Source organism: Lissotriton helveticus, chromosome 7 (assembly GCF_964261635.1).
Source record: "Lissotriton helveticus chromosome 7, aLisHel1.1, whole genome shotgun sequence".
In the NCBI taxonomy this organism is placed as follows: Eukaryota; Metazoa; Chordata; class Amphibia; order Caudata; family Salamandridae; genus Lissotriton; species Lissotriton helveticus.
Window position 1 is genome coordinate 1737675041 of NC_136068.1, and position 121896 is coordinate 1737796936.

Below are 121896 nucleotides of genomic sequence, written 5' to 3' on the forward strand. Positions count from 1 at the left end.
TCCCAATATTGAACCCATATGGCCTCCTCGCTTCTGCTTCCGACCATCCCTCCGACACCGGATTAATGCCTGAAAGATCAACGGCACATAACCTACAGATTATTTTTGCTGTGCTGCACCACCTGCAACCTGACCTTGATGCAGCAGCAGTGCTTTTAGATGCCGCAAAAGCCTTCGATTTTAAAAAGGGGCCCTACATGTTTACTACCCATAAGCGCATGGGCATCCCGGAGACATTCCTAAGATGGATACGACTACTATACACTGCCCCGGTCACACGGATACAAATTAATGGATGCACTTCCGACCAAATACATATAAATCTTGGCACCATACAGGGTTGCTCGCTGTCCCCATTCTTATTTGCTCTTGCCCTAGTGCCCCTAGCTTGAAAAGTATACCAACATCATGTACACTCTGCACTACCACTCCTACAGAGACCGATCGTATCTCCTTATATGCAGATGAGATGGTTCTATATGTTAGAAATCCCACCCACAATCTAGCAGCACTACTCAGAGAATACGTCAAATTTGAGGGGTACTCCAGCCTAGGCATCAATTGGTCCAACTCGATAACACTGCTATTAATGCCTGACATGATACCACATACATTAGATTATCTGTTGGAGAGGAACACAGACCCAGTGAAATACCTAGGGGTATGTCTACAGAGGGACCCTGTCATAGTCATGCATGAGAATTACGTGAAGGCACTGGCAAAATTGGGGAGCCAAGTGGCTAGATAGATAAAAATGCCGCTCTCTTTGGCTGATAGGGTGGCACTCATGAAAATGATTGTAGTACCCCGATTCTTATACCTATTTAGCAATATACCCATCACCCTACCCCAATCAGTTTTTAAACTACTGCATACACAACTGAGCACGCTAGCATGGGCGTGCAAACAAACATGTATTAAAAGGGACGTTATGTTGCTCCCATATGAGCAGGGAGGGTTTAAAGCACCTGATTTGCACTTATACTATCTATGTGCCCAAGCACAATATGCACATTATTGGTATTACCCACAACGATCCTTGCCACATTTGGCAGTTGAAGAAGGGGCGGCACATCTGAAGCCTCTCCGATATATGCAAGCCTACACCATACAATGCACCAGTAGAGGATGGACCAAGCTGGGAAAAAGAACCTTCAAACATCCGCTGTACACCCCTGCACTACCTCTAAGCCATCACCCAAACATCACATTCATGCAGGACGTGAAAGCAATGGGGCAGGTGGGTCTGGAGACAATGGGTGACTTATAACCAGAAGGATGTTTCTTGGATCAGACAGACGTAACTTATATAAATAACGCTACGCCGCTTTTTACATTTACATACCTCCGTCTCAGAGCTGCTGTGAAGGCACTGTACCCTGCCTTCCTGGAGTAGCCGCCTACACTAAATGCCTTGCAAACACTACCAAACTTCACCTCCCGCAAACATCTGGTCACTAGACTCTATAACACAGTGCAGCGGGACAGGCCGCTCTCGGAGTCAGTGGCGATGGCTCGCTGGAAGGCATCCCTGCATACACAAATATCACAGGAAGGCTGGGGTTCTGCTGCACATTAACGGGGTTGTTGACCTCAAACTGTAACTTGCGTATCATTCATTTTAAATTCCTACAGCAAACATACTACACTCCGACTAAGCTAGTCAGTTATGGGCTGTGGGGGGACACATGCTGTGATCGCTGTGGGAAGGATGAAGAGGACTCCCTTCAACTAGCCTGGGACTGTGAGCAAGTACACAAGAACTGGGAAGAGGTAGTGTACACACCCAGTGACATGACAACTGATCAAGTCCTCTGTACCCCCTCAGATGTGCCTACTGGGGTTAGTCAAACCTACACAGCCAATAAATCATAAATGTATTGCGGTGGCACTGTTACTATCAAAAAGACAGGTGTCAATGTGCTGGGGTAAACGCAAACCCGCCAAGCCTCCGCAATTGGATAACCGACATGACCTTCTGCAAGTCAACCCTACGGACATATGCAGAGGAACTGCCAATGACTTCTCGGTCCCGAGACATGTGGGGCTCACTAGTGTCCTTCCTGACAGCTAATCCAGATTTTGACTGATATGAAACATAAGAGTCTCCAGAGCTGTGGGCAAACGTTTTTTCAAATACTGTCAGCAGTAGGTGGTAGCTAAAGAACTAAATTCTGAACATGTATGTTGGGAATAATGGGCAAAGGGATGTCTGTATGATGTACTTATGTTGAAGATTGAATTAAAAAAAGAAGAAAAAAAGAAAATCTCCCATAGTGAGCTGGAATGGACTGAAAGGATTAGGACCCAACAGTTGAAAATGGCAGTAGATTTGAATATGGTAAATTATAATGTGGAGGTCACTCAGCCGCTGTTAAAAAATTATTTAAATGAATTAAGTGCAAGGAAATAATGCCTCCTAGATATGCTAATTGGCCATAACGAAATCCACTTGTTATTTATTTAAATCATGGCAAGCAAATGCATATCAGTTGAAGTTACCCAACCCACAGATGTGTATGCTGCTATTGAAATTTTGTTTGGATTTTAATCTTTTGTATATAAATTATAGTGATTCTTACGGTTCATTGCACGCTAATGGTCAAGGTACGTGTGGTTTACACAGTGGAAATTTAATGTCCATTTATTGCATGATTGTTTACATTGTTTACCAGCCAAGCAATTATTTTGAAAACAGTTTTTATAAAGTATAATATACAGCACAGAAGAGAAGCGATTCGCCTTGTGTTTAACATGGAATTTTTGTAGGTGGCGCGTGCGCTGAGGTTTTTTAGGGAAGTTCTTGGCTAATGGTATTGTAATTTTAGACTGTTTTAATGCAATGTTGTTGGGCCCGATTCACAGAATGAACTTAAGACTAAATCCTAAACTTACTACTATTTTGGTATTCACAGAATGAACTTACTACTTTCGGGATTCACAGAATGCACTTACTACTTTTGGGATTCACAGAATGAACTTACTACTTTCGGGATTCACAGAATGAACTTACTACTTTCGGTATTCACAGAATGAACTTAAGATTACTAACTTTACGTCCGCCGCCGGGCCGTATTTTCCGCCACTCTGGCGGAATTTGCGAATACGGCCCGCAATTTATGGAAAAGTGCCGTAATTTATGATTACGGGCCGGAAATTCCGATTACGGGCCGGAAGATACAGCTTTTGGCAGTTGGTCCTGTAATACAAGGGTAAACACCTCTTCAAGTGCCTACCATCCCCCACCAGGCATCAGCTGATACACTGCAGCCAATCCCAGCCCACCAACATGGATAAATGCAGAGCAGACACAAACAAACCTTTTCAGGATATCACTGAATGTGTTCGTATCACTGCCCCTTGCAATGGGGCAAAACTACTTGAGGAGGAGGAGGAGAGCCGAAAGAATTTACAGGCAGAGGATCAACCAATTTGGAATGACCAGCCAAGATGTAAGGGCCAGGTACCGTTTCCCACCAGACGTCATCTTGGATATGGTCTGTGAGTGGGAGCAGGAACTTGATTCTGTGACCTGCTGCTCACATGCAATACCAGCATATCTCAAGATCCTGTCTGCCCTACACTTCTTTGCTGCTGGGTCATTCCAAAGGGTCACCAGTGACCTTGTGGGCATTTCCCAGGCGAGCCAGTCGTGGTGCCTGCCTCAGGGACTGAGAGGCATCACTGCTAGAGCCTCCAACTAAATACAAATGCCACATACACTGGCCATGAGACAAATCGCAGCAAGAGATTTGTATCTCCTTGCACAATTCCCACGTGTGCTGGGTGCAATTGACTGCACCCATGTGGCCCTTCAGCCACCCCGCCACATTGCACACATCTTCTGCAACAGACACAGATGGCATTCCATCAATGTGCAAGCTGTCTGTGATGCCAGTGGGAGGTTCATCGACATGCATGCAGTGTTCCCAGGCAGTACGCATGACAGCTTCATATTCCGTATGTCACCTCTTTCCCGGCGTATGGCTGCAGGAGAATTTGGCAACATGTGGCTACTGGGTAAGTACGAAGCACTGAAAATGAGTGATATGTGCCATTGAAATATCTGAATCCCCCCAATATTAACCATTGTACAATGAGAATCAGGGCCCAACAGACACTGCATGTACGAATATATAGCTCATGTTCTGTGCAAGTTAAAAAAGGGAAATGTTAACAACTGCCCTTTCTTCCCTACTCAGGTGATGCTGGCTATGCACTCTCCCCACATCTCCTCACCCCTTACAGGCATGCAAACACTGTACCTCAGCGTAGGTACAATAGGGCACACATACGGACTCGAGCCATCATAGAGCGCACATTTGGGTTGTTGAAGTCGCGATTCAGATGTCTCCACCGTACAGGGGGTGTGCTGCAGTACTCCCCCGAAGTCGTGTGCAAGATCATATTAGCCTGTTGTGTTTTGCACAACATTGCTCTAACGCATGGCTTACACATGCCTCTGGAACCTCGGCTAGCTCTGAATCTGGGAAACTGGGTCATTGCACATGACTGACGGCAGGGCGTGCAAGTCCGTGATCAGCCCGTTGCCATGTTTTTCACATGGGCAACCTGTAGTGTCATAGACAAAATGTGGTTTTCTGTCTGTTGTCAATGATGACACTTGGATAGACATGACAGTGTCAATAAATCCCTCCCTGAGACGACTTTACAAGCCACATGAACTGCATGCAAATCACAGCTGCTGACAGTAGTCAAAAGGTGGAGTGTGCCTCAGGTCATGTGCCCATGTCAGCGATAAGTGTAGTGAAAATCTCTAAAACCAACTATCCACGCTGTTGACAAACAATACATGTCCTGAGAGACATACCTGAACCACATAAGGATGGGTCACCAATTCACAAAAGGTTGCATACTTAGGCCTGTGACCTCCACAGATTTGACTCCACCACAAACGATGGGCCTTGAATGTGAGTGATGATGTCATGTGAGAATCAGGCACCATGGCCCAGACCTACAATAACCGGTGCATCCCAGCATATCAGCAGGGATGCCACAGTTATTGTGCCTCACAGCAGACACCCCTAGCGCCATCATGGATGTGCTGCATTTACAATGTGGGGAGCCATAGGGCAAGTATAGACAGAAGCGTGAAGGTGAAGCACTGCTGGAGTTGCGTTGCAAGCACAATGCAGCTCTAGCAAGGCAAGCGGTGACCCTATGCCTATGCCTAACATGCTGCATCAATCCTTACGCCTCCAACAAGCAGGCGCAGGGTTCTGACGCAGCGTGGCCTTTAAAGTGACTGAGTGAAATGTTTTAGATTTTACTCTGCCACTTTTAGGAGGCGTTCCTGTACTGGATCCCACCCTGCGCAGGAACGCCCAACTGTGGCGCAGGCCCTTACGACATGACACATTTCACAGATGCTTCACATTGAAAATAAGCCACAGCATGGCGTTGGCCTTGCGCTGCCGCTGCGTCACAAAATTGACGCAACTGTGGCGCAAAAGTGGCATACAGGGCTCGTAAATCTGCCCCCATGTGTCTGTGACATATCCACGCTGCTCCACACTAATGTTACGTGACACATCACACAACTCTGATACTGAGCACTCAATGTGGACTACATGTCTCATAATGCAAAGTATGAGAAAATGAAACTGGGCTCTGATGTTATGTCACCCCCCCGCCTCTGCAGAAATGTCATTAAATGATCTGTTCCCCCTTTAAATACATATTCATGATTCACACCTGCACTGTCATTTCACTTTTTACTACAACAGAACAACAGGATGGCTGTGGATTTGATTACTGATTGTGGATGCACCATGATGAATTCAAAATGGCTGCCAATTACTTCCTGTGATGTATTTCCTGTCTGTATGACCTCTGTATGTATATATTTCCTGTCTGTATGACCTCTCCTGTGTGTTATAATGTGTTCCGGGTCATTTTCGGAAGTTACGGCGCAAAATCGTAACTTCCGGTGTCGTGTCGTAATACGCGTGCGCGTAATTTGCGACCCGGAACCGGAAACTACGATTTCGGGCCAAATTTCCGAAAATAAACTGGAACACATCATTTCATACAGACATTGTAATATAGGGAGTGGGAGACAGGAAATACATCACAGGAAGTAGTTGGTAGCCATATTGTGTTCCTTCTGAGTCATCCTGTATCACTGAACAGCTCCTCAGGCATCCTGCTGCTCTCATAATACCTATTTCCCCATAATGGCTGAGGATTATGAGGAGAGAGCATCCCCTTTCTCAGAAAGGGAATTGGACATCTTGGTGGAGGGGTTGCTGGAGAAATTTCCTCAGCTATATGGGGACCCTGAGCACCAGCTGAGCACTGCAGCCCGGGGCAGGCTATGGGCCAACATCGCCGAGCGCTGCAGTGCAGTGGGGGTGTCCCCCAGGAGGGCTAGGCCGTGCCGCAAGCGCTGGGAGGACCTAAAGCGCTGGGCCCGTCACAAGGCTACGGAGCTAGCTGGCCTGTCTTCCCAGCACCATGTGCATCATCCTCACCTCTCCCAACTGTACAGGAGGGTCCTGCAAGCAGCCTGGCCGACCCTCCATGCTCAGCTGGAGGAGCATGAGCAGCAGAGACCTAGTAAGTGCATCATATGCAATATGTGTCTGGGAGTATGATGTGAGTAAAACAGTGCTGTACCATTGTGTGTCCCATGCCTCCATTCACCAATTCCGTGTCCAAGCAGCAATCACCAAGATTGAAGTAGCACACTGTGGCATATGGACTGTACAGGGCAGAGTGCATTTTGGGAGTTGTACTTTCTTCATGACAACTGGGTAAATGAGCCACACTCATGCATTCATATTGAATTCTGCTCTGCCAGCACCACTAACATTGAAAAAAGTAAATCATTACTGATGTGTGCATTGGATGAGCAATGGTACAGAGACTGTCCAGTGTGCGCATGGCAGGCCATAGGGTATTGGATGTTGTGATTTCCATTGCACCTGTAGAGTTGGGTTCCAATTGAGACAGATCATCACGTGCCATGGAGTCAAGACAGACTTTGAGATCCTTGCATCACTCTTAAGTGTTCCTAAATTAGCAAGGTGTGTCCACTGATAGACGTCTCACCCTTAGTGGCCTGTATGACATATCACCTGTACAGGTAGCTGTCACAACCACCCACCACTGTTCACCAGTGTACTGCACTACAGTTTAAGTCAATAAAGACAATATGTGGCACTGGATTGTCCAATGATGTGTGGGGAGGGCCAAAGGCTGAACTCACAATGTAGCTATAGAAGTAGTCCAGACCCAATGTGGATGTGTGACCCACATTTGCCTTGTCCCATACAATGCTCCAAAGCAGATGACACTTGGCCAGACGTTGAATATATGAAAATCCATACCAATGACAAGATTCTATTAAATCTGGACTCTTCATGTTCCCATTTGGTGGACTGGTTTCTGAACATGCACATGTAGCAGTGACAGGACACACAGATCACAAGAATGCCAAGGTTGAGGTTTCGCCAATAACGTTGTGTAAGGCACAATAATACACATGAGATGTCCAAGTCAAACTCAATTCTGCATATGACAGTGAACATACATGTAATGTAAGTTCATAAACAGAATGGGGGTTGGGAGCACACTGCCTCACAGTCCCAGCACAGTTCGCCCCTTTGCATCCTGGTACATGCAGTACACAGTTCAAACTTACTTCAAATTTATCTGGAATCATTCACCAAAGTTGGTGCAGACATTGCTGTATATCTCTAGACACGTGTTTCTGTTTTGAGCGCTTCATCAGTAGAGAGCAGCTGTTTTAGAGAGCAAAGAAAAATCATCTGGGTTTGCTATGTGCCTGTGAGTGGTACTGTGACCTGGGAGGAACTTGGCAGCATTTGCAGCAACCACAGATGATTTTGAAGTAAGTTTGTACTGTGTACTGCATTGACCAGGATGCAAAGGGGCGAACTGTGCTGGGACTGTGAGGCACTGTGCTCCCAACCCCCATTAAGTCCATAAAGACTGAGGGGCAGATTTACAAGGCACTTGCGCCACTATTACACCGCCATTGGGTCACTTTTGTGATGCAGCGGCGGAGCTGACAAAGCACCATTCTGCTGGGTAATTACAACGAGACACATCAGGTGCTGGAACGCCTCCTAAAAGTGGCAGAGTGAAATCTACAAGATTTCACTCAGTCACTTTTAGGGCCATGCTACATCAATACTCTGCGCCTGCTTGAAGCAGGTGTAAGGATTGACGCACAATATCAGCGATCGTGCACCCCCGAGTCTTGCTAGAGTGTGGTCGCACTTGCCACGCCACTCCATCAAAGCGCCGCTATTCCACCGGGGATGCATCACGCATCTGCCCACCCAAGCGCGACGGTGTGCCGCATTGTAAATGCGGTGCTTCACGGGTGGCGCACGGGTGGGCAGATGCGTCACAACTCTTCTGGCACACCTCTGCTGATTAGCAGAGATGCGCCAGAAGTAGTAAATCGGCCCATGACAACTGTAGAGTGTGATCAGAGGAGAAATTAATTCTGACCTTGGCTCATCTATGTATGTGCATCGTCCTGCATGAAACAACCACCACATCAGGATTTTTCTTACACTTCTGCAGGCACGGCTGGTGAGACAGAAGATACACAGTAACAAGTCCGGAGCAGGAGGAAATCAGTTTGCCGGCGGCTACACCCTCTTTCCACCAGCGAGGAGGAGGAGGAGGTGGGGCCCTCTACATCTGCAGGCCAGGGGGTTGCGCCCACCCGGGATGAGGAAGAAGAAGACTCTGGTACTATGTCCCGGGTGGAGGCTGTGGACATTGGAGGGGTGGGGGAAGGACCAGACACCTCGGACCATGATGTGGTGGAGAGCTACTCACCACCCACACACTCTTCACCAGTGGGTAACGAAGAGGTGTCCCCGGGGCAGGCCAATATTCAATCTAGGCCTGCCACCTGCCCCTCACGACCTCCAGAGTCCCCCATGCCATCGGGGGTTCCAGCTCGATCTCCTGAAACCTGTCCCCCTCCTCGTAGCCGCCAAGCCGAACAAATCAGCTCCGGACCAGAGGCACCACATCCCTTCTGTCCCCCCCAAACCCCCAGTGTTGTTCCTCCTGTGGCTGTGCCAGGGGACTTGGGTTGGATGGTCGAGGGTCAACCTGACAGGTACGCTTGCATGTTCCTACAAGTGTGTCTGGAGATACGGTCTATGCGAGCGGACCTTGTACGATCAATGGACAACTTCGGCACCCACATGCAGTCCATGAGCACAGCCATGTTGTCTTTTGTCTCACAAATGCCCTCCCATACCCTGTCCGTTGCCCCACACAGTTTCCCCCCATACTCCTCATGTGTCACGTCCCCATGTGGTGCCTGTTCCTGTACAAGTCAGCCGTGTGGATTTGTCAGACCCTGAGGATCTAGATATTGTGGTCCTGGAGGATGACCAGAAAGACACTTGACTTTTGGACTGAGACATTTTTCTTGACGAAGATTTCTTTTTTCCCTTGTAAATAGACTGGTTATCCTGACGCTCCTTGATGTATTATATTTGCTTTGCCCCACCCCAATCCAAGTTCCCTTCTCCTTCTGCATTAAGATCATCATTTGTTTTCCTTTCTCCCTTCCAAACGGTCGGTCCGTTATTTTTGTCTACATAAATATCTTCATTTTGGATGTCTGTTTCCAAAGATGGACACATATTTATTGAGTCATATGCTATGCACATAATAACGTGTTGCTATCATGTGTTACACTTGTAACTGTCTCACACACACACACACACACACACATGCTTACATCGTTAGACAGGACATGATACACAACAGGATATTACTTTTGTAGATCTTTATTTTCACGATACACCTAAGGACCCCAACACAAATTGCCCTCGTGATCCTCACTGGCGATCGTGTTTGCGTTTCTGCAATAGTGGAGGTGATGAACGCGGTGAGGGGTGAGGTTGTGCTTGTCGCCTTCGTGTATGTGGCTGTACTACAGGGTGATCAAGAGGTGCAGGTGGTGTCTGCACATTTGGTGTCTGTACCTGGACAAGGGCTGGGTGTGCAGGTGGTGGGAGTGACTGTCCAGAGGTTTGTGGTGTTTGTGCAGGTGGTGGGGGTGGTGGGGGTGCCTGTCCAGAGGTTGTTGGTGTTTGTGCAGGTGGTGGGGGTGGTGGGGGTGCCTGTTCAGAGGTTGTTGGTGTTTGTGCAGCTGGTGGGGGTGCCTGTTCAGAGGTTGTTGGTGTTTGTGCAGGTGGTGGGGGTGGTGGGGGTGCCTGTTCAGAGGTTGTTGGAGTTTTTGCAGGTAGTGGTGGTGCCTGTTCAGAGGTTGTTGGTGTTTGTGCAGGTGGTGGGGGTGGTGGGTGTGCCTGTTCAGAGGTTGTTGGTGTTTGTGCAGGTGGTGGGGGTGGTTGGGGTGCCTGTTCAGGGGTTGTTGGTGTTTGTGCAGGTGGTGCCTGTTCTGAGGTTGTTGGTGTTTGTGCAAGTGGTGGGAGTGCCTGTTCGGGGTGCTGGTGTGTTTGTGTACCTTGGCTGTGGTGCTGTGCAGTTGGTGTTACAGGTGTGGGGATGTGCTGTTCTGCAGGCCGATATGATGGTTCCCCTCCCTGTGTTGGCCGTGAAGGTAGACTTTGGATCACTCTCACCATGCCCGCCATCATCTTCATGGCCAAGGTATGGCGTCTTGCACTCTCTTCCCTTTGGATGGATATCAGGGCAGTCATATTCCTAGACATTTACTGGCAAGTGCTATCCATCCTATCCAAAGCTTGGCACACCCTGTCCAACCCCTGAGGGATCTGGACCATGTCCTGCAGGGTCCCTGACATGACTGACAGTGTAGCACCTATGGCGCGAATGTCCTGCCTCACATCTGCCTGCTGTCGGAAGAAGTCCTGCTCCCACTGGCCACCATCACCACGTGCAGGCCCCCTCTGCATGTGTCTGCCAGGGATGAGATGAGCAGGTCGAACAACAGGGGGGCTGGCAGGTGGAAGAATGTGGGCAGGAGAAGAGTGCCCAGGGGATACCTGCACCACAACAGGTCTGGTACTTCCCACAGATGGTGGAGAGGGTGTCAGGGATACACTGCGTAGGGAAGAGTGGGTAGGGGAAATATAATCTCGGTCCCGGACGTGAGGTCTGTGAAGGAGTGATGCCTGTGATTGGATGTGTGTGAGCTGTGGCTGGTTTGATTTATGGCCAGTTTGTTTGAGAGGAGGCAGACGAGCGTTGCTTGGCAGAGGATGTGATGCCGTGATGTCAGTACCGTCATCCTCGGAGTCAAGTCAGTCAAGTCAAGTCAAAAAATTTGTATAGCGCGCTACATACCCAGAGGGTTTCAAGGCGCTAAGGAAAGGGGAGGAGGATTATTTGTCAAATATCCACGTTTTAAGCTGCTTTCTGAACGCTAGGTGATTCTGGGTGAGGCGAAGGTAAGCGGGGAGTGAGTTCCATGTTTTGGCAGCCAGGTATGAAAAGGATCTGCCTCCCATGGTGGTCTTGTTGATGCGAGGTACAGTGGCGAAGGCTTGGCTGGAAGAGCGAAGTTGGCGGGAGGGGGTGTAGAAGGATAGTCGAGAGTTGAGGCAATCTGGTCCGATGTCGTAGAGTGATTTGTGTGCGTGGGTAAGCAGTCGGAAAGTGATCCTCTTATTGACGGGTAGCCAGTGGAGGTCTCTAAGGTGACCAGAGATGTGTTCGTTGCGTGGGATGTCTAATATGAGCCTGGCTGAGGCGTTTTGGATTCGTTGGAGTTTCTTCTGGAGTTTAGCGGTGGTGCCTGCGTAGAGGGTGTTTCCATAGTCCAGTCGGCTCGTGACCAGAGCATGGGTGACTGTTTTCCTTGTTTCGGAGGGGATCCAGTGGAATGTTTTTCTGAGCATGCGAAGGATGTTAAAGCAGGAAGAGGATACGGCGTTGACTTGTCTGTTCATTGAGAGTGAAGAGTCCAGGATGACGCCTAGGTTCCGTGCGTGGTCTGTCGGGATGGGTGCTTTTCCGAGGGCTTCCGGCCACCAGGAGTCGTCCCAAGCAGAGGGGGATGTACCTAAGATGAGGACTTCTGTTTTGTCTGAGTTCAGTTTCAGACGGCTTTGTTTCATCCATTCTGCGACTTCTTTCATTCCTTCGTGTAGGTTAGTTTTGGCGGTGCTGGGATCCCTGGTGAGAGAAAGGATCAGTTGAGTGTCATCCGCGTAGGAGATGATGTTGAGATTGTGTTGGCGAGCGATGGCCGCAAGGGGGCTCATGTATACGTTGAAGAGGGTGGGGCTGAGTGAGGATCCTTGTGGTACGCCGCAGATGATTTCAGAGGCCTCGGACTTGAATGGTGGGAGGCGGACTCTCTGGGTTCTTCCGGTGAGGAACGAGGTGATCCATTCTAGTGCTTTTCCTTGGATTCCGATGTTTCTGAGGCGTTGTAAAAGGGTGCTGTGGCAGACTGTGTCGAAGGCTGCAGAGAGGTCGAGGAGGATGAGGGCGACTGTGTCTCCGTTGTCCAGTAGAGTTCGAATGTCGTCTGTTGCTGCGATGAGGGCGGTCTCTGTGCTGTGTTTGGCTCGGAAGCCAGATTGTGAGGGGTCGAGTGATTTGTTGGCTTCGAGGAAGGCGGCGAGCTGGTTGTTGACAGCTTTCTCGATGACTTTGGCCGGGAATGGAAGAAGCGAGATGGGGCGGTAGTTTTTGAGTTCGGTGGGGTCTGCTGTTGGTTTTTTCAGAAGGGCGGTGAGTTCAGCGTGTTTCCAGTCTTCCGGGAAGGTGGCAGAGTTGAAGGAGCAGTTGATGACGTCTCGGAGGTGCGGAGCTATGACTGAGTCTGCTTTGTTGAAGATGTGGTGAGGGCATGGGTCTGTGGGGGATCCAGAGTGGATGGAGTTCATCAGGCGGATGGTGTCCTCAGTGGAGATTGGGTTCCAGGCGTTAAGGGTGTTAACGGGGGGAAGATGGTCAGCAGATGGTAGGGTGGGTTGGCTTCCGGGTTGGTTGTCGAAGCTGTTGTGGATGTCAGCAATCTTGTTGTGGAAGAAAGAGGCTAGGGAGTCGCAGAGGGTTTGAGAGGGGGTGATGTCGTTGGAGTTGGCCGAGGGGTTGGAAAATTCCTTGACGATGTTGAAAAGTTCCTTGCTGTTGTGGGCGTTGTTGTCAAGTCGGTCCTTGAATGCTGTTTTCTTGGCTTTTCGGATCAGTTGGTGGTGAGTACGAATGGCGCTTTTGAAGGCATCCTTGTTGTTGGTGGATGGGTCTTTTTTCCAGGCCTTTTCAAGGGAGCGGCACAGTTTCTTGGATTTCTTGAGGTCATCGTTGAACCATGAGGCCTTCTTGTTGCCAAGTTTGTGATGACGTTTTTTCAGTGGTGCTAAGGTGTCGGCGGTGTTGGATAACCAAAGGGTGAGGTTGGAGGCGGCTTCGTTGGCGTTAGAAGAGAGGGCTGGAGGGTTTAGAAGAAGCGATGAGGAGATCTGGTCGAAGGTGATTTTGTTCCAGTTTCTTTGCAGAGTTGGTTGGGGGTGGTTGATGGGTTTCGGCTTATTGTAGGTGAAGTGAACGCAGCTGTGGTCAGTCCAGAGGAGATGCGTAGTGTGGCTGAAGGAGACATGGTTGCTGGAGGTGAAGATAGGGTCGAGTGTGTGACCTGCGATGTGGGTGGGGGAGGTGACCAGTTGTTTAAGTCCGAGGTTGGTGAGGTTGTCTAAGAGGGTGGCGGTGTTGCGGTCGTTGATCTTTTCGAGGTGGAAGTTGAGGTCTCCCAGGAGGATGTAGTCTTTGGAGGGGAGCGCGTGTGGGGTGATGAAGTCCGTGATGTCTTCACTGAATTTTGCGCGGGGTCCTGGTGGTCTGTAGAGGAGGGTGCCTCTAAGAGTTGTCTTGGGGTCGATGTGGATCTGGAAGTGGAGGTGTTCGGAGTTAGCGAGGTTGGCGTCAGAGCTGGTTGAGATGCGGATTGATTTCTTATGGACGATAGCTATTCCGCCTCCTGTATGGTCGGTGCGGTCCTTGCGTGTGATCTTATAGTCATCAGGGATAGCGATGGCGATGTCAGGGGCGGAGGAAGCGTTCATCCAAGTTTCCGTTAGGAAGGCGACGTCAGGAGAGATGGTGTCTAGTAGGTTCCAAAGGTCAATGGCGTGCCTGTGGACCGAGCGGGTGTTGAGAAGGATGCATTCTAGGTGGTTGGGGTCGGGAATCTGTGGTGTGGTCGTAGCAGAGATGTTGTCTGTGCCGCGGAATTTACAGGAGAAGCAGGAGAACGGTCCATGGGTGCGTCCGGGAGCGGCTTGGACGCAGTTGGGGGCGCGACCAGGGTTGAGGGCTAGGAGGGTCGCGGCATCGTAGGAAATGCGGGGGGGCTGGGAGGGACGAGGGACAGGGGGTCTGGCGCTGGGCGCGGTCCAGGCGCGGACGGGCGTAGACGGGCTTACCTTTGGCGCACCTTCGGCGAGGCCGAAGCGCGTGGACGCTGCGCGTTGGGACATCTTGACATTAATGGACAGTGGAGGGGGCGGAGCGTGGGAGGGTCAGCAGGGAGGCGGGATCAGAGAGGCGGGTCAGGGGAGAGCCTAACACAAAATGGAGGAATGAAAGTAAACACAAACACCGAAGGCACAGTGCAATGTTCTCCAGCAATCTATCTAAGGCACCTAAAAGCTGCACGCAGTGTTACACAAACACAGAAGTCTAGGCGATGAATGAATACACAGCGCTAATAAATAAGCACAATTGGATTTCCTAGGTGCTACACGATAAAGATCTTCAAAGCGCAACAGTATCCAAGGCGCTGCAATGTAAATGTAAATGAGCGAGAGCTTCAAAGCGCGACTATGCACAGAGCGCGAGGCAGATAATGCTTAAGTTTTTATAGCGCTTCAAGAGTGAGGGCTTCCCAGCGCGATTATGCAGAGAGCGCGAGGCAGATGATACTTAAGTTATTAGAGCGCTTCAAGAGTGAGGGCTTCACAGCGCGATTGTGTTGCCTGAGGCTGCGATATCAGGTGCAGTCGGGAGGTCGATGATTAAAGAGGTTTCAGCTGCGGGCAGTTTGGGCTGCAGAATGATCGAGCAGGGAGCGTGGTGGAGCAACCGTTCCGGACGGAATCCAGGCGGTCACAGCTGGGCTGGGACTGAGGAGGGTCAGCTATTCGTGTGTGGGAGGGTCAGCAGGGAGGCGGGATCAGAGAGGCGGGTCAGGGGAGAGCCTAACACAAAATGGAGGAATGAAAGTAAACACAAACACCGAAGGCACAGTGCAATGTTCTCCAGCAATCTATCTAAGGCACCTAAAAGCTGCACGCAGTGTTACACAAACACAGAAGTCTAGGCGATGAATGAATACACAGCGCTAATAAATAAGCACAATTGGATTTCCTAGGTGCTACACGATAAAGATCTTCAAAGCGCAACAGTATCCAAGGCGCTGCAATGTAAATGTAAATGAGCGAGAGCTTCAAAGCGCGACTATGCACAGAGCGCGAGGCAGATAATGCTTAAGTTTTTATAGCGCTTCAAGAGTGAGGGCTTCCCAGCGCGATTATGCAGAGAGCGCGAGGCAGATGATACTTAAGTTATTAGAGCGCTTCAAGAGTGAGGGCTTCACAGCGCGATTGTGTTGCCTGAGGCTGCGATATCAGGTGCAGTCGGGAGGTCGATGATTAAAGAGGTTTCAGCTGCGGGCAGTTTGGGCTGCAGAATGATCGAGCAGGGAGCGTGGTGGAGCAACCGTTCCGGACGGAATCCAGGCGGTCACAGCTGGGCTGGGACTGAGGAGGGTCAGCTATTCGTGTGTGGGAGGGTCAGCAGGGAGGCGGGATCAGAGAGGCGGGTCAGGGGAGAGCCAAACACAAAATGGAGGAATGAAAGTAAACACAAACACCGAAGGCACAGTGCAATGTTCTCCAGCAATTTATCTAAGGCACCTAAAAGCTGCACGCAGTGTTACACAAACACAGAAGTCTAGGCGATGAATGAATACACAGCGCTAATAAATAAGCACAATTGGATTTCCTAGGTGCTACACGATAAAGATCTTCAAAGCGCAACAGTATCCAAGGCGCTGCAATGTAAATGTAAATGAGCGAGAGCTTCAAAGCGCGACTATGCACAGAGCGCGAGGCAGATAATGCTTAAGTTTTTATAGCGCTTCAAGAGTGAGGGCTTCCCAGCGCGATTATGCAGAGAGCGCGAGGCAGATGATACTTAAGTTATTAGAGCGCTTCAAGAGTGAGGGCTTCGCAGCGCGATTGTGTTGCCTGAGGCTGCGATATCAGGTGCAGTCGGGAGGTCGATGATTAAAGAGGTTTCAGCTGCGGGCAGTTTGGGCTGCAGAATGATCGAGCAGGGAGCGTGGTGGAGCAACCGTTCCGGACGGAATCCAGGCGGTCACCGTAGTCAATGTACATGTGCTCCTCCTCCTCCTCCGGAGTGCTCCTCCTCCTACACCGGAGTCAATGTACATGTGCTCCTCCTCCTCCTCCTCCTCCAAGTCAACGTCCTCTTGATCTTGAGCCTCCTCTTGGGCATGAGTTGCTGCCGACATCACTGCCTGGAGGATCAGGGGATTCTCCCTCTGATTCCCCGTTGGCCAGCACTGGTTGTCGGTCTGTCAACCTCTCCCTCAGCATCATCTGAAACACAGAGGTTGCAACCGTATTAGTGATTGACCAGGTATTACATGTGCTGCGACACCAGGGTTGTTTTAACTGTACTTTGCATCAGCAGATGAGCATCATGTGATCTGGTCAGGGTACCACCACAAATGACCGCTCACACCATAGCACTGAGGTGTTACACAGAGATGTACATAATACTAGCAAACTCACCAGCTCCAGCCACAACTCTCTGTCCCTTCGCTCTCCCCCCTGGTGTATCCTGCTGCACCTGTCTCCTCATAGTTGTTGTAGACATAGCTGTAGAGGGTAGAAACTACATTCTCAATGATCTGCATCAACAATTGACAGACAGGCATATGTGACACTCCTGGTTAGTTTTCACTTTGTAAACAACAACTGTTGATTCCATGCCGAAGGGGATCTCGATCTCTGTCATGGCTAAGTAATCTAAGCTGGTGACACACCTCATGCCCGATTTACCTGAAGGACAGGTGCGCGACGGTTTCACAGCTGCAGCCAGGATGTCATGCATCCCCCGGGATGTTGTCCGCTGCAGTGGTCTCATCCTGTCAGCACCTGTGATGAGAAATACATGTCCATATTTTAGTACAACAGATTGTAGCTATGAGCCAACATGTTATTCTCATTAACCATTTGCGGATAATCAAGGACGATGTGCAGCATGTTTACCTCATTGGCTTTACATGTGGGCACCTGCTCACAAGCAGCATTTGACAGCTGTTACATCCATGCAGCACTGACATCAATAAGATGACACATCAACTGACAAACTTGTATGAGAAGGTTACTGATATTTCAAGGAAGGGGATAAATGTAATAATGTAAGGAGTGCTCCCACATATCACTTGGAATGGGCCCACTACCTTGATGCTACCTATATCACAATGACATGCCTACGAATTCTGAGGTAAGGTCCACTATCGTGTGTTGTTGATGCCCAGAAAATTATCTATCCAACGTACGCAGTACATGACAGCTGTGTGGACTGTGCAATTTAATGTTGGTTGTTAAGATTTGAAGTTGGACAGTGTATGCATTGTCAATACTACAGAGACTGGTATCTCACTGTTTGTTTTTCATTTCCATATCTGTGCAAATAGACTTTCTTGATAAGTTCTACAGACACTATGACAATATAGTGGCTGCACCCTTTTGACTAGTTGTGGCCTTCGATTACAGGAATGGTTTCCCCGGTCTGGGTCTGTTGGTGAAATACAAGTTGTGTACCACATTTACAAAGGTATGATGAGCCAAGACATTTTACATTTTGTCTTTGGCTGTTCACAAATGTCATATGGTAAAGGTGAATGTCCATTGACAACTCCAATTGTAATGATGCTAATTTTGCATCACTGTTTGACTTACATAGCTGGGCACTATTTGTCCCTCTGTTGTCTCATGACAATTTATGCATTTTGACCATCTCCTGGCCAGCATGACTTACCAGTTATTGTGGTTGTCATGCCTTCCTCTGTACGTTGCTGATTCCTCTCCTTAGATGCGGTGGCCTTTGCTACTGCAGTTGTCCGTGCTCTAGCTGGATGTGTCAATAGGTGAGAATAGAGAAAAGTAAACAAATGGGAAATGTGCTTGTGGAACGTTTTGGGGATTTTCCCATATCTTCTGCGTGCTAACAGTGTTGTGAAGTACTGCCGCAGACGGGGCAGGTAGGAGCAGTGGTGTGTTGGGGATGTAATGGCGTGGCAGAGTGGAAAATGGACAACAGAATATGTGAATGACATATTTACATCTGATGATACTCTCACCTTCTGCTTTGTGATTCAGGCTGTCACAGGGTGATGTACTCCTTATAGATTTTGTGGCAGGTTTACAAGCCCCTTGAATAAGATTTACTCTGCTGTTGTATCACAACACAACGGTGGTGTACAACAGACGACACATTTAGAATAATTCACAAGGTGACGCTTCTATGGTGAAGCGTCACATTGTGAGGCCCTGCGCAACATTGAACCTGCGTCAGCTCTGGTGTAGCCAGGGTGGGCATTCCTTTCGGATGATCAGCGTACAAGTGGTTCCGTGAAATCTACAAGGTTTCACAGAGTCACATTTCAGAGGCCGCTGCAACGCAACCTTACGCCTGCTTGAATCAGAGGTAAGGAGTGGCGCAGCATGTTAGGAATGGGCAGTGCATGGACATTATTGGAGTTGCATTGCTCTTGCGACACGACTCCAGCAAAGCCCCCCTACACACCATCCGATTCAACACACAACTGTCTATCCCTGCGCCACAGTGCACCACCATCTAAACACAACGCATCCGTGTATGCGCAAGGGTTGACTTGCATGTCACATTGGTACTGGCGCTTCCCTGCAAATAACTGTCAATTGCTACTTTATATTTGTAACTTTATTTAGCATTTCCATATAGCATTGCACTTTTTCAGTCAATATGAACAGTTTTTAAATTAGCAGGGTTGTGTATGTACGTCTGCAGTACTGTGTCCATGTTTTCATTAGGGGGGAGGGATTTGCCATTTCTAATGCAAAGGATTCTGGGACTTGTGGTGCTATATACAGAGGGTGACACATGAGTCTCTGACTGACTATATATTAATTTACACTTTGGACAAGTTCCTTAATAACAATGACAGTGTAACACAGACAATCTCTTCATGCACTTTTCCTTTTCATTCCACTTACCTGGTACCACGTAGCGGAAGTCACTGACAGGCAGCCCATGGATCAAGTTGGGGTGTATTGTTGACAGGATATCCTCCTCCAGTGGGGTGAGCTGGATGCGGGGTGGGGCATGCAGCAGGGAGGATCCTGCTTAACTCAATCCTTGAGCATTTCTCCTTCACCCTCTGCCTTTCGTCCTGCCACTTTTTTTTATGTCCTGCACTGTGCGCCTCTCCACCCTCAAGGCTGAGACAGCAGTGGCTATCTTCTGCCATAGCTCTGCCTTCTGTGCCCACTGGTGCAGTAGGGTGGTAAGCCATAGAGGCGCTTGTGGTGCCTTACTATGAACTTCAAAAGCATGGTGGTCTCTTCTGCTGTGAAGTTCCTTTTCCTCCTCATGTCCATTTTCAGGTCCACTGTGAGCGTTGTAGCCACAAACTCTCTGTGGAGAAACCGGTTCCTTCAATGTGTGCTGCTTTTATGTGTTTTCTAGTGCTGGTCAATTATTGCTAATTGGCTTCAGCTGGATTGTGGTGGGGGATGGTAGGCACTGGCAACATTCACCATGGCAAAATGGGACTGTTGGCTGGGATTGACTACAGTGTATCAGCTGATCCCTGGTGGGGGATGGTAGGCACTTGAAGAGGTGTTTACCCTTCTATTACATGACCAACTGCCCAAAATCCGTATCTTCCGGCCCGTAATCGGAATTTCCGGCCCGTAATCGTAAATTACGGCACTCTTCTGTAAATTGCGGGCTGTATTCGCAAATTCCGCCAGAGTGCCGTAAATTCCGGCCCGATGGCGGAAAATACGGCCCGGCGGCGGACGTAAAGTTAGTAGTCTTAATTTCATTCTGTGAATACTGAAAGTAGTAAGTTCATTCTGTGAATCCCGAAAGTAGTAAGTTCATTCTGTGAATCCCAAAAGTAGTAAGTGCATTCTGTGAATCCCGAAAGTAGTAAGTGCATTCTGTGAATACCAAAATAGTAGTAAGTTTAGGATTTACTCTTAAGTTCATTCTGTGAATCGGGCCCGTTGTGTTTATTCAGTTTTTACAGACTATGGTCTAAATAAACTTCTATTTTTTACTACTACTATCCACATTGGGCAACATTTTGGGCAATGGTGATGGGTAGATTTACTATTCTCACTCCAAATATAGCCACATTGGGAATGGCCTTGGACTTGAGGTGAGGGGATTTATTTAGAGAGTATCCTATAGCGCCAAGTCCTGTTTCATGAACTAAGGTAGCAAGCTGCAAAATAAGCAATAAAGACACACATAAAAACAGAAAAGAAAACACAAATGATAACATTGTACATGGTCGTCTTCTTGGTGGTGTGCCAGTGCTCCGCTACCTATAACTATGCCTCGATACTTCCAGGATTCAGCCCTTCTCAGACCCAATTAAGGTAGGAATCTGGACAGTACCATTCCTTTAACCTTTTTCTTGAAGGTAGTGGTTGGTGTGTTCATCCAAATATCTGCCAGGAGAGAGTTCCAGATTATCGGGGTAGCTCCTAAGAAGGAGCTGTCATAAATTATCTGAGGTTCAGCCTGAATCTCGCAGGTTGCAGCCGCAGGGAACTCACACTTTGGAGAGTGGCTGCTGCTTCATGAGATTGTCAACCTTTGTCTGGGTGTGTCATAGTGCAGGACTTTGTGCATCAAGCAGACTATGTTCAGTTGGATCCTGCTTTCGGAAGGCAACCAGAGCACAGATCTGAGACACAGTGCAAAATGATTGAAGCATCTACTTCCTGTAATCAATCACGTTGCTGCATTTAAAGTCCCCTTAAGTGGTGTTGTCCTAGATTTTGGCTGAACCATTTTGTGGCATTCTCACAATCTAAGACATTTTCAGTTGTAAAATCTTTTGGAGCAGCTAACGTTCATAGGGGCATATTACCAAGCCCCTATTGCCACCACAACGTCACTTTTTTGTGATGTTGTGGTGGCGATAGGGTCAACGCCCTATTACCAAGGCAGCGTTAAACCACATAACGTGGCTAAAAGCCATGTTATGTGGCTTAAGGCTGCCTTGCTAATAGGGCCCCTTTCACACTAAAATTGGTGTGAAAGGGGCGTGCAGTGGGTATTGGGGTGGGCGTTCCACCGCAACACCTATTCACTTCGACGCTGCCATCTATTATCGAGAGAGGCAACAATAGATGGCAGCGCCAAACCTAAGACCAGGAAAATCCTGGTCTTAAAGTGGCAAAGCGAGGAGAAATGCGTAATTTCTCCTTGCTTTGCTTTTTCCATGTGTGCTGCCTTGTGCAGCACACATGGAAAAAGCAAAATGCCATGGTTTGCTTATATCCAGGAAGGTGTCCCTTCCTGTACCTAAACAAACCTTTTTTTCAAATGCCATTTTGTAACTTACATGTGTGCTGCATGAAGCAGCACACATGTAAGTTACAAAATGGCATTTTAGGTTAGTTTATGTACAGGAAGGAAAACCTTCCTGTACACAACAAACCTCCCAGCTCGCAGACACCCTTGCACTCTGGTGTAAGGGTGCCATGCGTTGGCGTAAAGTACACCAGGCTGCACTATATCCTTGGTAATATGGTGCAGCCTGGCGCTTCCGAAGCGGCGATGAGAGGCGTTAAGCCAAGGAGGCTAACGCCTCTCACCGCCACTTCCTAGATAATATGCCCCATAAAATGGTAGCTATAACGAAATTTACCGTGATCCAAGTTAGCAGCAAATATCTTCAGATGCAACAGACCTTCATGTTATGTTTACATGGTGTATTTTATAACAATTTGTTTTAAAACCATGTGGCCTGGCATTAGCAGTCGAGGACAATCAATTTATAAATACACTGGAAAATAACATAAATTCCACCATACAGATATTCCTAAAATATTCTAAATACCAAATCAAGTCTATGCCCTAAGATTTTTGTAAATTACTAAAGATATGTTAACAGTTTATCATTTTGTGATACATTTAATGTTATCAACTGACTCCTGCGAGCCCAAAGCATCTGTAGATGGATATCTTGTGTTATGAAAGAGATGGGAAGATGCAAGGGTCTTCCAAAAACCACCTCTTCCAAAATGTCCATTGTAATCCTTTAATCCTCCGATACAAGTTTTATGTTTAGGCTTGGATGAACACTGGTATTGATTAATAAAATGCTGACTATTAAAAAAACGTAGCAGTAAGATGATTCAGACAGCACAAAATCTACAATACCAGTGATTTAACATTTTTGAATGCTTAAGAATATTAAATAAATATTAAATAATTTGCCATTCCACTTGGCAGTCATGTTAAAGCAAATAAGGATTTACCTTACAAATAATCCTACAATTAAAACTACAAAGATAGAACTGAATCTATTTTTAACAATTTAAAATAATTAAGAATTCTATTGACCAAAATAGATATATATGAATTAAATTATGCTTAAGTTCTAAGCATAAGTCTAATCTTAGAGTCTTCAAAATCACATGGTTTAACTGCCAGGCCAGGTCCTCCCTAGACTGGAAACAAGCATCCTAGGACCGGGGTCGGGCTTTCAGCCCTCATCAGCAATGATAGCTTGACTTCAGTGGCATGGAGAGCACGGGACCTAACCCTGAACTGTCTATCCCAATTTTCCTCCCTTAACGAAAAACAGGTCACCAGCCTCAAACTAAATCAGGTTCACCCCTAGATCCATGCCCCCCTATATGCTCCATCTGGCCACTGAAGTTGTAAGTACTTTTCTGATTCCTCTTCCTAATGAGATTATAAGATCTGGATTCTTTCCTCAAAGATGGAAGAAGGCCTGCATAAGACCCATCTTGAAGAAAAAACTCACTGGGCCCGCATGATACAAAGCATTATCATCCTATATCCTGTCTCCCTCTGCCATCTAAGATATTGGAGAAAGCTATGAACCAGGAGCTGATGGAGTTTGTGGACCATAACAACATCCTGGACTCCACGCAGCACAGCTTCAGATCACGTCACTCGACGGAATCCACTCTAATAATGGCAAAGGAAGAAATCCGTAGGACCGTGGATGAAAGTGGCAGAGCTGTCCTAATATTACTTGATTTAAAGGCAGCTTTTGACACCGTTAACCATGGGGTCCTACTGGAAAGGCTCAAAGCTGTAGGTATTAGAGATACTGCCCTAACCTTACTTGGGTCATTTTTGGACTCAAGAGTACAACAAATCAACTGGGATGGAATTCAATTGGGAGAATTTTTTCTCCCGTGTGGAGTCCCCCAGGGATCGGCATTATTCCCCTTTTTATTTAATCTGTATGTGACCCTATTGGCAACACTGATAAAAGATCAAGGCCTGCAACTGGTGTCATACGCAGATGACACTCAGTTAGTGGTGTCACTTACTCAGAGTGTTGAAATCACAGCTGAATGCTTCCGAAAATGCCTCATAAGTGTTAAGAGCTGGATGAATAAGAATTTCTTAAAGCTCAACACAGAGAAAACAGAGGTGATAGAATTTGGCCAAAACTCCTCCATTTGGAACCAGTTATGGAGGCCCCCAGAAGATGGCATTTGTCCCGTCCTGGCGCAACAAGTTAAGAACTTAGGCTTCGTGATTGACAAAGATTTCACATTTACCTCACAAATCAATCAGGTCACCTCAGCCTGTTTCTTCACGATCAAGGTCCTTCAAAAAATACTGCCATTTATACCTTTCGCATTAAGGAAGACAGTTGGAGCCTTGGTTTTATCACGTATCGACTATTGCAATGCAAGGTATGTGGGAATTGGAGGAAGACAGCTCTCCAAACTCCAATCATTGCAGAATGCTGCTGTAAGAGTGATGTTGGATCTCCCGAAACATCACCCGACGTCCGATGGCATAAGGCAACTACACTGGCTTCCTGTTAGACGAAAGGTTTACAAAGCTGTAAATGGAGGAGGTGCAGAGGATATGAAATCTCTTTTTCCTCGCACATTAAGATCTGGTAGCCTGGGTCTGATCTGTTTGCCAATGATAAAGAGAGCCCGATGGGGTGGCAAGGCCTTTTCATTTCAGGCGGCAAAGCTTTGGAATTCACTGCCCACCGAGATACAACTGGAAACTAATAAGATCCTGTTTAGAAAGGCCTTAAAAACTTGGCTATTTACTAAATCCTAGACTGGTAATGTTCATCCTAATCCTCACACAGCGCCAAGATGCCTCGGCAATAGTGCACTTAATAAATAATTCAGTCAGTCAGTCAGATAATTTGACTGGGGGTAAATGTTTTGATTTGTTCTGCATTCCGTCCATCAATTGAGTGTCTTTTGCTTCCTCACCGTAAGTGGGCCGGGTATGCCCAGATGTGGGTCCCGGGCTCACTGTGCCACTGTATTCAAGCTATTCTGGCTGTAGAGGGGTGAAACCCCGAAACCGGTCATAGGATGCTTGTTTCCGGTCCAGGGAGGACCTGGCTTAGCAGTTCGGGCTGGACTGTTCCCATGATGCATAGGGTCAAGACTGATTTGCATATGGTCAGGTCATAACTGGGGTGGCTTGGTGAGCAAAATAATGACGGATTTAACCCAGATCTCTTGACGGGGGGGTGAATTTTTTTGATTTGTTCTGCATTCCATTCATCAATTGTGTGTCTTTTGCTTCCTTGCCCTAAGTGCGCCGGATATGCCCAGGTGTGGGTCCCGGACTCACTGTGCCACTGGATTCAAGCTATCCTGGCTGAAGAGGAGTGGAACCCCGAAACCAGTTCTAGGATGCTTGATTCCAGTCCAGGGAGGACCTGGCTTAGCAGTTTGGGCTGGACTGTTCCCCTGAGGCACAGGGTCAAGACTGATTTGCATATGGTCAGGTCCTAACTGGGGTGGCATGATGAGCGAAATAATGACGGATTTAACCCAGATCTCTTGACTGGGGGTGAATGTTTTGATTTGTTCTGCATTCCGTTCATCATTTGTGTGTCTTTTTCTTCCTCGCCCTAAGTGCGTCGGGTACGCCCAGGTGTGGGTCCCGGACTCAATGTGCCACTGGATTCAAGCTATCCTGGCTGAAGAGGGGTGGAACCCCGAAATGGGTCCTAGGATACTTGATTCCGATCCAGGGAGGACCTGGCTTAGCAGTTTGGGCTGGACTGTTCCCCTGAGGCACAGGGTCACGACTGATTTGCATATTTTCTGGTCTAAACTGGGGTGGCATGGTGAGCAAAAGAATAATGGATTTAACCCAGGTCTCTTGACTGGGGGTAAATGTTTTAATTTGTTCTGCATTCTGTCCATCAATTGTCTGTCTTTTACTTCCTCACCCTAAGTGTGCCGAGTATGCCCAGATGTGGGTCCTGGGCTCACTGTGCCACTGGATTCAAGCTATCCTGGCTGTAGAGGGGTGAAACCCCGAAACCGGTCTTAGGATGCTTGTTTCCCATCCAGGGAGGACCAGGCTTAGCAGTTCGGGCTGTACTGTTCCAATGAGGCACAGGTTCAAGACTGATTTGCATATGGTCAAGTCATAACTGGAGTGGTATGGTGCGCAAAAGAATGATGGATTTAACCCAGGTCTCTTGACTGGGGGTGAATGTTTTGGTTTGTTCTGCATTCCATCCATCAATTGTGTGTCTTTTGCTTCCTCGCCCTAAGTGCACCGGGTATGCCCAGCTGTGGGTCCCGGACTCACTGTGCCACTGGATTCAAGCTATCCTGGCTGAAGAGGGGTGTAACCCCGAAACTGGTCCTAGGATGCTTGATTCCGGTCCAGGGAGGACCTGGCTTAGCAGTTTGGGCTGGACTGTTCCCCTGAGGCACAGGGTCAAGACTGATTTGCATATGGTCAGGTCATAACTGAGGTGGCATGATGAGCGAAATAATGACGGATTTAACCCAGATCTCTTAACTGGGGGTGAATGTTTTGATTTGTTCTGCATTCCGTTCATCATTTGTGTGTCTTTTTCTTCCTCGCCCTAAGTGAGCCGGGTATGCCCAGGTGTGGGTCCCGGACTCACTGTGCCACTGGATTCAAGCTATCCTGGCTGAAGAGGGGTGGAGCCCCGAAACGGGACCTAGGATGCTTGATTCCGGTCCAGGGAGGACCTGGCTTAGCAGTTTGGGCTGGACTGTTCCCCTGCGGCACAGGGTCAAAACTGATTTGCATATGGTCTGGTCTAAACTGGGGTGGCATGGTGAGCAAAAGAATAATGGATGTAACCCAGGTCTCTTGACTGGGGTAAATGGCTTAATTTGTTCTGCATTCTGTCCATCAATTGTGTGTCTTTTGCTTCCTCGCCCTAAGTGTGCCGGGTATGCCCAGATGTGGGTCCTGGGCTCACTGTGCAACTGGATTCAAGCTATCCTGGCTGTAGAGGGGTGAAACCCCGAAACCAGTCTTAGGATGTTTGTTTCCCATCTAGGGAGGACCTGGCTTAGCAGTTTGGGCTGGACTGTTCCCATGAGGCACAGGATCAAGACTGATTTGCATATGGTCAAGTCATAACTGGGGTGGCATAGTGCGCAAAAGAATTATGGATTTAACCCAGATCTCTTGACTGGGGGTGAATGTTTTGATGTGTTCTGCATTCCGTCCATCAATTACGTGTCTTTTGCTTCCTCGCCCTAAGTGCGCTGGGTATGCCCAGACATGGGTCCCGGGCTCACTGTGCAACTGGCTTAAAGCTATCCTGGCTGAAGAGGGGTTAAACCCTAAACCAGTCCTAGGATGCTTGTTTCTGGTCCAGGGAGGACCTGGCTTAGTAGTTCGGGCTAGACTGTTCCCATGAGGCACAGGGTCAAGACTGATTTGCATATGGTCAGGTCTCAACTGGGGTGGCATGGTGAGCAAAAGAATGATGGATTTAACCCAGGTCTCTTGACTGGGGGTGAATGTTTTGATTTGTTCTGCAATCCGTCCATCAATTGTGTGTCTTTTGCATCCTCGTCCATCTTGTCCGAGGTCACAAAGACTAGTGTCAAACCCTTTGTGAGTGTGCCCTGGTAGAACCTTTCTGATAAGTAAGTGACACCTCCTCCCCCTCATTAAATCATAGATGACACATCCTGCCAACACCTATTCCTCCTTTGTCTCACTGTCTAGAAGCAATACACAAAGACTAACTGCCAGTTACACCTAATCCTATGCCCCAAGATACAGGTTGCAGGCCCTAAATGGTTGATATAAGAAATTGATATATTTACTGATGTGGGGGCATATTTACAAGGGCCTCATCTCTGCTTTTTTGGCTTACAAAGCCAACAAAACTGAGATAAAACCAGCGTCCTAGTTACAAGAGGGTGCTAACATTCATAGTCGCATATTAGCACCCTTTTTCACAAAGCCTCCCTTTGCATCTCCAATGAGATGCAAAGTGGGCGTTACTGGGCGTACCCCAGATGGACTACCTTGCAAATATTGCTGATGTTTACATCGTGATACTTATAAGGCAGCCCACATGATTTTAGTGCACATTAGATATTGCCGAAAACAGCAGTTTTCGCCAAAATCTAAAGTCTGCTAAAATCCAGACTTAATAACAATGATTGGTATTTTGTGTAAACATGCCCTACCTGGCTACTGTCCCAGGGCCTACCCTCCCTTTGATTTAAAATCTTGACTTAGCCATCCCTAACATAGGGGATGGATTATGCTGATACCTGCAAAAGGGCAATAACCTCGCTATCTCTGAAATTTGTATCGCCCTGGAGTAACGCGCTGTTAATTACACGCTACCAGGGCGATAAATACCAGAGATAGCCTGCGATAATATAATGATCGCTAAGCACGGCCTGCGATGATTATCACTGGCCGTTGTTAATATACCCAGTGGTATTTTTAGAATAGTGACTTAAAATCTGACTTTACAATTAAAGAGTATTTTAAAATCACAGTTCTTGAGACACCAAACTTTACATTCCTTCTTGCTCCCAATTGAAAGATTGTACTTATTTAATCTAATAAAATAACCCAATGTTATCCTAAGGGAGAGGTAGGCCTTGCCATAATGAATAACGAATTTAAGAGTTTTTCACTATTAGAACATGAAAACTTTAAAACTACATGTCCAGATTTTTAAATACACCGCACTCTTGGCTTTTAAGGGCATACCCTAGGGGTGACTTATATGTATTAAACAGGAACGTTTAGGCAAAAGTTTTATTTTTCCAGATCGAAATGGCAGTTCAAAACTGCACATACAGGCTGCAATGACAGGCTTGAGAAATGTTCAAACGCTACTTAAGTGGGTGACACAATCAGTGCTGCAAGCCCACTAGTAGCATTTCATTTACAGGTCCTGGGTACATGTAGTACCACTTTACTTGGGACTAACATGTAAATTAAATGTGCCAAATTGGGTGTAAGCCACTTTTATCAGGTTTAAAGGACAGTGTGCATGCACATTTCACTGGTAGCAGTGTTAAAGTACACATAGTCCTAAAGCCAACAAAAATTAGATTAGCAAAAATTAAGGAGTAAGGCAAAAAGTTTGAGGGAAGACCACCCTAAGGCTAACAGGTCTAGCAGATAGATAATCAGAATAGTTGAAACACCTGGATATTGCAGGCAGCGTCAATGGTCATCCTGAGACCAACCAGATTGGCACATCATTTGAGTTGGAAATTTTCCATATAATTAGCTAAATGGCTGTATATCTGTCTTGGTCGAGCTTGTCAGGATTGGAAGACAAAAGAGTATGTCACTACCAGCTGCTTCCAACGCAATGTGGCAAATCTGGCCTGTACCACCAGTACGTTGTTGATTCCCTCCGTCCCTGGTGTAATACAAACAGAGTTTTCACAGTTTCTTTTAACACCTTCAATGCTAAGGCAATTCCCGCTGGGTGCTGAACTATGACTTTTCCCATTGTTCATGACAAGGTCAGCTCGTCATAAGCACAGCTCCAGTGTACTGCATGACGAGCTGGCCTTGTCATTAGCATGGAAGTGGTTAAAGAATGAGATTAAGAACCTTTTGAAATTAGGAGACTACATTAACTTCCAGAATTTAGGAATTCTATCAAATGATATGAATGAGGAGATTGTTTGTAGTAATCCCTCAATCTAGAATGGCTTTTTATAAAGACTGTGAAGACAGTGTGTTGGAAGGCTTTGGAATAGTTCCTCTAGACTGAGCAATTAGTAATGTCTGGAATAAAATATGCTCAAATATTTGGAGTGCAGGCCTGGGACTATGGTGGAAAGGGTATTCTGCATGGATATATGATGGAGAAACAGAAATAAAGGTCAGAAAGGGAGTAGGTGCTGACTCAGAGAAGAATGGTTACTAGATTGAAAATGTGTTTTATATTCTTGAGATATTGTCTATGAAGTACTTTTTAAGGTTGGTTTACAGTTGGAATGATTTAACATACAGAGAATGTAAGATCCGTTATTGTGGTATATGGTATTGCATAGATGTGATGGTTATTGTATTGCCTCAATGTTTATTTGAGTCTGGTTAAGTTTAGGTGCCACTTTAGGGTATTATCGATGAGTTAGTAATTTCTTCACAGGATGCTTTGGGTAAGAGAGAGAGATGTGATGGAGTTTGTAGATGTCTTGGGTGGGAGCAATAGTGCTCAGTAGTCAGAAGATGGTTTTAAAATCCTCAGGAGAAAAAGATGAGCAAACAGTTTTTCCCAGGTGAGGACAGATGCTTAGATATGTGGAATCACCCCATTCAACTGTAAAACCAGTTTTGAGGGAATGTTAATCAATTTATTTGTAGATACATACATAATTTATAAAGACAAAAAGTGCCCTGGATGCTGCTCAAAACCATGAAATCCTTGGAAATCTCAGAGGATTTGGCCTTGTAGTTCGGACCGGACTGTTGTTATTGGAGCAGGGCCAAGATTGATTTGCATATGGTTGACCCAAACTTAGGTGGCATTGTGAGCAAAAGAAAGATGTATTGGAATGCCACCTCGACCGCTTGCCTGTGGGTAGACTTATTGCAATCATTCCTCCCATTACCTTTTGTGTGTTTACATCTAAGAACTCCGTGTGAAATCCACGGATGGTAAATAATACAATCTGAAAATTGTGTTGTAGATTAAATTGCGTAATTGCTTAGCCATATCTGAAACAGTTTTAGAGTATAATCCATACTCTCCAAACATTCAATAGACAAAGCTCGCAGGATTATTCTTTGCCCGCGACTGTGCTTCTGTCCGATAGTGCTGGCTGGTTGTTTGCTGTATTTATAAGTTTCAAGGATAGCTCGAGAGACTGCTCTTTGATGGACTTTCCCTTACTGAGGCTGTACTTCTCATTGCGTGGTCTGGCTTAATTTATCATAGTTAGGTTGAATATATGCTTGCTGAGGATGTTTCATTTACTTGTACTCAGTGGCTGGTTACTTGGACAGTTTTACACTTGCTTATGCTATGATGTTTCCTCTGGTGATTCCTCCCTTTGGCCTGGTTGACTGTTTGCTTGATATGGCAAGATTTGTCCCTCTTGTGACTGGGGCACTGTTTGCTGTGGTGGCTTCAATCCTGGGTCCTGTGCCTGCTTTGGCTGGGTCACTGTTTGCTGTGGAGGTTGCCCTGCTGTTTGCTGCATTGGCAAGACGCCTTGATATGGTTGCCAGGTGAAATTCATTGGTTGCGTTGCTCCAGTTTCAGGCTGCAGCCCAGGGGGATGTTGGAGCAAAATTTCCGGAGCCTGGGGCTGCCAGCCATCACTCTGCACAGGCAATGCATTCTGGGATTCCCAGGTTGGAGCTTGTGGCTGCCAATTCTCTGGCACCATCGGGACGTTGGTCTCGGAGGGAGGATCTTTTGGCTCAACAACATAGATGTACACACTCACTGCCCCTAGACAGAAACAAGAGGGGAGAAACAGATGAGACAGAAATGCAAAAGACTGAAACAATCAGAATGATGAGGTGCTTAAAGATAAAGAAGAGATGAAACAATGATGGAGTAATGACGATTAAGTATGGTAAACCTACCTCGCTTAGAGAAGATACCACTCCACTTAAATTAAATTAAAAGACAAGCAGAATTATTTTCTAATATATGGAAAGATTTCTTGGAACTATGTAACTTCTAAATGTAACTTTTTAAATCCTGACTGATTAAATAAAATCGTGTCTCAGGGAACTCCCTAAAAGATTGTGAAACATTAAATATACGACTATGTTATTTTGTTAAATTGAGGTATTGCTGAATGTCTTATAAGGATTAGGAAAGTCTAACCTGAGAACTGTGAGGTCACACTTTTCTATGTCACATGCGAAATGCATGGAATTCATTGCTTAATGTGTTACAATTTTCTATTGTAAAAAGAGTCGTATTTTAGACAACATTACACCTTTTAACTAGTACCTAGGTTCCAAATTGCTTTCACGTTTAAGTTTTATTTTTTCTTTATAGGTGAACTACATTGGACAATGTATTGTTAAAACTCATTTGAGATGTATTTTTTTGTTACAATGTTAATATAAGTTTTTGTTCTTAGTATAACGATGTTTATGTGTTAGTTATATTTATTCTTAACATATAACTTGAAATCATATGAATAAGGGGCAGACCTAGGCTTGAAATTATAGAACACACTTGAGCATGCAGACTAAACAAGCTAGGAAGGTAAGGATGAGCTTCAACTCTCCGCTTTTGTCCCAAGAGTAGCTTATCAGAGCAGTTGATGCGCCCCTGCCAATTACACAGCCTTGTTCTAAAAAGGCAAGACCTCATTTTGGAAAACTTAAAAACTCTCATCTTGTTGGTTGTGAAAAGAAGCTTAGAACCCCTCATCTAATTGGTAGTGAAAAAAACTTAGAAACCCTAATCTAATTGGTAGTGAAAACAAACTTAGAAACACTCACCTAATTGGTAGTGAAAAGAAACTCAGAAACCCTCATCTAATTGGTAGTGAAAAAAACTTAGAAACCCTAATCTAATTGGTAGTGAAAACAAACTTAGAAACACTCACCTAATTGGTAGTGAAAAGAAACTCAGAAACCCTCATCTAATTGGTGGTGAAAAAAACTTAGAAACCCTAATCTAATTGGTAGTGAAAACAAACTTAGGAACACTCACCTAATTGGTAGTGAAAAGAAACTCAGAAACCCTCATCTAATTGGTAGTGAAAAAAACTTAGAAACCCTAATCTAATTGGTAGTGAAAACAAACTTAGAAACACTCACCTAATTGGTAGTGAAAAGAAACTCAGAAACCCTCATCTAACTGGTAGTGAAAAAAACTTAGAAACCCTAATCTAATTGGTAGTGAAAACAAACTTAGAAACACTCACCTAATTGGTAGTGAAAAGAAACTCAGAAACCCTCATCTAATTGGTAGTGAAAAAAACTTAGAAACCCTAATCTAATTGGTAGTGAAAACAAACTTAGAAACACTCACCTAATTGGTAGTGAAAAGAAACTCAGAAACCCTCATCTAACTGGTAGTGAAAAAAACTTAGAAACCCTAATCTAATTGGTAGTGAAAACAAACTTAGAAACACTCACCTAATTGGTAGTGAGAAGAAACTCAGAAACACTCACCTATTTGGCAGTGAAAAGAAACTTAAGAACCCTCATCTCATTGGTAGTGAAAAGAGGGGCTGAGTTTATAAGCCTGTGGGTCGTTCACAAAGAGGCGGGAGCAGGGCTACCGAGTGAAATATTTATTTGAGTAGTTAATTCAAACCTTTACAAACACAGACCAGTAAGTATACATTGAGTAAAGTGGAGAAAAGATCAAAATGATAGATTCGTTTCTATGACATAGCAAAATCAGCAGTATTCGATTATGCTAGAGGAGGTAAATAGTTTATCATTACAGACACCGACAAGATTTTGACGTGCAAATTGGTAATATAAATGCTCATCCTATAAAGTGGACATAGCAAGAAGCATGTCCAATTAATTCACACTCAAATGCATTTAAAAAGCAGAGAGAGAAAAAAAGCCACCTAGACCTGCTGTTACAGAAAGTAAACATGTTTTGCTAACCATATGGGGCAAAGAAAATCTGAAATAGTCATGTGTCTTTTTATTTTAATAATGCAGCAATGATTTCCGTAAACGGACTGAATCTAGTTACAAGAACTTGCGTGTGCTGAGCCTCTAAACAAAACATAATTGTTTGTCAACATCTTCAAATATTGAATTGATTTAAAGGAACACTTCCTACGAGCACATGTTTCAGATTTGTAATTAAAGAATCTAACATTTATTTTAATTGGGATTTTAAACCAGTTTAGTGATGCACCTATGCATGGCAAGAGCCTAAGCCTCAAATACATTTTTTTTACTTATAAAACACACCTAAGGAAAGACCAAGATATTTTTATTTATGTGCTTGTTTATATCGCTTGATCACCAGCCAAGCATGGCATCTTTTTCTAAATACTATTTCGTCTTTCATAAAAGGAAATGTATTGTGTAGTTTTATTTACAATTGTAGTTTTATGTACTAGATAAAGGTAAAGGCCATGGGGTGTGGATTTCCAGAGGGCCTAGGTAGTATTTAAATAACGCCCATGGCTACCCCTCAAAGATAATCATGCATTAAGTTTAGAGCTAGAGCCCTTCCCGCACATTGCACCACTCCTCCCCACTATTAATTTGCCCCACATTTGATTTCATTAAATGTCGCTAAGAGCGGAAGCCCTTCCTCTTGAGACAAGCCTATGGATCAGTCTACATCAGCTGTCCCTCTTGTCTATTCGCTGTCTCATGAACATTAATGTCACCATCGAGCCATCCCGTCCCAGCTTGGACCTACTTCTGGGAAAGAAAAGGGTGGAGACAGACTCTGCATGTAATAATTCTTTTTCACAGGCCCATGAAGGCTCACCCCGGAAAGAACACAAGGGAAAGATCAGATCCCTGGAGCCTATCACAGAGGAGATGGAACCAATAGCTGTGGCATCTATGGGCAGTGCTTAGTTGCCCAAATCAGGTCTTCGAACTTATCAATTCAATTTACCATGTTGGAATGTCCCAAGATGCTCTGCAAGAGGATTCAGACAGAGGTGGAAGGATGATGTGTCATCCCTAAATTGGACGGAGGTTCTTCCCTTCTGCACCTTTCAACCCCACTTAAAAATCTATGAATAGGAGAACAAAGGGAGAGAGGATATGGATTTCACAGGTCTCTGAAGAAGGCCAACCCCTTTTCAGTGGTGCTAGGGCACCCTGGATTTAGCCTGCATAGGACACATTGGATTCATCTCCTTGGGGACCCTTTACACCATCTGAGGGATGGTGGAGTGATGGACCTGCTAGCGGACCCTAGGGTAGGAGGGTTCACCAGGATTTTTAATGACTGGGCCTGCAGAGGTATTATCTAATCGGAGGGCCACCCCCTGACTTCTGTTATCACAAGGGTGCCCTTTAACTGGCCATGGAGGCTATGGGAGCGTAAAAGGGCAGGCATGGAGGGTATTCTGCCTTGAGAGCTACAGGGTGCCACCGGAGGGGACCCTAAGCTGAGCAGAACACCAGGTTCTCGACGGAGAACAGGTCCAAAGTAGGGAGGGCAAAGAAAACAAGCTCTAAGAAAGATTGAAAAACCTAGAGGACAGGAGACCTGAAGAGTCCCCTCTAGTGGCTAGAGCTGCCCACTAGAGGCAAAAAGACACCAAATGTGTCCACATAGGCTCAACAGTCCACAAGAAAAAACCCAGAGAAATCTGGTCCCCCAGAGGGATCAGGACTAGCAATGCAAAATTAACATAATGTTCTGGTTTTCTAGCTACCTCTGGGGAAGGCCCCGGGACCTGGAAGTCACACACGAAAAAACAGAGAAGCGGAGAGTGAGCATGTATGGGTCCCTGTGTGCAGTAATATCCTAGTCCCCTGGGCTCCCCTGTCCCCGAGGGATCTAATTTCTTCAATGACCAAAGAACAGAAAGGAGCTCACCTGCCAAGCCTGAGTATTGCGGGATGCCCTTCCCCACTCTGTGTGCCTGTGTCTGGGGGGAACCGGTAGGCACCAAGTAGAGCCAGCCACACCCACATGTCCAGGAACATAGGTTCTGGACATGTGGGTGATGGGATGGGCAGGCAGCCGATAAAAAATAAAAAGACGCAATGCACAGCTTTGTGTTGAAAAATATGGAAACAAAGGCATCTTTCATTGAGTATGAAGCTGCTCATCAGTTATACATGCCTGAGGGCAAAGACGTGCCTTAAAAAAGGCCCTATGAGGGGCTGCAAAATCTTCATATTTGACTTCTGTGGTGCCACAGAAAGGGCAGGGACACCACCAACAAGAGGAGACAGGCTGTAGGAACAACTGCAGGGCAGCAGACTCCATTGGAGCCCCAGTGCATGGATGAAAGAGGATTGTTACTCCTGGATCTACTAAGGAAAATGGATTTTTTGAAAGTAAATGTTAGATGAGGCTTCGACTCTTCCGCCCATTACTCTCATAAAGAAACTACTGGGTGCTCTATAATCTACTACCTTATCACTTCTTATTCCATTTTCAATGTCATCTCTGAAACTAACATCATCAATAGCGCCACCAGTGATCACAAAGGTCTATTTTTTTAAGATAGGGTCTTATTTGGCAGGTGTGGCCCCTGGAACATTTAACAGGATTATGACGAGCTTCGAGAAGAATGAGAAATTAGGAGACATTGGCAAGTGTAATCAGTGATAGGGAATCTTGGACCTCAGATGTAATCCTTAAATTTAGGCATTATATGAAACAGTTTCTAGGCAGGACCAAGGGCATAAGATCTCTCAGTGTAGACAAATGTGACAACCAGTCTCATTCCTGAATAAAGGGATAAATAGCCTAATGAGAAACCAATTCATATCTTCTCCGGATGAAAGAGGGGAATGGATTACTCTCCTAAAGCATGTCTGAACTGGGGTGGCAGAGTGGGCTAAAGAACGGTGATGAATTAAACCCAGATCTTTTGACTGGGTGTGAGTGTTTGATTGGTTCAGATGCTCCGTCCATTACCACCCCCTTTTGTACCGCTTTTGGCCACCATAAGTGTGGCAGGATATGCTCAGACGTGAGTCCCTTGCTCACTTTGCCACTGGATTCAAGCAAGCCGGGCTGAAGACGGCTGTAATGCCAGAAACCGGTCCTCGGAAGCTTGTTTCCGGTCCAGGGAAGACATGGCTTGGCAGTTCGGGCTGGACTGTTCCCATGAGGCACAGGGTCAGACTGATTTGCATATAGCCATGTCTGAACTGGGGTGGCAGAGTGGGCTAAAGAACGGTGATGGATTAACCCCAGATCTTTTGACTGGGTGTGAGTGTTTGATTGGTTCAGATGCTCCGTCCATTACCACCCCCTTTTGTACCGCTTTTGGCCACCATAAGTGTGGCAGGGTATGCTCAGACGTGAGTCCCTTGCTCACTTTGCCACTGGATTCAAGCAAGCCGGGCTGAAGACGGCTGTAATGCCAGAAACCGGTCCTCGGAAGCTTGTTTCCGGTCCAGGGAAGGCATGGCTTGGCAGTTCGGGCTGGACTGTTCCCATGAGGCACAGGGTCAGACTGATTTCCATTTAGCCATGTCTGAACTGGGGTGGCAGAGTGGGCTAAAGAACGGTGATGGATTAAACCCAGATCTTTTGACTGGGTGTGAGTGTTTGATTGGTTCAGATGCTCCGTCCATTACCACCCCCTTTTGTACCGCTGAAGGTTAAAGGTGGGCCTTAGAAATCAAGGGGACAGATTTACAAGCCCCTTGCGACATTTTTACGACACCATTGCGTCACTTCTCTGATGCAGCTGCGTCATAAACAATGCGCCACTATGCGACAGATTTACAACGTGATGCATCTAGTGACATGAGTCACATTGTAAAGCCCTGCGCTACATTATACCTGCCTCGGTATAATGTATGCAGAGTGGGTGTTCCATTGCAAGGAAGTCCCGTAAAAGTGTTGCATTGAAATCTACAAGATTTCACTGAGTCAATTTCACGTCCCCGCTGCGTCAAAACCTTACGCCTGCTTGTAGCAGGCGTAAGGAGTGACACAGCATGTTAGGTATAGGGCGCCCCTGAGCATTGCTGTATTTGTGCCGCGCTTGCTACACGACTCCCGCAATGTGCTGCCCTTACGACATAAGATGCAACACGCATCTGACTATCCTTGTGCCACTGTGCGTTGCATTGTAAAAGCGACGCATCAGTCATGGCGCAAGGGTATTTCGACATGTCGCGTCTTTACTGGTGCATCCCTGCTAACATGCAGGGATGTGCCAGTCCTTGTAAATCTGATTCCAAGAATGTGAGCGCAAATGGATTGAATTAATAGAGGTAACCTTGTGTAATGATACGACACATTCTGGGAGGTCATTGCTGAATGCTGCGGGACGAGAGTGAAAAGACTTTCCATTTCTATTAGGGAAGAGCAATTGAGTAGTTATATCACAGAGATATATGCCACTAATTATGGGGACATTTTTTGTGAGGTACCCTCTTTCCCTTTGGAATCTAAGTTACACACATATGGACCTCCCACATGTGAATGAATTGAGGGCTTCATCCAAAAAAATGAGAACCTCAGTGTCTGGATGAAGTCCCGATCTCTTTCTTTAAGAGAGAAGCCAAGCTTTCGGTGATCTCCATAGCACCTGTTTTGAATACTGTTACTCTCATTTCAAAGTTCCCCCATGCTGAACTGAGAAAATTTCATAGTTCCACTGCATAAAATGGGAGCTTGAAATTTGCCAAATAACTATCTGCAAATTGCCCTATAAGATAATGCAGGCAACATTTATGCTAAAAACATAATGGAGCACCTCCATTTCTGGGTAGAGGTAGAAATGATGATCCCAGTAGAGCAATCTGGCTTCAGGAAAAAACACTACACATAAGGTAATATTACAGGGCTTCAACTCATCATGGAAAAATATGTTACTTTTTTAGGTTTCCCACTCCATCCAGCTTTTATCGATTTTTCCACAGCATTTCACAGACTCGATCGTCTAACTCTGTAGAAAAAAGTGCATAGAATTGGTCTGAATAAATTATTCTTTGGTAAATTCTCCGCCGAGATGATACTTTTGGGAATACAACCAAATACTGCTACTTATAAGGACCTAATGTTTATTCTAATTTCTTGTGCAAGATTGATAATCGCTAGGGCTTGGATCTCTGACAAACCACCTTTAGTAACCGAATGATGGCTTCTGGTAAACGAGATATACGATATGGAATTTTCAACTGCCAAAATTCGAGGGATTGGTTCTCTGAAGAAAGTAGATAAAATTTGGGGTAATCTGTTCCCTATTCACGAATGAATGACTTCATCTTCGCAGTACTAGTTTTGTGAATAGTCCCTATTTTTCCTTTTTTTTTTTTTTATGGTCAGAAGTTTATTTGACGCAGAAGAAACTGATGTATTTTTCTTTAATATACTGTAAATCTCTTTGCCTATTTTTTATTTGATTAAGTTTTCAAGGAATTCATGTATTATAATTTTCTTCTTAATTTTACTCTTGTTGTAAAATGCTTTATTTTTTAAATGTAAGTCTGCTTGTGCTGCCAATAAAAAAGTTATAAAAAAAAATAAAAAAAAGAATTGGTTTGCATGTTAAACTTAAGTTCTGCCTTACATTCTTCCACCCAACGTGAAGTGCTGCTGGCTGGTGGCCAGGATTTACCATCTGTAAATCCCACTAAAACCAGCCTGAAACAGGGTTGTCCAGTCGCCCTCCATTCATCTCTCGTTATGTTTGTGATTTACCTACCCACTTCGGCGGTATGGAGGATTGAGAGCCACTTTGTGACACACTTTTTATATGCGAACAACACTCTGATTTTAGATTGAGCACCAAATGGCCTGAACAGTCATTTGATATCACTATTGTACTTTGTTGATGCTCATTTTCTGAAAATGAATGTCCCCGAAAATATAATATGATCTTAAAGGGTAAAAAACTTCAGAAATATCCGAATTCGGTTGGTAGATAGGTAAAGAAAAATTGGATGTAGTAGAGTCTTACACTTACCTGGGGGAAATTATGTCAAGGTGCTTGAATGATTTCAAGCATACTCTCTCACAGCAACTGTAAGGCCAAATCACAAACTAATGGATTAAGGGTTTTTAATAATGTGTGAAAGCTAAGGAATTTTACTCATGTACTTTCTGTATATCTGGCAAAATACACTCTACCTTATTGAATGCTATGGAACTAATCGATGTGACTAAATGCGATTCCTCAAAAAACACCCGTTGACAACATTTGAGGACGCTCTGTAACTTCAACACTCTTGCTGCCACACAGCCAATAAAATTAGAATCTGAATTACAGAGCAGTGATATGATGGGGCTATCGGTTATTGAGAAGCGACGTGAACTTACTGAGGAATTTTATGCCCGCTGAATGTTTTTTTATGAAATAAGAAAAGTCTCTGTTTTACTGGAATTTAACTTGCGTATATGGCTTCTTTGAGTTAAACCGGGAATATTCATGTACTTGGTCAAAAATGCAGTTTAAAATCCCTTTTAAGCATGTTTCTAGCAACTCAAACCTGCTTTTCGACTTTGAACACTGTGGTCAAAAAGGGAAATCTGATGTAATAACAAATTCTCACATTCTGAGAAAACCCCAATAATATTTAATTTTGAATTTTGCTGATGATGTTTGACGTCACTACTCTTAAATATTTTGATTTTAAAAGCCTTAACTGCAAATTGGTCCATATCAATAAAGTAGGACAATGTCAGAAACCTTTGTAATTATAGGGGGTGATTACAATGTCAGGCGGACTTATGTCTGCCCAACACCCATGTGGAAATGGGACTGGCCGACCTCAGGTCGGCGGTCCTGACCACCTAATCGGAATGCGACCGAACACTGTTTGGTCTCATACTTCCATTACTCTATGGAAGCTTGTGTTATGGTTGTAAACTGGCCATAACACAAGTTCCCATAGAGAAATGGGAGTCTGTGTTCATACCTGAACTGTGTGGCAGGCACTACAGGGTGCCTGCCACAGTGCAGGGGTGAACAGAGGGCACCATAGGTTTCCCCTTGGCCCCCAACCGAAGGCCTCAAGAGTCAAGGGGGTCCTGCTAGGGGCAACCATACTCGCTCTCCGACAGGCTTTCCATGTCAGAAAGCACCACAAGGAAAACCTGCCGGGGACCGAGTATCGTAATCCCAAGAGCAGGAAGGCCACCTTGTGGGACTACGGGCCGGGCTCCGACTGGCCAATAGGTTCCTTGAGCCCGTCAGAAGCCAGCCATAATGACCGGCCAGTATAATTCTCAATCACCAGCTTTGTAATGCGGCGGTCGGAAATGTTACTGAGTTACGGCCTAGAAAAGCTCCTTTTCCAGAACGCATCGTAATCGGCCGGAAAGTGTTCAGGATCTCAATCATGAATTATTTAGTTCTCTTTAATTGCTTCTTTCTTGCCCAACATTTTTTAGAACTTTATTTGTAAAAATATTATGCCTAAACGAGGGTTGAATCCTTCATCTACTGTTTTCTCCACGTAATGAAATGCTTTGTAAACAAGTTTTTAAATTTTTTATGTTTTTTACAATATGTATTGAATAAGTTCCACTTTAAATTTTTTTATCCCTCCTCTATAGTTTTCTTTACCTAGTGACATTTTTGTATTCGCTTTTTTACATTTTCTACATGTCTTTTAAACTTGTATTATCTGGGCTATTTTTATATATGCAATGATCATACGGTATTTTTCATGTGGATCTCATATGAGTTCAAAATCTTGAACAAATTACTTGAAACCCAGTGATAGTTTTCAAAAAGTTGCCGGAAGTCCCCAAGGGTGTTACATTGATTACTCTGGAAAAGTTTGCAAGATTTACAGCACTCTTGGAGCCTAGGCTTTTGCCTTAGGCCTTTAGAGTATGCCGGTTTGTTGGGTCAGAAGGTAAGGAGGTAAAAAATTAAGTATTATTAAGGGCCTCATTATGATGGCAGTTTCGACACCGCAATTACAATGCAACCACACATGGTGCATTTGCATACTCAAATTTGTCTACGTCGGTAAAACTGGTGTAGCACAAGCTCCCACAGGCAAATTAGAGGTGCCTGCCACACAGTGCAGGGATTAAAAGAGGGACACCATAGGTGCCTCCTCGGCCTCCAACCAGAGGCCAAAGGGTGAGGTGTGCCCTGCAAGGAGCCCCCAATGTCACTTTCCGACAGGCTTTCCATGTCGGAAAGCCCAACATGGAAAGCGTGTTGGAAATCGACATTGTAATCCCTATGGCAGAAACGCAGTCCATAGGAATTCCAGGCTGGTCTCCAACTGGCAAACAGGCTCCCTGAGCCCATCGGAATCCAGCCAGAATCAATGGCCGGTTTAAATTCTAACCGCAGTATTCATAATACAGTGGTCGTAATTCAAACCGTTTATGTTGGTTGGAAAACCTCTGACCTGTGGTTAGAAGCTTACCAACAGACATCCAAATCGACCCCTCTTTATGAAGGTCATTTAAATGCTTTGAAAGCTTTATTGACAAACACAGAGTACACAGTCAGCTATTTTGGGATTTAATAAAGGCCATTAAAATATTTTGAAATGCTTTATTGTATCATCACAAAGTTAATAGTGAGTCATTCCATGCCCTAATGCAATGTAAGATGGTACAACCCATATCTATTTAAGGGTGTGGCATTGATCCAATATGACATATTCCTGCTTTCATGAAATGCAATGACATTCTAACAAAGCCAGTAGGCCTTCTTTTTAATAGCTAACCCGCTCTTATTGTGTTTAGTGTATCTGAGGGGTGTTCTGCGCTTATAGGTTTCAGGGCTCGCTAGGGGTGTAAACTGCATAAATGAATAAGTAATACTGAGTAGTGTGTGCATAATAAAGTACATTTCCTTTTAATAGGAAAAAGCACTGAATGCACAATGATTTATTGGGTATTGTTTGTTGCGTGTCTTAGGACTGGGGTACTAGCCCACACCATCACCCCTGTGTAGGCTTTGGACTGCTCTACGTGTCCTGAGACAGCTAAGTGCTACTACAATGCGGCATGGCTCCGAGAAGAACCTGGTTTACTTCTGTTTTACATCTGAACGGTCCACATCCTTCGCAACTAATAACCCACTTTCATGTACAGTGATGACTCTTAACCATATTTAGTTTTGCTATGTTTATTAACATATAGATATGTTTTGGAGATTTGTTTCTCGCACTCTCAGGACCAGCCATGACGGATACACGTGTGTCCAATCTATGTGCTCTGTGAAGTATGTGGAGTACATTTTTCGAATGACTGAAACGTGTGAGGGAGAAAATCTGTTTTACATTCCATTCGCCTGATCCTACTTTTTGTGTAAAATAGATGCACAACAATGGGTTTATGTCGTAAAATGACTTTAAAAAAACTCTTGGTGAACGTTTTAAGCACCATCTAGTGCTGAGGTCAGCCTTTCAAAAACATTGAAGAATTTGCAAAAATGTTCATGGTACCCACAAACTAGGAAGACATGCAACTGCACATCCCATACACCCTGTGTCTGATTCACAAAAGCAATATTGAGTATGAGAAGTAGTACCAGAGCAGTACTCTTTTAAATGTTCTTACATGCCTCTCCGAATTGGTCCTGTAACGTCCAACTCCCAAGTAGTGCAAATGTAAAGAGAGCACAGTCCTTTCTATATGTACTAATTGTATAAGAATGTTACCTGAATATTTCCATTTTTATATGTTTTGGTGCATGTATTGTAGGATTAACACTTCATGAATTCCAAAGTTCGTTGGTGACTAGTCTCCAAGGGCCCGATTTATAGAACTAACTTAAGACAAAATCCTAAACTTACTACCATTTTGGTATTCACAGAATAGGAGTCCTAAAGTTAGGAGTCCTAACTATACTACTCCTAAATTGAGAAAAATCCTTACTTTAAGACTTCTGGTATTCACAGAAGGCATTTAGGAGTCCTAAAGTTAGGACTCCTAACTTCTGTGAATACCGAAATGAGTAAGTGCCTTCTGTGAATACCAAAATGAGTAATTGCCTTCTGTGAATACCAAAATGGTAGTAAGTTTAGGATTGTGTCTTAAGTTAGTTCTGTGAATCGGGCCCCAACATTCTAGCTTGAAATTCTGAAGGCACAAATGGTAGGAGGGGTTTCAGATCAGTGTAATCAGTAGGCTTCAGCGGTAAACATCCTCGAGGGGTGTTCATTGGCAGGAATCTTTTGTATTAAAAAAACTAAATAGGGTCATGTAGCAATGCAGGTGATTCTCTCTGACCACTGCACCAGTTGTAGAATGCAGCTGTTGTTAGGACATTCCCCAGGACACATTTTAGTTCCCAATCTTCTTGTGGTAATGAGAAAAGGAAGGTGATGACATTGGTCAGTGAGGCAGGAAACTGAAGAGACAATGGCCCACATGCATCAATATCGGCTTTTGCGACTTCTAAATTGCGAAAAATAGCGATTCTCAATTTAGAAATCGCAAAAGCCTATGCATGAATATTGTCGCATTTTTTTTGCAATTCGGTAAAAATCGCTATTTGTACCGAATTGCATAAAAAAAATGTAACTTTTCAATTGCAAATTCGCAATTTCAAATCGGAATTCATCAATGCATTTCAAGGGTGGAGAGGGGGGTCCAAATGACCCCCTCATGCACCCCTGAAATGTATATTTCGCATCATGTTTCACACACACATGTCCTAAGGACATGTGTGTCCGTAACATGAATGTTGAAAAAAATGCATTTTTAGCGTTTTAAACACTTTTTCCAAATTTACCGAGTAGTTCAACCACTCGGTAAATTTGACCCCCTAATTGCGATTTCAAAATTTTAAAAGTAATCATGCATTGCTTTCAAGAAATCGCACATTTGCGACTTCTTAAAAGCAATCGCAATTTTAGAACTCGCAAAAATGTTACGAATTCTAAAATTGCTTCATGCATCCCAAAAAGCACTTTTGGAATCGCAAACGGACGATTTTAAGGAATCGCACCGTTTGCGACTCCAAAAATGCTTGATGCATGTGGGCCATAGGTCTGGAATCCATATGGTAGTGAGCTGATAAAACTATACTTTACTGCAGTAAGAGCAGTAAAGTGATGTATAATGATATTTAAGGTCAGCAGAAGAGAGTTTGAGAGAGAAATTAAAAATCATAAACTGGTTCAATGTAGATAGCTGTAGTCATTTCACCCTTGCTAAGCTTTGTAAAAACTATTGCAAAAAGTTAAATCAGTTTATAACATAGAGGAATAATTTAAAATATGCCTCACTTACCAGAAGCAAAAACACAGATGACTGCGAACCATCCTATGGCGTATGTCCAGGAGAAATAATAACTATAGTTTTCTACGAACCCAATAAGTTGAACTGTTCCGGCAATCATCCCAGAAAACCCAAGAATACCTGTGAAGGAAAATAAGATGCACTTGGACACCACAGAATCATGACCAGTAAATAGACATGTTGCCAGTGACTCCAGGCGACTGTAAATATTTTGATAGCAGCCAGAACATGTGATAATCATGCGAATTTGGGTTACAGGCTATCATCCTTGAAGTGAAGCTATCTAGAGCAGAGATCTTCAAACTTTTTTTGCAATAAAATGTATTTATGTTCAATGAAAATCATCACAAGCTACTAACACAAATTATCAGTGCTATGACAGTAACCACTTTTGATTTTTTTTCATTATTGCGTGCAGGACCACCTCAGAGCATTAGGCAAGGTCACCAGCAATAATGTAAAATAATAAAAGGCTTTTCAATTTTAATTTTGAATTCCTTTACATGTCATAGCAGTCATATACAGAAATCTGGCTGGCACCTAGGAAAGAATGTTTATCAGAAAACTCCCCAATGTAGCATCAATTTACCAAACATCAGCTTATCAGATCTGAAAATACACATTTTAGAAAATTACGGGGCTCATTACAATGGCGGGCTATCACCGCCGGCCTGGCGGTGGCGATCCGCCCGCTATCGTAATGAAATTTAACTCCCGCTTTTCTGCCAGTAGCAATCGGCATGATTGCCCGGCGGAGCGGTCAGCATGCTCACAATGGCGACTGAGCCTAGCACCCTCCGCTGGCACAATTATGATGCCGGCGGAAGCCAGCCTTTCCGTGGTGGTTGTACCACCATTGAAAGACTGGCAAAGAATGTTTTCCGGGGCTCATTGGGGCCCCCCTTGTGTTGGGGGAGGTGTGGGTGCACTGAGGGAGGTACCCATGGTACCCACCTACATTTTACTTCACCAAGTGGCAGGCCCAGTGTAGTGCCTGCCGCGGAGTGCAGTGAAATGCACAACATGCTCTTTTCAACATCGCAGCGGTGCTGCCGTCAGCAGCCACCTCCACAATGTTAAAGGTGCGGAATCTGACCGCAGCGGTGGCGTCCCATCATAATTGACTGGGCGGACTGCTGCACGCATGGCTGTCGGACCCAATCACCGCTACAGTGGCGGGCAGATCAAATCCGCCCGCCATCGTAATGAGCCCTATAGTTTCCAAATTTGGAAACACACCTGATTCAGATAAACAAACATTTTAATTTACTATGTTGGGCTGCACATAGGGGAGCTACTCACGGGTAGCTGGGGAGCTACAAGAAGCTCACTAGCTACTCGTTGGAAAACCTTGACCTCAACACCTTGAACAACAAGCATTTGCAAAGCAATAGGTCTTGCATTTATTAGAGTTTAAGCTATTGACATTGTAAATGACAATGCCTTTAATTTATTAACAGTTAAATAAAAGGCATTGTCATTTACAATGCCAATACCTTAGTCATAGAAGAAGCAAGCAAATGAGAGTGGCAAAAATGGGTGGGCTCTCAGTTCACTATCACCTATTGGTATGTCCAAAAGACCCTTTGCCCCTACACACAGCTAAGAGATCTCTGTTTGGCGAGATTTAAAAAAACAGAAATGATAGCAGCCCGAAGGTTAAGAGGGGAAAAGTAAAGGAATTAAAAAAAACATTAAAAAGGAAACTAGGCATAAGAACGAAGTAGAGCTGAAAAAAAAGAAGAAAAATGCACCGACAATCAAAAGTGTATATGTAAGCAAGCAGAAGAAACATGGGCAGAACTGGTAGTGAACGTGAACCCTGCACCAATTAACATCGATGTAACGTTTAAAAAAAGGTCTAAAACTGTTTTTGTACCTTCTTGTTTTCATAATGCTTGCTGTCACCACATTGTTGCCCTTCAGAGCACTGTACAGCAAGCGATGGTATTATTTTTCTGAATGTTATACATTTTACCTGTTTCGGACTTGTCAAATACGGAGACTGCATTGCATGGGTTAAAACCTGCATCCTGGGGGTTATAGACCAATATCTGTACAGCAAGCGCTTTAACCCACTCAGGCATCTCTGCAGGGGAGGCCTTTAAACTGCAGTTCACATAAGTATGAACTTGGGGGCAGATTTACGTTTCCTGGCACATCCCTGCAAATCAGCAGGGATGCACCAAGAAACGTGCGACACGCAATGCCATTGTTTCACCGCATTTACAATGCAGCACGCCATAGCGCAAGGATGGGCAGATGCGTGTCGCATCTGCCGGCGTAAGGTTGGCTCATCTCCCTAGATGCGTCACGTTGTAAATCCCCCGCAGCATGGTGCTAGCTTTACGCCACCGCTGCCTCACAGAAGTGACGCAACAGTGTCGGAAAAGTGGCGCACGGGGCTTGTAAATCTGCCTCTCGGTGCTTAAACCCACGGCACTAGTTTATTAGCATATACTTTTGCCATTATTAACAAATTTGTTTCCGTACAACTGGATGTTCTCTCCGCGCTACAACTTCTCTTTAGCAGACTGATGTCTTATATTGTGGTTTTAAATGACAGAGGGCCTAGGAGAGGACATGGAGAGGGCATTGACCGTTCTGTAGGCGTATTATGAACAATCCTGTTGATCAATTGTAAATAGCCCTTGCAAACAGGCCGAATTACCAAACGATATCCCCCTTTAGGCGCTAGAACATGCGGAAGACCTTGCGCAAGTGGCGAGCCTAAATTTCGAAACAACCCGAAATAAGATGATTCTTTGACACAAAAGGTCTCTGTACCATGTAGTACTGTATACATACCATAAGGCCAAAGCGAATTCCCAGAATCCTCCACACCGCTCTAACCCTGTTGCTGCCTGCCCATCATTAGCCCCTTGCTGTCAACCATATGTCAGTATCAACATTTCCCTAATCTTGGTCACCATCTGAGCTTTAACGGCCCTCCAATGCCAAAGAGCTTTAAAAACAAGGGGGCAGATTTACAAGCCCCTTATGCCACTTTTGCATCATTTTTAACATGGGAAAAGTGACGTAAAAGTGGCATAAGGGGTTTGTAAATATGCCCCTAGCTGTTTTGGATGAAGAGCTTGCAGGTTAACAACAAGCATTTCCACTGACAAACCAAACCCCTGCCCCCTGACGAAGAGCTTTCAAACCAAGCTGTTTTAGGTGGTGCGCTTGAAGGATAACAACAAGCATTTCCACTGACAAATCGATTAATCCGTGACTTGCTCACTTCTACCGCGCTGATTAAAGGCGCCTGGATCATGGCAGTTTGCTGCGGAAATTAAAGTAAAGTTATGCATGTGTGCGCTTTAAAAACAAGAGGGCAGATTTACAAAGCCCTTGCGCCACTTTTGCATCACTTTTCCCATGTTAAAAGTGACGCAAAAGTGGCGCAAGGGGCTTGTAAATCTGCCCCAAGCTGTTTTGGGTTGTGCACGTGCAGGATAACAACACGCATTTACACTGACAAACAGATTTACCTGTGCCGTGCTGACTGCGGATCACTGACAGAATATCGACGGACAGAATATCGAGCTACAGGAATATTGAGTCTAGAATATTGATGGACAGAATATCGACAGCCTATCTCTACAATGCTAAGTACAAAAATATCAAAAACAAAATTTTATTGTTTAAAATATCGTTTTTTCTAAATGCCTTAAGAATAATATAAAATAATTAAATAATAAATATAATTAGTAAAAACATAGTTAGAATTATTTAAAAATGTTAAAAACAGATGAATGATAAATGTAATATAAAGAAAATTAAACATACATATTTTTTATATATATATTAACTTAATAATATTATTAAATAATGATTGTATTTAATTATAAAATGTTTGAAACATAAGTAAAGTTATAAATATATATATATATATATATATATATATATATATATATATATATATATATATATATATATATATATATATTACCTACTGGCGGTCGCCAGTAGGTATATATAGTTAGGATTTTTTCTCTATGGGTTTTTTGAAAATTCTATGTCTAATAACTTTGGCGTTTGTGGACGGAATTGGCTGAAATTTTCAGGAAAATGGCACATTTTGTTTCTGAGCAGCCCTTGAAAATTTGGGGGGGGTTCGTCCAGTGGGGGCCGAGAAAAAAGGGGGGTCCCAAAACGTGTTTTTAACATTGAGTTTTCCATAGGGCGGTTGGCCTCACTTTTAGCCCGAACGGCTGAATGGATTTGCACGAAACTTGGCAAAATTGTAGGGACTGGTAGCCCGATGTGCCTTTTGTAGGTCTCAATATATGTGCTCCAGTGGATTTTGAGAAATTAACGTTTAAAAAAAGATATATCTGTAACAGCGGACCGGGCAGCGCTCTGGTTCGCGGACTTTTCGCGCAACGGAGCTTTGTGAAGCGAAGCTGATTGGTTCTCCGGCGTCTGTCAACATTCCAAACAGTCCGTAGCGGCCGCCATCTTGTCTCTCGGTAGGATCGAGAGACAAGAGGAGGCCAAAGCGAAGGGGCAAATGACCATAAGGGGGCATAGTACATTGTCGCTCACCCCCTAGGTTTGATGTGGAGGTTTTAAAAGGGCCCCGCGGGGCAAAAAAAAATAAAAATAATAATAATCGAACAGCTGAATGGATTTGCACGAAACTTGGCAAAATTGTAGGGACTGGTAGCCCGATGTGCCTTTGCTAGATCTCAATATATGTGCTCCAGTGGATTTTGAGAAATTAACGTTCAAAAAAAGGTATATATCTGTAACAGCGCACCGCTTTGCGTACTTTTCGCGTTACGGAGCTTTGCGAAGCGAAGCTGATTGGCTCTCCGGTGTCTGTAAACATTCCAAACAGTCCGTAGCGGCCGCCATCTTGTCTCTCGGTAGGATCGAACAGCTGAATGGATTTGCACGAAACTTGGCAAAATTGTAGGGACTGGTAGCCCGATGTGCCTTTGCTAGGTCTCAATATATGTGCTTCAGTGCATTTTGAGAAATTAACGTTCAGAAACAAGATATATATCTGTAACAGCGCTCCGCTTCGCGGAGATAAAATTATATGTGTATTACCTAGCTGTTGCTAACACCAGTTAGCGACGGCTAGTAGAAGATAGCGACCATCTTGGGCCCCACTTTGCATGTGAGTGATATTTATCACTAATGACATGCAAAGTGGGCATGCCAAGATGTTAGCGACTGGAAACAGTCGCTAACATCGCTATCTCCTATTATCAACTTTTGGAAATATTCGAGATAAGGGCGAATATCTCTAAAAGCTACCACCTGCCCTGAGCAGTTCTTAGCCATGTTATCCAATGGGAGGTGGATAACATGGCTAAGAGCATTAGCTCGGTAATGCATGAATATCGCTGAGTTTTCAGCGATATTAATGCATTGCGGTCGTTTTTTATCGTATTTCCGATAAACCTTGATAATAGCAAGGTTTATCTGCGATAATTTCTGACGGTAAAAAAATCGTTGCTAAGCATCGTTAGGGATAAATATCGCTTAACTTTGGTAATATGCCCCAACGTCTGTTAACGTTCGATTCGAAGGAAATCAGGAAGTGTTGAAAAACATTGTCTGCGCCATCTTGTCTTTTTTCAAATGCCACACTTTTGTCGTGCACGGCAGCCATTTTAGATGCCTTGACCAGACCCACTCTGTGCACGCTGTCGATCCTTAGCATGGCTCCCCACCCTCGCAAACATCTCCCCCAGGCAGTGGTCACCCCCGCTCTCTGTCTTATGCATGGGTAATAAACCTCCCCCATCTGCGCTGCTGTTCCCTGAGAATCACACCCTGTGCCCGCCCGACACCTCCCTTTCGCCCTATTCACTACCGCACCCTCTGACACTCCTTTTCCTCTGTGTCCGATTGTCCAGGCTGGTCCTAGGGTATCAGCTAGCCCTGCAGATGTAGTTTATGGCCTTAGCTGTAAAGAATCACCCCTCTTCAAAGGAGTTATAGTAGATCAAGGCCCACACTCGATGAGATTCGTCACAGCAGAAGCGTTGCTATTATCTGAAAACCATCCTGTATTGTGATTGGGGAGGGGACCGAGCCTGAAGCGGAAGATTCCAGGGATGACTGTTTGTACATCAAAGTTTTTACAATTATGTGTCACATTAAAAATATATAGCACTCCGACAAAGTAGTAAGATTATAAAACTTTAATAATTTATAAATATATACAAGAAAACAAAAATAGTAATAACATATAAACATTTTTAGGGAAAAACAACGAAGTAGCGGTCGGCTGTGCGAATAGTCCCAACGCAGCACAACGTCCAGATTTCCGGCGTGGGGCGTCGCGGGGGGTGGGTCATCAGTAGCAAACTGTTGTGCGAATAGTTCCAAGGCAGCAGAACGCGTTGAAATCTAGATGACACGAAAGTGATGTCTAGTAAGTTGCCACCCAGCAAATAACGGCATGGGGCGTCGCGGGGGGTGGGTCATCAGTAGCAAACTGTTGCGCGAATAGTTCCAAGGCAGCAAAACGATGGCACCAAGGTGATGTCCAGTAAGTTGCCGCACTGGTTTTGGTATCCTACAATGCTGCTCCGAATAACGGCGTGGAGCGCCCCGGGGGAGGCGGCGTGAACGGGCCTCTCCAGGTGGAGTGTCATCTGTTGTAGTGGGGCGCCCCTTTACCGTTTCAGTTGCCATTCCGTCCGTTTTTGGTCCACTGTGTCAAAAGCCGCAATTCAGCTGAGTTGCGCCCACTCTTGCGGTGCAGCGATAGGCGGCTGTCACAGGACTCTCAAAATGGCGGCAGGCTGTTTCCTTTTTGGGCCTGGTCCACTGAAATGGCCCTGGGACACCTTGGAAATCGGACGCTTGTCTGCTAGGTCTTGGACCTCATTCTCGAAAGCGTCCCCTCCGCCTTGAGAATTCATCAAAAGTTTTGGGGGCTCCGACTCCTGCAGGCTTCTGGTGGGGAGCGGCTGCCATGATTGCTCGCGGAATGACCACGACTGAGCTACGAGATGGTGGTGCTTTCATGCTGACGCCAGCTTCAGTCTGAAACATCCAGAAACAAGGTGGGGCTTTCATCGTTTGGGGAAAAAAAAAAGTTTTCATCCTATGAAAAGTGTTGTTTTTAGGTCACATGATCAAGCCTTCCATCATTAGGAAACCAAAAGTAAAATGAACCAATGAAAAGTTTTATAAACAAGTCACATGACCTGTTATGCGGCATAGGGTGTAAAATTAGGAGAAAATACGTTGGCACGTGAGGCGGCGTCAGTAGCGGACCGATGTGCGAATAGGCCGAAGGCAACACAACGCGCCAAGATCTGGATGGCACCGAGGTGGTGTCCAGCAAGTTGCAGCACTGGTGTGGCCATCCTACAATGCTGAAAGTCGGCGTGGGGCGCCCCGTTGGCCTGTGAGTTTGCGTCAGTAGCGGACCGATGTGCAAATAGGCCGAAGGCAGCACAACGCGCCAAGATCCGGATGGCACCGAGGTGGTGTCTAGTAAGTTGTCGCACTGGTGTGGCCATCCAACAATGCTGAAAGTCGGCGTGGGGCGCCCCGTTGGCCTGTGAGTTTGCGTCAGTAGCGGACCGATGTGCGAATAGGCCGAAGGCAGCACAACGCGCCAAGATCCGGATGGCACCGAGGTGGTGTCTAGTAAGTTGCCGCACTGGTGTGGCCATCCTACAATGCTGAAAGTCGGCGTGGGGCGCCCCGTTGGCCTGTGAGTTTGCGTCAGTAGCGGACCGATGTGCGAATAGGTCGAAGGCAGCACAACGCGCCAAGATCCGGATGGCACCGAGGTGGTGTCTAGTAAGTTGTCGCACTTCTGTGGCCATCCTACAATGTTGAAAGTCGGCGTGGGGCGCCCCGTTGGCCTGTGAGATGGCGTCAGTAGCGGACCGATGTGCGAATGGGGCCAAAGGCAGCGCAACAATATTTTCTGATTTGAATACACCACAAGGCGCTGAGATGCCAAGATCCGGATGGCACCGAGGTGGTGTCTAGCAAGTTGTGGCACTGGTGTGGCCATCGTACAATGGTAAAAGTCGGCGTGGGGCGCCCTGTTGGCCTGTGAGATGGTGTCAGTAGCGGACTGATGTGTGAATGGGGCCAAAGGCAGCGCAACAATATTTTCTACTATATTTTCGGAGTAGAAGACACCACAAGGCGCTGAGATGCCAAGATCCGGATGGCACCGAGGTGATGTGTAAGTTGCGGACGGATGTGCGAATGGGGCCAAAGGCAGCTCAACAATATTTTCTGAAGAGAATACACCACAAGGCGCTGAGATGCCAAGATCCGGATGGCACCGAGGTGATGTCTAAGTTGCGGACCGATGTGCGAATGGGGCCAAAGGTAGCGTAACAAGATTTTCTGTATGGAAGATACCACTAGGCGTTGAGATGCCAAGATTCGGATGGCACCGAGGTGATGTCTAGGAAGTTGTGCCACTGGTGTGGCCATCGTACAATGGTAAAAGTCGGCGTGGGGCGCCCTATTGGCCTGTGAGATGGTGTCAGTAGCGGACTGATGTGCGAATGGGGCCAAAGGCAGCGCAACAATATTTTCTGACTGACACCACAAGGCGCTGAGATGCCAAGATCCGGATGGCATCGAGGTGATGTCTAAGTTGCGGACTGATGTGCGAATGGGGCCAAAGGCAGCGTAACAATATTTTCTGTATGGAAGATACCACTAGGCGTTGAGATGCCAAGATTCGGATGGCACCGAGGTGATGTCTAGCAAGTTGGTGTGGTCATCCTACAATGCTGAAACTCGGCGTGGGTCACCCCATTAGCCTGTGAGATGGCGTCAGTAGCGGACCGATGTGCGAATAGGCCGAAGGCAGCACAACGCGCCAAGATCCGGATGTCACCGTGGTGGTTTCATAGTTGAGAGGCACTTCATCTGCAGTGGGGCGCCGAGATCCGGATGGCACCGAGGTGATGTCTAGCAAGTTGCTGTACTTGTGTGGTCATCCTACAATGCTGAAACTCGGCGTGGGTCACCCCATTAGCCTGTGAGATAGCTGTTCTTTGGATTTGGGCCTGGTCCACTAAAATGGCCCTGGGACACCTAAGAACTCGAACGCTCGATTTTTTTTTCCTTTCCTGTACATGCAAAAAAAGGTAAATGCCCGGTATGTTACACGCTTCATCTGCCACGATGAACTCTCCAGAGGAACCGAAAAAATATATAGTTGTGGTAACTATACCATGCATCGTCATATGGAGAGGTGGCACCAATTAATTATAGTGCTGCATAAAAGAGAGATTTGGAGGAGAACCCCTGACCTGCTAGTACATTCATCAAAGAAGTGGCACTGAGAGCTTCAGAGGCAAGGGAAACGGTCCCAAATATTTAGAAGAACTTTGGAAAGATTAAAATGACATGTTTAGATTGTGGTAAATTAATTTCATGTGGGCAGATGAGTGTTACTCTAATAAATACAGCATATGAACATCATCATAGTCGATGGTTGGTAGAGACATTTTGACTATATCCTGGACCTGCCCGTCCTCGCCCAAAATGGCGCCGGAATAAATGGGACTCGTAACTCCTTGTTGTGTACTGGTTGCAGAACCTTGAAATCACGAGATACGTATGCAGTTTTGAAGCACATGGCGGGCGGGGACGAGAATTGATTGAATATTTCGACATCCCTATTGATATTAAGTTCTGATGTGTTATTGATTACTGTACTGTTGAAAATTCGAATTAACGTCACCCATGGTACTTGCCCGCAAATGTATATCTAGATAATTTTATTGTAACTGGCCCTGTCGTATTTTAATTATAAAATGTACGTCCACCGATTCCGTAACTGTTAGACACCTTAGTTTTTGCAACCTAATGGCCCGCCCGTTACGTTCCTCTACAGTGTAAATGTCTATTCATCATATACGATTACAGTTTGCTCCGTGGCAGGCCCACGTGGTTATAGGCTCGTATTTGTATAATGAAATTTTCACAATAAAGGTTTTTAAAAGAAAACATGGTAGTAGTGTATACATTGGTAAAGTTTTTAATAATAGTCACTGTTTTAGAATCATTAAAAGGCAAGTGAAATAAAGCAGACCAATTACATGAAGGGTAAAAGGTATAATACGAAGGAACGCAGTAAAGATAAATGGTCAAGGGCTGTTGTGTTTTCTATTCCTGCAACATAAAGTGATCGATAAGAATCTCATATTCAGGCGTATCGGCGACTAAGACAGCAGGTCGACCCTCTTTTGCTCAACGGCTCCGTCATGGGACGAAGAAACGCTCTTTTTCTCGAAAAAAGAATATATTTTACTTGCAGGACAGTTGTAAAATTTCCGGGAAAGTACATTAGCCTGGAACATTATAACATATATTTAAGAGAAAATAATGTTCGGAAGTAATTAAAAGCGTAATTTTTAGGTGATATGACCAAGGCTTTCATCATTAGAATAAGAAAAGTAAAATGAACCAATGAAAAGTTTTATTAACAAGTCACATGACTTGTTATGCTTACGTTACGCGCTGCGCGCCCCGGATGACTTCCGGATGCGCTAACGCGGCGCGTCATATGACGCATTACGCGACAACGCAGGTCCAGAATATAGTCAAAATGTCTCCACCAACCAGCGGTCGAAACACAACCCCTTTCAGCAGGCTAAATAGTTCTGTTAAATGACAACAGAAAGGACAGGCAACAAGAACCATCAGTCAAAGAGGGGAGGGCTAGTTCTTCTCTACCGGGTTACATTGGGGCGCTACCGGAACTGATCGAATTGGTAGTCTACAGTGTTTCTGGATGTTTCAGACCGAAGCTGGGGTTAGCATGAGAGCAGCACCATTTCGTAGCTCCGTTGTGGCCATTCCGCAACCAATCATGGCAGCCGCTCTTTATCGTTATTTTGGGCGGGGTGGGTGGCGGAGCCGAGCTGTTTTGCAGCCATCATTGTGTGGAGTTCAGTTCATCTCACTAGTTTTGTATTTGTCATGAGGGGTTGTTCCTAATGTTTCTATTTTAGCGAGGTCAAAAAGAGATCCCATTAGTGGCCTACTGATTTTGCTCGATTCCTTTTCTTTTTTTTTACACGATTTTTCGTTATCTGCAAAGACTAAACAGAGTATTGCGACTCTGTGTTTGTTTGTAAATAGAGAATGAACCAAAGAGAACTAATTCTAAAACAGTAAATACTTGGATAACAATCAATCAAATGGAGAGAGAAGCAGGCACGACGGATTACAACGGGGGCAAAGGCCTGCGTTAACTACCTTTCACTATCTGCAAAGAGAGAGTACTCCTAATAGAAATGAGGGGGGGGGGCACCATTCAAAGCAGATCAGTGTGCATAAACACGAAAATGTTTTCACTTACCACGTACTTGACATTCGACAGCTTATGATATTTGCTATTAAAAAACCATTGAAATTCACTGAAAAAACCATAGGTTATAGACCATATATAGTTAGGAATTAGCATTTACAAAACCTTGAAAATTCACTGAAAAAACCATAGGTTATACACCATATATAGTTAGGAATTAGCATTTAAAAAACCTTATTTTACTCACACAAAACCATTGAAATTCCATATATAGTTAGTTGCACTAACTATATATCGCGCACCTGCAATCCACTGCTGATCATGTCACATATTACATCATTCATGACATGGTCAGTGACATCACTGATGACATCTCAAATGACATCACTGATGACATCACTGATGACATCTCATTTGACATCATTCTTGTGCTAATACGATAAACCTCTTCAGACTCTAATATAACCTTAGATACACTCAGTGTATACAGACACTCACACACTGCCACTCATCCATGGAGTTACTCACACACCCAGTCAGTCATGCAAAGAAACAATCTCATCTCCATTTCTTCAACTATACAGTTAAACACACCTTACTTATTGAAACATATACTAACACATATTTACTCTCTTATACAATCCCTGATACAAGTTCACAATGATCGATACAACCACTCACTCATTCGGTGGCTCTCATGCACAGTTATTTATATATGCCAACTCTCACATGTACTGTGTTTTACATATGTACTTACTATGACATGTAGCATTGAGATATCCATTCACTCATCAATACACTCATGCACACAGTCAACTGCCCATGTAGCTGTTTCCACATGCACTCTTGAACTCATACACCTAGTGAATAAACTGTTCACACATCTATGCATAGAGTCACACACCTTCCAGCCACCCCCACACAAACTCAATCTCCCATAGAAATACCTGGGCAACCAATTAATAACACATATAGCCTCTCGTATAGCTAATGATCAACACATGCAGCAGTTTACAGAACAACAGACATAATGATGCACAAATTAAGACAGTTTAGTCACTAACCCATGCATTCAGTGAGACACATTTAATCACTCACTCATACAGTCAGTCACGCACCTACTAAATCCTTCATCCAGACACTTATACATCCACTCATTCTTCAATATGTAAGACATATTTTAACTTTACAGAAACATACAGTCACTGGATGTTGTCATCAGTGATGTCATCAGTGATGTCATTTGAGATGTCATCAGTGATGTCATCAGTGATGTCACTGACCATGTCATGAATGATGTAATATGTGACATGATCAGCAGTGGATTGCAGGTGCGCGATATATAGTTAGTGCAACTAACTATATATGGAATTTCAATGGTTTTGTGTGAGTAAAATAAGGTTTTTTAAATGCTAATTCCTAACTATATATGGTGTATAACCTATGGTTTTTTCAGTGAATTTTCAAGGTTTTGTAAATGCTAATTCCTAACTATATATGGTCTATAACCTATGGTTTTTTCAGTGAATATATATATATATATATATATATATATATATATATGTTCCAAGTTGCCCCTGGGCTTAAAGATGCGACTCCACAGCACAAACTTTTTATTTTCAAAACCGGCACAGAGGATTCAAAATTGAGAACCGGAGCATTTTCCTGAAGCTCACCGGAGAGCCACAGATACTGATAAGTACTTTGGGGTTTAAATTGTTGGCATGTACACGGCCCTACTGAAAGGTGTAATTTATGACTACAACACCCAGCATTCCACGAACTAGAGGGTGTGTTTATAAAGGGAAAATGAGTTGCAGTCTACTCCGTGACTTGGCCTATCCCCGCCCTATGATTAAGATGCAGGAGCATTGAAACGCGTTAGGGTTCTTTAACTGATTGGGAAAGTGAGCTGGTTTTGAAAGTTTGTACTATCCTGCTGTGGAGTCGCATCTTTAAGTCCAGGGGCAACTTGGAACACATATATATATATATATACACATAAACCTGTAATATAAATATAATATATATATATATATAATAAATTAAAATATTAAAATGTATATTTATTTAAAAACATATTTTACACTACATTAACTATAAAAGTAGGGAAATGTTGAATATTATAGGGGATAAATTACTATTCCCACTACAGAAAGTGCAACAGGAGAAGGTATTGGATAGTGGAGGGGAATAATTTCCTATTCCCACTCCAGTGAGCGCAACAGTAGGGAAAGTGTTGGATAGCGGGAGGGTAAAAATTAATATTCCCACTCCTACAAGTGTAACACTAGGGAAAGTGTTGGATATCGGGGGTTACATTTACTATTCCCACTCCAGTGAGTGCAACAGTAGGGAAAGTGTTGGATAACAGGTATGTAGAAATTACTATTCCCACTCCAGTGAGTGCAGCAGTAAATTGATATGTATGTAATTTGGTGCAACTCCAGATTGGATAATGGGGTACCCTTATCAGTCCCTAGTATATGGTACGCATGTACCCAGGCAGGGAATAGGTACTCCAGATGACTCCCATGAGCTGAAGCATGTATTATGTCACCACTGAGAGGCCGTGCAAAATAGAAACACAGGTTTGCTACTGCAGCCTGTGTAAGCTGGTGCTTGCACCACTTATGAGAGATATAGGTATATTTATATATATATATATCACTACACTTAAAACCTTATGTCACCTCTGTAGCAGGCCTTATCAATCCTGAAGGCAGGGTGCTGGGTTTTATGTGAGAGGGTGCTCCTGCATGAGCAGGGCCCATCTGCAGTCTTCGGAGACCATTTTCCCGGGCTGTACGTGATACTACCAGACATATAGGTAGAGAGAGGTGCATTATAACCGTGTGATAAATGCTATCTCGAAAACGCCTGCAACTAAGTTTGTTGTGTTTGGTGTCCAACACCTTGGAATCATACATCCACATGATTGTTCCCCTCAGAACCGAGGTTCTGGGGTACCTAAGTCTACCGGTACCAACTTTCTCGAGCCTTACAGCACAAAATGGATGCTGCCAGCCACAGATACAAGTCTGCCCTCCTGCTGCTGAGCCAAGCTCAAGCAGGGAAAGGCAGCACAATAGGCATCCTGTCACAGGGAGGTGTGATCACCTCCCAGACGGGATTTTGTGTATTGGGACTGAGTGCCAGAAAGTCTGGTTCAGGGGCACATTTGGTGTCCCTGTGCATAGTCCAGCTCAAACCAGTTCTGGGAGCCATTTGCTCCTGCTGTGGTGCAAACTGGACAAAGGACACAGGAGTAGCCTCTCCCTGTCCTGTCCCTCCCGTAGGAGGGTCCCTAGAAGGGAGGGTCACTAGAATCTGTCCAACCCTCTCTTGTGTGTATAAAATGGGTTACCTGGCTACAGGACATTAGATTTTACGTGAATAAGATTCTGCAAGAAGATACCACTACACTTCGACCATCTGGACATGCTGTACTTCGCTGGACCACCCTTGAGCTCGACTTTGTCTTCCCTGGCCATGCCCGGTCTCGCCACTGTCCGTGATTGTTATAACGGGGAGGGTTCAAATCCCCACCCATTACCACCAAAGTTAGAATTGGGGGTCTTTAGTTGGCTGAGGTAGGTACCTTAGTCTAAATAGGAACCCTTGCTTCTAAGTCAGGGAAAGGAAGGACACTTTCTCAGATAGCCCCTGCTCACCCCCTTGGTAGCTTGGCAAAAGCAGCCAGGCTTATCTCCAAGGCAAATGTGTAAAGTATTTGCAGTCCCGCTCTCAGTAACCCAATGATGACACCAAAAATGGACTTCACATGAGTTTCATAAAAAAACAAGTATATGTTTATATAAATAAATATACGATGAGACCACACGATAAAAATCCATCATATGCGTATTCATAATATTTCACCTGGCTGGTTATTAGGCCAGCAAGCCCGTGTAGGTTCTTGCAGTATTAATGAGCAATTCTCGATGATCCAATGCAGTCCTGATGCAATGCTATGCAGTTCGTAATGCAAGAATCAGGCACTTTGCAATGTAAAAATAATGCAGTTCATTATGAAACAATCTGGCAGTTCGTAATGCCAAAAAAATACAATTCGTAATGCAACAATCAGGCAGTGCGTAATGCAAAAAGAATGCAATTAGTAATGCAACAATCAGGCAGTTCGTTATGCAAAAATAATGCAACAATCAGGCAGTTTGTAATGCCAAAATAATGTACTGCGTAATGCATCGATCAGGCAGCTCGTAATGCTAAAATAATGTACTGCGTAATTCAACAATCAGGCAGTTCGTAATGCCAAAATAATGTACTCTGGCACCGATCGCGGTGCTCTGGACGGTCTCTATGCTACTTCTGACTCTCGGTCATCCAGTTCCAAAATATGCCTCAACACGGGCTATAATGGAAAACAAAGTGTAGCTCCACACTCCGGCCCCGGTACTGCCACTCCTCAGCAAGTATGAGCCACAATAAGGACATCAGTGGAGGCTCGCACCGCAAAGTGGTAAAGGCCGAGGGCGTTTAACTTGTAGCCTGCACCCCGCCCCAGGCGCGACACATGCACGCTCGCTGAGCATTACCTGGGGGGTGCGATCTTACTCTCCTCTCCTCGCAACTTGAGCCTCCGCTGTGACTTAGTTGATCTTGGGCAGTGGAACATGGGCCCCCCCCTCACCCCCTTCGATGGGGATGGTTTGAGGTCCCTCCTTGGCAAAGGCAGGCTCGGGTCGGCGGCACAGCTCCTTTGGGGATGTCAGCCCCGGCCGATGGCGATGACGTAGGTCTCAGGCTGCAACAGGGCACACGCACACAGTGTCGCTGAGACTCACTTGAGCTTCGAGTGTACATTGTCACATGACAATCCTCACAAAGGTCTTAGGCTGCACAAAGCATACGCACACAGCATCGCTGAGACTCACTTGGACTCTGGGTGCACACGATCACGGGGCAGTTCTTACAAAGGTTTCAGGCTGCAAAAAGCACACACACACAGCGTCTCTGAGACACACCTGGAAACATTTATGTTCCTGAGTTTCTGCAACAGGGAGCCAGCTCTCCTCCAGCCCTTGGGGACAAGTTACTTCAGGACACAGCACACAGCAAAGTCCTTTCAAGCAGGGGGACCCAGCACACAGCAAAGTCCCTTAGCCTCTCCTTGGTTAAATAAGCAAACTGCAGGCCAGCCCCTGAACACACAGCAAGGGTCAGTCCTTTCCATCAGTCTCTACAGCTGTTTCTTCCTTGGCAGAGGTTCCTCTTGACCATGAAGTAGTTTCAATCCTTTACAGCCTTGACTCCTCCCAACATGGATTCAGGAGGGAACATAGCACGGAGTCGGCCCTCACCATCGTGTTGGATAACATCCGCACACGTGTTGATGGGGGCCAAACTTCCCTCCTGATCCTCCTGGATCTGACGGCGGCTTTCGATACCCTGTCTCCCTCAGTATTAACAGCTCGGCTGGGGGAGATTGGGATTCGGGGAGCAGCCTTAGATTTACTCACTTCTTTCCTCAACCATCGAGTGCAAAGAGTGAAGTTGGGGGAGTTCCTATCTCCATCCCTGCCTGTGCAATGTGGGGTCCCCCAGGGGTCGGTTTTAAGTCCGACCCTATTTAACATCTATGTGACCCCACTTGCCAGGCTAGTTAGATCTTACGGGATGGAGATAGTATCCTATGCAGATGACACCCAGATCCTCGTCTCTCTCTCTCAGTCAGACACCCCGACTTCCTCTAATTTTAGATCTTGTATGGAGGCAGTCGGGAAATGGATGATTTACAATTCATTAAAATTGAATGGAGAAAAGATGGAGGTGATGGTGTTCGGAGGGAAAGAGGACGTATGGTCATCTGCCTGGTGGCCAGACTCATTAGGAGCCTGCCCCATTCCTACCTCCACTGCAAAAAATGTAGGGGTTATGATTGATTCCTCCCTAAATCTGGAAAAACAGGTCAATAGAACCATTTCCACCTGCTGGGGCATTATCCACATTCTTAGGAGGATCAGACACTACCTGTCACTACAGGCAAGGAAACAGCTGGCAGTGGCCCTCATTGGCTCACGACTGGACTACTGCAATGCGCTGTATGCGGGACTGAATAAAAGTTCACTGCAGCGCCTGCAAGTAGTCCAGAACGCTGCTGCCAGGTTTGTCCTGGACCTCCCCAAACGTGCCTCAGCTACAGCAGCTAGAAAGCTGCTGCATTGGCTTCCCGTGGAATACCGTATTCATTATAAGACCCTGTGTATGACCTACAGGGCACTGGCTAAAAACAGTGCCACGGGTGTAGGATCCATCTTGTCCCGCCATACTCCTGTCAGGAACTTGCGCTCTTCGAGCAAACTTCTTCTGTCAGTTCCTCGTTTTAGGAGGGCTAAATGGGGGGTAGGGCTTTTTCCACCTTGGCGCCTAAATGGTGGAACTCCCTCCCCTTGGATCTAAGATCTCTACCCACTCTCCAGTCCTTCAGAAGTGCCCTGAAGACCCATCTATTTGTGCAGGCCTATCTGTAATGGTGATATGCCCAGGTTTATGATATTTTTGTTAGGCGCCTTGACACCTTCGGGTTACTGTATGCTCATTATAAATTTTATTCAATTCAATTCAATTCAATTCAATTCAATCAGTCCTACGTTCAGGGGTTTCAGCTCTTATAGTTAAACCCCCAAAATTTATTTTTGAACTCTTTGTATTCAGGGGGGCACTGACCCCTGTCTAAACCAGTTCTGAGTGTCCCCCTTCCAGTGGGGGTCTGGATCCTCAATCACTAGGCAGACGATGGAGCCATTGTTTTATGGTGGCAGCCCAGGCCTCTCTGCCTCCAGGGGCTACTCTTCCCCCCTACACTCCAGATGCAGGTCAGATGCAGATGCAGGTCAGCCTGTTGCTGTCTCACATCCTCCCCTGGGTCAAGATTTTCCAAATCCAGACAGTCAATCCACAACCAGGCAGAGACACACTGAATTGTTAGAGCACAAAACAACAGCCTTTTCTAAAAGTGTGGTTTCTAAACACAGAATACAAAAACCACCTTCACAAAAAGATGTGTTATTAAATTGTGAATTCAGCCACACTAAACTTCACCCCTCCATCTTAAGCCTATGGAAAGATAGGCTGGAAACATATTACACAGCCTCCCCATTCTGTCCTATGGGCAAGATGGCCTTTCAACAGTGAAACACGAAATGGAGAGTATTTCACTGTCAGGACATGGTACACACCTCAGTACATGTCCTACCTTTCACATACACTGCACCCGGACAAGGGGACTACCTTGGGCCTACCATAGGGGTGGCTGATGTGCATGGAAAGGGAAGGGTAAGGCCTTGCAAGTGGGTGCACTTGTCAGGACAACAAGGCAGTCTAAGAAACTGAGCGCAGGCACTGCAGTGCTGGCCTGAGTTCTCTCTTTAGGGCTACTTGTGTGGGTGCACAATTAGTGCTGCAGGCCCACTAGTAGCATTTGCATTACCAGCCTTGGCACACATTGTGCACTTTACTAGGGACTTTACTAGTAAGGCAAAAGTACCAATCATGGACAACCAATTACCATTACTCTTTATACAGGGAGCACTTGCAAAGTGTGCAAAGCATCTAAGTCAGCAACACCATGTCAGAAAAAAGGTCTAGGGGGAAGGCAAAAAGTTTAAGGAACTTGAGCCAAAAAGGGCCCAGTCCAACAGTAATTTATACAGGCTCCGTCCATGACCCTGTGGACCTCGAAGACAACAGAAGAATCTCCCTTGGGGTGAAGGAGTCATTGTGGGAGAGTAGGATCTGCCTCTTATGGTTACCCCCACTTTATGCTGATGTATCACTGTTTTTGACTTAGGCTGACTGGGATCCTGCTATTCAGGACCCCTCTCTATCTTCTTCCTCCTGCAAATTGATTCCATGTACTTTAGGTACACTCCAGATTGGATTCTGGGGTACCCTTATCAGTCCCTAGTATATGGTACACCATGTGCCCAGGGCATTGGTACCCAAGAGGCTTCCCAGGAGCTGAAGCATGTATTGTGCAACCCCTGAGAGGCCATTCAAAACTACACTACAGGTCTGCTACTGCAGCCTGTGTAAGGAGGTGAATGCACCCCTTACTTAGATATAGGTTACATATATCTATTCTAAATCACTGCACATATAAACCTATCAGTCACCCCATGGCAGGCCTCATCAATTCTGAAGGCAGGGTGCTGGGTTTGGTGTGAGAGGGTGCCCCTGCATGAGCAGAACCCCTCTGAAGCCTTTGGAACCTATTCTCCAGGGTTGTCTGTGATGCAGCCAACCATATATACTTAAGTGCATTATAACCTCGCAGTAAATGCTAACTTTAAAACGGCTGCTTAGAAACATGTCGTGTTTGGTGTCAAACACCTTGGAATCATACCTCCAACCTCCTAGAGGGACTTATGTGGAAACCCGGTATACCCCGTACCAGCTTTCTCGACCTGGGCATCACAAAATGGATGCTGCCAGCCACAGACACGAGTCTGCCCTCCTGCTGCTGAGCCAATCTCGAGCAGAGGAAGGCCTGACAATGGGTTTCCTGTCATGGGGAGGTGTGCCCACCTCTCAGACAGGCTTCAGTGTTTTGGGGCTGGGTAGGTGCACTCTCAAAGTGCCAGAAAGTCTGCACTGGGGGCACATTTGGTGTCCCTGTGCATAGTCCAGCTCAAACCAGTTCCAGGAGCCATTTGCTCCTGCTCTGGTGTGAAACTGGACAAAGGACATGGGAGTAGCCACCCCTCTGTCCTGCCCCTCCCCTAGGACGGTCCCCAGAGTCAGTCCAACCCCTTCGCTGGGTATAAAGTGGGAAACTGTTGTAAATAGAAACCTGGAGCCTGGTATAATTTAGGTTGTTTTATTCAAGATAGATTTCAGGTCAAGCCTTCAAGATGTTAATATAAAAGACCCACCAGGAGTGACCAGCTTGTCACTCAGCCTGCCTGGTTCCAACTACCAGTTGTCACCAGGCTAAGCCCCAAACACTCCATGATGTCACCAAAGGTTCTAGTGGTGACATCATGTGAATGACAATGAAATCCCATAGGTAGAAAAGAGACAGGCTAAATACAACAGAAACCTGATTACAAGACTTTGGATTTTACCTGGACTAAACTCTGCAACAGAAACCAAGTACTTCGACGGTCTACACTTCGCTGGATTAAAGGAGTTACTCCCCTGCAGCAGCAGGCACCTAGATGCATCTGACCGGTTTGCATCTCCCGAGCCTCTGAGGACTCCAAAGATTTCTGCACCACAGGAGGTGGGTTCCTGAGTGTCCCTGAGGTTGATCTGCTCTCTCAGCAATCCTGAGACCAGTATCCTATGTAGGGACCGTGCAACCTGAACCCCTCTGCACCGTGTACTTTTGCAGCAGCATATGCTTTTTGGTAATCCCTGAGGCTGTGCTTTGGACTACGTGTAGTCCCGACCTCGAGCAGCATTTCCACTGAAGATCTCCGGCTTCCATGAGTGCTCTGTGGGCTGGTGCTTTGTGAATTCGTTCGAGGTCCCCTCACGATCTCTGGCCCGTTGGCCTCTGGGTCCTGGTGAGGGTCACTTTGATTTTCATTGAGCCTCCCTGGCTTCTCTAGATGTGCCCTGACTCCCCATAGCTTGGAGAGTCTCCTGGACCTTGCTAGTCCACACCATAACCTGTTTCCTATGCCCACATGGGTTGCCCGTGCCAAGGCTTGTGGGTGTTCAATCCGGACACTGAGCCCTCAGCACTCGACATCCTTTGTGGGACAGCTCACCTCCAGACTTTAGTTGTCATCGATGTCTCCTGGTCCCCGTGGCTGCAGAGTCAAGCATCCTATCTTCACACCTGAAGTATCCGACATCGATGGGCATTCATCTATTGTGCCCCTGGTCACCCTGAAGTGACCCAGACTTGGTCCCCTCTGCTTTCAGGTTCTTCTCACCTCGGATCCAGGCTTGGATTCTACTAGACACTTTTCATCTTCCCGGCAGCAGCACTTCTTCGCTACACTCCATTGAAAACAACAAGGTTTCCGACACCACTTGACCCCTAGGCACTGACTCCTCTGGGATAAGTAACACGGGTACCTCAGTACTCACAATGGGGCTGGCTGACTCTGAAGGCTCCTTAATCTCCGATTTGCCAACCATGACTTTCCCATTGAATTGTACGGAGCAAACGGTCGTGTTCTCACACTGCCCCCATCCTTCATGGGGTCCCTACTCACTCACCTTCGGTGGTTCCTTGGGGTCCAAGTGATTCTACACCTTCTAGACTAGGTCTAGTCCTGAGTCCTGGTTCTTATACCAGGTATTTAGTATATGGTTTGGTCTCCCCCAAGAGCCCACTGTGTATTGTGCTACTTTTGTTTGATTCTTTGCAACTGTATTATTTGATTTGTGTTCTATCCTCGTGTAGAGAATACTAGAGTGTGTTATATGTAATAAATATATATTTTTATAACTACTGTGTGGTTTTCCTTTCATTTAACCAATACTACATGGTTGCATTCTGGCAAAACAAGGTGCTTAACATTACTTCAAGTCTTAGCCTGAAGGCTGTTCTCCAAAGCTACCACTAGAATAGCTTTCTATAAAGGTTATCTTTGACCTAATCACCATAAGGATTGTTTGAACTGGTACAAGGTGCCCACTTTAATTAGTTGACAGTATATTCCAGGCCAACTTCTCACAATAGTTTTTGCAAAAAACTCAGTATTGCTTGTTAAAGAGCTATAAATAGTGTATTTACAAACAACTTCGGGCTTCTATGTTTAAGATGTAAAAAAGTTCTATTAAACTCTAAAAAAAATGCATTCATTGCTAATCAGTTACCAACGTTTTTTGGAAGTTTAAAAATATTGGTTTTTGATAAAGTTGCATAAAACATGTATTGTACACAATAACTGTAAATTATGGATGAGATTTCATTAATGAGCAGCAAGAAATAAGATAAGACCATGAAGTCAAATTTTTGCTGCTATGGCGAAAGTACCTCAGATGTTACCGGGGGAATCCTGTGCATGAACTTGTTTCTTGATTTGACATGAAGAAACACTTGACAGAAATTGCGATTTTCACCCACCACTAGTATTTATACAGAGAATGTCCCTGATTTTCCAGGCAGATTTTAACCACAGCCAGGGCATGGTCCTGGGTGTAGCTTTATTTTAGATCTTTCATGTGTGAGACCCCACAAAAATGCCTTTTTGGCCTAGTGGTTGGGTCTGTGGCCACTGAGTCGGGTCTGCCATGTCTGTGTTTGGTTTTCTCCTGAGCTGAGGCAAAGCCGCCTTTCATATTTAAAATGTACTTTAATCCTCAGAGATGAGAAGAGGTTTTAAATTGTTTATAATTTGACTCATGGAACCTAAAGAGCCTGTGTTTACCCCGACCCTGCTCTTCTGTATGACAATTGAGTCTCATTGAAGTCTCATCTGGGATAAAACACTCCACCTGATCGGCGCACCGTATTCCCTCGCCGCCCCAGGTACCTGCCCAGCTAGGCAACCGCTCGGTAGCCATTCCTCTTGGCCTACTACAATGACAGCAAGTCACAGGCCTCACCCCCCAGTACTCGCCCCACTATGCCCACCCCCGGCTACTTATTGAAGGCTGCACAGCATTAGTGACCCTGTGTCGCCCTGGACCTCGCTTGCCTGCAGGATATTTAAGCCTCATTAAAACCTCATCTGGGAGAAGACACTCCACCTGATCGACATCCCTGATTCACTCCCTACCCAAGCTACTTGCCCAGCGCAACTGGATGCTAGGCAACCATCCGGCCACCACTCCTCTCACCCTACGACCCTAGTGCATCACATGCCTCGCTCCCCAGACCTGCCCACAATCCTGACCATTCCCCAAGCTCTCCCAAAGACTTCCAAAGGAGATTTTCACTGCCTCCACTGCAACTTCACTTGCGACTCCACGGAATCACGGGTCCCTACAAAGACCACTGAAAACCAACCCAAACTACAATGCATACTAATCAACGTCTCCTCCCTGCCCACGCATGCCATCGAACTCTTTGACACCATCACCACCACCAACTCTGTCGTAGTGCTCCTCACAGACAGAGACCTGGCTCAAGGACTCCTCAGCCCCCGAAATAGCCACCGCCACTCCAACTGGCTACAAAATGACCCACAGGGACAGGCCAGGCAGAGCCGGAGGAGGTATTGCAATCATCCACAAGGACACCATCAGGCTCATCACCTCAAATGACCAGACTCACGTGGCATGGAACACCTCAACTTCCACCTCTACGCCATCACCAATTCAACTGTCAGAGGTACCCTCGCCTACCCCCCCAGCAAAGCCCTGACCCTCCCTTCTGCAACACTTTTTCTGAAATCATCGCCCCCCTCGACTTAGAATCAAGACATTACTCTTCCTCTGCGACCTCAACTTCCACTTCGAAGACCATTAAGACACCAACTCGGCCACCCAGCTAGACTCCATGTGAAACCTGGGCCCTCAAACAGATTGTTACCAACCCCCACACATCGCCGGCCACACCCTCGACCCAATCTTCACGTCCAGTGACAAGATCCGGTTCAGCCACACAACTGAGCTTACCTGGGAAGACCACAGCATCATTCATTTCACTATCGATGTCACCAGACAGGCCACTGTCACCACGTTCCCCACCACCTGCTGAAGCTGGAACACCATTGATGAATCCCAGTGGACGACCACCTTCAACACCACCACTCCCACACATCCGACGACATCAATCAAGCCGCCGCCCACCTATCTGAATAGATCACCAGGAGCGATGACTCCATCACTCCCCTCCAAACCCTCAGCAACAGAAGAACAAACAAGCAATGCCAAATTGTTCACTCCCAAATTTAAAACAGTAAAATACAAATGCAAACCTCTGGAAAGATGCTGCCAAACCAGCAAAGGCCAAGGTGACCACATAGCTTTCAAGACGGCCCACAAATCCTACCACCAGGCCACCAGAGAAGCACAGAAAAGCTTCATTCGCCACCCGCCTCCAGTCCACCAACGGCACCAAGAAGCTATCACATGTTGTCAGAGAATTCTCCTCAACTAAAACACCATCCAGCCCTCCCAGTCCATCTGCAACTCAATAACTGACTTCTTCCACACCAACATTGCCAACAACTACAAAAAACTTTGATCCCCAACTGCCGCAGGCGGTTCTTCCCTCTCCTCCCATCAACCTCCCGCCCTACATCCTGACCAACTGGACACCTCTCTGAAAAGAAACCACAACATCCATCATGTCCTCTATCCATTCCGGAGCTCTGACTGACTGACCCCTGCCTTCAACCTCAGACACAAAGAAATTGCCCCCTGCTCACCAGCATCATCAACTTGACATTCAGCTCTGCCATCTTCCCAGAAAACTGGTAGCACGCCGAAGTCAAACCCCTCCTGACGAAACCCACAGCGGACCCATCTGACATCAAGTACTACCGCCCCAATTTGCTCCTCCAATTCCAAGCCAAGGTACTAGAGAAAGCCAACAACCGCCATCTCACAGACTACCTAGAGTCCAACCAGCTGCTCGCCCCCTCCCAATCCGGCTTCCCCTCAAACCACATCACACAAACTGCCCTGATAGCTGCAATGGACTATGTCAGAGCCTTCCTTGACCGTGGCGAGTTAGAAGCCCTGATCCTCCTCCACCTGTCAGCTGCCTTCACCACCCACTCCCACCACCTCCTCATCCACAGACTTTACCACATCAGCATCTATGCCAACGCCCTCAAGCTGCTATCTAATTTTCTCACCAGATCCACTCAAAGAATCCCTCCCCCGCCGTACAACTTTGACCCCAAGAGCATCATCTGCGGCGTACCCCAGGGCTCCTCACTCAGCCTCACACTTTTCAACGTCTACATGACTCTGCTGGCACCCACCACTCAAAGCCACGGTCTCAACATTATCTCCTATGCCAACAATACCCAGCTTATACTCTCCCTCGCCGAAGACACTAACACCACCAGAGCGAACTTCCAGAACGTCATGACCGACGTCGCAGACTGGATGGGAGCCAACTGCCTCAAACTCAACAATGACAAAACCGAAGTTCTCCTCTTTGGAAGACCCCCTCACTGTTGGACGATTCTTAGTGGCCCTCCACCCTTGGATCAGCACCCACTACCACCACCAATGCCTGCGAACTCCGAATCATCCTTGACAGCGAGATTTCCAAGAGACAAATGTCAACTTGGTTGCCTCCATCTGCTTTAGCACCCTCAGAATGCTCCAAAAAGTCTCCAGATGGATCCCAACAGACACCAGAAGAACCTGCACTCAATCCCTCATCACCAGTCGATGACTACCGGAACGCCCTCTATGTCGGAACCACCACCCTCCACCAACCTCCTCCTCAGGAGCCTCCAAAGAATCCAGAACGCAGCAGCAAGAATCATCCTAGACCTCCCCAGATGATCCTACATCACCCCCACCTCCTTACCCTGCACTCGGTCCCCTTCAAGAAGAGATGCCACTTCAGGCAGCTCATGCTCGCTTACAAAGCCCTCCACAACACAGGATCAAAATACTTGAACAACCGCCTGAACTTCCACCAGCCCACCAGGCACATGCGGTCTGCCTCCCTGTCCCTCTCCACCGTCCCCAGCATCTATCAAGCTCAGGCTGGAGGATGCTCCTTCTCCCACCTCACAGCCAAAGCTTGGCTGTTTGAATAGCTCCACCTCATGCAGCGCCTGGATACCACTTGGGGTGATTAGCTCGCTTAACAAGTACTGATTGATTGATTGAAAGATATCAAGTGACTGATTTACATAGAAAGTAAAAAATCTGAACCATTGGCGTAACAATAGCCTGCGTGGAGCGGGGGTGCTCCCGAACTCAAGGAGAGCCCTCTCTGAGAGTTCCGGACTGGTTCCGGAGCTTAGGGGGCCCCCTCCATAAACTTTGCAGGGGAGGGCCCTCAGGTTTCGTTACGCCCCTGATCTGAACACCTAGAAAGGTCTTCGATGACCGAGTGTTGATTTACTATTTTTTGGAATGCACAACCATTGGCAGGTGTAGGCTGTGCCAGTTGCAGGTTCCCAGGCCTACTACTGGTAATGCAATGTGACATTGTCATCATATAATACTTTGGACGTTACTATTTCCAGAATGCTGATTTTACGCACAGTACATTTCCTCACTGGGAATGGTCATTTTTCAGGTTGACTTTTTTCTCCATGTAGAAAATACTTTCTCTGGAGAAACCCCGGCACCCCATAAAAATTAGGGGTGTTCCTCCCCTTTCCCATCCTGGTGGTAGATGTACTCAAAATCATTGTTGGAGCAAATGTGCAACTAGTGGCAGGTATTCATAAACTCTGAATGCAAATAATGTTTGATCCACCCACTCCACACTCCTTGCATGAGGTCTACTAATGCATAATTGTACAAAGTTGTGGCGTACAATTGTGCAGTAGTATATGCTGGGTATTTTTGGGTGAATTCTTGACAAACATACATTTCTGGCTAAAAATTTGTCTACCTTAGTTGGGTCCAGAATGACACTATAGTATGGGATAGAGAATCTCAATGTAAACATCAAAGTTCCTTTTTGCTGATTTTATTTTTTGGGGGGTGAGGGATGTGTCAGGACCATCAGGACAACCTGCTGTTATTTTTATGCTTTATATTTCATAGCTATACTGGAAGATAAAAGCAGCCTTACAAAATGTGTTAATACCAGTCCTTATTGCATTGACAGAGTCCAACCCACTCCAGAAAGTTTTGGGCTATTCCACCCAAAAAATATGAAATGTTGGTTTGACAATAAAATTTACCAAAAACATTTATTGGTTATGAAACCATATGCCCAATAAAAAATTAAAATAAACTGCCAAAAAGCTGCACCAACAGGTTTACAATTTCTCATACGTAAGTAGGATTACTACTTGACCATCTCACCCCTCAACCCTGCCACCCACCCAACTGGTGTAGATATTTGAGACGCGCACTCCCAGCCCCGAATCTCCCTGACTAAGATTCTCCCCTGTACATGGCTGTGCCCAGCATGGGGGTCTCTCCCCGGATTAGATAGTGGTCTATACTGTACCGATTAAAAATTGTGCCCCTGCGACACATGACAGGCAACCCAGCCGGCCTTTCCGCGCGTGCCAAACTTCCAAGATTCCACAGGGAAGGACAATGATGATACCCATAATCATGGCGGTGAACAGCAGGCCCACAGTGGCACCTGGGTAGAGAGGAGCAAACAAGGCAGAATTATTAGAGGTAAGGACGTGAATATAGATCTGAAAAGTGGGAAAACCCTCCCCACTTAAACTCCTTCTCACACTGGGTAATACCCTGGGGCAGGGTCATCGGTGTCATTCTTGTAAGGATGAGAGTAAGTGAGAGGGCAAGGTTGGGTGTGCAGAGAGGTTGCAAAAGAAGCAGTCCTTTAGATTTAAGAAAAGAAGCTGGGAAAAGAAGGGTAGGTTCAAGCAGAATCAGGGGTGACTCATTGGAATGGAGGAGCGTTACCCCACTTAATTGCCCCCCAAAGCCCCTGGGATGAAAAATAAAAGGATTATTCATTACCATTTTATTTTTCATCCGCCTATCCCGAACAGAGCGTCAGGACGGGGTGGGGCTTGCAGAGTGGCAGTGAGGAGGAGTGGTCCTCAGAGGGCTGCAAATGCACTGTTTAAAGCGTGCATGTTCTTTTGGGCAGCCATCTTGCGACGGCCAGCCATACATGCACACTTTAAACCGCTCAACCCAGCTGTCTTAATACAGCTAGTTTGAAAGTTGGTGCAGGCCTCCAAAGCGCTGTGGAGCACAGAGACAGGCCACTCCCTCCAATCAGGGTGATGCTCTCATGCTGAGAGAGCAGCGCCCTATACCCGGCCCCGTTGATCAGGCACCAGAAAGGGCCAGTGTATCTCTGTGTGAGGAGGCCGTCAGTGGTAGAAGCCCAGATCCTCTTCAAGAGCTCCTTCATGTAAAAGGTACTGCAGTGCAGAGTCTGGAAGAAAGCAGCGGTCCTGAGCGCAGAGGAGGAATTTGGTAAATTTTTCATTATTTAATTTTATTTTACCAACGTGCCCTCCTCCCCTCCCCGTAGATGCCAGCTCCCACTGGCAGAATTACGAGGGAGAGGGGCAGCCTGGGTGCAGGCTGGGTGAGGTACAGGAGAGGAGTAGTTCATAGTATGCGCACAGCGTGACATTCCCTCCTCCCCAAATTCCACCACCTTAGCCCAACTACGCCCAAGAACTCTCAGAATCAAGGTAGGTTGTCTATGGCGTAGCCTTTTATTCACATCAAGCCAAGGAATTAACCACAGACCATTACCAAGGAAAGTATCCTTCTTGGCTATATAAGAATTATTCACAGCATCACACTTTAGCTGCATCAACCCGTGGAGCTACCAAGGGCGCCCCTCCCCTAGGCTTGAAGAGATTTAGACATGGAGAGATACAGGCATGCCAAGGTAGAAGCAGGCAGAGGTGTAAACAGAAAAAGATGCAAGCAGTGAACGATGTGGTCAGGGAGAAGTGTTGTTGGGATAGTTACATCCTGTGAGAGGTACAGGCAGGGAGTGGTGCAAGCCAGAGGTGTTTTAAGGCATGGGCAAAGTGAACTTTGGGCCAGGGCCCAGCCTTCATGGGGCGCCCTGATAGAGCCAGCTCTGTTCTGCGGAGAGTCATGCCCGCATTACTAAGAATAATTCTTTAACAAATTATTTTAACGCATTGCCGGAGGACTCGCGGTTGTCTGGATGGGTTTTTACTCTGCCGGTCGTCATTATTATATCATGATCTGGGCACTAAAGTCTTTACAAAGGACCTCTTATGATTGACCATGCTCTCTGTGATGGCAGTTCTGAACTGTATGTTAAATAGACCTATTATTACATACAGATTCTCACTTTGGACAGATTTATACTAGATCCTTTGAAATCAGCGGACTGTTTTCGTTACTATACTATTACTGGACCACTTGTCTTCAAATTGGTGAGACAAGCCTATTGGGTCACTGCTGTGTTACATTCTTAGATCTTCGCTTATCATCTCTACTTGAAGTATTTTCTTATCAGCGCCCTGAAGAAGTCCCTTTGGGACGAAACGCGTCAGCTGTATGGTGCTCCATTATTTCTATTGAAATAAAGAATTGAAATCGAGGAATCTCCATTTCTGTGACTTTTTGAAATTGTAACCTATACTGATTAATTATATGTTAAATGCTTTGGTGCACCTGTGCTGCTATGTTTTGATTCAGTTCCCTAGGGAACTAGCATTGTTACAGTGGGTGCTATTCAGTGAGCACACGAACCCCTGTGAACTTAGTAGGGGTATCAGTCATCATCTGGGGCTACTTTATGTTGGGTGCTGACCCTGAGAAGGTTCCACTGTTAGGTCTTTTTACCTGCAATTTATTTTAAATACCACTTTCCTTTAATATATTTTTAATGTGGATGATGTGTGACAGTCTATTACAAACATTTTGCAGAGAAATGTTGTGTTTCTGTTTTATGCAACAGTCATAAACATGATTTCTCTTAAATCAAAACAGGGCCTCACATTTGAGAAATGGGATGGTGTCACAGAGATTACTTACAGTACTATTAGTGAACTGCTGCTGTGTTACAATATTGAAAACATGTCTCCATCCCTGGATAGTAGATGTAAACACATGTAGAATTTAGAGGAGTGCGCCTGAGCACTGTCAGTGACCTGGACAAAGAGGGCATGAAAGAGCTGAAATTGGAGGTACACACAGGCAAAAGGTAAAGCAAGTAGAGGTGCAGTCATAGAGACACAGCATTGCTTTTTGCCATGCAGTGCGCGCTACGAATTTCGTTTTATTAATTAAATTGTGTACTTACCTGCAAGGATCCATATGCCTGTTTTTAGCACCCTCCACCCCGCCCCTCCCCCTCCCCGCCTCCCTGCCCTACCGTAACTCCCTCCACGGCCCGCGGCTGGAGCAGGGAGAGGTGGGAGGTGAGTGCAGGGATAGGTAAGAGAAGGGAGAGGTGAGAGGAGGGAGAGGTGAGTGAAGGGAGAGGTGTGAGCAGGGAGGGGTGAAAGCAGGAAGAGGTGTGAGCAGGGAGAGGTGTGAGCAGGGAAAGGTACGAGCAGGGAGAGGTGAGAGCAGGGAGGGGTGAAAGCAGGAAGAGGTGTGAGCAGGGAGAGGTACAAGCGGGGAGAGGTATGAGCAAGGACAGGTGAGAGCAGAGAGAGGTGTGAGCAGGGACAGATGTAGGCAGGGAAAGGTACGAGCAGGGAGAGGTGTGAGCAGGGAGAAGTGAGTGCAGGGGGAGGTGTGAGCAGGTAAAGGTACAAGCAGGGAGAGGTGAGAGCAGGGAGAGGTGTGAGCAGGGAGAGCTGTGAGCAGGGAGAGGTGGGAGGTGAGAGCAGGGAGAGGTGAGAGGTGTGAGCAGAGAGAGGTGAGAGCAGGGAGAGGTGAGAAGTGAGAGCAGGGAGAGGTGAGTGCAGGGAGAGCTGTGAGCAGGGAGAGGTTTGAGCAGGGAGAGGTGTGATCAGGGAGAGGTTTGAGCAGGGAGAGGTGAGTGCAGGGGGAGGTGAGAGCAGGGAAAGGTACAAGCAGGGAGAGGTGTGAGCAGGGAGAGGTGAGAGCAGGGAGAGGTGAGAGCAGGGAGAGGTGAGAGGAGGAAGAGGTGTGAGCAGGGAGGGGTGAGAGGAGGAAGAGGTGAGAGCAGGGAGAGGTGTGAGCAGGGAGAGGTGGTGCAGGGGGAGGTGTGAGCAGGTAAAGGTACAAGCAGGGAGAGGTGAGAGCAGGGAGAGGTGTGAGCAGGGAGAGGTGTGATCAGGGAGAGGTGTGATCAGGGAGAGGTGTGAGCAGGGAGAGGTGAGAGCAGGGAGAGGTGAGTGCAGGGAGAGCTGTGAGCAGGGAGAGGTGTGAGCAGGGAGAGGTGTGAGCAGGGAGAGGTGTGAGCAGAGAGAGGTGTGAGCAGGGAGAGGTGAGAGCAGGGAGAGGTGAGAGGTGAGAGCAGGGAGAGGTGAGAGCAGGGAGAGGTGTGAGCAGGGAGAGGTGAGAGCAGGGAGAGGTGAGAGCAGGGAGAGGTGAGAGGAGGAAGAGGTGTGAGCAGGGAGGGGTGAGAGGAGGAAGAGGTGAGAGCAGGGAGAGGTGTGAGCAGGGAGAGGTGGTGCAGGGGGAGGTGTGAGCAGGTAAAGGTACAAGCAGGGAGAGGTGAGAGCAGGGAGAGGTGTGAGCAGGGAGAGGTGTGAGCAGGGAGAGGTGAGAGGTGAGAGCAGGGAGAGGTGAGAGCAGGAAGAGGTGAGAAGTGAGAGCAGGGAGAGGTGAGAGCAGGGAGAGGTGAGAGCAGGGAGAGGTGAGAGCAGAGAGAGGTGAGTGCAGGGAGAGCTGTGAGCAGGGAGAGGTTTGAGCAGGGAGAGGTGTGATCAGGGAGAGGTGTGATCAGGGAGAGGTGAGAGGTGAGAGCAGGGAGAGGTGAGAGCAGGGAGAGGTGAGAGCAGGGAGAGGTGAGAGCAGAGAGAGGTGAGAGCAGGGAGAGGTGAGAGCAGGGAGAGGTGAGAGCAGAGAGAGGTGAGAGCAGGGAGAGGTGTGAGTAAGGAGAGGTGAGAGCAGGGTGGGGTGAGAGGAGGAAGAGGTGTGAGCAGAGAGAGGTGTGAGCAGGGAGAGGTGAGAGGTGAGAGCAGGGAGAGGTGAGAGCAGGGAGAGGTGAGAGCAGGGAGAGGTGTGAGTAAGGAGAGGCGAGAGCAGGGAGAGGTGAGAGCAGAGAGAGGTGAGTGCAGGGAGAGGTGAGAGCAGAGAGAGGTGAGTGCAGGGAGAGGTGAGTGCAGGGAGAGGTGAGAGCAGGGAGAGGTGAGGGCAGGGAGAGGTGAGAGCAGGGAGAGGTGAGTGCAGGGAGAGGTGAGAGCAGGGAGAGGTGTGAGCAGGGAGAGGTGAGAGCAGGGAGAGGTGAGTGCAGGGAGAGGTGAGAGCAGGGAGAGGTGAGTGCAGGGAGAGGTGAGAGCAGGGAGAGGTGTGAGCAGGGAGAGGTGAGAGCAGGGAGAGGTGAGGGCAGGGAGGTGTGAGCAGAGAGAGGTGTGAGCAGGGAGAGGAGTGAACAGGGAGAGGTGTGAGCAGGGAGAGGTGTGAGCAGGGAGGGGTGAGAGGAGGATGAGGTGTGAGCAGGGAGGGGTGAGAGGAGGGAGAGGTGAGAGCAGGGAGAGGTGAGAGGAGGGAGAGGTGAGAGCAGGGGGAGGTGTGAGCAGGGAGAGGTGAGAGCAGGGAGGGGTGAGAGGAGGAAGAGGTGTGACAGGAAGAGGTGTGAGCAGGGAAAGGTGTGAGCAGGGAGAGGTGAGAAGTGAGAGCAGGGAGAGGTGAGTGCAGGGAGAGCTGTGAGCAGGGAGAGGTGTGAGCAGTGAGAGGTGTGAGCAGGGAGAGGTGAGAGCAGGGAGAGGTGTGAGCAGGGAGAGGTGTGAGCAGGGAGAGGTGAGAGCAGGGAGGGGTGAAAGGAGGGAGAGGTGTGAACAGGAAGAGGTGTGAGCATGGAGTGGTGTGAGCTGAGAGAGGTGAGAGCAGGGAAAGGTACAAGCAGGGAGAGGTGAGGGCAGGGAGGGGTGAGAGCTGAGAGCAGGGAGAGGTGACAGCAGGGAGAGGTGTGCGCAGGGAGAGGTGAGAGCAGGGAGAGGTGTGAGCAGGGAGAGGTGTGAGCAGGGAGAGGTGAGGGCAGGGAGGGGTGAGAGCTGAGAGCAGGGAGAGGTGAGAAGTGAGAGCAGGGAGAGGTGTGAGCAGGGAGAGGTGTGAGCAGGTCGAGGTGTGCGCAGGGAGAGGTGTGAGCAGAGAAAGGTACGAGCAGGGAGAGGTGAGAGGTGAGAGCAGGGAGAGGTGAGAGGTGTGAGCAGGGAGAGGTGTGGGCAGGGAGAGGTGTGAACAGAGAAAGGTACGAGCAGGGAGAGGTGAGAGCAGGGAGAGGTGAGAGCAGGGAGAGGTGAGTGCAGGGAGAGGTGAGAGCAGGGAGAGGTGTGAGCAGGGAGAGGTGAGAGCAGGGAGAGGTGAGAGCAGGGAGAGGTGAGAGGTGAGAGCAGGGAGAGGTGTGGGCAGGGAGAGGTGTGAGCTGAGAGAGGTGAGAGCAGGGAGAGGTGTGAGCAGGGAAAGGTACGAGCAGGGAGAGGTGAGAGCAGTGAGAGGTGTGAGCAGGGAGAGGTGAGAGCAGGGAGAGGTGTGAGCAGGGAGAGGTGTGAGCTGAGAGAGGTGAAAGCAGGAAGAGGTGTGAGCAGGGAAAGGTACAAGCAGGGAGAGGTATGAGCAGGGAGAGGTGAGAGCAGGGAGGGGTGAGAGGAGGAAGAGGTGTGACAGGAAGTGGTGTGAGCAGGGAGGGGTGAGAGCAGGAAGAGGTGTGACAGGAAGAGGTGTGAGCAGGGAGAGGTGAGAACAGGGAGAGGTGTGAGCAGGGAGAGGTGTGAGCAGGGAGAGCCGCAGGCAGAAAGACGTACTTAAAATGGGCAAACTTTGCCATGTTGTGAAATGAAATGACAGTAAGCAATAAACCTTAATTCTTTTCAATGTGCCACATATGTACAACTTGATGGTTTGACTGAATGCAAACCGCAATAACAATATTTCGACATTAGCTGAAAAACCAAAAATTGTGCTATCTTAAATAAACTTTGAAAAAAGTCAGCTTTTTAGGTTTTTTCCAGAAAGCCAATATGTGACAAGTCACATGACATCATGACCTCCAGACTAATTGATATTGGTCTGGAAGGCAGGGTGCTGGCCTGGCTAAGGAGTTTTCTCACTAAGCGTACCCAAAGTGTCATCATGGGGACGTATCGGTCGGAGGAGGTGGAGATCTCTAAGGGGGTGCCACAGGGCTCATGTCTGAGCCCTACTTTATTTAACATCTATGTAGCCCCCCTGTCGAACATCATGAGATCCCACGGTTTTATCCCGGTATCGTATGCGGACGATACACAACTCCTCTTTCCGTTTAAAACTTTGACATCTGAAGTGCGAAACTCCTTTGCCCGGGGTATGACAGAAGTGGCCCAGTGGATGGCCTCGAACTTCTTACAGTGCAACGTTTCCAAAACGGAGGTGATGCTCTTTGGGGAAGCTAAACGCCTGTGGACTCCTGACTGGTGGCCGCAAGACCTGGGCCCAGTCCCTGAACCTAAACAGTGCGTGAAAAATCTTGGAGTAAAACTGGATCAGGAGCTTTCCTTGAAACAACATGGAAACCAAGTGGTTGGCTCCTGTTTCCATATTATTGGGCTTCTCCGAAAAGTGTTCCCCCTGCTCGCTGATACCACTAGAAAAACCTTGGTACAGGCGCTTGTGTTGAGCAGGCTTGATTACTGTAATGGATTGCTGTTAGCTGCCAACGAGGGGGTCATCTCCAGATTGCAGGTTGTGCAAAACACTGCTGCACGCCTTGTCCTCAATGCCCCTGCACGTACTCCATCTAAACCCCTGTTAATTAAGCTTCACTGGCTTTCAGTGAAACAGAGGGTATTGTTTAAGACATGTTGTGTCATCCATAAGTGCCTCACAGGGAAAGGCCCTGAATATCTGACTAAAAAATTCAATGCATATGCTCCCTCCCGATCTCTTAGATCGGGAGATCAAGAACTCCTATGTGTTCCTAGGATTAAGAAGGCTAGGCAAGGGGGTAGGGCCCTGTCTGTGGCTGGCCCAAAGCTATGGAACAATCTCCCCAGAGAGATCAGACAGTGTAGGGAACATCTTCCTTTTAGGAAGAAATTAAAAACTTTCCTTTTCCAATACTAGTTTATCCGACAAAGGGAAATAATGCTACACTGTAGGACCTGCTCTGTTCAGAGATGACGCCAGGGGCGCGGAGATACTCCTTCGGGAGTCGATTCCCAGCGCGGTACAAGTTTGTAATAATAATAATAAACAAACTCACTATATGTCTAGCTGTTCATGTTTTAGTAACAGAATCATAATTTGGCAATAGCAGTGGTACTAACACAAATTGACAGTTTCTAGCGCATTTCTCACAGATCCTGTACTCGCAAGTCTTTTTTTAAAAACATGTTGTATATCTAGCTTTTTAAAAGCATTGTCAAAAAGTTTTAGTGCATGCTGTCCTATTGAAACATTGTTTCTTTTAGTTTTTCTACAGTTCAACAATGGAGAAGAGATACATGATATCTAAGATTTGTTAGGTTAGTGTCTCAATGTCAGAAAATAAAACAGATTGTAACAGAACCAAAGTCTGTGAATTAGAAACATACGTCTTTATTGAACCTAGGAAACTAACAGCATGTGTGTGTCTTCTGTCAGTCCAACAAGAAGTTGTCGGAAAGTAATTGTTTTTTTCCCCTAATCACCCCCATGCCTTAGACTGACACTGGTGGTTACTGGCTCTGAGAGTGCCCTGGGCTCTGCTAACCCGCCACAATGCCAGTGCTCTGTCCTTAAAATATATATTCTAAATAGTGTAATTATAGTTGGCCAAGATAACCTACCTAAGTCCCTGGTGGATGGTAGGTTTAGAGACTACATCGGAGTTAATGCACTTAAGAGTACATTGCTGTGGTGTCTGGAGTACTTTTAACCGCATGCGATCTAGCGGTTTTCCCGCTGTGCGCTGCGTTTTTTCAAAAGCCGTGTTACATGACGAGCTCAGCTCGTCATCAGCGTGCGAGCGCCGTAACTCATGACGAGCTGAGCTCGTCATCAGCGCCGAAGTGGTTAAAGCCAGGCTTGACTTGCAGGCTGGCTTAAACATAAAACTGTGTCCAAATTCAACTTTGGAATTAAAAGTACTTCAAAAGTTCAAGCCTACCGTTTTGGAATATATGTATGTATGTATGGCATACTTATATAGCGCTGAAACTGTCACCCCTAAGGTCTGCCGTAGGTACCCCAAGGGTAGGATGCTATCCAACAACTTGCCAAGGTCAGATTTATTATAACTATTGCAGGAAAGTAGTTTTAGAACTTACTATTCTGAAGTTACCTAAAACAATCCTGTAGCAGCCCTTTCTGATTTGCCAGTCTCTGTCAGCCTGAGCCAAGTTTCTCCCTGAATAGTTGTGAAGAGGTCTGTCTGGAGCTGAAACAATGCAGTCATTTGGGAGGAGAGTTGCTTTCTGGAGAAGCCTGTGATAGGAAGCGGGCTGGTGCGATAAACTGAACTTCAAAGGTAGAAGCACAAAGGTGACAGGACCCAGGCCAGTCCCAGTTTTCTTGATCCCCAACCAGTTGGGACCCCTCTAATATGATATGGGCTGAAAGTGGAGTGTATGGAAAGGTTAGTAACACCTGTGGGTTGGGTTATCCAGAGCTGCACTCCAAGAAGAGAATTTCTTCATTTTGATTTTTGAAGAAATGTGCATTCTTGGTCAAAAATGTGCCAAACTTCACAGAAAGAGGTCATTGCAGAGGGTGGTAAATGGAACCTCATTGGTTGGGGTGCCCCCTATCTTGCCAGCCTAGAATGGGGAATAAATATGGGAGATATGCAGAAGCCCCTCAGATCCCTGCCACCACATAGGACTGCACTCAAAAGAACTGCACTTGCTGTACTCTAAAGGCCCCCCACAAGAAGGACTGTGCCTGTCTTAAAAGATAAGGAGTGAACTCCCTGAGCAGCAACCTGTAGAAAGGTGCTGGAAGAAGCCACTTGCAACATTCTCTGAAAAGGATACTTAAGCTGAAAAACTTCACCTGGAATTTCCTGGACTGACCAGGTGCATTGTGGGAGACTGAGTCCCAAACACCAAGAGGCAAATCAGAGCTTCTGAACCCTTGACTGGTTCCATTGGACACTTTCTGACACTCAGGACCCTTTCAGAAATAGATCTGAAAGTTTGTGAACTTTTTGGAATAGTTTGGTAAAAATCTCTAGGAGAAGCCTGGCTCGATGTTTGAGAGTTAAGCTGCCGTCGTCAACTCAAGAATCGGCCTGACTGTGCTAAGAGCACCCTGAGGACAAAGTTCTCCAGAGAACCACTGAGGCATCCCACAGGAGCAGGCTGCTGTCGACGAGCCGAACATCGGATCCAAAAAACAGAACACCTGCGGACGAGCTAGTCGCCAAGAAAAAAGCTGTAAAGAAGTGACTACATGCAAAGAAAGGTAAAATCTTTATTGAGACATAGCACTCATCACATCCGACCCGCGCTCTATTGCAGTTGGCCTAAAACGTTGTCTTTATCCAAGTCTAGTGTGACCAGATAGCTGTGGTTGGCGCTTTACACTTTTTGGTGCTAGAAAGCACATTTTTAGGTCTCGCTAGACGAAAGCAAAAGCGAAGCTTTTGCTGTCTATGCGAGACAACTTATGTAGTTCAGTTCATTTGGTCTTTATTTCGAATAAAAAAATTCATAAAAGACAACATACAAACCATTCACAATAAAAAAGTTCCACTGGCGGTTCCCCAGTACAAATAAGATAAATACAACAAGCACATAAATTAATACCGCTAATAATCCACAATATACTGATCAAACGGGATACAAAAAGTACATATGGTTAGGGCAATCAGTTTAAAAGCATATTCAATCTCTTAGCTCGAATCAACCAGGACCAACCCAAGAATTTAGCAACACAAACCACAACCGTTTCTGATCTGATTTCTTGTAGTTTTGTGAGTGCATCTCGATGACCACTACAATCCAGGGTTGCACATATAGGTTTTAGCCATTTGTTTCGAGGGGATCGATAGACAGGACAACCAAAGAATAGGTGACCAACACTTTCTTCCTGGTCAGGACACCAGAGACATTTGTTTCCTGCTTTCGTTTCCCACTTTGCTGTAAAGGAATTGACAGGCAAGGTACCTGTACGGAACTGGTGGTACAGTTTACGGTCTAACACCTTGGAGATCAGATCCCAATACTGCTCAAGAGAAGGAATAACTTTATGCATCAAGAATAAACCAGTTAAATTTGTATCCGAGGATTGGGTTACTAAAATAGATCTTTTCCAGGCCCAGAAAAGGGCCTTGAACTCAGGTTTTGATGGAAAGATAGACCCCCCTGGGTTAGACCATAACTCTGGTAGGCCCATCATATACAGAATGTATTTTAATTCCCTGAGCCATGGTATTTTTTGCGCGCCCCACAATGATTTTACCTCGTCTAGCTCACGGGAGAAAAGACTAAGCTCTGGAGTAGTCCAGAGGCGACGCCATAGTGCCACTAGGCGATACTGTGCCAGCTCGTTGATAGGTCTACAACCAAGATCTAGTAACAAGGGTTTTATAGGTGCAGACTGCGGGAGACCTACCAGGTTCCGTAGGAACCTATTCTGCGCAGTGGCCAAACATGATAGGTCCTTGTAACCCCAAACATCAGCTCCGTATAGGGTTGCAGCAATAACCTTGGCATCATAGATTTTTAGGGCAGGAGTGATGCGTTTTGTGAGGGATTTCTTTTGTTCATGGACCAGACATCCAGCCAGACGATTAAATTTAAGTTTAGTTGTCTCCAGTTGGGGATTCCAATTAAGTTGGTGATCAAGAGTCACACCTAAGTAAGTCATGACCTTGACCTGCTCAATTAAAACGCTGTTTAATGTAACAGAACAATTGGGGGGGGTTTTCTTGCAAAAAACCATGAATTTGGTTTTCTCAACGTTTATCTGCAAGTCATTTGTTTTACAGAACTCTGAGAATCTGTTCAGGGCTACCTGTAACCCACCCCTTGTTTTCGAGAGGAGAAGGGTGTCGTCCGCGAAGATTAACATGGGATATTTAAAACCGCCCAGAGTGGGTGCGTCGGACTGTGTATTATTAAAATATTGGACCACCTGGTTAATAAACAGAAGGAACAAGGTGGAGGCCAAGACACAGCCTTGGCGCACCCCACGTTGAACAGGGAAGCTTTTGGTCACCTGTCCCTGACTCCCCCACCTTACCTGAGCGAAATTATCCTCGTGTAAACGCTGGACTAGACTCAATAGCTCTAATGGAAGGCCCATTAGTCTAAGAGCCTCCCATAGTTTCTTCCTTGGGACTAGATCAAAAGCCGACTTGAGGTCGACAAATGCGGCGTATAAAACACCACCACCCAAAAATAACACCTTCCAAAAAAGCAGTGAAAAACGGAACACCTGGTCTATGGTGCTGGTACCAAATCTAAACCCTGCCTGCATAGGGGAAAGTATGTTGTTCGATTCGATCCAACCCTGAATTCTTACTAAAACCATCCTTGATACTATTTTCTGGATCGAATCGATCAGGCTAATAGGCCGATAATTATTTGGGATGGAACGGTCTCCTTTTTTATATACTGGCAGAATTTCCTCCCCTTTCCAGGATTTAGGAATCTCAGCCCCAGCAGCGATGTTATTAGCCAGTAGGGTGATGTAGGGGACCCATAGGTCAAGGTTTAATTTGAAGAGGTCGGCTGGTATGGCATCTAAGCCTGGGGCTTTACCAGACTGGACGGACTCAAGAGCGTGTACAGTATCGAATTCTAAAAATATAAGTCTGTCCCCCAATTGTGGTTGGGTAGTCTGTGGCGCGATTACAGTGGTTTGGTCCAGTGCTACACTTGAGTCTTTGAATTGGGCCGAAAAAAATTCCACCCAAGACTGAGCTGAGACATGATTGTCCGGAGTTTGGGGAGCTGAGTCCCTGCCCCGTCTGACAATCAACCAAAATTCCGTTTGGTTAGAGGATTCACAAGCTCTGAGAAGGTCAAGCCAGTAAGAATCATCCCAGTCCCGCTTGGCTGCCCAAAGAGTATGCTTATAGCGCTGCCTAGCTATCCTAATATCATCAGTGTTCCGGCCCTTGACAGCAACTATTAAGTTACTGTGGGCGTCTCTGCAACTTTTATTGTACCATTTTTTGTGCACCTTTACAATGCCAGACTTTGAGGGTTTGGTAAGAAGGTTTTTAAGGCCCAAAAAACACTCCTCGTGAAGATTGGTGATTGTAGAATCAATGTCACCAGAGGGGGATAATGATGACATCCTACTCCACACATTGAGAACCAGCTCCTCAATCTTAGGAATAAGCACAGGATCATCTAAAACCTTGGACCATTTAACTCGCCGTCTATTGTCGCACAGAACTACATCAGACGTTAAATAGTTAGTTCCCATAACGGGAGCACCCAGACCGGAGACCAAAATCTCCAAGGAAAGAGGGTTATGGTCACTCTCTGGTCTGGACTCTACCACCATATCTTTCACATATGACCATGATTCAATATTAATCAATATATAATCGATACGGCTAGAGCTCAGACCGTTATCAAAGGTTTCTGTCCCTGAACTATCAGAACGTGTGCGCCCATTTACTGCCCGAAGGCCCCACTCCAGACAGAAACCCAACCAGTGTAGAGCTGCCTCGGTGCCCCTAACTCCCTTGATAATGGTTAGCGGGGGGATATTCCAGGCAGTATCCTCTTCAGATCCCACATCCTCTGCCAAGGTAAGGATGGGCTCGAAAGATGTATTCATATCACCCGCTATTATAACAAGCTGATCAACTTTAGATTTCTTAAGAAATTGATCAAGGTCGTTCAGGACAATTTGTTTCCTCCCACCCTGACAGCCACGGGCATGGACATCAATTAGGAGAAAATCCTTAGTATTGGCTTTGCTCAGGGTAATACATAAGAGGTCGGCATTCTCTACCAAAATTTCCTTAGCGTGAAAGCCCAGATTGTTTTTAATCCAAATGGTAAGGCCACCAGAGGCCCTGCCCTTGGGACCCTGAATAGCAGGTTTAGTAAAGTTTAGATAACCCAGTCTAAATAGGGGGACTGTTGACCATGTTTCCTGGAAAATAACGATATCATAGGAGTCAATGAAATCGACCCAATCATCGTTGTCCAAGCGTCCCCGTAACCCTGCGATGTTCCAAGAGACCACTCTTAAAGTATTATCCGTGCCGTTAGCAGAAGATATCGGTGCCAGGCCCATTTCCCCTTTCCTAATCTTAACTGGGATATTAGCAGAGTCTGAAACTGGACCTATGTTTTTAAGAGAGGTTAAGCCATTTGTGGGTGTTGTCAATGAAGTAGATAGGGCAATCCCCCGTGGGTAAGGGGATTCCACAGTAGGCATTAAATCAACAGGCCCCCCAAGTCAATCGACCTCCTCCAAGCAGCCAAACATATTGGAGGTAGGTGCCCCTTGCCACCAATTATGCTGGCTGTATCCATCAACCCTGCGAGTTGTCCATCTAGCATTCTGGACGGTTGACCATAAACCCTCCTTCGCTGGTGGCTGCCTTGGGGGATAGAAAAAAGTGAGGGGTCTCACAACTATTGTGGCTTTAGCTTCATGAGAGGGCCATGCACAAAGGTGCTGTGCTGTGTGAGGGTCTGCAAAGGATACCACTATACAGTCACCAGTTATGGACTTGTGTGTAGGGCCTATCCAAGGCACTCTACGTACCATTAATACACTACTTCTTTGGTGGTCGGGGAGCTGTTTGTTTGAATTAAGCCAATGGATGACTTTGTTTTTCAGAGAATGATGGTTCTCCTGGGATTGCAGGCCCAGTTCAGGAACGCCAGCTAATATAATAACATAAGGCCCAGCTTCCGGTGGAAGGTCAATAAACCCGCCACGAAAGTTAGGGCGACTAGCCGACCGGTGAGAGTTGTTCACAAAGTCTGGCCTTTTGGCGTAGTGTGGTATGGTTCGTGGATTAGGTTTCTGCTTGGGGTAGGCTAAACTTTGCGAAGGAAAAGAGCTTTGTGCAGCAGAACTAGGGGTGGATACAATATGGTTTACAACAGTAGTACGGGGCTTTGGTATGGGTTTGGGTATTGGCGGAGCCGCTGGAATATTTTGGGGTATTTGTGGGGATAGTAGCATAGGTTCTGATGCCTTAGTCTGTGGGATTGGGACGGTTTCACGTGGGAGTTTTGCTTCCATTTCCTTTAGGCTGAGACTAGCCAGGGTGACTATAGTTCTGTCCATTTCTAACAAGATATTCTCTATGCGAGAAAGTCTTAGTTCCAAGGAGGTGAGTAATTGTTTTAACGTACCCCAGCCTATTTTAAGGAATTCTTCATCACCCCACCTGTCTTTCTCAGATCCACTCAACCGACCCTCAGATTCATTCACTCTATTCGTAGCTGGAAAGGCATCCAAAGAATGGTCTTCCACAGGACTGTGTGAACCAAGAACAACTTCCCCTCCCAAAGAGCAAGAATTAGTTTTAGAACTTTCATCCTTCATCCCATAAGAAGCCAATGCCCTTCTGCTGTTAAAAAACTGTGCTCTAGCAATTTTAGCTTTTTTCCATGCGTAAATAGACCTAGCAAGACATTTCTTTTTATAAGTGGCAGCTTTCTTAACACTGCTTGATGTCGTGGGTAGGTTGATTTTGGAAGGGAAGCAGGTGCCTGTCACGCGGGTAAGTGGAACGGGATCCTGATTGGGTTTCACGGGAGTGGGTAGAGAATTGGGGGGAAACATTGGAGAGGCAGTAGTAGGGGCAGGATGGATAGCTGCCGTTATTAACAGAGGCCGAGGACCCGATGTATGCTCGGGGGTACGGGCAGAAGCAGTATTCCCCAGGGATGATTTTTTTGTGCTGGCTAGGTGCTCGGATAACCTTCGTGCAGCTTCAAGATCCAGAGAGACCCTGTGCTGCATTTTACTAATTTCCTCGTCGATAGCCAAGTTAGTTTTGATTAAGAAATCATCCAAAGTTCTGTTGGAATTACTCGCAGCCATGAGGGTATTGCTGTGGCTACCCCGTGTGCACATTGTACAGAATATAAAAATAACAATAAATACAAAAACAATAAAACTGTATAATGCACCGGGCAGGGGGGGTGGCCCAGCCCAGCCCTCCTAGACCTCGAACGGCCTCAAACGGCCCGCTCTTAGCCCGGTCTTGGGCCCGGGCTGCGTCCCGCGCTGCGGGAGAACAAATACTGTTTATAGTGGTTGGAAAGGGCGGGGGGGTGGAGCTGCAGGGAGAGCGGACCGGAAGCTGGGCGCAGTCTCGCAGGGACACCTGGGTCAGGTAGTCCCTGCACGCTCGCAGCCCTGCAGCGTTGCTATCCCCAAGGTCCAAACAAAGGTTCCCCCACAAGAAACAGGCAGAGATGGTGCAGGTCCCTCGACGAAGTGGCACCCGCGGAGCGGGTGCGGCGAGATTCCGAAGTGCTGGCTTGGAAGGTGAGCGCAAAACCAGCGGTGCGCTTTACAGCGATTAAAGTATCCCAATGGCAGGGGCTGGCCCAGGTGGTTTTGATGGCCCTCTGATGGGCGGGGGGTGGAGCTGCAGGGAGAGCGGACCGGAAGCTGGGCGCGGTCTCGCAGGGACACCTGGGTCAGGTAGTCCCTGCACGCTCGCAGCCCTGCAGCGTTGCTATCCCCAAGGTCCAAACAAAGGTTCCCCCACAAGAAACAGGCAGAGATGGTGCAGGTCCCTCGACGAAGCGGCACCCGCGGAGCGGGTGCGGCGAGATTCCGAAGTGCTGGCTTGGAAGGTGAGCGCAAAACCAGCGGTGCGCTTTACAGCGATTAAAGTATCCCCTTATGTAGTTACTTTTGGGGGAATGTGGACAGCAGACTGTCACGAGCTTTTTCTGGCCGAGATTTGACCTCGTGGGCGCGCACGCCCAGCACGGCGCCGTGCACGTCCCCTGGCACAGATTCCCTGAACACACACATGCACACGCAGGCAGGAAGGCACACACACGTGCGCACCCCCCCTACTTCCCCGCACTCACCGGCACCCCCAGCCGCACACGCACAGGAGCGCACCTACACACACACATACAGAGACCCCCCACCCCCCCCGTCGCCGCAGCCGCATACATAGAAGAGCCCCCCCCCCCCCTGCCGCATACATAGAAGAGACCCCCCCCCCCCGCCGCATACATGTTTCGCTGTCGGAGCTGGTTTTGCTGGGAGGAGGGGGAAGGAGCCAGGTGCTGGTCCCGCGTTGGCACACTTGTTTTCATTCGCGGCCGATGAGAGGCTGGCCGCTTTGAACTACAAAATGACGTGACCAACGTAACGTTTGTAGTTCAACGCGGCCCATTCCTCAGTCGCGCCACAAAAAAAACCAGGGGTTACAACAACCTAATGCTTGTCCCCTGCCTCGCTCTCACGCCTTCCTGATCTCGTCTCACCCTTCCTCCTCTCCATGCCTGGCTGTACCTGGTTCACCTCGCTCCGCAGGAAGGAGGGCGGGATGGCAGAGGAGTCCAGTAAGGGCCACTGAAGGCCTGGAAGCTAAGGTAGGTTCAGTCGCCCCGCCGATGCTACACCAAAGTCTGAGTCCAGGACAAGCAGGGATGAGCTGGGCGTGCCAGGCGAGATATGCAATGTACCTCGATGTATCACGGTGTGCCACGGGGCCTAGGCATGCCGCCTTCACACCCAGTCACAACAGCAATACAGTAGTCTCCCTTGCACCAATACTCCTCAGCTCGGTGGAGCCCAAACACGGCTCTGAGCTCCATGCTCCTTATGCCTCGTTGCTCACATGCCCGGGCCGTGAACGCACTGTTCTCTCCCACAGTGAAGCGTTATTAACACCTCTGCAAGCAGTCCTCACCGCAAGTTGGGCAAACCTGTGTAAAGACCCCTTTCTCACACAAGCCTATAAATATCGGAAAATAGATTCATATATTTGAAAAACAGCAACCGTCAAAGTCTAAGAAACGCCGTGCCAAAATATTTTCCCCTTTATTTTTTTATTTTAACAAGATTTCAGCTATAAAAACACTTGCGATATGTCATTAATTTACAAGCGCTAATGATAGTGAGCTAATCAAGTTCCCTTCCTACCTCGGGATGCAAAAATTACCTGTTCAGTGTCAGCTTCGTCTGTAAAGACCGTAGGCACGAAACCCATTATTAAGTAGTAGAGCCTTGCCGTGAGTTACTTCCCTTATCTCAATGAATGTCTAAATGAACAAGTACGGACAATGGCAATAGGTCTCCGTCTTTTTTGTGCCATTAATAAAATGTTTTATGCATGCGTGCAAATTGCAGAGACACTATTACATAGTAGTGTAGTGCAAACCCTATGGGATGCTAGTGTGGGGCTATTGATTGGTTTAACAGTACTGCGAGAAATGGAAGCATGGTGGTGGAAGAAGATAATGGATTTATGTGTTGGTGGTTGTATTGTGAGGGTGATAATGTTTCATTGAGGGAAACTTACCTATTTCCAAAACTAAAAACATACATAGAAATATTGCCATTTACAGTACCAATAGCTCAAACTTTCCTACTGCGAGACCTATTGCATTGCAAATGCTTGTTTTATTTAATCTTTAAAAGTTCAAATCTCCAGCTCCCTATATTGGGCTTTAATTGTTCTGTATCCAACATCACATTTTAGAGGAAAGCAAAAGGAGCTCGAAGAAATTAACACTGATGGTTGTGACAAACAATGTGGGGAACACGCTGAACAGAAGTTAACTCCTATTTCTGCAAAGCATATTAGCAGAGTAATATGCCATGGGTGGCGTGACGGAGCTCCTGGGTCTAGTTGCGTTCTGCAAGCCTTGTATAAAAGGACCCAGAATTTTGGGCAGGAAAAATGTGCATTCTGTTTAAGTATATCTTACAAGCAGAAACCATTCTAGGTAGCTGGTGTGGCTCAATCATAAGTCCAATATTTAAAGGTAGAGATAGAATAGGCCGGGTGAATTACTGATTGATCACATTGTTAGATGGAGGAGCTAAATATTTTGCTACAATCCTCTAGAGAATAAACTGATTCCCGTAAACCAGTTGGTTGTGTAAAGGGCACTGGAACCTCCACAAACATTATGTTGCTCTCTGTGTTAATTGATAAGATGAGGGGCAGCAAGCAGAATCTGCATCTCTGTTTCATGGACTGCAAGTCTGCATTTGATGCAGTTAGTAGGAACATCATCCCCTGGGCAAAGCTGTACAAGTGGGGTATACCGGGTCTGCTAATAAAAGCAATCCAGCTTCTGTATACAAAGACAAGGGGGCATATTATCAAGGGTGACGATAGTGAATTTTCGCCGCTTTAGCAGGCGTTTTCGGCCGCTAAGCGGCGATAATTCTATCGCCCTATTAGCAAGCTGTCGCTAACAGCAGTTAGCTACAGCTTTTAGGTGATAGCGAGCGGATTGGGGCCCGCTTTGCATGTTAGGGATATTTATCGATATTTGACATGCAAAGTGGGCGTACCCAAACTGTTAACAGTCGCTAACATCGCTATCGCCTATTAGCAAGGCAGGCGTAGCGATGGAAATATATTCGCGCTAAGGGCGAATATCTCCAAATACTAACACCGGCCCAGACCAGTTCTTAGCCATGTTATCCAATGGGAGGTGGATAACATGGCTAAGAGCATTTTGTCGCTAACGCATGAATATAGCTGTATTCTCAGCAATATTGATGCATTTCTCCGCTATCGCCAGAAAATGTATCGCTTTGGAGATCAACGTTGCTATTAGCACGTTATCTCAGCGATATATTCCGGGGATGCTCAGCGATAAAAAAAAACGTTGCTAAGCCTATTTAGCGATAAATATCGCTACTTGTTGGTAATATGCCCCATGGATTTTAATAAAACTTGAAGTCTGCAAAAGAATATCAAGAAAAATCCCAACAACTCAAGGCTTAAAGCAGGGTTGTGTCCTGGCACCCGCCTCTTTCAAGATCTAATTAAAGTTATATTACACTCGCCCCGATTTAAACAATTTCAGTGTTTCTAATTTACTTTATGCGGACAATGTAATTCTTCTCAGTCAAACACCAACGTTGGCTTACAGAGCTTGTTAAATACTTTATCTCAGCATATGGAAGCCTTGTAATGCAGATCAATTGCACTTAAACAAAAATCATGTCAATGATAAGAAAAAAGCCAGTGCTGTTTAATATTTCCAAAAGGATCAGCCACTCAAGAACTTACCAAACTATAAGTGTCTCAGATTTATTTTATGATGGACTCAAAAGGATCATTTGCTGTGAAAACAGCGATGCGTCTTTTCTCATTGCGCCCTCCTTACGACATGCTGGATGCGTCATATTTACAGTATGACGCATCATGTCGCAAGGAGTTACCGATACATCAGTATTTCTGACGTATCTGTAGGCACAAAAATGATGCATTGTTGGAGTGTGTCACAAAAGTGACGCAACCCCAGCAATGGGTCATTTCACAAGAGCAAATCATATTTCAAATGTGCTTGCGTCAGTCTTTCGCCTGCTGTGAGGCTGCTGTGAGGCAGGCGTAAGATATTGATGCATTTGCGTCCTAGAAGTGGCACAGTGAAATCTCATAGATTTCACTGCGTCACTTCTACGAGGCTTACTTGCATCGGAACGCCCACTCTGTATACATTATACCTGGCGCTGGTATGATGTGGCGCAGGGGTTTACAAAGATGCGTCACTCTGTAAAAATGACGCAACAGGGCGCATTTTTTACACCACTGGTGCAAAAGTGCGCAAGGACTCATAAATAAGCCCGTTAGAATTCAGGATTCTACAGCAGGAGCTATCAACATATGGAGTCTCAGGAAGCACTGTTACAGATAGAAATCGGCACGAAGAGGATCCTTAAATGGAATGGTATGGGAATCCTTAGAGTCAGGCGAAGACATATCTGTAGGAAGCAAAAAGTAGGCTTCAGCTACATCCCATTGGCATGGCTACATACATGGCACTGTTCCCTCTCGCAAGACACCTTTAAGAAAATGGCAAACTCGCTGGTTAAAAGATGTCTCTGCTTGAATATAAAGCTGCATTTTTAAAGTGGTTGGATGCATGGATGACTATTGGCAGGTACACAATAGTAAGGGCCTCATTTATCACATATTGGCATAGGGCAGGGATGCACTGTATTTAAGCAATATGGTGCATTCCTTTCCTTACTGTCTGTGCCTGTGCCATTTTGGCAGCCTAGCACCATAGTTCCTGTGTTGTTGGCAGAATTGTTTTTTGTGCAGTAAGGGGCACATTCCTGTAAAAAAACAATCCTACAAGGCATTTTAGTTTTTCTATGTGTGCTGCAGAATTCAGCACACATGGAAAGAGGAGAAAACGAGGAGAAATACACATATTTCTCCTCAGGAGGCATACTGGTTTGGTGCTTCCCCAGATTGACATCACATTGTAAATCTTTGGCTGCGTCAAATTCCATGTGTTGCATTGGACTACCCACTGCAATGGCCATGGAACACCTCCCAAGCGCAGAGTAAAATGATGCAGCGATTTGTGCTGCATCGCCTTACTCATGATTTATGAGGCCACTCAAAGCCACACAGGGCGGCTTTGCCTAGCTTCATAAATCTTTATGAGAGCCCTGCGTCATGCATGTACCACTTTACGTCACTCCAAGGAATTGCTGGCTTACCTCCTGTTTTCTGAAGTCTAAGGTACACAAAAGATTTCTTTCAATCATGCTGGTGCTGCTGGACTTTGCCATATGTGAGTTCAACCCATGCCTAAGGTACTCCCTCCTGTCCGGGGCTATAGATGTGGGCTTTGCAGCTGATTTCTGCAAAAAAAGATGCATTGCCTCGAATACATAAGAATATCCGCCGCATTGCCCTTCAACACTGACACAGAGGCTGCTCAGCGACGAAGAATCAACAGCCTGCGCAGCTCGATGCAAATGCAGAGACTGCTCGGCAACAAAGCCATGCATTCCCTTCAATGGAGCTTGACAACGATGCAGGACTCTCTTTGCGCAGCTCAACGATGATGCAGTGGACTCCCGACGTCTACCAAAGCTCAATCCAAGGTATTATTTCAGCGGCACCTGTTTGGGTCCTATAGCCGGCCTACCGTCTATCACAGTAAGCACAAACTTTGACCTTGTATCAGTCCTTCGCGGCCTCAAGTAACCTTTTCACCGCTAGTGACTTCTAAGCACTATCTTCACATTTAATCTTTAATAATTAATATCTCGACTATTGGATTTTTTCATTTGGTCTTGTTTAATTCAGATAAATATCCTCTATTTTTCTAAATTGGTGTTGAGTCTTTTTGTGTGTTTTTTCATTGAGTTACTGTTGCACAAATACTTTACACATTACCTCTTAACCCTTCGGCGCTAATGACGAGCTCAGCTCATCATGAGGCACAGTGGAGCTGTGCTCATGACCAGCTGAGCTCATCATAACTGCCGCAGAACACCCACGCAGGGCTAATTCCCCTCCTGTGCGGGTGTTCCACAGAAGTGGGCGGAGTCGTGATGAGCTCAGCTCATCATGAGCACAATTCCACTGTGCAGCATGACGAGCTGGGCTCGTCACAAGCACCGTAGCGCTGCGCGTGGCCCCCACACCTCCCTGCTCCACGGGGGAATTAGCCCCGCGTGGGAGGGGGTTAAGTTAACCTGACTGGTCTGTGCCAAGCTACCAGAGGGTGAGCACAGGTTAGGTTAGAGTGTGTGTCTGACTTACCCTAACTATAGAGTTGTGGTCCCTACTTGGACATGATGCAAACCTCTGCCAACTAGAGACCTCATTTCTAACATCATGTTTCTACAATTGTGTAGTCTTTCAATGGGATTTTTATTAACCTTGCTTATGTTGTATAGACTTTTAATTGGCTCTATTTTCTTATGACAACTGGAATATGTATACAGGGCGATTATTGCCCTTTAGCCCTGACACCGTATTTGCTTCTATCTATCATTACATCTCCATCTAACTAACTGCAAAGCATGACAAGCACATGCACAACACTAGATAAAGGGATCTAATCTAAAGTACTCCCCTCACTGTAATTTTCTTAATTCACTTCTGTAAAAACAATCATGAAATGAGATCTTTCAAACTAAAAAACCCCAAATAAGACCGTCCTGCCACCACACAAGGCTGGATCAAGTGATGAAGACATCGCACAGAGAATCATGCAAAATGTGATCATCCTCTTGAAACAAGAAGACATCACAAGTACACTCAAGCAGGCAAAAGTAAGCAAAACATATCACCCATTGCACGAGTAAGTGGAACTTACAACTGACTTATTTCTTAGGAATTAAAAGCCTTGCAAAATCTGGATTTTAATTAGGAAAACTATGAAGCAATTAAAAATATGTTAATTTTCAGGTAGAGAGTATCTGAATAGGAAAACTATGAATCAGTACCTGGGTAGTTCTGATGCTCCATATGATTGATAGGGGAGGGGGGCTCAACTATTGCACAAACTGACCTGGGAGCTCTCCAAGTATTAGCCAAAAGCCGGGCCACAAACGTGGGAACTTATATCTTGGTGGCGACCTTAAATTAAATATCTCTTCAGACATAATTAGAAAACCTGGATAATGTAACTTCTTGATGCAGATAATGTATCAGTCTGGTCTAGATGCTATTTGAAAACAGCTCAATGTTGAGAAATCCACAGTTAGATTCTGCAGTAGAAGACATACCAGTACACTTGGATTGATTTAATTTTTGGTCTCCTTCTCCCTCAAGGTTTATAGGTCTGCTATAGATCCTAAGTTTTTTTACATTTAAAACCTAATTCTTATTCTGCTGGAGACCTTGCGGCTAGTCTGGCTTTTTTGCATACAAGATGTATTGCTCAATCACTCTTAGCTAACTCAGGGCCTGATTCACAAAGGGGCTTATGATTAGTAAAGTTACAAGTGGGGAGTCTTCACACTCGTGGCTGAACCTCCACACCCGAGTGCGGGATTCGCCCCTCTCTGAGTGCAGAAACCTACATGTAACTTTATGAGTAGTAAGTCCCTTTGTGAGTCGGGCCCCATGAGGTTAAAGAGACACTGAATGAGGAGATAGATGGTTTTTCAAGACATTTTCTTAGGGTGGAGTCTACTTCTGCAAAAAGTAGCACTGTCAAAGAAAAATAAAATTAAGATCAATTTCAAATTAAATTGAGACACTACATGAAGAGATTTATGGATTTCAAGGAATTTCTTGGGATTGAGGCTACTTCTGCAAAAAGTAGCATGGTACAAGAGAAGAATATCAATAAGGATTTATTTTGTGTGAAATCCAATTAAAGCTGTAGAATCAATGTTATGTTTTTTTAAGTCACCAAAAATAGAAGATAGGATTATAGTCTCTTTATTTAGAAGAAGAAAATCAGATCCACTGGAGTGTAGTATTCCTACAAATTTAAGAACTTTCTCTTTGAGATGCAAGCTCTAGCAAATGCAGACGTAGAAACAACTTAAAGCTTGAAGATATCTCCCTCTTTCTAATAATAACTGGATACATATTATTAAAATGGTTGTGCTGTCTAGGTGTATTTTTCTATTTTAAAGCATGTCATGCATTTTGAATATGGTTTTTATGGGAAATTAATTGACTCTCAGCTTTATCTGAGAGGCGAAACTTTTCTAGATCTAATACAGAAACCCACTTGAGTTTTAAATGAAGGTGCATTAGTGAGTCTAGACTGTGAGAATTATTATTTTTCTGTGGTCCTTCCATCTCTTAGGAGACTTATGTTGCCGTTTTATGACAATTTTTTCATAATTCTGAATAGGGAAGCATGAATCTGGACCATAAATCAAACGCTTTCTTTTTAAATGTCAGATTCCAATTTTCTTTTAAAAAAAATAAACTAATTTTAAAATGATTATTTGCTCTTGCAAGAATTGAAATATGATCCGCCATGCCTAACACGTGCATTCATGGCGCAGGAACACGCCTCTTCTGAGAAATCCAGATTTTCATTATTTTTCTCCAACATATATAAAGTGCTGAACACCATCATTATATGAGATAATACCCTAATGGTACAGATGGAGTAAGGAACATTAGGTATATCCCTTTTACTTGGAGTAGAAGAATCTATATAAAGTTATTCACAACCTGCTCATAAGCACCAGTTTAAGAAGAATTCTATACTTTGGGGTGTGTAGATTTTATTTCACTTCTCCAGCTGCATGCTCATCATTGAAGGATTATTTGTCTGTTATTGATCAATTCATCCTCACCATGCTGGGAGTAAATACAAGTCAGGCTGAGATGTGTAAAGGTTTTGAAGGAAAACAATCAGCCGACAATTTAAATTGGGAGGAAATTTACTATACGTATTTTGGATTAACAAGAAAATGGGAGAGATTTATTAAGTAGAGCGATGCACAATAATTGTATAGGTTATTGATCCTTTTTTATTTTTTGCGGTTTCTATGGCCACTTAAATGCTGTTCTGTACTCATTGTTATATGCTCTTATGCTCCAGAGTTAACACATTTAGATCACCTTGAGTAGTGTTTGGTGGTGCCAAAAGGAGGCAGTGTACTTGTTGGATTATCTTTGAAGTAAGTGCGGCTAGACCTGCATTAGGAGTGGCCAGTGTTAGGATGGGAATCAATTTAGTTGGTCCTGTGTTGGTGTTGTGTTAGTTTGGGCGTACATCATCTATTCATTAGGCTGGGTGGGACTTAATGCACAAAGAGTGGTGTAGATAATGTTGGGCTGGAATTGGCCATTTATCTTTGGTGAATTATTATTAGTTTGTGAAAGGTGCTGAAAGTCCACTTGGGAGCGATCCGCCTCCTTATTGCCTCTTGAGCATCAGTCTAGTGGAGAAGGCACATAGCTCTCTCTTGCACAAATTCATAATACTTCTAAAAGGCACATTTTACTTTTGAAGTCATGCTTTTAATTGCTAAAACAATTCAGCGAGACATCGAAACTCCTCCTTTTTTACAGCCGCCATCACCATGTATTTCTCTCATGTATATTGCGCCTTAGAGCTTTTTCAGGGGAAAAAAGGGTATTGTGTATTAGGTTGCTCTCCACTAATAACACCAACATGGCCACCTCTGACATATGCTGTGAGATGCATGGTGTTAATTCAAATCCCAATAATGCTAGCTCGAACCCCAATCCTTCAGAGGTCAGTAAACCGAGAACCACAAAACTAAGTATTCAGAACACCTGTAATTTACAGTGTTTACAAATGACAAAAGATATGTAGGAATTGCTGGCCAATACGAATGCCAGAGTGTAAGATACATAAGTGCCAAATAATAATAGCAATATGTAAAACAAGTTGCTCAGCTTGAAACATATTATCAAAGATACAAAAATAGTGGTTACCAGTCATTGGCTATGCCAGGGTAGGGCCAAAGCTTCAGTTTACAGATGTGCAGTTCACACTCAATCAAATGTTCCTATCCAGGGTTAGATTGGGCAAAAGTGAGAGGGCAAAAGAGGAGAAATGTTGTGAGTTCTCCGAAGCATATTAGGAGATAGCTGGTTTAGGTAGAGGATGAAGGAGGGTTTTGAGGTTCAGCAGTGATTGTCTGTGATCCAATCTGCTAGTAGTGAAGAGAGGCAGGGGAAGAAGGTGAAACTGTAGGTAGCAGAGAAGGGTACATGTGGTAAAGTTCAGGATTTATCTAGGGTCCATGAAGAATAGAAGGTCAATTTGGAGAGAAGTGTGTTGCAATGATCTATTTCACTGAGCACAGAGTGCTAATGATGGCTTGGGGTATATGGAAGGTGCGATTAAGAAGGACGTAACAGATGTTCAGCAGCTGGCGTTAGTGGTAGTTAACTGTGTGGTGAGTCACATATGGTCGGGAGATAGGGGAGCCACATATTATGGTTGCTGTGGAGGGAAGAATAACGATAGCCGATGGTGAGAAAATTATAATAGTTGCACTGGCCGAGTCTAAAGCGAATCAGTGGCCTCAGTCTTTGCTGAGTTGATGGTGAGACAGTGGGAAGGCATCTGGCTCCAACAAGCCTTGAGTCTCATAAGTCTCCACACTAACATAGTTGGAGCAATAATTCGCAGGGAGAACAGTTAAGTATAATGAAAGTTTAGGGGATACTCTACAGGGCACTGATGTAATGATTTGAGTGGTGTTGGCAAAGCGGTGGCTGGTGGCACCAAAGGAGTACAGGATGCTCCATAAGAGGGAGAAGGAGAAGGATAAGCTGGGCTCTGCTTAGGTGAGCATGTTTTACTTTGAGCCTGGGTTAGGCCACCATCACATACCATTTAGGTTGACACTCAGTTGTAGCCCTCAAATGTGTTACTAGTGCTACTGACTTAGGGCCTGATTTCGATCTAAGTGGATATGTTACTCCGTCACAACGGTGATGGATATCCCGTCCGCCAAAATATAAATCCCATAGGAAACAATGGCATTTATATTTTTGCAGATAAGTCTGATAATCAATTATTATCACATTGCGTACTGCTGTCTTAACTACATTGAGGCACTTTATTGAATTTAGCCCAGTTGAAGAGAGCCCAATGTAAACTATATTTCCCAATCGATTAAGTCCAATGTAAAGTAAGGATATTTGCAGTTACAGGCTGTGATTCATCATGTAGGCAATGAAGAAACATAGGTAGTATTGTCGTGTTGGTGCAGAAGCATACAGCAAACTGTATTTCCTAATTGGTTGAGTCCACTGTAACGTAAGATTCCCTAGTACAACTGTGCAGAATGCATTACCTATAGTGAATCGTGTGGGTAAATGGCATGCCATTTGAGCCTTGCCCTTGGGCCAGCCTGTAAGCAGTTAACAAATACTTACCTCCTGACAAGAAGTAACAGCCTGTTGGGTTACAGGTCCGCAAGAGCCCCACATTGGCTCTAAGTTCTGGAACTATCATCCAATGGTCCAAAAGGACGGCGACAAGGAACAATGGTATAGAGGCGACATTAAGGGCCAGCACCCCCCACTTCAGGCGGCAGAGGACATTTGAGGGTGGCGGCTGTGATTCATCCTGTGAGCAATGAAGAAACATAGGTAGTGTTGTTACAAAAGTTACTTTTATTACCCTACACCTAAAACCCTGTGGGTAAGGCCTTCCCGAAAAATAAACTGTGGATTCAGCCCACTTGGCATTGTCTCCAGCCATGCCAAGAGTTACTTCAATCAATAAATCAATCAGGGATTTGTAGAGCGCACTACGCACCCGTGAGGGTCTCAAGGTGGTGAGGGAAAGGGAAGGGGTGATTCAAGGAGCTCTGGCTCATCCGAAGAGCCAGGTCTTGAGGCTCTTCCTGAATGCTTGAACTTGAATTTGGACCCTTTATAAAGGCCCTGAGCTCATCACCTCTTCCCCAGAGTCACTACACTTGTCCCTCTGCCAGGCTCTGTGTTTATCACCTCTACCTCAATAGTGGATTTAGTGATGTAATTGATTAAATGTCATTGATTATGTCATAAGTCATGCAATAGTTGATGTCATTAATGATGTCATAGGCCACATACCTAAAGAATGTCAGTAAATCATTCTGTATTATATCAGAATTGTGATACCCATTTGACTAAAGTTAGTCTAGGGCGATGTCTTTGTTTTGTATAGATGTTAACAATCTAAATAAAAAATAGAACTTCCCTCCAGCCAAGATTTTGTAGGTGTCTGAAGTATTGTTTTATTGTGCTGCTGTGCCATGTTGTGTTGTACAGTTTGTGCTATGTTAACTCAATATGGTGACGTGGTGCTGTGTTTTGTAATGATTCGTTGTGTTGTAGTCTTGTATTGTTTATTGTCGTGGTGTTGTGTATTGTTCTTTTTTTGTACTGTTGTGTTGCAGTGTTGTTTATCCGTTGTATTTTTGATCAACTACTGACATATCTCCAGACAAGCTTTTATACTATTAGAAGAGGAAACCATGCCAGAGCTCTTGGTGGATGCCAGGGGAGGGAGAAGATGAGAAAGAAGTCAAACACAATAAAGGAGAAAATCAATTATGCAACTGACTAAGACTAATAAAGTGAGAGCGTCAAACAGAGAGAGAGAAGGTGTGCAAAAGAAAAGGAGAAGAAGAAAGCAACGATGGAAGAATGGACAGAACTGAAAATAAAAATGCAGGATGGAGATAAAAGTAAACATGGTATAGAGAACAAAGGAGATTAGAGTAAAGATGATAGAAACTAAGGAAGGGGATGAAAATAGAAGTAGCAAAGGAGAAAATGAAAATGAATATGCAGATCAGATAAAAACATAGCAGGAAATTTGGAATGAAATGGAAGAAGGGATGGACCTAAGGAAATATGTGAAGTAGGAAGGACAACGCAAGGAAGGAAAGTACAATGAGGGAAGGAAGGAATGATGGAAAGAATAATGGTAAAAAGGAGGGTTGCAAGAAAAGATTAAAGATGGGAAGATGATAAAACAGGTGCTAAATAAAGTGGGAGCTTAAATAAAGAATGATACCAAAAGGTGGAAATAATGAGGACGAGGGAAAGAAGGAGCAATGAAAAACACTGAAAATAATGTAAAAGAAAGAAGAAGGGAAAGGAATGGAAGAAAAGGAAGAAAAGAAAGAGGGAAGATGGAAAGGGATAAAGAACAAACCGGTGGATAGAGGAAGATGGAAGTGAAAATAAATGTAAAAAATAAAAAGGAGGAAAAAAAAGTAATCACAAGGAGAAACAAAAAAAGAATCCAAACATAAAATAAATTCAAAAGAAAGGTAAAAAGAACATTACAAAAGGGAAGAATGAAAGAACAAGACAAAAGTGCATAAACTTCAAGACGATGAAAAACAGAAGACTGAAGGAAGAAAAAAATACTGCCAGATCTGCAGGCTCTGTACTGAGGTCTGGCCATTAACACAAACTCTTCCTTACCTTCTGTACTTCTGCCTCCTCCTGCATTGTTAGGTGTTCTCTTCTGGGGTCAGACGACTTTGCACCCACTCACTTTGGCGCAAGTTGGATATTTTCTGCCAGGGAGGAGCTGATGGGGAAGTTGCATAACATCTGCATTTAGTGGAAGTTCAACACACAGAAGAGTGAAGAAATAATAAGATGGGGTTTCCGGAGTATTGGAGAGAGTGACAGAGGGTAAAGAGGCCACCTGGGTCATAGACTTAAAGCTAAAAAAACTGAAGTGAGCAATGTGCGCTGTAAATGCCCCCAAGACAGACATATTTTTAGAAAGTTTAGGACGAATCATTTCTCCACATAATAAACATTGGGGCATATTATCAAGACAGGCGATAAAATTACGCCGCTTTAGCGGCAGAAAACTGCTGCTAAAATGGCGATAATGGGCTTGATAATATGGTCTATGGAATTCCAATTGAAGCCCATGTTAAATGTGAAGGACATCTAACATGGGCTTCAATTGGAATTCCAAAGAGCATATTATCAAGCCTATTATCGCCGTTTTAGCAGCAGTTTTCTGCCGCTAAAACAACGATAATTTTATCGCCTGTCTTGATAATATGCCCCATTAGCTATGTGAAAGCAATGAAAATGTGCTGGAGGTGGGCGAGACACTGAAAGCTTGAGCTAGGCTCGAGCCTGAAGCCTGGTTCAGCTTGAAGTCCTGTTGAAGCCTCGAGCTCATAACGAGCCGAGCTTTCATGTGACTTCTGGCTCTACCAGGCATGTTGTGTTATGGTCAGCTCTGTCGACTATGGGGCATATTTACAAGGGAATATTGCCACCAGAACATCACTTTTTTGCGGCTTTCTAGAGGCGGTCTCCCCTTCTCCTTATTTACAAAGCGGCGTGAAGCCACTTAACGCCAACTTGTAAATAAGGCCCTGTCTGTGAAAGGGGTCTGCCGTGGGTGTTGCAGTGTTGCAAAAAAGCAATGGGTGTTGCGGCACACCCATTGCTTTTTGGCACTGTCCCATATTTACAGGGCTTGGGAAGCATCAAAAATGAAGTCTAGTGAATACCTGGTCTGAGAACAGTGATACAAGGTCAAATTATTAATTTCTTCTCATTTTTGTTCTTTCCAGCACACAGAAAAAGAGCAAATCATCTTCCATGATTGTTTAATGCGCAGGAAGGCGTCTCTCCCTGCACATGAACAATTGCTCCATGGCGCAAGAATGCCTGCGCTGGCTCTAGGCAGCATTATTAGGACCAGCACCAGGGGAATGAGCTGGGCTGGGGGATGAGCCCTGAGGAACGCTGCATATGATCTTGGTGGCTTTGGAGCGGAAGGGGGGGAGGCGGACACAGGGGTACGCTGTATTTTTGGAAACACACTGCTTCTCTGGGTTTTAAAAATGTCAGAGCGCAGCGTTACCAATTTTGGTGCAACACAGCACTCAGCCATTTTACTGTAAAATTCCCCTATGAACGTCGGGAACCAGGTTCGAGTTTCGTTATGGGCTCAACATTATGCAATTCTAGGCAAATCCCTTAATCCCCCTATGTCTATAAACAGAGCATTCAACCTTGTGCAATGTAATTTGTGCTCATATAAAGCGCTCCAATACCTTCAAGCTGGAGTTTGCGCTATATTTTTTAAACTGCAGAAGAATGCATAAGATGTAAAAACAAGGTCTTAACATAAGGAAAGACAAATAAATACCAATTTACTGGCTGGTTACACAGTGAAACCAATCACCCTAGATAAATCGCGGCTTCACTGCTTAAATTGTTTGATCAAAGGCAGAACAAATATTTTACCAAAAGTCTTTGTATGAAAGCACTTTCGAACATGTGAGTTCAGACTACTAGTTGTACAAAGCCATCCCTTTTAATAAGTACTTCTCACTGCAATGCTATAATGTGCCCTATTGATGTCAAAGCTTCCACATGTTAAAGAAAAACAGTTTTTCTGAACATTATATTTGATGTTTTTTGTTGTATAAATTAGATAACACATATTTTTAGTGCTCGGCTCGTGCATGGGCTCTAAGATCCGAGCTAGGTCCTTGGCTCGACTCTCCTTGATAATTTGTTGGCTTGCACCCTGACCCTGATAGTTTTTCAATTTGACGTCAGTCAGAAAATCTATGGGCCATATGTACAAGGACTGGCAATAACTACTGCTAACGCTAGTTAGTAGCAGTTTTCTTACTGATGTGTACCGCTGAAAACTATCGACTTGTTAGCGACGTATATACAAGACGTCCATACATGGCAATAGCTTCAGTGATCAGCGGTGAAAACTGCCGGTAACATTGGCGTGATGGTGATAGGAATTCCGGCATTAGTGGGCGAAAACTAACGAAAGGCCCATTAGCAGCAAAAAAGAGCATGTTAGTCAGCCCAACGTGAGGTTTTTGCCTCTATAGCCACAAATAGCTTATCAGTCGACCTCCAATGAAAAATAGGCAAAACAACAATGGAATGCAGATTGGAGCAGCCAGGGCAAAGTGCAGCACAGATCAACAATCCCCTCAAGACCCTCAACATCCAGGATGACCAGTCAGAGTACCAGGGGAAAGGGAAATGCAGGGCTGCATCCATGAAAAGAGGTGCATCGCGGTGCAACACCAGTGATCAATCAATCAACCAATCAATCATATCATTTGTAAAGTGCACTACTTACCCGTGAGGGTCTCAAGGCGCTGGGGCGGGGAGTAGTACTGCTACTGCTCGAAGAGCCAGGTCTTGAGGAGTCTTCTGAAGGTCAGCAGGTCTTGGGCGGTAGGTGTATGGGGAGGTTGTTCCAGGTCTTGGCGGCAAGGTGGGAGAACGGTCTGCCACCGGAGGTCGCTCTTCGGATGTGGGGGACTGTGACGAGGGTGAGGTCGGCAGAGCGGAGCTGTCGGGTGGGGTGTTGAAGCTGAGTGCTGGTCCGGTGGTGTGGAGTGCCTTGTGTGGGAAGGTGAGGAGCTTGAAGGTTATCCGCTTGTTGACGGGGAGCCAGTGCAGGTCTCTCATGTGGCGTGAGATGTGGCTGCAGCGGGGGATGTCGAGGATCAAGCGTGCAGAGGTGTTTTGGATGCGTTGTAGTCGTTTCAGGAGTTTGGCAGATTCTCCTGCGTAGAGGGCATTTCCGTAGTCCAACCTGCTGCTGACGAGGGCTTGGGTGACCGTTTATGTTTCGGTGGGGAGCCACTTGCAGATCTTGCTGAGCATGCGGAGGGTGTTGAAGCAGGAGGAAGAGACGGCGGTGACCTGTATAGTCATGGAAAGGGTGGAGTCGAGGATGACCCCAAGGTTGCGTGCATGGTCAGTGGGAGTTGAGGCTGTTACCAGTGCAGTCGGCCACCAGGAGTCGTCCCAGACCGAGGGGGTGGATCCGAGGATGAGGACCTCCATCTTGTCGGAGTTCAGCTTCAGTCGGCTGTTCCTCATCCATTCAGCGACAGCCTTCATTCCTTCGTGGAGGTTGGTTTTGGCGGTGTGGGGTCTTTGGTGAGGAAGAGGATCAGCTGGGTGTTGTCGGCGTAGGAGATGATGTTGAGGTTGTGCAGTCGGGCAACGTGGGTGAGCGGTGCCATGTAGATGTTAAACAGCGTTGGGCTGAGGGATGAGCCCTGAGGAACGCCGCAGATGATCTCGGTGGCTTTGGAGCGGAAGGGGGGGAGGCGGACACTCTGTGTTCTGACAGAGAGGAAGGAAGTGGTCCAGTCCAGGGCCTTCTCATGGATCCCGGCATCGTGGAGGCATGTGCGTAGAGTGCAGTGGCAGACCGTGTCGAAGGTGACTGACAGGTCCAGGAGGATGAGGGCTGCGGTTTCTCCGTTGTCTAGCAGTGTTCTGATGTCATCGGTGGCGGCGATGAGGGCAGTTTCGTTGCTGCGGAACCCGGACTGGGACAGGTCCAGGATGCTGTTCTTCTCGAGGTAGCGGGTCAGTTGTTTGTTGACGGTCTTCTCAATGACCATCGCCGGGAACGGGAGCAGGGAGATTGAATTGAAAAACAATTTATATTGCGCGACTAAAACCCGAAGGCATCAAGGTGCCTACCAAAAGTATCATAAAAAGGCAATATCATGAAAAGGCAAAGCACAACTACAAATAAGTCCGCACAAACAAACGTGTTTTCAGGGCATTTCTAAATAACTGAAGAGAAGGAAGGGACCTTAGTTCCAAAGGGAGGGCATTCCACCACTTAGGTGCCAGAAAGGAAAAGGCTTTGCCACCCCATTTGGTTTTCCGAATGCGGGGGACAACAAGAAGGAGTCTGTTAGAGGAGCGCAAGTTCCTAGAGGGACTATAACGGGACAGAATGGATCCAATCCCAGTAGGGGTGCTTTTTGCTAAGGCTCTGTAGGTCATGCACATGGTCTTGAAAAATATACGGTCCTCTATGGGAAGCCAGTGAAGCAGTTTTCTGGCAGAGGTAGCCGAAGTGCGCCGGGGTAAGTCCAAGACAAACCTGGCCGCTGCATTCTGGACTACCTGCAAGCGCTGCAGCAGACTTTTATTCAGTCCCGCATACAGCGCATTGCAGTAGTCCAGGCGAGAGCCAATGAGGGCAATAGCAAGTTGTTTCCTAGCCTGCTGTGAAAGATAATGCCTAATCTTCCTCAGTATGTGGATAATACCCCAACAGGTAGAAATAGTTCTATTAACCTGTTGAGACATACTGAGGGTGGAGTCGATCAGGACCCCAAGATTTTTGGCAGAAGAAGCAGGAACAGGACAGGCTCCCAATGAGTCTGGCCACCAGTCGGCTGACCATACTTCCTCCATACCTCCAAACACCATCACCTCCGTCTTCTCCCCATTCAGTTTCAATGAATTGTAGATCATCCATTGGCCGACTGCCTCCATACAAGATCTAAAATTGGAGGCAGTCGAAGTAGCTGACTGGGAGAGAGAGACGAGGATCTGCGTGTCATCCGCGTAGGAAACTACCGCCATCCCAAAAGATCTAATCAGTCTGGCAAGGGGGGTCACATATATGTTAAAAAGGGTCGGGCTTAGCGCCGATCCCTGGGGGACCCCACATTGCACAGACAGGGATGGAGATAGAAATTTACCCAGCATCACTCTTTGCTCTCGTTGATCGAGGAAAGAGGTAAGAAGCCTCAAGGCCGCCCCCTGAACCCCAATCTCCCTCAGGCGAGATGTTAAGACTGAGGGAGAAAGGGTATCGAAGGCAGCTGTGAGGTCTAACAGTATCAGGTGGGAGTTCTGTCCCCCATCAACTCGGGTGCGGATATTATCCAGCACTATGGTGAGGGTTGACTCGGTGCTATGTTCCCTCCTGAAACCATGCTGGGAATGGTCCAGACAGCCCGAACTTTCTACGAAGGCGGCGAGGTGTTTATTCAGACGTGTTTCTAACATCTTCGCCGGAGCTGGGAGCAGTGAGATGGGGCGAAAGTTGTTTAATACCCCAGGATCAAGAGAGGGTTTCTTGAGTAAAGGTTTTACTACTGCATTTTTCCATTGAGGAGGAAAAATACCATCCCTCATGGCCATATTCATGATGTCAACAAGGGGAGGCAGGAGGGATTCACTACACTGCTTAAGGATCTTGAGCGGGCAAGCATCTAGAGGAGAGCCGGATTTGGTTTTATTAAGGAGAGTCTCTAGATCTTGTAAAGAGAGAGGAGGGAAGGATTCCAAACATCCCGGCGAGGATTTTTCCAGGAGAACAAGATCTACATCCACAGGGACTGGAGGCTCAGTGGTGGAGGATCTCTCCAACTCCAAGGCAGTGTAGATATCCGAAATTTTAGTCTGGAAAAAGGAGGCTATACTATTACAGAGCTCCTGTGAGGCAATGACAGGATCCGGGGTCTGGAGGGTAACAAGGGAGTCCACTATCCTAAAAAGCTCTTTAGGAGAGGGGAGTGAGGTGGTAAGGGCCAAGAAATATTCTTGTTTAACCCTTATTACCTCCGTCTTATATTTCCTTATCAGGATCTTATGGGCTTCCTTATCCCTTAGGTCCCAGCTGGTATGCCATAGGCGCTCCCGTCTCCTAACTTCCTGTCTAAGGAGTCTTAAATGCTTCGAAAACCACGGGGCAGATGGCCTTTTTCTAGCTGAGTAACGCAACCGGATAGGAGCCAGTTCTTCCAGTGCCTCCGTAACAGTCTTTTCAAACTGTGAGACTGCCAACTGGATATTGTCCTCCTGAGATAAGGACAGGCTCGATGTCCAAGGGACAAAGGAGCCTTTCGTAATATTCTTAAGATTGGGCCGGAAGTTCTTGGGGTCTGCCTTGGATTTCTTGAGTAAGGCGTTGATCTCGGTGCACTTTTAGCTCTCCGGGAAGGTTGCTGTCTCGAAAGAAATGTTGATGTCTTTCCCGAGATGGGGTGCGATGGCGGTGCTGGCTTTATTGAAGATGTGGTGTGGGCATGGGTCTGACGGAGGTCCGGAGTGGATGGTGTTCATCATCTTGATGGTGTCATCGTCGTTTATGTTGGTCCAGGAGAGCAGGCGGTTGGTGGTCGTGGGGGCGGAGGTCTCAGTGGTTGTCGGGGCAGACATGGCGATGAAGCTGTCGTGAATGTCAACAATCTTGCGATGGAAGAAGGTGGCCAGCGAGTCGCACAGGTCTTGCGAGGGTGGGATGTCGTTGGTGTTGGAGCTAGAGTTGGAGAGTTCCTTCACAATGTGGAAGAGCGCTTTGCTGTTGTGTGCGTTGTTGACTAGGCGGACTTTGAAGGAGGCCCTTTTGGTGGATCTGATGAGGTGATGGTGTCTGCGGGTGGCATTCTTGTGGGCTGCATAGCTGTCCGGTGTTGGTTTGTGGTGCCAGTTTTTTTCAACCTTTCGGCAGGCTTGCTTGGAGGCTTGGAACCAGCTGGCTTTCTTGCTGGTGCGGCTGTTGGAGGGTTTCTTGAACGGGGCGAGGGTGTTGGTGCAGTCGTCGATCCACTGTCTGAGGTTGCGGGCAGTGGTATCGGGGTCGGTGGGTGGGCTCCGGGCGAGGGTGGAGGTTTGCTGGTCTTCGGTGACTTTGCTCCAGAAGCGGCAAGGCATCTGTTGGGTGCATTGGAGCGTGGTGGGTTTCCGGAAGGTAAAGTGGATGCAGCAATGGTCGATCCAGTGGAGTTCGGTGGTGTGGTTGGAGGAGACGTGGGGGCTTGCGGTGAAGATGGGGTTAACCGTGTGGCCGGCGGAGTGGTTGGGTGTTGTGACGAGTTGTCTGAGTCTGAGGTTGGCGAGGTTGGCGATCAGGGTGAGGGAGTTGGTGCCGTTGTTGTTCTCGAGGTGGAAGTTCAGGTCTCCGAGGAGGAAGTCCATGGAGGCGAGGGCGTGTGTGCAGACGAGGTTGGCGATGGAGTCATTGAACTGTGGTCTGTAGATGAGGTTTCCTCTGAGGGTGGTGTTGCGGAAGGAGAGGATCTGGAAGTGCAGGTATTTGGTGGTGCTGTAGGTGTCGTGGGTGTTGGCCAAGACTCTGAGCATGTTCCTGTGGACAATGGCGATTTCTCCACGTACTCTGTTAGTGCGGTCCCTGCAGGTGACCTTGTAGCCTTCTGGGATGGCTATGGCGATGTTGGGTGCTGAGGAGGGGTTCAACCAGGTCTCCATCAGGAAGGCAACATCTAGGGAGGTTGAGTCGAGTAGGTCCCAGAGTTCAACGGCTTGTTTGCGGGCGGAGTGGGTGTTGAGAAGGATGCATCTGAAGTAGTTGGGTTCTTTCCTGGTCGGTGGGTTGGCGGGCCGGATGCTGGTGAAGCTGCAGTTCCGGCAGGAGAAGGGTCCTTGGTTGCGCTTTGGGGTGGCCAGGCAGCAGGAGCGTGATCGTCGGCATTGAGTGCATGGTGGGTGCTGGCATCGTAGCGGTGTCGGGTGTCGTGGTGGTTGCGGGGGCCAGGGGTTCTGGCGCTGGGTGCGGTCCAGGCACAGACAGGCGCAGATGGGCTTGCCTTTGGCATGCCTTCGGCCTTAGGCGAGTTGCCCAGGCCTAGCCCCTTGTGTGATGCACCCCCAGTGGCGGTTCATCCACAATGATGGAAGAGCATCACCCCCCTGCTCTCAAGAAGACTTAGGAGAGCAGGAGCAACAAAGACACGGGACCCAGCCTCTAGGTAAGATGTATTTTATTAAAATATTTACAAAACTCACTCACAATTACACACCCCTGCATCGCCACCCCATCCAGTGCCCTTTCTGGTGTTTCCCATCTCCCAACTGTCCAGTCCACCCCGCAGCACTTCTCTATGGTGGGCGATCTATGCCCATGCGCAGCGGGCGTACCACTGGTGTGCCATAGGTATAACATTACAATGCATACTAATACTACGCATATTGCAACAGTAGGGAAAGTCCTGGATAGCGGAGATGAAAAAATTACTATTCCCACTTCAGTGAGTGCAACCCAAAAACTAACCCTTGCACCCCAAAACACACAGTGAACCCTAAAATTCTTATTTGCCTCCCCAAAACCCACAACCGACCCTAAAATTAATCTTTGACCCCAAAACATACACAAAAATTCATATTTGATCTCAAAACACCCCCAAATTTCATATTTTACCCCATAATACTCCCCAAATTTCCACCCTAAAACGTAAAAAACACCATTACTAACCTCACAATGCGGTGGAATGGATTGCAATGTAAAGGCACCTGCTTTGTTGTATTTGCGTTGTAAAGGCAATGTAATGCCTGCGTTGTAATAGACATCTCCCATCCAAAAGTCAAGCCATAGGCAAGCCCGTCTGCGTCTTTCTGCCCCTGGACCGCGCTCAGCACCAAGGCCCCTTCCTTTCAGACACTCCGCCGCTAAGACACCTGCACCCTCCTTGCCATCAACCCTGGATGTCACATCACATCGCCTGCCAGAACCAACCTCTGCTCCAGTCTGGACATCGCCATCCCTACGGCAACTAAATCACCCGCAAGGACCAACCCAACCATCCAGGAGGAGGCATTGCCATCACCTACAGAAGCACACTCCGATTGACTACGCACTCTAATGACCCATTGGTGACCATGGAACACCTCAACTTCCAGATCCGGTCAAACTCCAACCCCATCCACTGCGGCACACTCATCTGCAGGCCCCCGGGCCATAGACCCCCATTCTCGAATACCATTGTAGACCTCATTGCACCCTAGGCTCTCCCATCCACCAACGACATCCTACTCGGTGAACTCTACTTCCACCTGGACAACCCCAGTGAATAGAACACCACCCCTTCCTGGGGAAGCTGGCCAACATTAGACTCAAGCAGCTAGTCAACGCAGCAAGCCACATAGCAGGACACACAGTCGAGCACGTCTCCTCCGCCAGCAGAACTTCAACTACAGCCACACCATCAGACTCTCCTGGATCGACCATCATTGTATACATCACGTCTTCACCATGCCCACCGTACACCACCGCCATCATCGCCCCCCTCGTAGCTGGATCAAGGTCACTGAATAACTTCTCGTCAACTCCCTCAGCTCCACCACTCCACCAACGCTTCCAGGCGATAACACCGTAGTGCACAACCGCCACTGATGGATCCCCAACTGGGCTGACACCCTGGCACCCCTCAAAAAAATACTAGGCAAAATCTAGCATCACGTTGCGCTATTTTTGCAAAGTGACACATGTAGGCATATGCGGGACCATGTGAAGCCCTTTGCCACATCATACCTGCATCAGGTGTGATGTATGTAAGGTGTGCATTCACACGGGACAAGGCCTCATAGGAGTGGAACATGAAATCCATCAGATTTCACTGCAACAATTGTAGGACGGCACTGTGTCAGTACCTTACGCCTACCTGTTGGCAGGCGTAAGGGTGACGCAGTGCCACATGGATAGGCTGGCCCCATGCATTGCTGGAGTTGCATCATGCTTGTGATACAACTGCAGCAATGCGTGACTTTAGCGCTGACAGATACATCAGGATTCCAGATGTATCTGTCATTACTTGCATCTTGGAGCAATTGCTGTCCAGTGAATACAGCAAATCCATGGTGTCGCAAGAAGCGCGTAGTGAAAAGTGTTGCAAGGCTGATGCAACGCTGAAACACTTTTCATGACTAAGGTCCAGGAATATGCACTATCCTATTGATGGTGTGCATTTCTGCACTGTAGTTTTGTCGCAGGGTAGCGCAGCAACATTGCTGGCAGCGCTGTCAGCAGCAAAACCTGCTGAAATGAGGCCCTAAGTTTTATCTCCATTTTTAAGACCAGTTATTTTGTGGTCTTAAAAAACTGCCTCTAACTTAAGTTAGAGGCCGTGTTTTTTTTTTCGGGAACTCGGGCCTTTTAAAATTCCCTTGTAAATATCACGAAGTGAGGTTAGCGGCAGTTATTGTACGGGAACGCCTCCCTTGCATGTCATGATCGCTAACAGAATTGGCGATCTTTCCTATGGACGTTTTCGCCAGAAAACTGCAGCTAACAGAGGTTATCGACAGGTTGTACATATAGCGATAAAAATATTGCCGCGAACTGTCAGAACAGTGCAGCTAAGGCAGCGTTAACTCCTTGCACATATGCCCCTATGAGTTTCATGAATGTCGATGAGTAAACACAATCAAATCTATGATTTTCATGGATTTGCATTTTCTTTTAAAGAGATTGTGAGAATATCTAAAATGCATGACTCATCATCCGGCACTGACAGAGAGGTAGGGACAGAGATTAAAGGGGTCATTTAGAATTTGGCAGAGCTGTAGATCTGCAGTAAATTGGCGCTGCTCTCGTCAAGCCAAACCTGCAGCTCGTTTGCCTCATTTAGAGGTGAGTGAACCGCCATTTTTCTGACGGTGGAGCCTCAGCTGCCTTTGACCCAGAGCTCTGTACAGCGGCAGGGCTGCCAGTTCATAGTGGGTAGGGCAGAGCTTCCACTTCTGGTTTTTCCTGCCTAGAACTGCCATGCGAGGCATGACCGACTTGGGCAGGAATATAGAACAAGCATTGGTAAAGCCAATATTTTGGCTTGTTTTAAACAGTACAGCAGGCGCGGCCGGTCCATTGGGGCTGAGGGGCCATGCCCTTCCACCATCTGCCCCTCATAAACAGTGTCTTTCAGGCTGCACAAAGGTCAGTCTGACAGACACTGTTCACTTTCAGTTCAAGCAGCCAGGAGCCACACAAGCACAAAATACCCAGTCTACTGGCTGCCTGAGCTGAACTTTGCTGGGCTGAGGAAGTCACAGCTCCTGTGGGAGTGACCTTGTCAGCTTAGCAAAGGTCCCTGAAGACCTCCCCTCAGTGATGAGGGGTAGAGTCACTGATTACCTCGTACCCGGGTCCTTCAGTTTTAAGCATCCAGGGTCGAGTGTCAATCAGTGACACTTCATCACAGAGTGGGGTGGGGTCAGCAGTTTTACTGACCCCAGTTACTGACCCCATCCCACTCTGTGATGACGTTGGGACTGATGCCTTCCCTCACTCAATCAATCAATCAGGCGTTTGTTAAGCACAAGTACTCACCTGTAAGTGTCTCAAGGCGCTGGGGGGTGGGAGGGGGAGCAGGCTCCAGTCCATCAATTGGGGGGGTCTGTCCAAGAGCCAGGTTTTGAGGTTTCTTGCAAAGATGGGGAGCGATGTTGTCTGTCTGAGGTGGAGCGGCAGGGCGTTCCATGCTCTGGCTGCAAGGAAGGAGAAGGAGGGGCTTCCCGATCTGGTCTTTCTGGTGCAGGGGACCCCAGCTTAGGAGAGCTGGGCAGATCGTAGGGTCCTCTGGGGTGCAAGGCATTTGAGTCGGCTGTTCAGGTATGTTGGTTCGGTGTCATGGAGGGCCTTGTGGGTGTGAGTGAGCATCTTGAAGGTGACTCTAGCTTCTATGGGGAGCCAGTGGAGTGTGTGCAGGTGCTGGGAGATGTGACAGTGTCTTGGCAGGTCGAGGACCAGTCTTGAGGCGGCATTCTGGGTGTTCTGTAGCTTGCGGGTGAGGTATTTGTTTAATCCGGCGTAGAGTGCGTTATCTCAGTCAAGTTTGCTGGTGACCAGGGCGTGTGTGATGGTCTTTCTGTGTTCAAGGAGGATCCATTTGAAGGTCTTACGTAGGAGGCGGAAGGTGTAGAAGCAGGAGGACGAGACAGAGTTCATCTGGCGGTCCATTTTGAAATCGGAGTCCAAGATGATTCCCATGTTACGTGCGTGGTCTGTGGGAGTGGGTGGACTTCCGAAGACGGGGAGCCACCAGGTGTCGTTCCAAGCGTCACCTTGGGTTTGGGCCCATGATGAGTACTTCTGTTTTGTTGGTCTTTAGTTGTAGGCAGCTGTTTTTCATCCATTTGGCAACGGCTTCCATGCCTTCTCAAAAATTGTGTCTGGCGGTATTGGGTTTGTTGGATAGGGAGAGGATAAGTTGGGTATCATCTGTGTATGACACAATGTTGAGTCCGTAGGTTCTGACGATGGGGGCGAGCAGAGCCATGTAGACGTTGAAGAGTGTAGGGCTGAGGGAGGCCCCCGGGGGACTCCACAGGTGGTAGGTGTAGGGTTGGAGAGTGAAGGGGGGAGTCTGGTTCCCTGCGTTCTGCTGGAGAGGAAGGAGCAGATCCAGTTGAGGCCTTGTCTTGGATCCCTGCGTCGTGGAGCCTGCGTATTAGGGTAGGGTGAGAGACTGTGTTGAACGCAGCTGAGAGGTCGAGGAGGATGAGGGCTGCTGTTTCTCCTTTGTCCAGTAGGGTGCAGATGTTATCTGTTGCAGCGAGGGGGGTGGTTTCCGTACTGTATTTATTTCTGAAGCCGGATTGGGAGGAGTCGAGGATGTTGTGCTCTTCGATGAATGTGGAGAGTTGGCTGTTGATGGCTTTCTCGAGGACTTTCTCAGGGAACTGGAGCAGGGAGATGGGTCTGTAGTTTCTGAGGTCGGTGGGCTCCGCCGAGGGTTTCTTCAGGAGGGGGTTGACCTCGGCGTATTTCCAGTCATCGGGGAACGTGTCAGTTGCCAGGGAGCGGTTGATGGTGTGGCAGAGCATGGGTGCTGAAAATGTGGTGGGGGCAGAGGTCCGTGGGGGCCCCAGAGTGGATTGACTCCATCGTCTTCAGTGTGTCTTTGGTGGTGAGGGCTGGCCAGTTGTCGATCGCTGGCTTCAGGGTTTTGGGGGTGGTTGCTGAGGGTTCAGTGTGCTGGTTATCTTCGTCGAAGTTGTTGTAGATGCTCTTGATTTTGTGGTGGAAAAAGGTGCTGAGTTTGTCGCAAAGGTCTTGTGAGGGAGGGATGTCAGTGGACTCGCTGGTGTGTTGGGCGAACTCCGTGATGATGTTGGAGAGATCTTTGCTGTTGTGTGCTTGAGTGGAGATTCTGTCTTCAATCGCTTTTATCCTCATTTTTCTGATGAATTGGTGATGGGCGTTGGTGGCGGCTCTGAAGTTGTAGGCTTCTGTGGATTTGGTATTCCTCCAGGCCTATTCGAGGCGGCGGCAAGTGCTTCTGGACTCTCGAAGTTCGGCAGTAAACCATCTGGCTTTCTTGGCTTGGGTGTTGTTATTTTTCTTGAGGGGGGCTATGGTGTTGGTGCTCTCGGAGATCCATCTGTGCAGGGTTCGGGCTGCGGTGTTGGGGTCATCGTTTTTTGCAGTGGTTGGGGTGGAGTTGCTGTGTGATGAGGTTAGCTGGTCGTCGGTGATTCTTGCCCAGTTTCTTTGTGAGAGCAGTTGCAGGTGTCTGTGGATGGTGGGTGTTCTGAGGTTGAAGTGGAGGCATCAATGGGAGTTCAGTGGTGTGGCTGAAGGTGATGAAGTTACCTGTTGTGAAGAGGGGGTCGAAGGTGTGTCCTGCTGAGTGCGTGGGTTCGGTCACGATATGGGGGAGTCCAATGTTGTGGAGGTTGTCCAGGAGGGATGTGGTGCTGGGGTCCAGCTGGTTTTTGAGGTGGAAGTTGAGGTCTCCCAGTAGGGTGTAGTTGGTGGCCGTGATGGCATGCGGGGAGATGATGTCCGTGATGGAGTTGGAGAAAAGTCTGCAGGGTCCAGGGGGTCGGTAGATGAGGGTTCCTTGGAGGGTGGTGGTAGGGCTGGCCAGTATCCTGAAGTGAAGGTGTTTCATCATGTCTGTGGGCTCGTCAGGGAGTGTGTTCAGGCGGAGGTTGGATTTGTGGACGATGGCTATTCCTACTCCCGGGCGGGTGGGGCAGTCCTTCCTGGAGATCTTGTATCCTTGGGGAACGGCGATGGCGATGTCCGGTCCTTAGGTGGTGTTGGTCCATGGGTCAGTGAAGAATCAATCAATCAATCAATCATGGCATTTGTTTGGCGCGCTACTCACCCGGAGGGTCTCAAGGCGCTTGGGGGAAGGGGGCCGCTACTGCTCGAACAGCCAGGTCTTGAGTTGTCTCCTGAAGGCGAGGTGGTCCTGGGTCAGCCGAAGGTGGATGGGGAGGGAGTTCCATGTCTTGGCCGCCAGGTAGGTCCGGGGTAGTGTCCGCCGCTATGTCCGGGGTAGTGTTGTCACTAGCTGACATTCCCAAGCCTCCAGGAACTTCCGAGGCAGAGCTGGCTGCAGGTAAGTGTGTTTTGTTTTATTTCAAATTAATGTTTGGAGCGGGCATACATGTATGTATGAATGTTTGGTATGAAGTGGCACAGGGTCAGACTGATTTGCATATAGCCATGTCTGAACTGGGGTGGCTGAGTGAACTAAAGAATGGTGATGGATTAAACCCATATCAGTTGACTGGGGGTGAGTGTTTGATTTGTTCAAACGCTCCGTCCATCATCCCCTTTTGTATCGCTTTGTTCGCCCTAAGTGTGGCAGGGTATGCTCAGACGTGAGTCCCTTGTTCACTTGGCCACTGGATTCAAGATAGCCTGGCTGATGAGGATTATGAATCCGAAACCGGTCCCAGGATGCTTGTTTCCGGTCCAGGGAAGACATGGCTTGGCAGTTCGGGCTGGACTGTTCCCACGAGGCACAGGGTCAGACTGATTTGCATATAGCCATGTCTGAACTGGGGTGGCTGAGTGAACTAAAGAATGGTGATGGATTAAACCCAGATCAGTTGACTGGGGGTGAGTGTTTGATTTGTTCAAACGCTCCGTCCATCATCCCCTTTTGTATCGCTATGAAGTGTTGTGAATGCATGTGTTTGTGTATGTGTGTGTGTGTGAATGCCTGGCTGTGAATGTTATGTGTATGTGTGCCTGTGTGCATGTATCTGTGTACCGCCCGCCCCTCCCTCCAAAACTTACCGGCCGCCACTGCTGTACAGCACAAACATTGTGCATATCTTTATCTAATATACAAAGCGCTTCTTATAAAATGAGCAACTACAGAACACATCTCTAGAGAACCCAGTTGTTGTGAAAAGGTCAGAGCTCTTCTGTGTTGTCTAATATTTGCCCATTTTAAAACCAGTATTAAAAACCTCTTCCAAGGAACTATGTACAAAGAACATAAAATATATAATGCTTTGTGGAGTGTAACTGTCACACAGGCAGTTGCGTAAAAATGTAAACTAAGTTCCCTGGGTAGGAAAGGTGCTAAGGAAATGGAAGGTACTCAACAACAATCTAGTCAAATAAAATCTATATTGAGTGTTGTGGAAAAAGACAAGATACAGTTAGATGGACCCAAGTCTAAGTATGCCCTTACTGTAGGCATGTATTAATTTTCAAGAGCCTCTTCATTGAAGCTAAATCATAGTATAGAGATTTGCCCAAGTCCTTACTATGAGGAATCATTGAGGGTTTAGCATAGAGTTCTTTAAAACCCAATTTCTCCAAAGACTGTTTCACGTAAAGCAACCAGGGAATCCTATCTGGCCCGTCCAGTGCCAGGCAGTCTCTAGAATCAGTCTCGAGAAGGCTGTTTCCGGAGAAGACCATACCTTAACCCAGAAGAGTAAAGGGGCAAGATGGACCACGTCTTCAAAATAGTTTAGGCCGAGCTCAGGGTGGCCAATGAATGAGGCTAAAGAGGCGGGAGTTGAAGGCATACAATGTGCAAATATGTTTTCCACGGTCTGAAGAATTTCAATCTCAACATGACCCTACACTCCTGTCCCATAGAGCCCCACCGGAATACATTTACTTTTGTACAAAAGCAGCCTTTCAGTTATCATTTTTGCACCCAGCTGTTACATTCCTTTATTCCTTTTCTTTTATGTTTTCTATGTTTACTGTTTTGCATGGATCTGACACCTGGAATGTATGATGCGTGCCTGCATCTTACATCCTGGGTTCCAGATTCCATGTATTACGGTTAGTAAGAAGATACCTGGATGTTAACTGATGTGCTGTGCTTCAACTGTATTTCTTGACAATAAACCAACAAATTTCATTTACAACTTGTACATCGTGCATTTAATATTGGCGACGAGGATGGGATCTGACGATTTCTGCCACATTTAAAGGAAGCACAGGAGCAGAAATTGGAAGACTTCACGAACCCAGAAAAAAAAAGGATTGAAAACGAGTCATTTTACCTTCACCAACAGGGCGGTGTTATACTATCAAGGGACGTCCTGCTCCGGCGGAGGTGTGACAAAAGAATCAAAAGTTATTGATTTTTATCGTTTAAGCCGATTTATCCTGTAAAGAACTTGAGACCGGGTAAAGCGTCATTGCCTGTGACGGTATTGTCATCACGCGTGAGTGCGCTATTGTGTCATCACGTTCTGCACTGTCACTACGCACTAGTTGCAGCGCCATTCTATGTCTCCATGGTAACTGTCAACACGGAGTTACCGGAGAGGAAGACTGATTAATGTGCGCAGTTGTGCGTGACAGAAAAAAGGTACTATTTTATATGCAGAAGATCTATTTATTTTAAAAGCGCTGAGAAAGGCTAATTAAAGTGCGCAGTGGTGCGTGACATGCAAAAAAGTACTATTTTATATGCTGGAAATCTATTTATTTAAAAGCGCTGAGAAAGGCTAATTAATGTGCACAGTTGTGCGCAACAGACTATAGGTACTATTTTTCACGCCTATTATTTTTTTTCTTTCGGCAATCCTGTGATAACAACTCGACATGCAGAAAAGAAGAATTACTGATCAGCCTTGAATTAGCTTAAGAAAGAAATGCCTTAACTTGCCTTGAAATGAAATGTAGAAATCCTGAAGAAATTCGAAACGAACTGTAGAACCTCTGAAGAACTTTCCACACAACCTCCTAGTGAAATCGAATCCCGTCCCTCGTCGCCATTGTAGTGAAATGCTTCACCGTAGAATAGATATATCATTGGAATAAGTAATGTCCACAAGAATATAATTATTGATAAGTTTAATTATAACGAAAGGAGCTTGTGCGGCAGTGACTGCGCAGAGTCACGGAATAACCAAAGCACAGGGTGACGTCAGCTTTATACATACTTTGCATATCTATTAGCGCGTGCCTGACAACCAATGGGAGGGACTTCCTGATCACAACAACTAGACCATAACATCTCCTTTTCTTAAGGGAAAAACAAAGGTTTAACATCAGAAAGCTGTAGGAAACAATAATAAAGGGATGTCTAACCTAACAGGAAGTTAGGTTTGCTGTACGAAATGAATTATGCACAATATGGCAATTACTGTATAAATATAATCAACATAAATAAGAGCTGACACACTTCCTATTTGAGAAAAAAAAAAAATATATATATATATATATATTACTTCATTAAAAGAAAGCTAAATAATCAATAATGACATAAATTGGCAGTATGGATAAAGGGTAAAGTAACGTTGAAAAGTTCCATGACTGTATATAGTCCGTAAAAGGAGTGGCAGACAGATGGTTCAATTGGAATGCAGCTCCACAAATTGAGATGGTAATAAAGTCCTTGCAAAAAAATACATAATAAGGTACTGCGGAGTGGAAAACCGCAGACTGGAGTCAAATACAGATGAATATAATTAATGCTCTTGAATGCTGATATATGAGTAATTACATGCTCGAAAAACACACCTCAATAGCTGCTATAAAATATATGTAAGAAAACCTAACATAATTTGCATGAACTGCTGTGTGTGAGTAGAGACTATAATTGACACTTTATAGAATGACCTACTATATTATGTAGAGAAAATCCAGTGAGCGAAATAAATAACGATAGATGGATCCCGCACTTATGTACCTAACACTTTGGTCGAACAATAGAACAGTGAACATACTTACTCAATAGAATGACTAATCAGCTTCTAATAATAAAACAAAATTTAAATATTGTCTGGAATATAAGAACCTCAAAATAGGGGTTCCCTTCAACACATTCTCAGCTGCGCTGCAAGTAAAATGAGGTTAAACTGAACCTAACTGACTATACAACAAAATGATATGAATGAAAGGGGAGGAAAATATGAAGTGACTTACTACTTATATGCAGGGGAAAGAGTTTAGATCACATGAACTTCAATAACTCACATTGAATATATATATGTATAACATGTATGCAACATCAGAACTGTATACTTACTACGTGATGGCTTCTGGTTGAAAATCCTATAGAAAAGAGATAAAAGACCAAGAAAACATACCCCACTACACAATAATAAATCCCTTCAATGACAGATGAAAGGTGTGAACTATGTAGGTGAATATATTAGATAACGATATTAAAGCACATATCCTCCTCTAACTCATCCACCATATTAATCCTTGCATCATCGTTACGCCATTTATAAAAATTTCCACAGACCTTAGGAAAATGCCCTATTTTTTTTGCATTTGGTGCATCTATTTCCTATGGCTGGACAATATGTGGAATCGGCCTTATGATTCGGGGAACCACACCTGAAGCATATTACAGGGGAAGGATTAGAATCATAGTTAGGGTTATCATTTTTTCTAATATTACTATTTATCCTTCTTCTGTCAGTTACCAACGCTATATTTGAATTGACTGATTGATTTGCTTTTGCCAATTCCCTTCTACTTTCGAGTGACCGTTCAATACCCTTGGCGATATCGACAACCTCTGCTAAAGTAGGTTTCTTGCAGGCCAATAAACGTTCCTGGATCTTGTGCTCAAAACAATGGAACACAAATTGATCTCGGATGTAGATATCTGTCATGTCACCGAAATCGCATTTCATTGCTAACACCCTTAGATTTCCTATGTACTCTTCAACACTCTCAGACTCCAATTGTTTTCTTAAGGCAAAACGATGTCTGCCCACCATAATGTTTTCATCTTCATCAAATTGTCTCTCCAACCTCTTAACTGCCTCCTGGAATTCATCCAGCGGAATAAATTGACCGGGATCTGGTTCATATTCAGGAAGACTTACAAACATTTCCTGACCAGCCACTCCCAACAAACCAAACAGAATAGCTTTTTTTCTTTCTGCATCAAATTTCTTGCCATTGATGGCCACTATATAATTCTCGAATGCCATATACCAGCTCTTCCACTTCATACTTGGTTTACCAGGAATTTCCAGGAAGTGGGCAGGAGCATTGAATATATTTTCATTAGACATGACTTCAACTTTGACCTCCTCCTCTTTCTTAATAGATAAATTAATGGTGAAGCAGACACAATTAACAAAACTGAAATGAACTGACAAATGCCAGGCTCAATAATGTGAGATAATGTTAAATTATTATTATTATTAAAACTCTTATTAATTAAATGTTATCGCACCTTAATCATAAAATAACCATAAAACACTCTCTATAACATACTTATAACATACTTGTGATATGAAATTTTAATTAAATAAAATCAATGTCGAAAAGTATTTCTACACGATAAGTTTATGTCAATTTCCTTAGTGATACTGTGAACTGAACCGGCGCTACAGAGCTCAGTGAATATACCGCTAATCAGAACTTGAGAGAATCACTGACTAGAATTGAACAAAAACTTGTTGCACAAAATGGCGGCACGTACTTACGTCAATGACGTATCAACGCGCTATGACCAGCTGTACAAACTGAAGCTGATAACCGAATGCGGATGAGGTATGCGTCACCTCCAGCTGACAGTTGAAAGTAACTGTCAATTTCACTTAACGAACGAATTCCCTCAAACGCCTCTGAAACTCTTCCTGATGTTTTTATTTCTCTGAAAAACACATCGAAATCTTTGTAATGCCGAAATTTTTTAAAAACAAAAACTTCACGAACATCCGCACTTGCCTTTTAATTATCTTTCAGACGCCGCCCGACAATGACTTCATGTCAATATCACGAAACTGCTTTTCTTTCGGCAATCCTGTGATAACAACTCGACATGCAGAAAAGAAGAATTACTGATCAGCCTTGAATTAGCTTAAGAAAGAAATGCCTTAACTTGCCTTGAAATGAAATGTAGAAATCCTGAAGAAATTCGAAACGAACTGTAGAACCTCTGAAGAACTTTCCACACAAGCTCCTAGTGAAATCGAATCCCGTACCTCGTCGCCATTGTAGTGAAATGCTTCACCGTAGAATAGATATATCATTGGAATAAGTAATGTCCACAAGAATATAATTATTGATAAGTTTAATTATAACGAAAGGAGCTTGTGCGGCAGTGACTGCGCAGAGTCACGGAATAACCAAAGCACAGGGTGACGTCAGCTTTATACATACTTTGCATATCTATTAGCGCGTGCCTGACAACCAATGGGAGGGACTTCCTGATCACAACAACTAGACCATAACAGTACTATTTTTCACGCCGGAAATCTATTCATTCTAAAAACGTTTTGAATTTGTGACAAATTTTACGCAGAGAAAGGAAAATGAAAACCTGCGAGTTCATTCTGATTAACTTATTCAAACCGTGAAAGGGAATCTTGGAGTACAAGTTTGTCATATGACTGCCACCTTGTGGATCTTTATGGTATCCATTTGGAAAAAGTTATTTGTGCTTATTTAAGATTTTAGTTTTGCAAGAAATTCACTAGTTTTACAGTTTATTTACAATTTTATGTTGTTTTATATTTTTTGGTCTTCCTCTGAAGAACTACAACTTTAAATTAAAACTGGTAATTGGAAGGTTTTGACGTAAAACATGCAATTTGACC

The 121896-nt window shown here is 46.0% G+C and overlaps 1 protein-coding gene across 2 annotated transcripts; it reads right to left on the reverse strand.

The window, feature by feature from the left end:
- Nucleotides 1-29857: 29857 nt before the first annotated feature.
- LOC144770722 (uncharacterized) lies at nucleotides 29858-101109 on the reverse strand. 2 transcript variants are annotated; one of them, XM_078655453.1, is made up of 5 exons: nucleotides 101014-101109; nucleotides 98965-99157; nucleotides 71662-71802; nucleotides 44348-44476; nucleotides 29858-30982 (listed from the first exon to the last, which is right to left on the reverse strand). In XM_078655453.1, exons 1-5 carry the CDS (start codon nucleotides 101038-101040, stop codon nucleotides 30549-30551), a joined length of 924 nt encoding a protein of 307 aa, XP_078511579.1. In that variant the 5' UTR covers nucleotides 101041-101109; the 3' UTR covers nucleotides 29858-30548. The 2 variants fall into 2 exon arrangements, with proteins under 2 accessions (XP_078511579.1, XP_078511580.1); XM_078655454.1 differs by lacking the exon at nucleotides 71662-71802.
- Nucleotides 101110-121896: the final 20787 nt, after the last annotated feature.

Coding starts and splice junctions, on each gene's coding strand:
- LOC144770722 (XM_078655453.1), bottom strand. CDS start 101,040: ATGCAGGAGGAGGCAGAAGTACAGAAG. Junction 99,158..101,013: donor AGGAGGCAGAAGTACAGAAG/GTAAGGAAGAGT, acceptor CATTGCTCACAG/GATGAATCACAGCCGCCACC. Junction 71,803..98,964: donor CTGTTACTTCTTGTCAGGAG/GTAAGTATTTGT, acceptor CTCTCTACCCAG/GTGCCACTGTGGGCCTGCTG.